At 34.3% G+C, this 144179-nt stretch overlaps 4 protein-coding genes and 1 long non-coding RNA gene across 10 annotated transcripts in view; 4 read left to right on the forward strand and 1 right to left on the reverse strand.

Moving 5' to 3' along the window:
- The window catches only part of LOC128551076 (complement receptor type 2-like), a 19836-nt gene extending 12837 nt beyond the window's left edge, over positions 1-6999 (forward strand). The window contains exon 3 of the mRNA XM_053531431.1: positions 6946-6999. The gene's annotated coding sequence lies outside the window, so the exon portion shown is untranslated. The remainder of the gene's footprint in view (positions 1-6945) is intronic.
- A 15527-nt stretch (positions 7000-22526) lies between these two features.
- On the forward strand, positions 22527-38279 carry LOC123541719 (fibrinogen-like protein A). Its single transcript, XM_053531448.1, has 4 exons — positions 22527-23039; positions 25229-25325; positions 26612-26773; positions 36557-38279. Exons 1-4 carry the CDS (start codon positions 23013-23015, stop codon positions 36814-36816), a joined length of 546 nt encoding a protein of 181 aa, XP_053387423.1. The 5' UTR covers positions 22527-23012; the 3' UTR covers positions 36817-38279.
- Positions 38280-58549: 20270 nt separating this feature from the next.
- On the forward strand, positions 58550-60586 carry LOC128551011 (zinc finger protein 253-like). The gene is made up of 3 exons (XM_053531254.1): positions 58550-58575; positions 59581-59793; positions 60373-60586. The coding sequence occupies exons 1-3, from the start codon at positions 58550-58552 to the stop codon at positions 60584-60586; spliced, it is 453 nt and encodes a 150-aa protein (XP_053387229.1).
- A 16794-nt stretch (positions 60587-77380) lies between these two features.
- Positions 77381-85172, forward strand: LOC123531628 (uncharacterized). Of its 6 annotated transcripts, none has more exons than XR_008368731.1 (4): positions 77381-80986; positions 82938-83070; positions 83532-83737; positions 84687-85172. It is a non-coding gene; the product is annotated as an uncharacterized LOC123531628 (long non-coding RNA). The 6 variants fall into 6 exon arrangements; XR_008368732.1 differs by having other exon boundaries at positions 83532-83674; XR_008368727.1 differs by lacking the exon at positions 84687-85172 and having other exon boundaries at positions 77382-80986; positions 83532-84680.
- Positions 85173-85835: 663 nt separating this feature from the next.
- Positions 85836-121670, reverse strand: LOC123541721 (angiopoietin-1-like). The gene is made up of 8 exons (XM_053531014.1): positions 121274-121670; positions 116662-117270; positions 111707-111820; positions 103366-103479; positions 98706-98842; positions 94412-94508; positions 91176-91337; positions 85836-89767 (listed from the first exon to the last, which is right to left on the reverse strand). Exons 1-8 carry the CDS (start codon positions 121500-121502, stop codon positions 89514-89516), a joined length of 1716 nt encoding a protein of 571 aa, XP_053386989.1. The 5' UTR covers positions 121503-121670; the 3' UTR covers positions 85836-89513.
- Between the last annotated feature and the right edge of the window lie 22509 nt (positions 121671-144179).

Genomic DNA, 144179 nt, shown 5'->3' on the forward strand with positions numbered 1-144179 from the left:
GCCTGGACCATTTTTATCTGATCGCTGTGTTGTTTAGATTCTCTTAGATGTTAAAAAAGAGACTATTACTAGTAGGAGCGTGTCATTTAGAAACTAAGTGAGACCTAAGTGCAATAAATGTTGATTCACAGAATACAGACAAGTTTGTGAAAGAGTTTGAATCGGAAATAGAGGATGTCCCGAATAAGCACCTCCCCTGAAAGAAAAAACTATAACTCAGAAAGCACCCAAACCGTGGTTCAATAAAAAAAATTGCAACATCTAAAGCAACAAGTCAGGAAGTCCGAGCATACATGGGGTCGTTATGGTAAAACAGATCAGTTGAGTCGTATAAACAAGTAAGAAATGAATACAATTTTGAAATCAAACGTCAAAAGAGAAACACACTCAGTGAAAAGATAGAGAACACTAAAGGTGATTCCAAGACTCTGTATTGATTGGTATCTTAGTCTACCTGGTACCAAATCTGAAAACTCACTGCCTGAACAGGTGTCTAATAATTCACTGGCCAAAAGATTTGCTGATTTTTTCAGGGCGAAAATTTAAAAATACTCAATCCCTAATGAACACCAAAACTTTGAACCTCAAGTAAAAGGATATACAAAATTAAAAAATTTACTAAATTTGGACCAAGAAGAAGTGAAAAATCTCATCAATGAATTGAATACTACGTCTCAGAGTTAATATTTTGCCAACACGTATCTGAAATACATATAGTTGAATTTCTCTCTAGTATCACTAAATTGGTGAATCTCTCATTACAACAAGATGTTTCCCTGTGAAATACAAACAAGCAGTTGTTAGACCTCTGCGAAAAAAGCAGGTCTTGAACTAGAGCTTTCCAATTATCGTCCTGTCAGTAATTTATCATTTCTATCAAAACTTATTAAGAAAGCTGTTCTTTACAAATTAAACAAAAATGTAATTCAAAACAGTCTTTTGCCTAAGAACCAGTCTGCATATAGGAAATACCACACCTGTGAATCTGCGCTACTTCGGTGGTATAGAGAAAAAGGAAGTCACGGCCCTTATTGCGATTGACTAAAGTGCGGCATTTGACAAATCGACCACGACTTTCTGCTAGATGTCGTAAAAGCACAATATGGCGTCTATGATACAGCTCTTCAATAGGTAGACTCCTATTTAAGGCCTTGTACTTGTAGGATTAATATAAACAATGTATATTCATCAGACCGCCATCTTGAATGCAGTGGACCCCAGGGCAGTTGCAGTATCTCACCTATGCTGGAACTCATTTTTATGTTATTCCAAAATCCATATAGCAAATAAGAGTTCTCGTCCTACATCTGTTTCCGTAGAATCACAAGCGACCAGAGACCTTGAAAGGTGCACGGTTATAATCAATGACTGGATGAATAGAAACAAACTGAAAATGAACACTTTCAAAAACTGAATTTATTATGTTTGGTAGCAGACCTTTTCCGTTACTCAAATGGGTCTTTTATGCAGTGAAATAATATATTTTGCTCAATTTTTGCAAACATTACAACCAGATTAAGTAGCACGAGAGCCGTAAATCGTTTTGTTTAAGGAAAAGATGTGTCAATCTGGACCTCTTTGTACAGCCGCACTTGTTGGCTTAAACTTATAAAAGGAACAAATACAAAATATAGTCATTCAAACGGTTATCAATTAACTATCTTTTTAATAAAATGTGTTTTAACGCGGATTAAAAAAAAAACTGGATATAAACCGTATATAAAAAAATAAAACCGGATATAAAATTGCTTTGAAATATTTCCTTACTCTAGAATGAGAAATAGCAAGTGGACACTGTTTGTATAATTTTATTTCTTTCGCACTTAAGAAAGAAACATTTCATAGTTTAATTTTTTGCAGACATTGACGACTGAAATCCCGGATGTCTGTGGATCCCTGGTACTTGTATTGATGGGTGTACATTACTCATGTTTCTTGTATAACTGGATACAGTGGGTTCACTGCGAAACAAGTAGGTTTATCATTGAAACATAAGAAAATATATTTCCTGGACTGTGTTATTTATTACCAGTGTTAATGGCGGGAATCTCTCCTTTGTTATCTGCTATGTCATTTCCACATATTCTAAAGCAAAAATGGGAATACTGTTTACGTCAAACGAATGCAAAAATACAAACTAGTTTAAATAAAAAAACGAACTCGGCTCCAGAGGTAGAGTCTAGAAGGTTTCATAAAATACAAACTTTACTGTACTTAATACATTGTACCTAGTTATTCCAGAGAGACAGTCCTTATATGATAACAACATTTTAAACGTACAATCTACCACAATTCAAAAACCACTATGGTTTAAAAATGTTGTGCAACATAAGTAGGAAAGTATATAAAGAGTGTAAAGCAACATTGTGCGGATTAGATAAACAATTATACTATTTTACTAAGATGAAGTAGATGACCACACTATTAATTGTTATTGAAAAAAAAATATTTATGATCTTAATTTTCAATTAAATCTGGTCTGCTCTTATTTGCTTAATTGTACTTTATGCATCCAAAGGATCTTTTTCAATATTTCATTCTACATTACTACAACATACTCGCCCGTTAGGATTTTGGATAATATTTAGTTTTTATACATGATATGCTTCCACATAAACTGATGGTAAGGGTTTTGAAGAATATTGCACGTTTCATGACCTCCCATGAAAAATACAACCCAGCAAATAATAGACTTGGTTTGACTAAGAATGTTCAGGAGAGCATATGAAATCCTTAACAACCCTGTCACTCTTACGATTCGACTCTGCATTTATTTGTTCGGTTACATGTTTTGTTTCCAGTTGAATAATTTATTTACTTTATTTATTTCTAGACACATTCTTATCACGCTAATCATTATTGTGAATATTTGAAGTACTATTAGCATTATCAAAGTAAACATATATCTTCGTGTACAACTTCTGATGTTTTGAAGTCATTCATGCATTGTAAATATTTTAAGTTCCAGTCCGTGATAAATTCGCTGTGATACATATATATACATATATATAGGTCATATATACATATAGATAGGTCAATACATTTAATAATGAAAACACATTTGTCGATCTGTTGTCTTTAAAGGAACTTGACATTGTAAATGCGTCAATTTTCATCCCAAGACATTATATTGGGTAGTAGAAATTTTGAAGTACAACATTCTAAAGGCTACATTTTAACACACCTTTTGAAGTTTAACATGATATAACAAGATATAGATATATAACCTAACATTTTATTGGCAGAAACCTATAATAATAAGTAAAACTTAAGTCAAACAACTAAAAATTATTTAACAATTGTGAATTGTATGCTCGTTATGTTTATATCATTATTTGAAGTTCTAATATTTCGTAGCTGTGTTTGCAAAGACTGATATATCTTGTATGAGGCAAGTTCTTGCAAGCATAGATATCTGTAAGTTAACTTCCCCTGCACCATTAAGACTGAGTGGAAAATGAAAACAGTCTTAGGCACAAGTTCATGTTTATTTTCACAACAATTAAGTCATGTCTATAAGGACTTCGGACACTATCATATGCTTTTAGCCTGCATTTTAAACGCAGATTTCTCATTAAGTATTTAAACAATACCCAAATCGTTTCGAGTCAATGATAAACCAATGTATTAGTTCTTATTACAGCAGAAACTGATTTGTATCTGTTCCTATCAGGATGTTTTTTTTTCCAGATTTTATCAGGGCCAGGGTATATTTTCTTGAAAATATAAAATGTTTAATTTCCGTGAAAATATAATGTCATCACTTTACCGAAGTTTTAAATATATGAATTCCAGTCGAAAAAAGTGACAAAATCTGTTTATTTAAGGAAGAAAATAACATTCTAAGACTAAAATCCTTTAAAGATGTATTCTGCTCATCTTTCATTGAAATATTTTATATTTAGATATTAACTTCAAATGCAGATAATCCTCATCAAATATATTCAACTTCACAAAACATATAAATAAATTGTCTCTATTAAGCTACATTCATAATCAAATGTCATGTAGTAACAGCTGATTGTGTAAAAAAAACTTCCAGTTTTTTATGATAGTACACATTTATACTGCTTTCCGTTGTACATGTATAAAGTATGTACTATTATTAACCTAATTCACGAGTGTTTATACACATAAATTTGTTTATCCTATGTTTACATAAACTACTGGAAATATTTTTTTTTTCATGTTTTCAAATATGAAATTTGGGTCTAGTATAACTATAAATAAGTAAAAATGAGAACGATATTTTTTGCAAACAACCTGTACTTGATTTAACTATACACTGTAGTTGGGCGTAATGTAAAGTTAATTGATGCATTAAAAGTGTGAATAGGTATACATTATAAGTGACCGGGCAGTTTTATTACAGTGGTTCAGGGAGTTATTTAAGTACATGTACTGTCTTATAGCTCTGTTATAAGTGATGCAGAAATTTGTGTGCTGTAAACATTTAAAATAGTAACAAAAAAAAGGCAGTAATCTTATTAAGGCCGTAGGGTGGGTTCTTGCTTGGGATAAGTACCAGTGACACAGATAATTTTCGAACCGTGGCATGAGAAAACCAACATAGTGCAATTGCGACCAGCATGGATCCAAACCAGCCTGCGCATCTGAGCAGTCTAGTCAGGATCCATGCTGTTCGCTAACGGTTTATCTAATTCCAATAAGCTTTGAAAGCGAACAGCATGGATCCTGACCAGACTGCGCAGATGCTCAGGCTGGTCTTGATCCATGCTGGTCGCAAAACCACTATGTTGGTTTTCTTATGGCACGGCTCATTTCGCTTAAACATATAATAAAAATGTATCCGAAATGACAGTTCTTTCTGAGGCTTGCCTAAGGAAGCTGGATCGGAAAAGGTTAAATCGGGATAAGTCTGACAACAACCCATCTATAGATAATGTTGGGCTATTCAGGGCTAAGTGTTGGCAAACATATTCGAATTGTGTCATTGTAGGGCTAAAGTAAAGCAGGTCGCTGCATAAAAATTCCCCGGAAACTGGCTGGAAACCCTTTAGTTCGTTTTGTATTTGTATATGCCATCTGCATGGAAAGCGACTTTCGTGACATCACACTGAATGTGAAACTGTCACTGATATGATCAGCCAAGAAGCCAATGCCAAGCGTTATTTCTGTTGGATAGACATAGCAGGATCAGATTAACTGCTGTGCACATATTGCCTCTTTTTGATTGTGTTTAGGCCTAGTCCGCCGCAAAAAACAATCTTCAATTCAGTTTCGCAGAAGGAAGAAAAATGAAGTAGCGTGTGACATTTAGTATGGTCTAAAAAAATTTATATAAATGCATTTTAAGAAGATGAAGAAAAAAGAAATGAGAAATATATAAAAAACAAAAAAAAAATAATAAAAACAAAATAGAAAACAAATTACATCCTCATCGCTAGATGCGTGCGCTTCGCGAGGAGGGCATACAGAAGATAACCTGGTATGTTGCTAGTATTTTACAGCACACATTTGCCAATCTACTGCAACAAACAACCAGGATAAGCCAATGAAAAAATTTTAAACCCAACGAATAATAATGAATTCACAGTATTTTTCTTCCTTTACTACTATACAGTATAACATGGCCTATATGTGCCCTTTCAAACATTTGTATTTGTATTTGAATTACAAACAGATGTAAGATTATGTGACTATCAAATTAATTAAAATTGAATATAAAAAATTTTTGGTTTACTTTACATTTGGGAACACCATGTATTAATTTTTGTTTAAAGTACTGCTCCACCCCTTGCATCAACACAATAGTCACAGAAAATGTGTATAATTAATATCTACATATGCTGGCCAAATATGGTTTTGATGCACGGGGGGGTGGGGGGGCCATGTGGTTTAGGCAAAAGCTTTTATATGTATATAACAGGGTAGGGATTCTATTTAGAGCAAAAAATTACCATTTATGAAACAAATATTTGAAAAAATTTTTGACTTTAAGAATAATTTTCAAATTATGTATTTTGATGGTCTATGTAATTAGATACTTATTTCTTAGTGGTTTATTTTTCACTCTTGGAGTAGGCAAATTCATATAGAAAGTGTCCGAAGTCCTTTGCCCTTGCTGCTTAATATATTCCTGTCAGTCTATTCATCGAAAAAAAAAAAAAACTGAATTAGCACTAAGAAATATATAGTAAAGATATAACAGTGTTGCTTTTACAAATTTTAAATTACTAATTCATGAAAAGGTGTTGTAATACATGTCAAGGAAGGTCTGTATTACATTGTACATTAGCGCATTTAACATTTTGATAAACTATATTAGTTTTACAGCTGGAGATTAATGTTCGTGAACCCAAATAAAGCTCTTTTACAAAAATGTACAAAACCACCACCAATTTGATGATTCATTAATATTCAAAAAATTGCTTGTCATTGTGTGACTTTTTCGAGTGAGTATCCTATGATGTATACAGTTGTTCGATGAAGCATTTCTTCATTATGAAATTGTTGTCACGTATTACTTACCTTATACCGTCTTTACACAAAGAAGTTTATAGAAAGTTAATTTCTGTCAACCCTTATCCTATCTAAGATATTTCAATAGAAAAGTAATCTATATATGGTACCCGTAGAACATGATAACATAGTCATGCGTCAAATAATCGTCAAACTGTTTGATTGTCTCATATTTATAGGCAATTCCCCAAACTTTGACGCATATACACAAACAGTAGAGTCTTCTCTCTTCCCGTCAGTTGTTTTGAAAACATATTTCGCCTTTTTTTTTAAATGAATTTTAAAGCGGATTAAAAAAAAAACAGGATGTAAACCGTATTTAAAAAAATAATACCGGATATAAAATTCCTTTGAAATATTTCCATACTCTAGAATGAGAAATAACAAGTGGACACTGCTTGTAAAATGTTATTTCATTCGCATTTAAGAAAGAAACATTTCATACGTAGTAATATTTTGCAGACATTGACGACTGTATCCCGGATGTCTGTGGATCCCGTGGTACTTGTGTTGATGAGTGGACAGTACCATGTTCTTGTATAACTGGATACACGGGGTTCCTGCGAAACAAGTAGGGTTTTTCATTGAAACAAAAGAAAAAATATTTCCTGGACTGTGTTATTTATTACCAGTGTTAATGGCGGGAATCTCTCCTTTTTTATCGCTCTGTCATTTCCACATATTAAAGCAAAAATAGGAATACTGTTTACGTCAAACGAATGCAAAAATACAAACTAGTTTAAATAAAAATGAGAACTCGGCTCCAGAGGTAGAGTCTAGAAGGCTTCATAAAATACAAACTCTACTGTACTTAATACATTGTGCCTAGTTATTCCAGTGAGAAGGTACTAATATGATAACAACATTTTAAACGTACAATCTACCAAAATTCAAAAACCACTATGGTTTAAAAATGTTGTGCAATGTAAGTAGGAAAGTATATAAAGAGTGTAAAGCAACATTGTGCGGATTAGATAAACAATTATACTATTTTACTAAGATGAAATAGATAGAATATTTATGATCTTAATTTTCAATTGAATCTGGTCTGCTCTTGTTTGCTTAAGTGTACTTTATGCTTCCAAAGGATCTTTTTTAATATTTCATTCTACATTACTACAACATACTCGCCCGTTGGGATTTTGGATAATATTTAATCTTTGTACATGACATGCTTCCACATAAACTGATGGTAAGGGTTGTGAAGAATATTGCACGTTTCATGACCTCCCATGAAAAATACAACCCAGCAAATAATAGACTTGGTTTGACTAAGAATGTTCAGGAGAGCATATGAAATCCTTAACAACCCTGTCACTCTTACGATTCGACTCTGCTTTTATTTGTTCGGTTACATGTTTTGTTTCCAGTGGAATAATTTATTTACTTTATTTATTTCTAGACACATTCTTATGAATGTAACTCTAACGCTAATCATTATTGTGAATATTTGAAGTACTATTAGCATTATCAAAGTAAACATATATCATCGCGTATAACTTCTGATGTTTTGAAGTCATTCATGCATTGTAAATAATTTAAGTTCCAGTCCGTGATAAATTCACTGTGATACATATATATACATATATATATAGGTCAATACATTTAATAATGAAAACACATTTGTCGGTTCTGTAAAAACCTGTTGTCTTTCAAGGAACTTGACATTGTTAATGCGTCAATTTTCATCCCAAGACATTATATTGGGTAGTAGAAATTCTAAGTCCAACATTCTAAAGGCTACAATTTAACGCATCTTCTGAAGTTTAACATGGAATAACAGGTTATAGAGATATAACCTAACATTTCATTGACAGAAACCTATTTAATATAACTTAAGTGAAACAACTAAAAATTATTTAACAATTGTGAATTGTATGCTCGTTATGTTTATATCATTATTTGAAGTTCTAATATTTCGTAGCTGTGTTTGCAAAGACTGATATATCTTGTATAAGGCAAGTTCCTGCAAGCGTAGCTATCTGTAAGTTAACTTCCCCTGTACCATTACGATTGAATGGAAAATAAAAACAGTCTTAGGCACAAGTTCATGTTTATTTTCACAACAATTAAGTCATGTCTATAATTTGCCCTTGCTGTTTAATATATTCCTGTCAGCATTTTTATTGAACAAAAACTTAAAAAAAAACGACAATTAAATGAATTAACACTAAAAAATATATAGTAAAGATGTCACAGTGTTGCTTCTACAAAATGACTAATTCATGAAAAGGTGTTGTAATACATGTCAAGGAAGGTCTGTATTACGTTAGCGCGCATAATATTTTGATAAACTATTTCAGACTATTCGAATTTTAGTGTTTTGTTTTCAAAATGATAACGAAATAGTTTTACAGGTGTGGATTAATGTTCGTGAACCAAAATAAAGCTCTTTTACAAAAATGTACAAAACCACCACCAATTTGATCATTCATTATTCAAAGAATTTCATGTCATTGTGTGACTTTTTCGAGTGTGTATCCTATGATGTATACAGTTGTTCGATTAAGCATTTCTTCATTATGAAATTGTTGTCGCGTATTACTTACCTTATACCGTATTTTACACAAAGAAGTTTATAGAAAGTTAATTTCTGTCAACCCTTATCCTATCCAAGATATTTCAATAGAAAAGTAATCTATCTATGGTACCAGTAAAACATGATAACATAGTCATGCGTCAAACAATCGTCAAACTGTTTGATTGTCTCATATTTATAGGCAATTCCCCAAACTTTGACGCATATACACAAACAGTAGAGTCTTCTCTCTTCCCGTCAGTTGTTTTGAAAACATATTTTGCCTTGTGAACTTCTTAGGGTTTTAACATTAAGGTAATATGCGCCACCTAACGAAAGTCAACGGGACCGTTTATGAAATTTTGCCGAATCAAAATTGACGATATTTCCGATTGGGCTGGTATTTTTTCATTTTCTGTTATTCTCCTTTGCTGCTGTAAATCTTCAAACATGACCACTAACGTCATTTTTTCAGCAGAGCACAAAATGACGCACTTGACTAGTTTTTCCCATTATCGTTTTTATATACAACCCAAAAACGGCAAAAAATTCTTTTTTTCAAGTTTATAATTAAAATTATCTCCCAATGATATATAATTTGTCATGTTTATTTCGACGTCACATCAGAGCAAAACATTATGAAGCAAAAAACGCAAAAAACTGACGTCGAGCTCACCCCCAATTTGCGTGAAGACGCCTATATTTCAGAAACTGCCAGATAGTTTCCACGGGGCATTTCTTAATTTGACCTTTACACATTGTTTTTTTCTTTTCAAAACGCTGATAGCTGACCAATTATAGCTACGCACAAACTCATTTGCAATAAAAATGCATGCTTTTTCCATGCCTAGAATTTAAAAAATTATTGACTTAAAAAAAGACGAAAACGTACTTAGTCACCTTGGTCTACCATAAAGTTTTAGTAGAGTTGTCTCCATTTGTTCCTAATATCTTACCCAGAATCAATTTTTCCGCTCAAATACCATTTTCCAATATAATTATGCCAGAATGTAAACTTTTTATCCAGTTAACTATATATACATCTAAAATAAGCAGTGCATATTTGATATATAGTTTGTATATATAGATCGAGTCCTATATTTTGCAACGTTCTTCGATCAAAGCCTAAGCTTACAGCAGGAGTTATCTAGTGCTATGCACCAGTAAGATAATTGTCAAATGCTATTGGATATTTTCTGTGCAAGATAAATAAGAAATTAAAATGACTCTGTATAAGTATTAAATCAAATGTAAACATGACAAACGACCTGTGGTCAAAGGTCTTTCAAGAGTCACATAAACTGAACAAACACTTATGATAAACATAAATTGTTTCCATATACAGTACCTTATCTTCGTATTATGCGGATATTTTATAAATGATGATTGTATTTATTTTTATAAAAACAACAAATATTAGATATTGTAATCCATGCACATGCCATTTTCGGAAAACACAATATTGCATGAGGAAAACTATGAATACACACACCCATTTTACTTGTGTATTCTAGTACCTATCAATAATTGGATTTCGCATGGAAAATACGTTACTGTTATCCATTGAAAGCAGTCCAATAGAAAAAAATCACAATACCAAAAGTTCAAAAGAGTAATCAATATTAAAAATTAGTTTAATATATAGCTAAACCGAAATGATAGTGGAAAAAATGATTTTAATAAAGTTATGCAGTTCTTCGCATTCGTAGACCTAGTCGAACTCCCTAAACGACACCTTGTCGGAACAACAGCCTCCCGTAAAAAAAAACAGTAGAAGAAAATGATCCCTCTCTACATCAAACAACGCTTTGCATGACCAATGATGTAAGTTCTGAGACGCTGTACTTAAGCTAACTTCGTGTGAAAGATGCCCGGAAAATGGAGGGCCTATTACTCATACAGTCCAAAGCCCGCTTTATTGAACGAACTGACCCGTTATCTGTTGCCTGCATTAAATTCGAAAGTGACCAATTTCGAGTGGGTGGGGGGAGTTGTTGGGTTGAACTCACAACGACACAATAATAGGACATACATGGCGATCTTCCAGCTTTTGATGGTGCAGGAAGAGCTCCCGCTTCCCCACCCCCTCCCCCCCCCCCCCTCCACCACTCCGACCCCCAGGTCTGATGCTTTTCCGTGTATTATCTCATAACGGGTGGGCACATGGGTAGAACCACAGACCTTCGTCAGATGAAGAATTTAACTCTCCGAGTGGGGCTAGGTGAGGAGCAAGTGATTTGAGTTCAGCGATCATAACCACTAGGCTACGATGCCCCGCCAACCCGCACCACCCCAACTTTCAAACAGCACTTCAGTCAAACTGTAATATGACCACAAAATATTAAGTTACTGTAATAAGTTATGGAAGTCGATGAGAGCAACACCATTCAAGTCCATTGTTTTTGTGATGGTAAAAATAAACTAAAGCTAATTGAGATTAAAGCTGCTTATAAATTAACTAATTCTTATTAATACATGTTTCTAAATGTTCATATAAATGCCGGGCAAATAATACTTCTGTTCTGAGTGCACTGAGTACATTTCAGCAGTAGCCATAAGATGTATAAAATGTTTTGTTAGTTTAAATAAACAGATCCAATATTTGATTTAATTTTGAATCTAACATTCAAATAATCATCAACACGCAATGCTGCAACAAATATTAAACGTAGGTAGATTTCGAAATTCTAACTGCAGTTTTCAAAACACTCAATGTCAATCTAAATATTTAAATAACTAAAACATAATATACAAAATTGTTGTTGTAAATCTTATATAAAAAGCAAACTTTAGGAACCAAATATGTATTTGCTTAATGCTTTTGCAGTAGACAGAACATTAAGAGAAGCACACTTAAGGTCCCGACGGAGTCAAAAGACAATTATCAAAATATTTAATTCCCGGTGGAATTTAAAAACTGCCTTTCATAGAGTCCTTCACCTCTTCCTACAGAATCGCTCCTGGAGCGAAGCGTAGCGTCAAAACATCAAACCTTAATAAATGTAATTGACCAGCTGACATACTAGCTGATCGTCGTTAACTAAAATTACGCTCAAGACAAGTCAGTCAAAAATATTACAAAGCTGAAGAAGCAAAAGGAGCATATGCGCTGTTCATGACCATTAAACAATTACTGAATGATGTAATTATCTGGGTTATCAGTCAAACTCATAAGACACATAGCTGATAACTTAAAAGTATTTTGTACAGTTATTTCTATAGATATTATTAAATGTTTACTTTAATGAAGTTTCAAGTTCTGTTTACATTTAAAAGTTATTTTATCTAATTCTGCCTCTAAATTGAGTCAGATTCTTTAAAAATTCGATTACTCTGAAAGCTATCCAGCAATTTTCTGCAACCTGTTATACATAAACACTGTGTATACACTATCTGGTCGTAAAATGCATACATTTCAGACCCCAGAGCATTGCCTCGCCCGAAATCCTACTATCAGTGTTTTAATATTAAAGTCCAGAGACCAGCTGTGTCTTAGTGATATAAGATATGTTGCGTCTTTTTCATTTCTCTACCCACCAGAATTCTTCTACTTTGCATTATGTCTAAACAGTAATGATCTTTGTTTTACCTAAAAGACATGTATGCTCAAATTTATATCGGATAAGCCAAACGTTTTTCTATTAGGTAGCTATTAGCAAAACTACTTATATGGTTCAAAGGCATTTGCAAAATCTGATAAAAATTTCTGAGACAATATTACTTAGTATACATATAATTAGTACAATAAAATAAAAGAAAAAAGTGACACAAAACAGGTCACCCAACACGACATAAAGGAAAATGATGCAGGTTCGGTTTGATTGAGCATGTTCATGGACGGTAGTAGAAATGTAAGCTACTCCAAGCCCTCTAGCCCCGGATTGAGCAGAAGCCAACACTGACAAATGTTATAAGTACCAGAATGTAATTTAGAGACATCCGCAGATGTATTTATACGGCGGTTCTCGTGGAACCTTCAATGATGTACAGAGTGCAATTCCATGAATATATGGTCCCCAGATAAAATAATGGCTGTGCCCTAAACGAGAAAACAATGGACAGAACTAAAAAAAACTGGAATTTAGAGAGGGGATCTGCTGTAATGGATCCTGCATATCACAAATAAAATAAAAAATTAAAAAGCAGGCACCATATCCAAGGGGTGATTAAACAATACCCAAAGCTATTAAAGCGGGAGTATTGGAACCACCCAGGCCGAAATTTCTAAGCTGAAAAATTAAGCAGTACACTAACACAACACCAATACAAGCCATATTGTCAAAAGTAAGACACGTGACGTATCTTCACCTTCTTCACTTTTATTCACAAAATGAACCTTAGAAATATGACATAAATGCGTTTACACACTCTCAGAAATTTCTTTACATTTTGCAACTTTATGATAAAATGGGTTGAGAATTTATTTTTGGTTTACTCTGAAAAATATATTCTGACTATCAAGTTTTGAAGAAAAATATTGTGACATCCATAAAAAGCGAAAAAATATTGACTCCAACATTCCCTTCTCACTACCACCACCACAAAGTTCAAATGGCAGGCCCCTTAATCCAAAGCATATATATATAAATACTAGCAGCATACCTGAACAAAACAAATTTAGCTATAAACTATAAAACAGAATAATATTATGTCAGTTTGGACAGTGATGCATAAAGACTTTTATATGCTTCAGACGTTTAAAAGCATCATTAATTTTGATTGGCAATAGTCTGGAGCAGAGTATGCAAAACATCTTTTGATATACATCACCTCACCTCTGAGACCTTGGCACCACTAGTTGCACATTTTAATAATAATGTTTAAAAATGATATTTGCTAGGTATATTCTTAAAGTTGATTGTGTTTAGCATTGTGTTGCAAAATTTAAACAACTTTAACCTTGCCGTTTTTGATAAATTTTGTATAATTTATGGTATTTCCTCAAGCTCAAGTAGGGACAAATTGCAAAGTGATGGCCACTGTCCAAAACGTTTGCAGAGAATTTATTTTACCATTAATTTTAATAAAAGAAACAATAAACTATTGGTAAACAATAATAAAACACAAAATCTATACTGTAAATATCATTTTGTCTAGGGTGCCTCAAGTAAACAGATTTAATGAGACAGAATTCTAACTCCAACATTGAAAAATTATGGTTGAGTCCTGTGGGACTATTTTAAATTTTGCTTACTTCATTCAAAAATAATCTTGGAGCAGAAGTAAAACCTTCCTCCATTTCTTCCACAATATGTAATATAAAGAGTAAAGGCAAAATAGAGAACTTTTACCGCATATAACTCGGTATTTTTCAAGATGTCTAACTCCACCCCCTTATGTTTCAGATGTAAATTCATTGTGAACAGCAAGAAATTGCTTATCAAATGAAAAATTTTCACTTTTGTACAATAAATCAGTAATAAGTCTTTAAGAAAGTAAAGACTTACTTGGAAAGAAAGAAAATATGGAGAAAAAATTGATACCCAGTGGGGCTTAAACATACACCCCGTGAAAAAATTCAGTCAAGGTAGATTTGTTTAGGAACTGAATACTCTTCAAAAAGGAGGTATTCTATTACGGGTGTAATACATTAAGGTGACAGGAATTTAAGGTTATGATCCCAATAAGGGACTGAACAGCACTAAAAACGCATTACAATCGTCTAATCCTAATGCGTCTGTGCTATTTTTAAGGATCGTATCACTGGTAATGTACTTCTGATGTGACCTGATCAGCGAAGCTTTGCATATCCACTGCAAGCCGTGTTTATCCAGTCCTAAAAACAGAGATAGCATTTTCTTCCATATTAGTATTAGTATGTAACCCTGCTCAGAGATTCGTTTAACAATTTGTAGATATTTTCATCAACCTGCTCGCCAATCCTTACCGGTTCATCATTAATTGATGTCTCTAGAATTACGTTTGGATGCGATATGCATTATTTCTGTCTTATCGACGTGTAACGATGCAATAAAGAGACAAAATTGCACTGTCTGTTGAATAAATTGGTAAGTGCAACCGAGTGTCGTTTGCGTTGGATAGTTTTGGGACCAAGTACACTTAACCTTAACCATACATGTTGTGACTTAGGCAGACCGTTACATATTACGACATCCAAGCATGTATTTTCTCTGTATTCCAAATTGGTATTTAAGGCAGTGAAAATGTCCTGGTGCCAAAAACTACAGACATAACAAGTAGCACGATACTCGTAAAACTGTTTTGTTTCAGAGACAGTGGTGTCATTGTAGACCAATTTTACAGCCGACTCAATTGACTGAAATTTCTAAATATTGGATATAGTCCTTCAAACGGATATCAATTTTTCCTAAACCAATGAAATAAAAGTAAGCGAAGAAAACCTTATTTAAAAATCGTTTTTTTTAGATATTTGGATATTTAGAATGAGTAATAATATTTTGACACTGTAAAAGTTGTTCTACTCATACTTAAGAAAGGAACATTTCATACTTTGTATTATTTGCAGACATTGATGAATGTATCCCGGATGTCTGTGGATCGCATGGTACATGTGTTGATGGTGTGAACAGTTACTCATGTTCGTGTAAGTCTGGATTCGGCGGGATGCACTGCGAAACATGTAGGTTTAACACTTACACTTTATGTTATAGACCCCGTTTTATATAACTATTTACGTCATCAAGGTCTTGGTGGCGGGAATTTCTCCTTTGCTTTCTGCATTGTCAGTCCCACATATTTCAATAACGTAATTAGAATGTTGTTCATGAGAAACAAATGCAAAAATATAAACTAATTTTATTAAAATGCGAAAACCTCTCCAGAGATAAGGCCAATAACATTGCATATAATATAAGATATACAGTACCTAATATATCATGTACTAAAATTCAAAAGCCAGTTTAGTTTTTAAGATTTTTAGGAAACTCCATTCGTACAAGGAATGAGTATAAAAAGGGGTCCAAAGAAATATTGTTTGTGTTAAGCATATAACCAATATTTTACTTAGATGTAAAAGATATTCCACTTAATAGAGATGGTACCTAAAACTTCAAATTGCATCTGATACTAGTAATCTTTTCTGTTGAAATTTTAATACCGGAGTACCTCAGTCATATAATGGTTCATCTTTCGTACCTCATTTTTCATGCTGAAAGGCAATATTCAATCCGAAAAATTTGGTCCTACTTGGAAAATTGAAGCCAGTGACAGGTAACTCTTCTAAGACTATTTAGTAAACAAAAAAGTTGAGCATTATCTTTCATTTTCGAACGAAATAATTCAAAGACAAATATTTTTATTCATTACTTCCGATAATTTACATGTATGGTATTATCACAGGAAAGAAAACATTATTCGCAAGAGAAAATGTTTATAGACTATAAAAAAGTTACGACATCGAATACCTAAATATTTTACAAAATTCGTTTGCCAAGAATAATCCAGGTCTCAAAATCTATGAGTTAAAAACAGAGCGATATAAAATGTATATTATATCTGATGATCACACAAAAACCATACCAAAAACTGTGCCAAAAGAAGTTATTTAACTTTTTTATGACACGCACCTTGTGTTTACAAATGTACCTAATTTGCATATTGACCGAGGGGTACGGAATCGCATTTACCTTGCGGAATCTGTCGTTACAGAAACTTCTGTTAATATAATGCAGACTTCTTTTGTATGGATAAAATGGTTGTGTTAGTTAAAAAGAAATGACAAGTACCTTTCTTTAGCTAATCCATCAAAATAACGAAGCCGGTTTCGCTGTCAAAAGTTCCCGTATTTACTGTACGGTGCTGTGTTAAAATATTGCTAGCGTGAGGTAAGCGATATGCGCTTCAGTTTTGCACCTATTTGTTGTTGTTGTCGTTGAAAACGTAGCCTTAAGTACCATCTCTACACTGAAAGCATACTTAATATGATCTAATTTTTCGACCAAACCGGGTCGGAAGACTCTGCTCTTATTTGCGGAGTAGCATTTTATGTTTCTAAAGAAATTCATTTTATTCACTATAACTACAGTATTTTAAGTACAGTGAGACCTGCTTTAAAACTTCTCTTAATTTGGCTCAGACTTGTTACACTTTCTGGCTCTTTTGAATCATGGATGCTATTTGATCTTTATATATACATGAAACAGGGTTCCGCTTAAGCCGAAGCTAGGGCTTGTGAGATATGTTGCACGCTGGATTATCTCACGTGAAAGACTTGGTTCGATTAAGCCTGTTCGGGAGAAGTTATGAAATACCTTACCTCCGTGACACCCTAACGATCTGACTCTGATATATTTTGCTTAGTAGCATCATTTGTTTCCAACGGAATGTTTTATTTATTTCATTTATTACTGGACAAATTCTTGTAAATGTAAACTTTACCGCATTTGAAGCCCTACTATGATATCAAACTATACATAAACCTGTAGCGTATAATCCATATTTAATTTTGAAATCATTTATTCGGAGTAAATAATTTAGGGCTTATATCACGATTCCCGGCCTGCGATCAATTTGATGTGATATACAAGATCAATGAGGAAAATACATTTTGTCGTCCTAGAATTCCGAAAAAAAAGATTTTGACTTCGGTAATGCGGTCCTTTTCAAATTCAAGGCACATATTGGGTGATTTTATGAGACATAAAATGCAAATTTCAAAGAACAATATTCTAAAGGTTCGTTTTGAATACAGCTTGTTTAACACGTGGCAACTGGTTAAAGAGACAGGACCTAAAATTTTCAAGGACAGAAACTTATCAAAAATGTCTAGGATCACGCCATGTACCCGGATAATCTTAACTCTGTTCGGCGACCCTAACTCAGTGCCAACATGGCGGATGTAAAGCCGATACAACTTTGTTTTCTGTGTAATTACGATGTATAAAGGAATTTTCTGTTGTTATATCTATCTCCATTGATCAAGTATATATTTATTTCAAAATGTATCATGTTAAATATATCAATCATTGTGTTTTCAGGTGGAAAAACGACGAACAAGGCAACTTTTTCAATGAAAACTTTTACAAAAAATCTTTAAAAATACTTCTATGCTTTTGATGCCTCAACTATTTTGTTGTTTGAAAGCAAAGATATACTGCTTTATAGGCCCGTTTACACTATGTTGTTAACCCACTACATGTTGACACAATACATGTTCAAATGTACTGACAGCGAGAAAAGGGATAAAAACCTAACTTTGATTTGATAAAAACCGAACTCAGTTTACATGAGTAATGGATAAAAACCTAACTTACACGAAATTGCGTGACGGATAAACACCTAACTGACTAGTATTCTATAGAAATGAATGAGTTGACATGTACATGGTCTGATTATTGTAAACATTACTTTATAAGCAGTATTGTCTTCAAACTTTGTCATTAATCTTACAAGATGTTATATGTATGCCCACTACAGTCAAATATTTTTTCATAATTTTAATATTTGCAAAAGCAATGTTTGGAAAAATCGGATAAACCCTCAAAAATAACTCAGTATAAAAGTCAAAATTATTATATTTATATAAGAAATTATTTAATACCACCGATGTTCGAAGTTCTGTAGTCCCCAACCCTCTCTCCCTCCATCTCTCTCTCTCTCTCTCTCTCGCACACCACACGCACACGCACGCACGCACGCACGCATGCACACACGCACACACACACACACACACTGTTTCAGAAGAATTGTGTTTGTTTCAAATCTTGTATATCGTATAGTGTAAGAGATTTTTATAGAGGGGCTAATGGAATATTTTTGATATTGTTTAAATTGGATTAGATTTATGATTAATTATTAAATATGATATTTTTCAGACGGTAAATAGGGAAGAAAAGTGTGTATGTGTGTGGTGTGGTGGCGGGAATGATGCATGGACTGACGGGGCAGGGGTGTGGGTATCCTTACATTTTTCACTTGTCCACGGACACTTAAAAACCCATTTGTCCATAGTCAAAATTTAATTTCACTTGCTGTGATTTGTAATATTAAACCTTCATGAAAGCGCAAATAGACTGGAGATCGAGATCTTTATTTAGGACAATAAAATAGAAAAGCATATCTCAGTAACTGTGGTAAAAAATAAACTCTTGAAATATTTGCCTTTTAACGTTTATAAAAGTCTGAAATCGCATAAGCAGTGTTCGGGATCTTTTGGGGTCATGCCCGAAACACTGCCCACGCAATGGTGCAAAGCCAGATGAATTCAGAGAAAGACTCTTAAAACTTTCCGACTTATTTTAGTCATACTTGCGATCTCTGTGTGCTTTTGATTTTAATTTGGCTGACTACTGGCTCAAATATTTGCTTTGACAGTGACTTATTGTCTCAGCAGTTGGAATTCTACTTACAAACTTGTCATAATACTTTTTTAAGTTGTTTACGTTTCTGATGTCTTTAAATGTCCTTTTAGTTCTCTGTGTGTAACCCTTGTTTTCCTTTTTTAGTTTTAGTTACAGAATGCTATATGCTGATGATGCAAATATTTTTCTTCAGCTACTTTAGGTAGTTCTTATGTTCCCTTTAGCATGTATATGATTTCTTCTTTTATGTTGCTTTTTTTTAAATGCATGTTGTAAAATGTGACTCTTTTTATTTTTGTGTAGTGTCAGCTAATCCTTTTTTTATGTTGCTTTAAATGTGCTAAATCTGTATGTGATAAATTACTTTTTCCTTTTATTTGCAAGTACCTATGTGCTATTTTGTTTTAATGCGCTGTAACATGTATGTGATACTTTGTGATTTGTTTCTTATCTACTTAGAGCCAGATGCTTTATTTGCTTTAATGTGCTTTAACATATTTGCATTTTATTACAGCTGTTTTACTTATGTTGAGCTTATTTACAAGTGTTTGTCAGAAAATAGCTTTAAGCTAGTGTTATATGTTTATACTTATCCGACGTTAAATAAATCTTCTTGTATCTAAATCTTCTCTGATATTTTATCATAGTCACCGAGTTACAGTGTGCGCGAGACCTAGTCAAAGAACCCATTATCTTTATCACCTCCATATACTTGAAGCAACACACAATCTAAATGATATTTTATGTTTTCTCATTTTATACCTGAAAAAGTATGCTTGTCCGCGGACACACAGCATGAAAAATGCACTTATCCGCCGGCAAAAAATCACGAGTCGGATAAGTTGGACATAGGAATCTCACATCCCTGCAGGGGTGGGTAGATCAAAGAACTTCGAGCATCAACAGTCCATAAAAAAGCACAGACGAACAGCCGTTTTCGTTTGGTTAGGTGTTTATCCATTCTAAGTTCGTATTTATCCAGCACTGTTTCCTATACCAGTTAGGAATTATCCGAAAATTTAAACCTACCTCATAATCAATATAATTTTTAAGCTATAAAAATCTATTTCAAACTTTGATACTGTTAAACATTGTCAAAGAGATATTTATGGAACTAATACATTTAATAAGTAAGGTCTTACTGCAATTTCTGGTACTTTAAAACAGTTAGAAACATAAAACATGTTAATTTTGAAGACTTTTTTGAGTACATTTTAATGAATTCCAGCCACATAATGTGACATTTCGATTGAAATATTTAGTACACAAAACATGTCATCAATACAGGATATTATGACTATCAAAAGTTTTACGCTAACATTGCATACTCACATAAAAACATGAAAAAAGGCAAGGAAATTAACTACATACATCGTCTTTCTGTCAGCCATGTTGGCACTGAGTTAGGGTCGCTGAACAGAGTTAAGATTATCCGGGTACATGGCGTGAGGATGTCATTTTAAAATCCTTCAAATAACCAAAAAATAATAGAAGCGAATTATATGGAGAAGTTTCAAATTTTTTTCTTGCCATAAAATTAACTTTGACATTTCTTAAATCCCTGTGCTTTGACTTGTGTCAATGTTATATGCAATATGTATATAAATTCTAAGCAGAAGCGAGCGGTGACCTTGAAGTCCCTTCAATATACCGATCCATTATTTTGCTCTTAAAAAGCTCTCTGAATTAATAGAAGTCAATGAATTTGCTTTTAAAATACTGTATCTGACGACTTAAATGTCACAGTAAGCACCTGTTTCAGCTAAAAGGTATGCTTACAGGCATATCTATCAATATATCTGCTCGGAAAACCCTGTAAAACTGACATGACTGAATCGTGATTATCCCCACTTGATTAATGCTTTTTAAAACTGGCATTCTGTTTCAAAAATATTCTTTACACTTGTAAATGAAACTGAAAATCATCGAAGGTATGAAATAAATGCACATGGAAGATTTTGAAAAATGTGTAGATGCGCTCTTAAGAAAGCTTTAAACAGTTTTCAGAGCTTCCCAGACTACAGTCGCCTACTTGACTTTCAAGACCTCACACAGAAGTGTGTTACCACACCCCTAAAATAAAAATAGTGTAATACGGCGGTGTACCGTTATTAACATGGCTATATGTGTTTCATTACAAAGCATCAGTAATACATGTCTAACGTGTAGATTTGAGTTTACAAACCCTGATTTTTGTGATCTCCCAGCTGCGAAATCGAATGGCAAAAAGCTAATTTGCCAATTTTCAAATCTCTCTGCAAATGATAGCACCAACTGCTATGTACATGTTTTCTCACTTCAGTAACACTGTAAAATCTGGAAAAAAATCTCAATATGTATGCCGTTCTTACCGTTCTTCCGCTATTTTAATTTTATTGACTCAGAGGCACCTGTTATAATTGAGTTTGTACATTAAGCTTTATCAGCTAAAGGATGCGTTTGCTTTTGCAAGTCAAAACGTCATGATTTCAAGATCAAGGCTACTCATTGACAACTATTTTTCACTATAGCGCATATTTTCTGACCTGGCGAAGATATTTTTAGTACATACTTTACCATTAAAAACAATAGGTAACTTGTGCATATCGGATTTATTCGTACGGAATGAAACCAAATCTAACGATGTAGCCGATTACCCTAAACTAAACGATAGAATGGCCCATTTATGACCTTTCTATAAATATCTCCGCCAGGTCAGAAAATATGCACTATAAATAATTGAAACTGGGGATATTAAATAAATGATAATGATTATAATAAAAACAACAAAACATGAAATGAAATTTGTATGACATTTAACGTAAACACAATGCAAGTCTTATTATTACATACGCGTTTCTTTCCCCAGTTAAGTTACAATAACGCCTGATTTCATATTGGGTGCGTGACGTACTTTAATGTCTGTCGTTGCATGGATTTATTTTGTCCAGTATGGTCAATGTTATTCAGTCTACTGAACAAATTCATAATATTTACATCATATTTATACGTCCAGTACGTATGTAAAAAAAGGTTATTATCTTTGCATAGGGAAATATGCACTCGTTCTTTAGTGGAAGAATATTGCGCTCCTAAAGTCGCGCAGTATTTCCGCTGCAGAACTTGTGCATATTTTCCTATACAAAGCTAATAAAACATATAAATATTGCCTAGATATCAAAGAAAATGGAGCACATAAATCGTCATTCACGTGTCTATGGTTATGTAACTTGTGTAGTATGATTGCGGGCGATGTAAAAGGCGTGATGGATTTTGTCATACCGATTTACTGAAACTTGGACTCAGTGTTAATAAAATAATACATCTAGAATAGTGGTTTGTTTTTGTATAAAATCAGTGATCGTCTTTCAGATACGTATTATTACATCACTCGGGCTGCGCCCTCCTGAAATAATTCCTTCGCATATGATTTTCAAACAATGATTTTATTCAATGATAAATCACTAAATGATAATATCATATATCATCAAAACATCAAAGTTTTTTGGTTGTTGGTTGTTTTTTTTTTTTTTAATTTATTTAATTTTTTTTTCTCAATAAGCATTTTAATAATTACTTCGAAATTAATATAACAGATTACTACGACGTCGTATTCTACTTTCTTGTATTCATCAAATACAGATAACATCACCGATTGTTTTGACGTCCTTCATCAAGGGAATATAACCCAAGACGGTGTTTACAACATAAGCACATGGAAAAGTCGTCGACAAATCCAGGTGTATTGTGATATGACCACTGACGGAGGCGGATGGACAGTAATGATTTATCTTTTTGTTTCTGTTTTCTTTTTTGTCATTATGGCTGTAAGAATCGTAAATTGTCTCCTTTCTTCTAATTATTTCTTTTTGTTATTCATATCATAACAGTTAGTTTATAATGTTTATGTGTTAGTAATGCGTGAGAACATTCGACATCTTTAAACTACGGCTAAAACATTTTAAAGCATCATTCTTTTCGGTACATGCCTGAACCATTTTGAAACAGTTTGATTGAAGAATGTCTCCTTCTTTCGTTCGTTAGGATTTACACGCATTTTGTGTTGTGAAAATATGCTTGATTATGATAATAGTTAAGACTGTTGTTTTTATTATTATTATTATTATTATTATTATTATTATTTTAATCGTGCTATCAGGAGATAACGATATTTGTTGTTGTTTTTGATCATCCATTCGTTTGGTTTTTCCTACGTAGTATTTGAATAATGATTATTTTCCAATTTGGTTATAGTTGAAACCCTCGTAGGACCGGTTTATTGAATACCAAAATATTTTCCAAACAGACTAGCTATCATTTTTAGATAAAGACTGTTCAGTTATTAGAAACGTAAAGCGATGGTAGCGAGAGCAATAGCTGTTCTTTGTTTCTAAGACACGCAACTAAGACAAGGACTGAGTCTGGCATATGATACAGACAGTGTATATGTACCTTCAATAGAAGAACATCTCTAAAGGGGAAATGAAAGTACATACACAGAGCAAATAAGACATTTCATTTATTACTGTCAGTCTTAAGGACATTAATTGATGGTATTGTAATATTTCACCTGTAGTATACCATATTGCAACAATCATACTTCAGACCATGCTTTACACAGATTGCAGATAAAAAATATGAAATATAAGATAGAGTTAAAAATGATTCTTAATACAAAATGAGCAAAATGAGAAGGGATTCATCACAAAGGCTTTTTAGACTATTAGATGAATGCTTAACAGGTAAACAACTTAGGAGCAATGAAGGCCGCCAATGTTCCACTGTAAAAGTGAGGGCCAATATGATAATGACTTATGGTTAAGCCCCCATCATTTTGTTGAAAAAAATCTTTTTTTAACAAAAACAATTAACAAAACGTAAGTATTGATATATATTTAGCAGCTTGAAGTATTCTCCGCTGATTATGGATTATTAGGTTATCTAAATAGGTAAATGTTTTGTAAAACTCGACAAAACGAAACAATATGATAAACATTTCGGCAAGTTATGTCAAAAGCAATTCAGTCAGATTAAGATAACAAGGAGCGGAGACGAACAATAATCTATTAGACTGTTTTAAGACAGACACACGAACGGACAGAAAGGAGCATAAATGGTCTGCATTCCTATATACCTTCGGTATTTCGATAGGGGACAAAGACATCTGAGAGATAAATTCCAGTTCTGAAAAAAAAGGTTATAACACCAGTTGAAAAAAAATTGATTAACACGTAGTCTTGATGGGTGATTTTGGATTTTTCTTTTCGTGAATGACTTTAGATATCCTAATAATTTAATAATTTTAACTAATTACTTATGAAACTACTAAAATTGAAATTACTCGCCAGTCAATTTTTGTGACAAAAATGAGACAATAAAAATCAGCATCGCAATATAAATAGCGACAATATATACTATGATAGCTGTTATCTCCCTTGTTCTCGATTTTCTGCCACATTGCGCTTGAGGTCAGTTCCTACTCATCTTATAAATTTAGAACAAAATATATACAACTTTACAGAGAAATTGCACTATATATTGTGTCCTTTAGTTTCTTAAATACGAACACTGAAATAGCAAGTGTTGCCCACCTTTGAATTAAGTATGTTTGCTGCGAGACCCTTTGTGAGTATAGAACTATATCAAGAAGATGATTTAGTCTAAGTATTACGGCCACAAATATTTATATGTGAAAACTAAAAATGTTCTATGGTGTGCACAGAACAAAAAGAAACTAATTCAATTGTATGCTATATAATACATACTGTATGTCATATAATGCAGACGACGTTGATATAGTAGGTTCACATCTAAAGTTAAAGAATGACTGTTCCATAGTGGACATCCTTTTTGTTGATTCTTACAGTGTGTGCAATTTGTTACATATATTATTTGCTGCCGCTGTCTTAACTGACACAATTAAATAGTTAGTTAAACATTGTTTTGAAACTCATTTTGTACATTTCAGGTTTTTCAAAATCGGTTTGATGGATCCGTTGAATTTTACAGGAACTTTTCTGAATATGAAATCGGGTTCGGACATTTGAATGGGGAATTTTGGTTAGGTAATAATTTTCTTTTTTTTTGTATGAGACCTGTCATTACTTTCATGCCAATGTACACTGTTAGAATAGAACATTAGAATAATCTTAAAATGTGAACAGGAGACGCATTTCAAACATGTAACACATTTTTGGACGATTCATAATGAACCGGTTTCCAGACTATGTGTAAGGATAGGTCCACTGCACATTTGTCAACAGATCTTTGTGGATAAAAGAGTGTAGATGTAATATTTGGTAGTGCCGGGGCAGGTGCCGAGTGTTGTTGAAGTGACATTGATTTTAACAACTTATTTCTAAATATTCCACGACCAGCTTGAAAAAATTATCAAGATCCTTCAACATAGACTGATGATGGATTTCATAACTTAATTTGTGTGCATTGATATTGTTTGGTGTTCGGAGCTCTCTGTTAAGCGACACAGGTTGTATTTAAAAAATCTTTATTCATTCTGTAATCTTTTCCTTGCCGATTAAACGATACTTCGTATGCCATCATTGCTTCAGGTTCTGCATTGAAACTGTACCCAAAACGTCGTTATTTAAATATCTATTCCCAACTATTTGAAACAAATCTTTCTTAGTTTTGATAAATTTCATAATATTATACGTGTTTAATTAGCGGTTGAGTGAAGTTCTTTCACAGTTTTGATAACGTCTTGTCTGGACATCTCATTCCACCCTTGTGTTCTTAGTTGATGGGTTTTCTTTTAACGACCCCTTGGCACATTTTATTTTCATCATCAGACTCTACGGTTCCAACACCATGTTTAGCCGTATCAGCCATACAAGAAGTGTTACTATTTAAGATTGTTTTTTTTTTACTAACCTTTTACTTCCAGTTAATCATCATCCTTTACCTTGATATCCATAACTTGTAAAATGTATCTCGAAATCTATTACACACGCTGTAGTCTTCAATATATTTCCAATGGTGCTCTTTTAGTTGTTTTTCTTCTCGATTAAATTCGCCATATATGCATCTAAAACAATAGTTTAAATATTACCCATCTTAATATTTGCTGTATTTTTCCACATGTGTTGCGTGCGCAGTAAAGTTAGAATTTCAATGGCTCTACAGCTGCCTTCTTAAAATAATAGCAGGAAGGCAGCTTCATACATCATCAAATCTTAAAAGTCGCTATTTGACTGACCTTTTGGTTGATGAAGATTACTCGATCGAAACCAAAGAAACACACATATTAAACAGGATTTAATACAAAATATCAATACATGCACGAAGTTCGTCTGTTTATTTTAGTATTGAAAATAGCTGTTTTATATTTTAGGACTTGAAAATCTTCATGAGTTGGTTTCTCAAGACAGCTCTGAACTTCGAATCGATGTGTCGGCCGCCAATGGAATGAAAGGCTACGTGACTTTTGAAGATTTCCAAATATCACCAGGCACAAATTACAGTCTTCATATTTCTCCAGGAAACGGAACTATAGGTTAAGTAAAAAATGAACTACATTTACTTTTTGAATCGAAAGGTTTCCATAGCTTAAAGATGGATGTCAAGGTTTTTTATCAAATGGAAGTGAGCTTTTTATAGAAACATTGCCTTTCCCACAATATCTCCAACTAATACAGTGTCTGAGTGGGATGTCTGTTTGCATTAGAGGCCCAGAAAACGTTTCTCAAGAAATGATTAGAGGAACATCTGAGGTACAGAAAAATCAAGAGTGATGGTGTCGCATCATGTGTCTCTCCGGGAAAATCGAAGATGACCGTCACCATGGACGGCAACAAATTAAAACTATTCATTCTTTATCTGATGGTGCATATAATAAGTAACTTTTGATTTTATCATTGCTCTAATAAATACCAACAAAAGTCACCATTCAAAAGAAATATTTTGTCCTGAAGTATTTCAGTAATTTCAAAATTTTGCAAATTAAGCATCGAAAAGACTGGCTAAAAATCTTTTCAGTTTTTAAAATATTCCTTTTCGTTTGTAATATTGTTTTTAAGATTATAGGCAGAACTTCCCTAAATGGGTTTCATACTGTGCAAATACTCACATAAAAATAAAAATAAACATATTGAAAATTATATGTTGCTAGCACAGCTTCGAAAGTGTGTGAGGTAAATTAACACCTGAAATCGGCAAATTTGGAATTCACACGTGTATCAAACGATTTTCATGTAAACTTCATTTTTCCATGCCTAATAATTTCAAAGTTTTATAAGTATGGTATACACACGAAATGTCTTTTTAGTATGTACCCTTTGACATTTTAAATAACCAAATAAGGAGTCATCGGGGTAAAGTAAAATTTGTAGTCATTTTATTTACCGCATGTTCTTTACTACCTGATTACTTTTACTATCAGTAATTTAAACTGAACCAAGCTATTGACTGATGGGGCATATTGATTAGGTTTTATAAAATTGATTGTGATGTTGTTGCATTGTTGTTTGGTTCGGAAAAATGCAAGATGGCTGTCAAAAATGACAAACAATTTGCGTGATATCCGGTTTTGTTATAACATAACGATAACAATTTTGTATGTTCTTTTTGGTTAATGTGATGTAAACACGTAATTGATACTTAATACATTTAATCAGTGTATGATATTATAATCAGTATTTCACAAATATATAGTAAAATGACTAAAAATTCAACAAAAGTTCCTCAAATGAATACGTTTGTGTTTCATTTTAGCCCACTTGAGCACAAAATCCTCAGGGTGAGTTATTGAAATCAGTTGTTCGTCCGTCCGTCCACAGTCTCAATCCAAATGTTTTCTCTGAAACCATTTAGTGGAAGCTGATGAAACTTGGCCTTGGAGGGTCATCAAATAGTTCCGTTTGCTTGTACATAAAGGCTTCCAGGGCTAAATATAGATTTTTTCAATCAACATCATAAACCACCGGTTCCATTTTTAAATAATTTCACAAAAACTGTCCTTGTGTAATCTTCTACAAAGTTTCTTCAAACTATTCCGATTCGTCTAAAGACATGGCCGCTAGTGGGCGTGGTCGCTTTTCCCTACATATATATAGCTACTTAACAATGATAAACCTCGACACAAAATGGAAATCTATAGATTAAGTAAATCAAACAACTTCACATGTCTTTCACATGTATTTAATAAAAATCAGCTTCACCCATCGGCTCATCAGTGTATATACAATTGTAATGTGATGTTACTATGATAATGACGCGACGTCAATATAAAGAGACGTTATTTGTCTCAAATAACGTAAATGAAAATGTGATTAATGTTATTATATAATTAATTAGAATTTAACAGTCAATATATCCTCTTAAGTTTTAGTTTAAAGCATTTTATAAAAAAGTTTTCTTTCGCTAATTTAGCTGTAGTACTATCTAATTTTAAAAACAATGGGAACATTTGAAATTTTAAATCTTTATTTCTGCAATTACCTATATGGTTACATTGTGTCTAGTTGAATTGTCTCTAATTTGTTGACATGAATAGTTCTTCTTTTTCTTAATTTATCGCCAGTTTGGCACGATTTCTAGATGACTGTTTTATCATTTTGACTAAATCACAAAATGTACTTGAGCATTCCCACAGCCTGTTAAATAATTTGCACAAAGATATATTTTCTTTTAAACATCAGATACAAATCAATAACTTAATTTTCAATCATGCCACCCTAGACATACAAAATTAAACATACCATATACTTGAGCAAGAAGTATTTGCACAATTGTTTCTGATACTAACATTAGGGTCACAGAAATATTATAATTAGCTTATGAAACAAAGGAAATTGAAACAATCGCTTTTTACCTTTTTACAAATAAAATACGTGTTAAAGGTGAATATTTTCGCTTAATACATATATATATATATATATATATATATATAGTAGAGAGAATTTATACGAACTAAATCACCAGCACAATATACCAGACCAATCACGGTAAAGCGCCTAGCAGTACAAACGAACACGCACATGCCACAGCAAGTCCACTAACCCAATAAGATTTGTTTCGATGCTGCTTTATATACGAGCCCGAATTGTACTACACATTCGTACTGGTTCAACATTTGCATATATATACTCATATCTCTGTTTTCATGTCTCACAAATCAGTAGTGACATTTTAGTCTTTTTAACTGATTGGGACCAGAGAAGCTATATTTTCTCTCTCTGAAAGTTAACTGAATCTCGAGGACACGTTGAATATATATATATATAGATAATTTGCATTAAGGGATATAACTATATTCAGAACAGTTGACTTTCCCATACGTGAGATCCTCTAGGATACAAGTTCGCATATAAATTATTATATAGTAGAGAGAATTTATACGAACTAAATCACCACCACAATATACCAGACCAATTACGGCAAAGCGCCTAGCAGTACAAACGAACACGCACATGCCACAGCAAGTCCACTAACCCAATAAGATTAGTTTCGATGCTGCTTTATATACGAGCCCGAATTGTACTACACATTCGTACTGGTTCAACATTTGCATATATATACTCATATCTCTGTTTTCATGTCTCACAAATCAGTAGTGACATTTTAGTCTTTTTAACTGATTGGGACCAGAGAAGCTATATTTTCTCTCTCTGAAAGTTAACTGGATCTCGAGGATACGTTGAATATATATATAGATAATAACAGTTGACTTTCCCATACGTGAGATGTTCGCATTATAAATTATTATACAGTAGAGAGAATTTATACGAACTAAATCTATATATATATATAAATATATATATATATATATATATATATATATGTGGAAACTTTCAAAATCTTCTTGTATGAAACTGCTGGCTCATTTTTACAAATGTTCCTTGTGTAACCCCTCTGCCAATACTGTTCCAATTACTACGATTTGTAAGAAAATACGGTCGCCAGGGGCGTGGTCTATTTTCACTATATGTATATTATGGAAAATTTAAAAAATCTTTTTGTCCAAAACCACAACTTCTAGGTCTTTGATATTTGATATTTAGCATTACCTAGTTGTCTTCAAACAAGGCAATTGAAATTATCCCCCTAAGGACAAATATGACCCTATTTTATTGGTCACATGGTTTATTACCTGTCCGCACCTGTAACGTGATAAAACGTATTAGCGTCTGATGCCCATTTCACGCTTCCGTAGAATTGACATTTATTACACAATTCATTTTGAAAATATTTCTGAAATGTTTAGATCTGCAGCTCTCAGATACGGAAATATCTTACACCCGAGGTTTATACTAACAGTTTCAGACAACATCAAAAAGGACCTTTTGAGCGATTTGACGAAGTTCCAAAAATCTCTATGTACCCTTACTCGGTTACGGACCCCTATGGGATTTGTGTTTATTCCGAGTTCAAATACGTTTTCGTAAATGAAATGCTGACATGTTGTGCTGAAGCCCAGATACTTTCAAATCGTTAGAACATTTAGCGCATACATTTTGACGGAGTGACCCCTGCGCTTGACCCCTGTCTATCGACCAATCCAAAGGCGATTTTCCTTTCCAAGTTTTGAATGATTGTCTACTTTCATTTTCTTTACTTCCGGAAATAGCTGAAGGTCGAGTGACGTATTTTCTGTGTTGTCAAAAACATACATGAGTCATTCTATATTTTCGCAACATTTTTGAGCTAGCAACTTTTGAAAATTAACCATCATCAATTGTTGTTTTCGTCTGGTGGATTTAATAAATGAAACATATCTCAATGTAAATTTAACTGAATGAAAGCTTAATACCTCTTCGTTTTACCAAAACAGAACATATTCTGAAGACAGATCCTACATGTTTTCCCTTCTGTAACAATAATATAAGTGACTGATACTCTATCATATGATACAGTAAACACATCCAGATCAGAAATTCAAAGAATTATATCAGATTGAAACGACATCAACTGTTCCTCCTTATCTTGATTAACTGAAATTTAATTAATTGTAATGATTGTAATTAATTATAATGATTGTATAGGTAAATAAAAATGATAACAAGATGACATGTTCTTTATTGTGACACTAGTGACATATTACTATCATTATATTTTACCAGATTTACATAGCGCCCTTTTCAAAATATACATGTTTAACTAAACATTACATACACAGATAGCCACCCACCACAACAAATTCATAACTTGTATAAATGAATCTGAGGTTTTGTATTTAAATAGAAAGTCAGCTCATTGTACATTTTATGGCTGGTTAAATTATCACAGACAGTTTAGTATTCAAAGGAAAGTATAGAATGAATTACTCCCCTTGGACAAGTTGATGCAAGTTTATCTGCAGCTTTTTGTGATGTCATTTAAACAAGAATTGTAGTATTTTTGCTGTATTTTGTGGTGACATTTAACTGTATGAAACTGATCATCCAGTTTTGTTGCAGTTTTTTTGTGACATCGTTATACTTCTTAGTTCATTTACATATTTCGGTCAATTTAACTGCTTTTTCACTACATTTTCACTGCTTCTTCACTGCTTTTCTATCAAATATGTTAATGCAGGCGTTTGAAGACAAATAACTGCTAACAACTGCATTTTGAATGCCCTGAAATATAATGCTGAAAAACTGCAGTTTTACTGCCTTCCTTTTACAATTACCTTTCATCTCTTTGAGCTCTGTAACATCAGAGGCAACTGTTTCATTTATTCTTTCTGATTCATCTGTTAACGGTTTTGGTTTTATACTTCTTGGAATTTCTGGTGTATCTGACACCACTCTCTGCTAGCCCATCCATGTGTTGTGTCAACTCTGGTATCTGGTATTTTCAGTCTTTTTTAAATGCATGTACAATGTATATTTGTCATCTCTCTACTTGTTGTACATCTTTTAAGTCTTGTGTTCGGGTTCTTCATGGATTTCATGTTTAAGTGTTAATGGTGTTTGTTAGTGATCTACAGGCATTTTAATCTGTTTTTCTGTTACCTACTTCAGGAACTAATTTGTGTTCTCTAACTGATATTTTGTCAATATTGTCTGGTTTTAATAGTAATTATCACTGCTTGTTTATGCATGGCTTTTGTTTTGTCCGTACTGTATCTTTTTGCACTTCTACAACTACTGTTCGACCTGTAAGATCTATGGGTTTTTTATCTTCAAGCTCTGCTGACCCGTGTGTTACTACGCAGACATCTGCCGACACACTGGGAAAATTTTGTTCATTTGTCTCCATCACTTTTGTACATGATGTCTTTCTAGGTTCTTGATCTTCATGCACTATTTTATCATTAGTCTTGGTTTAAACAATATTTATTTTCCAGCAGGTATACAGCAAACATATATTTACACAAATCAAGGATTGAGTAGGAAGCTAAGCTTATTTAGAAACTCGTTCCTTATAGATAGCAGAGATAGCTGGTAACTTAGAAAATAAAGTATTTATAAACCATGGAAAACATGCAAATGAAACATGCATATCAATAATACATTACCAAAGCTAGACAACTTTTTATCTCATATTGTTTGTTTTAAAATGGTAATGTAGTAACTGCATATATTTAGACGTGCTTAATCATTAGTCTTAACTGGTTCATCATTTAACTTTATGGGTTTATAATCAATTACACTCGCCTATGACCTGAATCCGAATCCATTTGGAGGCAGAAACATTTTTGTAGTTCAGCATTTGACATTACCGTTTCGTCTCCTATAAAATTATATTAATGAGTTAGCTTTTGACGTTAATTTAGCAAATTAGATAATTTCTAGACTGCAAGTAACCTTAAAAGAACACTTGTTTCAATCATTCATCTATATGCCTGTCTGTCCCTTATATTATGCGTCCCAGTTTAATTGGATAGGCATGCTCATTTCTTCAGTACTGTTGTCAATGTTGCAGATTTAAACGAAATACAAAATAAAAAATACGAGTATCTATTCAGATATGCACTCAAACTATAAATGCAAATTGTCATTTACATATAACATATTGTTGTCTCTCATGTAACAGTTACATAAAACACCGATAGTTTCCATGCATGTAAATATAACTTTTCTGATTAAAATTTTAAAATATTACAGATAGTCACTGGTTATCATATTGTAATAAATTCAGTTTGGTTCAGATACACTCAGTGGTAAATCATTCATATTTACAGACTGGACGTCTTTCCTGTTACTGCTCTGGACGTCTCTCCTGTTACAGCTTTCTTGTAAATACAATTCAAATAGCAGACATCCCATTGTTAAAATGAAGCTTAACGGTTATCTTGTAAGGAGGCAACACATATATATTCAAATACAACTTATAAACGTGTTATTAAGGTGTATATCAGTTAAAATATAAAGTTGTCTCTGCTGTCACACAACATGTCTCTCCTGTAACAACAAAACTAAATATATGGCGGGAGAATTAAGGATATTGCTGATGTATGTTTTTAATTTGGATTATGAAGTAATTGAAACAATGTTTGAAGTTAATTAGATTTACTCTTCATATAGTTTTATTTTATTTGTTGTTTGGCAAATAATTTCATTACTATAACAGTTTGCGTCTTTACTTTTATAAAAATGGCCGTTACAAGAATGACTGTTACATGAGTAAATTATTTTGTGTATTTGCATATTAAAAATAATAATGGATCCCTTAGGGATGCCCGACGTGTTATTTTTGGAATTGTCGCTTTTGATACACTTACCTTACAGTAATGAATCCTCGCATGCTTTTATTGTAAGGAATTATTACTGTTACACAAGGGACAGAAAATAAAATTTCGCATCTACTTTCCAACTTTCAAATGGTATTTCCTCGATAAAGAAAAACGAATGTCCGCCGTGGCACCTCAAATGTTATCTTGAAAAATGATACTCTTCCAAATGGCGGCAATGCATAGATAATATAATAGAGCGATCAGCTGTTATTTTGACTGATCAGTTTTCTGTTACATGAGGGAGATAAAATATGGGTACAAACTTTGAAATCAAATTAAGTGATGATCTTTTCCCGATTTCCAACTGTATGTTCACTAGCATTCAGACCAAGGGTCAAATAAACATTGATAGTATATTTTTAGCTAGGGGACAGTGGAAAATGTCAATTTTACATACTTAAACGTTCCAAAAATTATATTAATACCATTAGTAAGGTATAAAAAAAGTGCATCAATATGCTAAATTTGTCACATATTTTCACCCAAAGCATTTTCTAATGTTATATATTTAAACTGCTTTGAGAATTTTTCCCGGGACAGAAAATGTTGCGAGAATATAGAATGACTTACATATGCCTGGCGAGATTGCATAAAATTGTGCCCGGTGTGCTAAGGATATAGACTAATAAAGGAAAAACACTTTGAAAATGTTCTTGTCCAACACCAGAGGGCCTACGGCTTTGATACATGTATTTGGTAGATTGTTCAAATTATATCACCTTGGACAAATATGGCCCCGCTCCGGGGATCATAGGGAAACTTTGAAAATCTTCTTGTATAAAACCACATGCCTCGGGCTTTGATAATTTATATGTAGCATCGTGTACTATCAAGATTGTTCAAATATACCACTGGGGTTAAAATTGGCCCCGCTCTGTGGGCACATAGTTTAAATAGACATTTATAGGGAAAAACCTTAAAACAATTCTTGTCTTAAATCGTAAGGCCCAGATATTTAATATGTCGCATGAGCTAGTGGTTCTCTACCAAAATTGTTCAAATCATGACCCTGGGATCAATATATGCCATGCCATGTCTGTTGTTTTCAAAGATTTTAAAAATCTTCTTATCCAGAACCATAAGGCTCAGACCTTCATTATTTAGTATTTAGTGTTGTCTAGTGGTCAACTATCAAGTTTTTTTCAAATCATGTCATTGACTACGCCCCGGGGTCGACAGTTTGTACATTGGCTTAAATAGGGAAAACATAAAAAAATTTTCTGAAACCATAAGATCGAGGGCTTAGATATTTGGTTTGTGGCGTGCTCTAGTGGTTCTTTACCTATTCAAATCATGAAACTGTGATCAATAAAAGTTACGCCCGCGTGAACCCTTGTTTTACATAAATTTATTTGCTTTTGAAGCAATGACAAAGAAATTTGAAGTGTTTTCATATATGATTGCAGATTTCAGTACTCATCTTGAACAGTCTTAATTGTGACCTACTGATTGACTTGCTTTCTTTTTTTTTTTTTTTCTTTTTTTTTTTTTTTGAACGTACAGCATAGAAAACTGGACCACATGTATGGATTTTAATTTCAGAAGGCCACATTGTATATATTTGTTTATATATTTCTTCATGTATTATCTTTTTATACGCCCGAAGGGACGTATTATGTTATGACGCTGGTGTCCGTCTGTCCGTCTGTCCGTCTGTCCGTTAGCAATTTCGTGTCCGCTCTGTCAAGGCCACACTTAGGAGTCAAAGGTCATATCAGTTTGTTTCGTGTCCGCTCTATAACTCTTGAACCCCTTGAAGGATTTCAAAGAAACTTGACACAAATGTTCACCACACCAAGGCGACGTGCAGAGCGCATGTTCCGGATGACTTGCCTCAAGGTCAAGGTCACACTTAGGGGTCAAAAGGCATATCAGTTTGTTTCGTTTCCGCTCTGTAACTCTTGAACTGCTGGAAGGATTTCAAAGAAACTTGGCAGAAATGTTCACCACATTGTAACGATGTGCAGAGCGCATGTTCCGGATGACTCGCTTCAAGGTCAAGGTCACACTTAAGGGTCAAAGGTCATATATGACTTTGCTTTGTGTATATTTCTCTGCATTGCAGTGCTCTTGTTTTTATTTGGCAGATCTCTTTTTTGTACTTACAATATTTTTTTTTGAATTACTTCCCTTTTATATTACTATAAATAGCTTATTTTGAAACTTTTTTTATTATTGGCCGTAGGGAAAAACCGAGACCACTTTTCTGTGGCACAACATTGATGGTACCTCCAATTTGAAGGTGTATTTTTACATACCTGTACCTGATAACGATTTTTTTGTAGACTTTGAATATTTTTTTGTGGACTTAGATTTGTTTTTTGAAGTTTTCCTTTTGTTGTTCAAGTCCTTTGCGGCTTCAACAGTCAAGTTCTTAAAATTTTGCTCCGATCCTATGATGTAAGCCTTCGGGCGTATATTGCCCCGCTTGGCGGCGCTCTTGTTAGATCATTTTATTATCATTATTATTATTTTATTATAATTAAATGTATTATTATTATTATTATTATTATTATTATTATTATTATAAAAGAAGATTAGAGAACTGCTCAAAATATTCTATTTTTCAATAAGAGTATTTTATGTGATGTATAATGTACAATATATTGCTTTTTGCAGGTGACAGTACAGCGAGTGGGCTGTCATTTAACAATAATGCAGCATTTAGTACCTATGACTATGACCAGGATTCATATAGTGGGAACTGTGCATCAATTAATGAAGGCGCTTGGTGGTTTAGTGAATGCACGAACGTACACCTGAATGGGCAGTATTGTACACCTGGAACAAATACATGTGGCTTTCGCGGGATGATATATTTCAGATTTAGGACAGTCGAGTCCTTACTTACATCTCGTATGATGTTTAGAAGAGTATGAACAGTTACTTTAACAGCTAACAGCTTGTATTAAACATATAAAGGTAATAACATTACACCAACACATTTGTTACATATAAATATTGTGAAATAGATTAAAGAAATGAACAACAAAATAAAACAAGATTTCTAATAACTGTATCTTCACGCACACATGCTGTATGAATACGCGGATTTAACACCGATTTATGCTCTTTTACACTTTTTTCTATGAAACAATTTTGCCTATCGTACAACAGAGCATTCGAAGTTTTGGCGAGAGAGTTGAATCTGCTTGAAAAACAAACATTAGAAGAGAATCTTGTAAAAATAGTAATGTGTTTATGCTCAGTATTTCTTCTTTATTTTTGATGTAACATAATAGTGCTATCCTTCAGAAATGAAATAACTACATGTAGTTGTGTTAAAGCATGACATCCTTTCACTACTTTTAGTGTCCTTAAAGTGCTGCCTTTATTGTAAGAATTATGAATCCTAAATTGCGTATGGGTTACATTTATTATTAAATGATTTATCTTTATAGAGTGATAATTTAATTCTATATTAGGTTATAAAAATAAATTGTATACTTGCTAAATTTGCATCTCTAAACACGTTCATAGACTTTGCTAAGTAATGTAAAATTATTTCTTACACACAGGACTGGCATTTCTGATGATTTTACCTATGCCGGCTAAAGCCCATCTTCATGCATTGATTACAAAAATGTATATATTTTTATGTAAAATGCGATTAAATCCAATACCTTTATAGTTGCTCTTAATTCCATATGGAATATGTCTCGATTCAAAATAAATTAGTTTACAGAAAAAAAACATAACCTCAGGCTACAAATGACAAAGATAAAATGGAAGTAATGACTTCTGTTTGTGGACATTGATTCCCGAGCTTTGTTTATAATACGCTAAAATAAGAAAAAGGGATTAGAAAGTATTTTGCTTCGCTTTATGAAGTCTAATAAGGTATGCAAGAAAAATAATATACCACTGGATGTACATACAGATGAGAATATCCGGCTGTCGGGTAACTGTTTTAACGATAAGGAGACTCTGTCGAGTTACCGCCAATAACAGTTACCCTCGAATCGTATCAAATTATCATATTCGTTTTAGCATGTTTAGTGAGGTCGATATGACGATTTCTTGATATAACTTTTCCAAGGTCGATACATTCTCGTATTGATCTAGCCTTAAAGGCATGAATGTCTATGAATGTTTTTAGAACTGTCATGTTAGCAAAATACATCTGTATGTGGTTTTATTAGTAAATCTAACGACTACTAGGCTACTTGTGGAAATGGTTGCAAACAGTTTTTGGTCTTAAATTGTATATGATGTCACGTTATGTGTAACTGCTGTAAGTCAATATCCATGATCAACATGTTTTTATCATTAATCGTGCGACTCTGTTTAAACCAATGAAAATATTATAAATGTAGCTTTGATAATAAAGTATTTACTTGGACTTGCGTTTGTTTATTTTCTTTTTCATGTTTGAAAATTTGATATTTTTGTATGAAATCAGACACTGTTTTAAGAACTCTTGTTAGAAATACAAATTGATACACAACGTTTTGTTAAGCTAAGTAGCGCTGTTGTGTTAAAGCAAGTTGGTATAATTATTGCTTTTAATAATTTTTTTCTTACTATTATTACTAAACTCGTCTTGCAATGCGATAAAGAATATTTACTTTATATTATACTCTTTATATCTTTGAAACAAACTACGCCGTCGAGATGCTTGTTTATAATAAAGATCACAGTGGTCTTGACATTTTACAAAAAGGGTGTTATTGGTGACCTAAAATAAACTTTGAAGTCAATAGGTGAAATCATTTAACTTTCATTTGCATTTTAATAAAAGGAGTTATAGTGACCTTGACATTTTACCTATTGACCTTGACCTAAAAATGTGTGTCCTGGGTGACCTGCAAAGTTTAGTGACAAAAAGAAGAAAGGGTGTTATTGGTGACCTAAAATGAACTTTGAAGTCAATAGCTGAAATCATTTATCTTTCATTTGCATTTTAATAAAAGGAGTCATAGTGACCTTGACATTTTACCTATTGACCTTGACCTAAAATGTGTGTTCTGAGTGACCTGCAAAGTTTAGTGACAAAAGGAAAAAGCATTCATCTACCTACTCAAAGGACATACAAGATATTTCATTCGTATATTTGACCTTTGACTTCTAAGTGTGGCCTTGACCTTAGACCTAGGGATCTGTTTAATGCGCATGTCACTCCGTCTTATGGTGGTAAATATTTGTTCCATCAAAATGCTTCGATGCATGCAGAATAAATGCTCCGGACAAAGTCATTCTTGAAACTGATATTTGACCGCCAAGTTTGACATTGACCTTAGATCTAGGGACCTGGTTCTTGCGCATGTCACTCCGTCTCATGGTAGTAAATATTTGTGCCAAATTCCATCAAAATGCTTCGATGCATGCAGGAGAAATGCTCCGGACAAAGTCATTCTTGAATCAGATGTTTGACCTCCAGGTGTGACATTGAAATTAGACCTCTGGTTCTTGCGCATGACACTCTGTCATATGATGGTGAATATTTGTGCCAAGTTTCATCAAGTTCCCTCCATGCATGAAGAAGAAATGCTGCGGAAAATGTTTGTGGACGCTGCCCGCCAGCCAAGGGCGTTTTCATAAAACGTCAGGTCTTTCAGACGGGCGTATAAAAATGATTGATGGATTTTGATATTAAACAGACATTGCTATCTTTTATTCAGAAACTGTTGGCATCAACCTTACAAAATAATTCATCTCGAACTTTCAGCTAATAAAAAAAGCAATAACTTTATTTAAAATAGTTGACAGCTTTTCACATACTGATTGAAATCACACCGTTTTTGATATTTTACCAATGCGTTTTAGTATTAAAACACAAAAGCTTTGATTCTTGCAGGATATTTAACACAAAGCCTTTTATCAAAGACTACTTTTAATCTAATAACAAAAAATGACAAAAGGATTTTAATACAGATACTCAGCTATGACGCAAGTCGAATCCTGCAAAGTTTTGAAGAGTTTCTCATTCAAAATCTACGGCTTAACCTTTAACAATAGGGTCATATTCCGGACACAGGCAATCAGACAATGAAGTTTGAAAATCTATGGTCCAAATATTCTTAATAAACTGATCGGAAACTATTTTAGCCTCTCACTGTTAACTTTTCTTTACTGCCTCCAAAACAATAAGGCGAACCACAAGCAATCTTCCTGTGAATTTTAATGGACATAAACCCAAGCCTTCTCTAGTTATTGATAAGAAACTAATTTCAGTCTCGAGCTGACTAAGTCATTTGACCTACTGACCTTTAAATTAGAGGTCACGTACATACAATATGCAAATATTCTGTTTGACTGAAATACTTCGTAGGACCAAGTCTTCTTTAGTTATTTAGTTTCAAGCAGACCTCGTGTTCTGCTAAAATAAAACGTGTCCATCTACAAGATATTATCTACATGGGGGGAGGACGTATGGTGGTATGCTGTAAGGATTAAGTGAGCGGAATGTAACAAAAAATGGCAGTTTAAACAGAAAATACACTTTGCAGACATATTTTTGACAAGTAAATGGGTTTTTACTTCACATTTTACAAAATAAATATGCCAGTGCTGTGGCACAGAGCCTGTTCTTTAGCTGTAAAGTCTTTACAGTCAGATAAGTCTAAAGACAAAAAAGTTTATGCAAGGTTTTGGGCTTGGGTGCAATGTTTACAAATTAATGTCTTGATTTTTGACGTAATTTTTGACGTAATTTTGCCCTTTTCTCCTGTAAATATGTCACATTTCTGCAAGTTATACGCGTCCATTCATGTAGTTGTGACTATTTGCCAAAAGTGATGGTTCTACTTCAACTACCCACATTTTCTGGCCATTTTCTTTTACTGTAATCCCTGTTTTGGTAGACTGAAAACACATTAAGTACGTTTAGTTTGAATGTAAACATAAGTTTGTCAAAGCGGCTTTGTTTTTCGAATGTTCCTGTCTCTTCCAAACAGACTAAGAGTTGGGGAAGTTGGATACGATTTCAGGACGTACGGACAGCAACAACGCTATATGACCCCCACCCACCAACAGAAATGTGAATGCATATTTAATATATTTATATACAGTGAAACACCGCTCGCTCGAGCATCGATGACTCGAGCACCCGTGATCGCTCGAGCAATTCATGTAGTCCCGGCCGATTTTCTTCTATTTTCTATGTGAAATGACCATGGCTGGGTCGACCATCGATAACTCAATCGCTCGAGCATGACACCTGGTCCCTGTGTATTAATTTACTCTTTGTTGCTTATGGCAAACTCGAGCAGAGGTGTCAAAAACGTTCACACCTTCGGCTGTCAAAATGTATCGGTTATTTTAAAACTTTCGCACGCCGTGAGAATTGCATGGTCTATTCCCCGACTATCTTAAATGTTTGTTTGTCGGTATATTTGATCTGATTATGAGATTAATTATAATAATAATTGATGAAAGGTTGAAGAAAACATTTATTGATCCAAATTGTTATTATTACATATTTTGTTCAACAGTTGTTTGCATGCAAATAAAGGAAATAATATAGCCTATTCATAAAGTTGAGACGATAATTACGACATCTTAATTTGGAGAAGAAAACTGCGAATTCGATTACAGTATTTCAAATAAAAAAATAAAATGTCTTAGCTGTTTCTTCACATGTGTCATTTACGATCTATCATAAATAACGTTTGTAATACGTTGTTTTTTTAATGTCACGAGTGTGTTATTATTACGCATCACCGTTTCCTCTGCAAATGCTCTCGATGACAATTGGTAAAACAAACTTCAATTTTCTTCGTATGTTGGTCAATGTTTGGGTCGCTCGAAACCATGGATAACTCGAGCATTTTGCTCATCCCCTTGCGACCTCGAGCGAGCGGTGTTTTACTTAAAAAACGACTGTGTTAATAATCTTGGTAAAACCAGATTTTGTTCACTTATCTCAGTGCAGTTTTATTTAATATTACACTGTCTCGTCTCGAAAGTTAAATTTGGGATAGGTGTGAGGTTTTCATGCTCCATTGTAAGGCATTGTCCTTATGTTTAACTGTTTAACTTGCTTTTACCAGAACATTTTCATACATATTAGATAGTCTTGTTGTTTGTAGCGTTAACCCCTGCCCTTTTGATCATGACCACATCCTCTTACCCACCCCCTATCCTCCCTGTTACCATGTTTTCATTACGATGAAATACATCTCCAAAATAAATCAGCTGTGCACAATATCTTTGCAATGCGCATTTGTTTCTTTTTGTTGTTGTTGTTGTTGTTGTTGTTACCACAGACACGTATATAGCATTTATTTCATGCACTTGTTCACGTTAAAATCCTTTACATAATACATTTCAAATAAACAAACAATAACAAATTCAAAAGAAACAAAAAACTGCCATTTTACATAAAAAAAAGGATGAATATACAAGCTATAGACATAATCATACAATACAAAACATATAAGCATATTAAGAACTAACGAGACTTTGTGGCGCAATGCTGTTTTAGGCAATGATATGAAAACGATGATCGGTAAGTTTTCGAAACGTTATACAAACAATTTGGTTTTTAGCAGGCTATTAAATACAGCCAGCGTGTCAGCTTAGCAGTGAACGAAAAACAATTGACATACATCACAGTTTTATTTTCTTTCGCACAACCAATGCGTGTCTTGTTATCTTTGGTTTCTGGCCAGTCTATACACTCCTAAACTTTCCCTTATAATCCTGTACAGCCTTTAAAGGTTTGGGTCAAACCTTGCATTGTACCCTATATTTCAAAGTGTGAGAAACAAGTGTTTGCAATACTTTACATCTGGACGTTACACTTTCCATTTGGACTTTAGTTAAATGGACAGGTTACACGTATATATATTTGTTTAGTTTTGATTTTCATTTATTTTTGTACGAGCATGTCTAGGCCTTACACGTCATGCATTGTGTTACTAGTTACTATATGTCTCGTCGTACACAGTCCTTGAAGCTTGACCGATACAGCTCATCGGGGTGCCTTATTGTATGTTTATAGCTTCTTGATGATCTTTATACAATGTTAAAAGAGCTGTTTGAATATGGCTACATATACATGGGTTAAAATGCTGTAATACTACCCTGATTCAAAATAAATAAAAAAACACGGCTGTCGGCTTGCACATGAATTAAATTCTTGCCATGTTGAAGATCACTTTGTCTAGTAACATGATCCTGAATGGAATTATTATAGTAGGGTATACCCTACTGTTATAACAGTTTTAGGCAATGGTAGCGGGATACATGTTTTAAATTGGACAAATCAGAGGTTCACATGTTTCGTATAGCTCCATTTTCAACAACGGAGCTACATGGACACATGAACGCGTGCTCCTAGTTATGCCTCTGAGAAGCCATATTCGAAGGAGACATATACAATAAGATAACAAAAACGTGCGGTAACAGATAACATATATTAACACTTCAACGTGACGTTTGAACATAACACTCTAAAAACATTTAGCCGAACAGACGCAGTCAGTGTAAGTATCGCTGTACAAACCAAAAGATCGCATACCTTATATCTCTAGTATCAAATAGTTTTCTCACATTATTGTTTAAAGATTTCTTATCACTAATTTCATGTCTAAACTTGAAAGTGGTTTACAATCATAATATACTCTGTAGTGCAGAAAAAAGGATAATCTTATAACAAATAATTTTACACCATTACTCTAACATAATGAAGAACACTAGAAATATGTAATGGAAAGCAATACACTACAAACTGTAAATTCACAACCAAGGTGACTGTTAAGTAGTTCACGTACATGTACATAAATATACAATAGGAGACGGCTTAAAATGTCTGGAACTATGTTAACCGACACAGCTATGAAAAAATAGATAATTCACGACATTATGTTTTGAAATTTGCATATATTAACTCAAATACATTATCCTATGCTGAGAAGTTTGACATATCGACGTTTACCAAAGAAGAAGGTAAAATACTAAGCAAAGCCTACATATACAGTCGAATACCGTTACCTCGATATTCAAGGGGCTGTAAAAATTGCATCGACGTATCCGAAGTTCGACGTAACGATATCGACAATCTGGGACTACTTTGAACTTGTGTCGGACGTCTATATTGTCATTAAATCCAATGCTTTTTTCAGAGGGCTTGAAAGGGGAAAGAAATAATATAAAACATAAATACGATTTTAATTTTATTTACAAATAAACATCTAATTAAATACATACATAGAACTTTTATTTTTTTCAAAATATACATTTAAACATTAACATTTTTAATCCTTCCCTAAACAAGTCTGAATGCAGCGGTAACGTTCCTAGTTGAGTAGTCATTTTGACTGTGTTTAAATAACGAAACTTTGCCAGTTAAATATTTTTACTCAGTCCTAAATGGCAGATTTTACTCCGTCAAACAGAAAATCTTTCATCCAAATTAGTTGTTATATTTGAAAACAGCTTTCCTGCTTGCACGGTGTTTTATAGCACTAATTATTGGGAATTAAATGCAAACCTCCTGACATTTAAATTGGACTAAAGATTAAATAACAAACAAAGCATACGTACAAACTAACTTGAATATGATTAATACACCGCCGGACAACAATAGGTTGATTTTCACACCTTACAAATAACATGGATATTTTTGACAAGCTGTGATATCGACGAATCAAGGTGTAAAAACAGTACAGGTAAGTTGACGGGACTGAAAAATCTCATCGAGCTAAACAAAATATCGAGCTAATCATATCGAGGTAATGATAAATAATTACATTAAGATAAATAGGGAAAAATCGGGACCGACTCAAACACATCGTGCTAACCGGAGTATCGAGCTAACCGATATCGAGGTAACGATATTCAACTGTATGTACCAATACTTCTTAGTAATCTTGTAATATGCTGTTGTTGTTGTTGTTTTTTTTTGTTTTTTTCGATATTGGTAGTAAATATTAATGTTATTGTAAACTAGAAGTAGTATAATACAGAATATTGTCCATAATAATGGCAACATTACGTATTAAATATCATATCAGAATTCCAGATGCAATGTATCAAAAAAATGCCATAGTATTTTAAGGAGTTTTTACAAAGTTTCACCTCCTTACATTTTTAATCTATTTCTTTTTCATGCTGCAAACATAGCCAGGTAAGTATCTAAAACGGGCAGTAGGTGGTCTATGAATGTGCACATCGACTATCGCATATCAAAATATTTGTTAGTGTCTGTACATTTCAGAACCATTTGATGCCAGCTTCTATTCCGTTGGCAAAGTCCTCAAATTCACGATGGACGCTAAAGTGGTCACTGATTAAGTAACAAATGACATAAAAGATAGGAATATGAAAATAGAATTATTTCCTAGTTGTAAATTCATTTGAATGATTATAAAGTCTGAATTGTATAATAATACACAACTATAAACATGTATTGATAAAACATGATACGCTTACACATTTATGCCCCTTTTTATCGGACAAAAATGTAATAAATGCTATTTTCTTTAACATGTGTTCAATATTCTTTGTTCACTTGTTTGTATTTGCTGTCATTCCTTACACTGAGCAAGATCAGCTATTAGAAGCATGGGTAAGATATAATATAATATCAATTCTTGTTTCGTAAGACTCGTAAATCAGTATAAATAAAATTAAAGGTGGGTGAGATAAATTGATAATCATAATAAAATATTGAATAATAGGTGCATTAAATAGATTCAAACATAAAGGGTCGACTACTTAAAGTTCTGTGGGGGGCCTTGGATTTTACTTGGAGCTAAGAATTTTTTGGGGGTTTTTTGGCCTTCCTTGGAAGTCAGAATTTATTTTTTTCAGAACTTGAAGCCAGAATACATTTTTCAGAGTAAATGTAAGATAACATTTTTTAAATAGATTTTTTGTGTTATTTTTATGCTATTCAAAACTAACAAGCGCAATAAAGACTTAAGTAATTTGCCTAAGCACACATGAAATAGCTAAATGCAAGTCTCTTTGATTTTGTGGACAGTAATAAACTTCTCTAAGCAAAAACGGTAAACATTTTTTTTAATTTTCATATACATTAATCATTATAACTGATAAAGAGAAACGGAATGTTTCGCTCAGATGAAAACGTAAGTTGGCTGATAAATTGGAACATTTCCCGTATACAGTGGTCAGCCAACCCAATAAGGACCTCCAGGTATATGAAGTGAAGCGGATAGGGACGCGAGGCGCGCAACGGGAAGACCCGAAATATTCACCGTAATCTTTTACTGCCCTTTATGAGCATAGAGCCTGATCAGATTCAGGAGTCTTCGGAAACAGAAGAGGAACAGATTCAACGTGGAATCATCTTTCAGTGTCGACAGCGCTTCCCATGGTAATTATTCCTCCTTCACAGATCAATCGCCATGTCTGCCGCGATACAGACGAGCGCCAGATGAGCTTGGCTTAACTCCAAGGTCTGGTATTCCCTCTCCAAACCCTCTCAGGCAGAGCCATAAACTTAATGCTTAATAAGCCGCGCTTGTTTAGCGTTATCTGGTCTGATATATTCACTTCGTGACCGCCTACCTTATTAGTCGCGCATATCGATCTGATATTTTTGTTTCAATTGTTTTTATTTTTATGCAATTTATAAATTTTACAGGCATTGCCATGTGTTGTAGTTGAGGACAACATTTACCTGGAAAGTGGTAATATTCACAGGTATTAAATGTAATAGAAGAAAGGTTCCAATATTGATGTTGTTTTACAAAATTCCATATAATACAGAAAGAGGTCATATATATATAAAACATTTCCTAAATTGTTCAGTTATTAGCAAAAGAGTAGGAGATTTAGATACCAGTAGTCAGTATTTCTTATGTACTAGTCAGACGTAGTCCGTAGCACATTAAGTAATACATCACCTGTATACGATATTCAACTGTCCTCAATTAGAATATGAATTAATCACAGGTCTTTGGTGTACGCCGATAGACAATCGCCATCACATCTGAGAAGTGTAAATCTTATAAACTACTAGTATATTACTGAAAATTAAATTATATTATATACAAATTACATGTAATGCTTTGTGTGATACTTATCTAAGACCTATATGCAAATGAATATTTGATATATTGTTGCATTTTCATGTTATATTATATAGCATAATATAAGTTGATGATAGACATTCGCCATTACATCCGAGAACTGTAATCTTGTTATTATTCAATGATCAATCTTTTGACGCCATAGCCTTAGACGGCATAGCGGCGCGCTAGAAAAGAAATCAACAAAAATCAGGCAAAGATTTGAGTGATATCGCCGAGGACGTACATAATACACACAGATATCGTGTTAGAATTGAAATAGTATTTCTCAATATTGATTTGCTTGTAAATAAAAGCATTGTTTGTCGTTATGATGCGCCCTCGTGATACAATTCCTTCGCATCTAATCTCAAAACAATGATATCGTTCAAAGACAAATCACTGTTGGATACATTATTTCTTAATTAAATTCTATTTATTTATGTCATAACACCGACGATCCTAATAAGAACCTATCAATAGATACCAAAACAATGTGCAAGCCATACGGCGACACATAGATACTCCTCGTCTTTTATGATTTCGTCAACGTTGTAGAAAAAAAAACTTGACTGAATTTCCCTAATGAAGTTCCGTTATAGAGGTCACAGCAGTGTGCAGATGTTAGGCGAAATGTAAACTGTAAAATATTCACAGCTATACAATAAACTCGAAATGATGAACGAATGGGGGCCTCCGTGGCCGAGTGGTTGCTTTGAACAGCAAACAATCACTCATCAAATGAAACCTTTACATTTGTGTACAATAACTCTTGAAAAAGAAACAACTCACGGGAAAAAAGGGGAGAAATGGTCCTAGTAGGGCTTGAACCTATGCCCAGCCTCCCCCCGCCCTCCCCCGAAAAGTCAAAGAAAGGTTTCATTGTAGGAACTAAATACTCTTCAAAAGAAATTACACTATTATATTGGTCATACTTTAAGAAAAGGAAATCGCCTTGATCCGAAATGATAAAGTTACAAGTTCCTTCAAAAATATAACGGATGACCACTTTTGGTGAAACGTTTATTTTTTACGCTGATATATTTGTACAGTCGAGTAGCCGGAATCATTAGCACGCATTTGGAGAAACAACCGATAGTTATTTCCCATTCTTGTTGCGCTATTTTATTAGGGTACCGATTAAAATTATATATAATCTATTATGCCTGTCTCTTTTTAAAACACTCTTACATTAGAATGACGTCATGTTAATGTGCGGTTACGTCAATGTTTTTGTTGCGATCAAGAAAGAGCGCGTCTATATTTTGTCTAATGTTTTAGATTAAGGGCGTATTAGAATCGAAATAATTTATAGCAAAACTGTTTTAACACTATTTATACACTAGGGCGCCCTCCTGAAATTATTACGCCCGACGTTTAACCGCCCATCGTGCATAATTAGTGTTAAAGCACTCTTTTGCTATTATAAATTATTTCTTAAAATACGATAATATCTCAATGGTTCATTTGGAATAATTATGAATATTGTTGTCCTCAGATCATATTATGACGGTGCGTGCTTAAATTGTTTGCAAATTTTGATACGTTCATTGGTTTGTTTGGAACTTTAACAATTAATCACTTACACTTATTTGTGTAAATACATGTAAGATTTTCACTGAGCGTTATTTTACCATAAGTAAAACATAATAAAACACTTTGCCTAAAGGACTGAAGTGAACATAAAAGCTATTTATTATATCATCAAACTTTTGCATTGACAAGTATACATTAATCGAAATTTATTAGATTGAAATGCAAGTTGGTAAAATTATTATTACCTCCCTTTGCATACTTTGGTTGCGCCACCAATATTGAACGGAAGAAACGAATTCTGAACCGACATGCCGTTTTCAAACTTGCCTTTAGTTTGAGATACCTGTAATCATAATACCTATCAAGTGCAAATGAAAACTAGATATTGTAATGCAATCAAAAGAAATGGTATGCCTTTTACATACTTTTATTAGCCATTTTTAAACATAATCTGTTTTGAGCTGCTACCGCTTTTATACAGCTCAACAACATTTCTACAAGATTTAGTCAGCGAGATTGTGTCAGCTCTAGCCAAAAGTGTGATTATGAAAAGAGGGCCTCCGTGGCCGCGTGGTTAAGGTCGCTGACTTCAAATCACTTGCCCCTCATCGATGTAGGTTCGAGTCTCACTCGGGGCGTGAATTCTTCATGTGAGGAAGCCATCCAGCTGGCTTATGGAATGTCAGTGGTTCTACCCAGGTGCCCGCTCGTGATGAAATAATGCACGGAGGGGCATTTGGCGTCTTCCTCTACCATCAAAGCTGTAAAGTTGCCATATGACATATAATTGTGTCATTGCGAATTTAAACCCAAGACAAAATACCGAAAACGTTTCAATCTATACACTCAAGAAAGTATTGTAAATAGTTTGTTACACAGTTATTTTTATTCCGACCTTATACTCTGGTTTCTTTGTCATTCTTGTAACAGAGCATTGGTCACATGTGTACGCGGAGCTTGTGCTGTAATTCTTGTAATTGCAGAAACCATAGCATAAATTTAAAATAAATAATTAATAAATCAAGTGTTAATGAGTGTAAGGGTTGATCATAAACTCGTGAGTTGCCAGGGCCTGGAAATTGTACGTCTGTTGACGGGTTTGGCGCAGTTTAACTAAATCTTTATGCCGGGTAGGCTGTGTTGAGTGGGATGTCGTGTGGCATCAAGGCGTCAATGTTTCTAAGTCACTGTAACATAAAAAGAGTTCAAAAGCATTTAATCTTTAGCCTGCTTGCGGCAAGTGATTTTGCCTTTGCGACCAGTGCAGACCAAGAGTAGCCTGTACGTTCGTGAAGGCCGATCTTGGTCTGCAGTGTACGCTTTTAAGTCAGAGACTTTTCAGTTAACATCCCTTTGAATAATAATTGGTGCAGCCCAAATTGAATGATGGACAAGTCCATTTTAAAGATTTAGCAGGGAAAAGGTTAATAACTTAGTATCCTCTGTATGTATTTGGTATTCATAACTTATAATTTAAGTCGTGTCACTGACGATGGTATTCATTTAAATGGCATTAAATAGTGTAAATAGTGTAGTTCTACTAGAGTTCTACCTGGTCTATGATAGGACGTAGTTGGACAAGTCTATTTGCATAATACAGGTTAACCTTAATATGGTGCATTAAAGGCATTACATTAATATGCGTATTAAAGGCAGGGTGCTGCTGAAGTCTTACGGTATAAAGTAATTATATACAATGTAAGTTTTAATCATGGCCTCAGTTAGTTACCTGTAGTGAAACTTGACTCGCTGTAAAATTGTGTATTCAACGCTAACAACACATTAGAAAAAATATATTCCTGCAAAATTCTGTCGGACCACGCGAGCAATAAAACGTCAATGCGAGCTCATGTGTTCTGGCAATCCTACCTTGCTTAATTTACTGTTGCACTTGTCAAGGTCTTGACTTGATCGGATTCAGGTCAAGTTGTTTTAAGGGTTTTGGCCCTTGCGTTAAAATACTACAATGTAGTTTGATTTATTCGCAACAGATTTGCATGTTATTCATGATTATTGCTTCGGCACTCCATATCCTACTTTTTCTGACTGCTGGACAGTTGCTGACCTACTATTGGTGGATACAGTTACTTTGGCACTCCCTGTACCACTAGTGCCGACTGATGGACAGTTGCTGACCTACTTTAGGGGATACAGTACCTTCGACACTCCCTATCCTACTATTTCTGACTGGTGGACAATTGCCGACCTACCATTGGAGGAGCAGTTGTTTCGGCGCTCTCCTTCCAACTATTGCTGGCTGATGGACAAGTTGCTGACCTACCACTAGAGCAGACGGCAGGCTCGCTTGTTCTTCGTTCGGCTGACTACGATTTTTCATGATGGACAGTTGCTTGAAGGACAGTTGCTTTGGCAGACCCTGTCCTACTATTCAGCATTCTCCGTTACACTGATACGTGCCATTAAATCTCCAAATTTATCTTAACGTTATTAATTGTTGAACTTTATATACCTTGAAATATTACAATACTTCTCATATGATGTAATATTTGATACAGTTTTTATTTCTTATTGAATAACAATGATAAATCATAATGTAGATCTGCATTTTTATTTCCTATTTTCAAATACTAAAATAATAATTAAAGTAGTTAAAAACCAAAAAAAAAAATATGTTAAGACCCATTCTGGTTTTTATTATGTTCATTTAGAAATATATAAATTGAAGCTAACTTCTGTCTATGGATGTCGGACTAGATTATATTTTTTGATGGTCATCCGAATAACACACCCTTTTAATAAATTATGTTTCTTCTCTCTGCAATGAGAACGTTACAAATGTACGTACATTTTAAGTTGATCTTGTCGCGAATCATTCATTAAGCGAATAGAATCTAAATCACCGATGAAATCCCATTACCTAACAAAATGAATTACCTAACAAGTTGTTCATGTCCTCAACTTCAAAATCTTGCTCTTAAATTCATTTCAATGTAGAAACACTCTATTATTATTTTGACGCGAAAGAACCACGTGTCGGATTTTGTGTTTGTGACAGAGATGAAATTATCCCGCGAACCCCGAAGCAAGTCTTGGAGCGGGGACAAATGGATCATCCATTTATTGTTTAATTCCTGTTAAAGCAAAGTAATAAAAATACAGAAACGTTTCTTATTTCTTCAAAAATTACTTTTCAATAAATCTACATGAATGATAAAATTTTATGGAATTTTGAAATCGTGAAAGATTGTGGATATGATCAAATATAAATACACCTTCATATATCCTTAGGACGGCCCATCTAACGTTGTAAACAGACCTCCATAGAATAATGACCCCCTGGTCATAATATTACGACCCACCGGTCATTATTTTATATAGAATAATATTATGACTCCCCGACAGAAAAATGACCCTCACCCCCTATAGAATAACGACCCCTTACCCAAACCCTAACCTAACCCATCTAAGGTACACTTACAACATAATTATCCCCCGCCGATAGGCATCGGAGGAGAATATGGTAATGGCACCCGTCCGTGCGTGCGTCCGTGCAATATTTTTGTGACCGCAACTCCTTATTCGTTATTGGACGAAACTGATTCAAACTTTCAGGGATTACTACTGCCAATAACTAGTTGTGCAGGAAGAAAGAAATTTGGGATTTCCTCCACCTGTTCGGGACTTATGGCCCTTTGTTACCTTTTTCTTATATATACCTGTTCACAGTTTGTCTCTGCTCATATGTTGACTCGGCTTACAGTTTGTCTCTTGTCATATGCTGTTTCTGCTCGTAGTTGGTGTCTGGTCATATGCTGTCCCTGCTCACAGTTGGTCTCCAGTCATATGCTGTCGCTGCTCACAGTTGGTCTCTGGTCATATGCTGACTCAGCTCACAGTTGGTCTCCTGTCATATGTTGTCTCTGCTCACAGTTGGTCTCTGGTCATATGCTGTCTCTTGTCACAGTTGGTCTCTGGTCATATGCTGTGTCTTCTCACAGTTGGTATCTGGTCATATGCTGTCTCTGCTGACAGTTGGTCTCTGATCATATGATGTGTCTTCTCACAGTTGGTATCTGGTCATATGCTGTCTCTGCTGACAGTTAGTCTGTGATCATATGCTGTGTCTGCTCATAGTTGGTCTCTGGTCATATGCTGTCCCTGCTCACAGTTGGTCTCTGGTCATATGCTGTCTCTGCTCATAGTTGGTCTCTGGTCATATGCTGACTCAGCTCACAGTTGGTCTCTGTTCATATGTTGTCTCTGCTCACAGTTGGTCTCCAGTCATAAGCTGTCTCTGCTCAGAGTTAGTCTCTGGTCATATGCTGACTCTGCTCATAGTTGGTCTCTGGTTATATGCTGTCTCATCTCGTAGTTGCTCTCTAGTCATATGCTGTCTCTGGTCATATAAAGTCTCAGCTCACTGTTGAGTCTCTTGTCATATGTTGACTTGCTTAAAGTTGGTCTCTGGTCATATTTTGACTCTGCTCGTATTTGATCTCAGGTCATATGCTGTCTCTGCTCACAGTTGGTTTCTGGTCAGATGTTCACACTGCTCACAGTTGGTCTCTGATCATAAGGTGTGTCTCTGCTCAAAGTTTGGTCTCTGGTTATTTGCTGTCTCTGGTAATATGCTGTCTCAGCTCACAGTTGGTCTCTGGTCTTATACTGTCTATGCTCATAGTTGGGTCTCTGGTCATATGCTGTCTCTTCTCATAGTTGCTCTCTAGTCATATGCTGTCTCTGCTCACATTTGGTCTCTAGTCATATGTTGTCTCTGCTCACAGTTGGTCTCCAGTCATATGCTGTCTCTGCTCACAGTTAGTCTCTGGTCATATGCTGACTCTGCTCACAGTTGGTCTCCGGTTATATGCTGTGTCATCTCGTAGTTGCTCTCTAGTCATATGCTGTCTCTGTTCATATAAAGTCTCAGCTCACTTTTGGTCTCTAGTCATATGTTGACTCTACTCAAAGTTGGTCTCTGGTCATATGTTGACTCTGCTCGTATTTGATCTCTGGTCATATGCTGTCTCTGCTCACAGTTGGTTTCTGGTCAGATGTTGACTCTGCTCACAGTTGGCCTCAGATCATAAGGTGTGTCTCTGCTCATAGTTGGTCTCTGGTCATGTGCTGTCTCAGCTCACAGTTGGTCTCTGGTCATATGCTGTCTCTGCTTACAGTTGGTCTCCAGTCATATGCTGTCTCTGCTCAAAGTTGGTCTCTGCTCATATATTGTCTCTGCTCACAGTTTGCCTCAGGTCATATACTGTCTCTGTTCGCAGTTGGTCTCTATTCATATTCTGTTTCTGCTCGAAGTTGGTCTCTGGTCATTTGCTGTCTCAGCTCACAGTTGGTCTCTGTTCATATGTTGTCTCTGCTCACAGTTGGTCTCCAGTCATATGCTGTCGCTGCTCACAGTTGATCTCCAGTCATATGTTGTCTCTGCTCACAGTTGTTCTCTAGTCATATCCTGTCTCTGCTCACAATTGGCCCCTGGTCATATTCTGTCTCTGCTCACAATTTGTCTCTGGTCATATGCTGTCTCTTCTCATAATTGGTCACTAGTTATGTGCTGTCTTTTCTCACAGTTCGTCTCTGGTCATATACTTTTTTGGCTCATAGTTGGTTTCTGGTCATATGTTTCAACTCCTCATAGTTGGTCTCTGGTCATAAACTGTTTCTTCTCACAGTTGGTTTCTGGTCATCAATGTCTCATCTCTTAGTTGATCTCTTATCATATACTGTTTCTGCTTATATTTGGTCTCTGGTCATATGTTGCCTCTCCTCAAAGTTGGGCCCTGGTCATATACTGTTTTTGCTCAAAGTTGGTCTCTGGTCAAATGATGTCTATTCTCAGAGTTGGACACTAGTCATACGCTGTTTCTGCTCACAGTTGGTCTCTGGTCATATACTGTCTCATCTCATAGTTGGTTTCTGGTCATATGCTGTCACTGCTCACAGTTGGTCTCTGGTCATAATCTGTCTCTGCTCACAGTTTGTCTCTGGTCATATGTTGTCTCAGCTTGGATTTGGTCTCTGGTCATATACTGTCTCTGCTGACAGTTGGTCTGTGATCATATGCTGTCTCAGCTCACAGTTGGTTTCGGTCATATTTTTATTACTGCTCGCATTTAGTCTCTGGTCAGATATTGTCTCTCGACTCACAAGTGGTATCTGGTAATATGCTGTCTCTGCTCTCAGTTGTTCCCTGGTCATATGCTGTCTCTGCTCACAGTTGGTCTAATGTCATATGCTATCTCTGCTCGCATTTGGTCTCTGGTCATATGCTGTCTCTTCTCACAGTTGTTCTCTGGTCATATGCTGTCTCTTCTCATATCTGGTCTCTGGTCATATGCTGTGTCTGCTCACATTTGGTCTCTGGTTATATGCTGTCTCTGCTCACTGTTGGTTTATGTTCATATGCTGTTTCTGCTCATAGGTGGTCTCTGCTCACATGTTGTCTTTATTTCCCTTTCATTGTATATATAAATTTTTCAAAAGAGACCAGGCTACAGCATATCGTGTTGGTGATGTAGGTTGTAGGTTTTGTACAGCTTGCGTAGTGGCGTACAGCATAGCTTGTGGGTGGGTACAGCATAGATTGTGTGTACAGCAGTGCTTATTGGCGGGGTGCAGCATAGCTTGTACGTTGGGCACAGCATATTGCTAGGTGGTGTACAGTATAGCTTGTTGGTGGGGTACAGCAAAGATTGTGTGTACCGTAGAGCTTACGGGCACGGTACAGCATAGCTTGTGGGTGGGGTACAGAATAGGTTGTTTGTATAGCAGAGCTTACTGGCGGAGTGGAGCTTGAATGGGGTACAGCATATTTGTTGGGTTAAGTGCAGCATACAATGTTGGTAAAGTTTTTTGACAACGCCGTACAATACATAAATACATACATGTACGTTCAAAATGAGTTTACAATTATTTCGGATTTTCACGCATGTTTCCATTAAAATAAGCAATAATATTTACATGGTAAGCATTAATCAGACAAATATCAATTATTAGTAAAGATATTTATATAAGGAAGGTTACTTACAAGGTTTACATAGCATAAAAGTTGCATGCATACTAGAAAAATCAGCAGAAACAACAACAACAACAACAAATATAAGCAATAGAAACACGACAGTGACTTGAATTGATATAGAGTATGTTAGTAATAGGTTAGGTGGGGGGTCAATATTTAATAGATAAAATCGAGGGATGACAATTTTATAAGGGGTGTGACTATTTTATAGAAAAGGGGTCATTATTCCATATAAAATAAAGACCGGGGGTCATTATTCTATGGGGGTCAGTTTACAACGTTACACCGGCACATTTTTATGCAATCTCGCCATGCATACGTATGTTTTTGACATCACAGAAAATGACGTCCGACGACTTTCAGCTTTTTCCGGAAGAAAATAAAAGCAAACTGGTCACAATTCAATGTCAAAGGTTTGAGCCTTCCATTTCGTGTCCGCTCTGTATCTCCTTAGTGCCTTGAAGGAAAGTCATGAAATTTGGGTCAAATGATTACGTCACCAGGATGATTTGCAGAACTTATTAATCAGCCATATCGGCTCAAGGTCAAGGTCACAACTCGAGGTCACATGTTTGAGCATTCAACTTTGTTTCCGCTCTATATCTCTTAAACCCCTTGAAGGATTTTCACAAAACTTTAAGTCAAATGATCATCTCATCAAGACCAGTGCAGAACTTATGTCAGCCATGTCTGCTTAAGGTCAAGACCACAAGTCAAGGTCAAATCTTCCATTTTGTGTCCGCTCTGTATCTCCTAAACCCCTTAAAGAATAATCATGAAACTTAGGTCAAAGGATTATCTCCTTATTCATAACATTTTTGTCTTTACAATGCATGTCTTAAAAGATATTAGATTATTTATACGTATCTTCACATTTATTATTACTTTAAATCCTACACAAAATTGATGGAATGGTAAAAATTAGTGTTCACTGTTCGTTGAGAAGGTTGTTCTTTTCATTGATATTTAAACAAAGATGTACTATTTCTGTGCAATTAAAAGATGTGTAATAATATAGGAAACAAGCGATGACCATGTCGTCATCATATTTCTCGAGTCATTGCATGTTAAAATAGTAAGAATAAAATATGCAGTATATCTAATATTTATTTGTATGTGTTTCAATGTATATGCCTCTGCCGGCTCATGCTGAAAAACTTGCTTTTGTTTGAGCTTCACAAGGGGTTGATAGAAAGCTTCCAAATAGTAGTCGAATTCATTACCAATGTTAATAAACTTGGAAAGATACTCTACGATGTAAGAACGTTTAAGTTGAAAATGAATGTTTCTAACGTTAAGTGACGCACAAATTTTGCGACTATTACGCAGTTTACACTCCCATTAAACTGTCCACAAATGACCAATTCCGGCGTAATAACTTACTTATTCAACGTTTGTTTAGGAGACAATTAGTTTGGACTCATTTCTAAAATTCGATTCTTTGACATATTTTACAGATATATATTCAAAAGACTGCGTTTACATCGCACCCGGGCATGATTATGAGTACACCCAAATGAATAAAACTATATTTTTATGATTTATATCTCTCTATTAATTTTACCAGCTTTATTGATTTTTTTCTATATTGACCTTACATTGAGTCAAATGTGTTGAACAACTTGTCCGATAGTTTTCAAATGCTTTTTATTTTGCCACGGCGGACAAATGAAAATGCATTTAATTCAAATTTGCATACCATGTCTTTAGCCTCGAACACGTCAAGATTACTAATTCAACATTACCTATGTATAGATATTGATTAACAAAGACATAAGTGTTGAAATCGACAGATCGGCAAGGTATTTTACATATTAGATTTTTTAAAAAGAAATCTTGCATATGCATGTATGCATATATATCTAATATATATTAGGAGTCAGGAAACTGGCGAATGTATTATTTAAAAGCAGATGAAAAAAATATTGCGCTAGTTGGCGTTAGAGTTGTTGCAAATTTCATAACCTCTCATGAACAGACTGAATCAAACCGAGTTTGCTATTGTGTTGCTTGGTTGCGTTCTAAGCTTTTAAAGGATCTTTTCATATATATATATATATATATATCCCATTGGATGTATTTTCTTCTTTTTTTCTTCTTCTTTCTTTTTTCTTTTTTCTTTTCTATTTATTTATATACTTGTCCAGGAGTAACTTTTAATAATTTCTATTATATATATATATATATATATATATATATATATATATATATATATATATATATATATATATATATATATATATATAGTCTCGAAAGAAAGAGATTATGAAGTATCGTTTCTCTAACAACAAGAATATACATTGTAATGACGCACAAAGACCCCTTAATTACGAGTACAGTTTCTAGTAATCAAGGAATAAGAAGCACTTTTTCTTTTGTAGAGTCGGTTTTACTTTCGTACTGTTGTATCAACGATACTGTATATTGACCTCTATGTGACATTAAAATAAGATTAGTAAGAAATGTCCTTTTTTTCTACAGATATGTGTCACGTACGCAGTCACCTATGCAGCACTCAACATGGAAATAGGGGTACATGCAAATGTAACACATACACACCGACTGAGAACAGCCGCTCATGCAGCACAAAATAAAGAAATATTCGCGGACAGGGTGTTCCTATTTTTATTGCAAATATTGATTAGATTAACTCTGTTTCCTCTGCTAACGACAATGATGCAAAGGGAAAGGAACATTTTAGAAAGAACCAAAGGTATTTGTAATGTTAAACACATATTTTGCAAGCAATTAACGTTATAAAATAGGGTAATCTTCAAGCAGACAAATCGCCGACATCTTGTGTTCATTTGAAAATATGTTGTGTGATAATAAACAATATATCAATTATCTTCAATTGTTTAGTTATGCTAATATTCTTCTTCTCATTCCAACCCAGCATGTGAGCACACTAAGGTATGTGCCTCATTACAAGGAGGGAAAATTATATCTATGCCCAACCAGATGACGACCAACTGCCAAATAAACACCAAGATTTTATGATAAGCATTTTGTATCAATAGTCTATGAGTATTTAGTTTTAAAGCTCTCTGATTATCACTGTATGCTGTCACGTGACATGGCGTACGGAAAGAAAAAGTAAAGATGGAGGATGAGGATGTTGATGAAAGGTAGGCTCCTTATTTGTTCATTGAATTCTGTGAATATATCCTTTATGGGAATACTTATTGTCGTATAACACTGCACTGACATTTGTTTTTCATCGGCTGTATACCATAACCGCAGGCGACGGCTTCATTTTCTAGACTTTGCCCTTGGATGCAAACAAAAACAACGGAAAATAAAATAAAGCGAGGAGAGACTCAGTTTTTTAATTTTTTCATTCCTTCTTTGTGCGATTTCTGTCAGTTTATGAAGTACACATAAACTTTGTACATAGATAAAATGTTAGTATCAGCAAGTTCCCTGAAAACCGCGTATTTCTTTAAAAAATACTTGTTTAAAAAATTGCCCAGTGTACGTTCAGAAGACCGGTGGTTTGCTGTCGGTGTACGGAAAGACGTCGGTCAAAATGTGTACGGTATCTGGACAATACTTTGACCCAGAGACCCAAACAATCCGATTATTTTAATTAAGTTTACTGTGTCAAAGGTCAAATGCCAAGAGCTTTGTCGAAAAGTGATTCCTTGTAAATGTTTGACAAAAGAATATTCAGTCTCTGTAAGCCGTTAAGAATTTTAAAGATTATTATTATTTGGGGTTGGAGGGGGTGTTGGTGCGGGAGACACCGTTTTTCAACATATCATTTAAAGATGATAATAAACTGGTATCTGTTTTTAGATCATTTGAATCAAATTCGTTTTGCATGTTAAATATATTTGCATAAATAGATATATTCTTTCATACGCTTGTTTTAGACGACCTTTATTTGTATGGTTGTTGGGAAGGAAAAGGAATTTAGTATTTACATTATTTTTGTCCCTTTGTTTTGTTCATCTTACCTTTTTGCGTTTTTGGGTAGCTGTGCGCTTTGTTTGTGGCATTTCTGCTTGACCATAATACAAATATATACTTGCAGATTGCAAAACATGACCTGTCAGCAGCAAGTAAACGTTGTGTATTCACGTCTTCTGCTCAGTGCTCAGTCTCGTTTCATCAGTCTTTTTTTTTTTCAGAGTATTAACTGGTAGATCTATAAGCCCTATGGAAGATTCCTTCCATGAACCTGATGAAACCCACCTCTGTTGTAGCTGCGGGAAACACTTCTGCAGTCGACGAACGCTGTCAGTACACATAAAGATACATGAGGGGAACCAGCCATTTGTTTGTTCAGCTGGGTCATGCGGTAAAAAATATAACAAAAAGCAGGATCTGGACGCTCATATAAGGTAAAGGTATTTGGCATTATTTCGTAATTTAACCACCCTTCATTATTTTCTAGGCCCGCCTTGTTAGCTCAGCCTGTCAAGCACAGGATTATTATTCTTGCGATTGCAGTTTGATCCCCGTGGGCGGCATATTTCCATAGTTATTGGTCAAGAAATTCTTTCTACGGCCATTCGAAGTCCACCTTTGTGCATGGCCCGTAGAGAAATTGTCAGTTACATGTGGAAATTGCACGCACGCATTACTGTTTAACCAGGTCGGCTAAGCATGCCCAGGCAAGGTTAACTGGCCGCCAAATATTTTAGAAAGATTATTGAAAACAGCATAAAACAAATTCACAATTTTCTGACGAGTGAAAAACTTCGTTTCCTTAGAACGTGTGCAGTGATATCGGATCAGGCTGGTTCCGACATAATGTAATCTGCCGTCACCTCGTCATGTTTGCAAAATGAGCTTAAATACCTGAAAATTCAGAAACATAGGGCGGAAATTAAAAAGGTACTCAAAATGATGTATAAAGAATAAAAGTTGATTCTATTAAGTAGATCTAAGTAGTTGTGATTTCATTTTTTTTCTTCCAGGGCCAGACACGTGAAACATGCAAAAGAATGTGGCAACCCAAAACCAAAGCAGCATATGTGCAAGAGATGCGGCGCCAAGTTGAACAGGAAATGTGATCTTGAATATCATTCAAAAGGTTTGCACGACGAAGAGTGTAAATATAAATGTGACGTGTGTGGACAAAGTTACAGATGGCGGTCATCTTTGGCTAAAGATAAGAAAAAAAGTACTTAGATGATTTTGAGCAGTTAATGTAATATTCTTGGGTGGATTTGGCGGTGTACTTCGCAGCATCGAAAATACTCTTTTTGGGTCAGTGGACTTGCCGTTTCATGTGCGTGTTCATACTGCTAGGCACTTAGCCGTAATTTGTAATTGGACTGGTATAGTGTTGGTAATTTAGTTTGTATAAATTCTCTCTACTAGATAATAATTTGTCTAAACTTTGTGTATCGACTGAAAATCAAGTTAAAAACGGAAATATGTATCAAAAATCATAGGTACCCGGACCTTATTTTGAATTATCTGCCCTTGAAAATCAGAAAATACTAACAAAATCAATTTTCAAGGGCAGTTAACTAAAGATCAAGGTAAGAGAAATATGCGATTTTTTAAATTTTTATTTTAAATTTCATTTTGTACTTCTTATTAAAAATTATAGAAATTCGATCCATGGAACAAACCAGGACGCTGCGGTATCATTTTGTCACGTTCATAGTTAAGGACATTGGCAACAGTCTCTATATTGACATGTGGAAAAATTTCTTACAGAAAGAATTTCTTCTTTAATATTTTTGCTGATAATTAGAAATATGAAATAAAACAAAGCATATGAACCCAGCCTTGGTAATGTATTATCTGCCCTTTAAAGTCGGCTATAATCCTACATTTAAGAGCAGATAATTCAAGACCAAGTCCGCGTACCTTTGAATTTTGATACATATTTCCGGTTTAAACTTGATTCTCAGTCGGTACACAAAGTTTAAAGAAATTCTGTAGAAATTAGTTTGCGTTATATACATATACTACAAGGTCGCAAAATATTTTTATAAAGGAAAAGAATAAAAAAACCTCAACTGCTATATGTCCGAATACAGTTTTTTATATATCAATACAGTTTCTGTCGTCACATTGAGGTTACTAAAAATAGCATAAAAACTGCCGCACACGATGAGATAATAATGGCAAAATACATGTATTTCATATTTCCATACAATAAAACATTTATGGAATCTAACTGGAATTTTGTTTGTTGTTAGAAAGAGGAACGTTACTAGGATAATGAAATACACAGACACCGCCATTTTCGCCTGATCATAATACTTTAGCATCTGTTCTTTGGTAGGCTTACTCAGGAATCACTATACTAAGTATACTGAAGGATTACAGTTTTGTAGCATGAATATTACATGTAATGGGAGATTCTAACCTTGTAAAGTGTTAAAAAATAAATACAAACCTGTGATTTTGTTAAGATTTGGAATTATACATGATAAGCCTTTGACGGTATTTTAAATTCGAGTATAACCACTTGATGATGTTTCTGTCCGATTAAAAAAAAAACAACAACAAAAAAAACAGTCTTTGAATCCACCACTGGAGATGTGTTTCTCAATGTATTGTGAATATTTTTTGTGACAATGTGATACAGAGTTGATAGAGATGACATGTTGATAAAGCAAGATGTTATCATCCACGATGTATACCACATATTGATCTCAACAAAATAAATCGGTTATGCTACATTTTCCATTCATCCCAGTCGATTAAAAATATTGAATAATTATAGACCGTTTGAGTCCAATAAAAACTGACTTTTTGCTTTTGCATAAAAGCTGATGAATATATTTTATTCTTTTATAGGTGTATCTGCTTATGCCGCTAATGCCATTCCAGAATATTTTTTTCTAATTTGTTTTAGACTTTTTCATGCATTTGTCGGTTGAAAGTAATACTAATTTAGCTCAGCAAAATCCAGCATTTAATGTCGTTATGAAAGGCGAAACAGCCAATACTCAAAAAAAATCCCACACCTTCTATTCATGTGGCCGTAAGTGTTTCCTTAAATACCATTGCATGAATTGTTACTATAATAACCGTAAAATCAACACTTCGCAAAAACCTTGTTCTGCATTTTTTGCCTAAATTAAGTAAAACGCCATATACTATCTGATAATTTTTACTGCTGTTCCACTCATCCCATCAATATTAAATATTGCAAAACATCTGACGCAAATATGGAAAGATTGCATTACACTATTTATTGCAATGGTATTGGATAAAGAAAAGAATCTTTCTTTTTAAGCTTTTGCTCTGATTTGTACCGTCTCAGACAACAATACCAAAATTTTAGTTTTTACTGCACTCAAGCGGCCTTTATATGTGTTCATTTTTATTTTTACTGTGATAAAATGTTTATATCACTTATGTGATTTTATTATTCCAATGTGATATTTTTCTATTTACTTTATATGTTGCCAAGATATGGCATATTGATCTCGGACTGACGACCTAGTGTTGTATTTTAAAGAATAATACCAACGGTATTCAGACACATTAAAGATGTATTTCCGCAGACAGAATTAGAACTACAATTCGAAATAGCGTTGATGTATTAATAAAACAGTTATAATGTTGCATAAAATGTAAAACATGCATTTGTATGTTAAAGCGACACATTTCCGTAGGCACTATAAAGCCATTTTCAAATTTGTAGCAATACACCTTTTAATGACAAAGAAGAATTATGCTGATGTTCATTTATATACATTTTTTTATAAATTGTGAATTTGCCAAAATATGGCAAATGTTTCAGTTTTCATAGTTAATCCAATAGTATTGGTGAAACGTTATGAGTTATGTTTTGTTTTTTTAAATAATATTCTTATTTTCAAATGTATCATTATGATAGTTGTGTAGTGAAAAGAATCCTTTCTGCAAAATCCGACTGATATTAGATTTGATTTTTCTTTTTAATAATCGTTATTTACATGGCGTAATATAAGCAAGTAAGTATAAGCTTCGGCATACAACATCTGCTCGAATTTCATAGAAAAAATATAGTCAAAAAAGTATTAAAAAAGGTACCTTTTATTCAGTTTCAGCGATTTTCGTTCCACTGTGTATATTTGTTAGAAAAAATGGACAAAGAATTATGCCATTAACAGTATGTAACACAGAGTCATGAAACATTTGTGCATAGATACGTATCATACACTCGAACTGGAAGAAAAGACATTTAACATGCAGTTTTATTATTTTCTAAAAGTTTAGTCAATAAATTTCAGAATATACAAATATCACCTTGTTTGTTATTGGTGTTATTTTGACAGTGTTAGTATCATTTAATGTACTTTATTCACATTGAATAGAGACTTCGGGGACAAAAAATAAACACTCTACAGACTGTTTTAAAAATGATATGCAGACAGCTACACGTGCTCAGTGGCCATGAATAATTTGCATAAAAAATCTTTGGTCTAATTCCCCTGGTTTCGATGACACAGCTGGAGTGATCAGTTACAATAGCACACACGTATAATATAATCGTTATATACTATTTATTTTTCACTCTTGATAAGAAAATCGTTCAAATCATACCAAACGTTCTAAGCATGTTTATCCCTTCAGCGGTTAGCCTATGAAACCATATAACTTTAACACAAGGCTGTTGTTATTTTGATGCTACACACAGTATCTCAGCAAAGTAGGTACGTGTATGTAAGTGTTCAAGCTGAATCTCACTCATTCACAAGATATATCTATCCTATGAAGTAATTATTCACGGACTTAAAAGTCAAGATTAAGCCCTCTTCTAACATGTGGAAGGATCTTAGATTCATAGGCTCTGTGATGCTCACGAACTGGAAGTGGGTTCCTTGAAGGCTCGATTTTTTTTGGATACCGTACAAGACTTCCTTTTATGCTTGCCTCTACGTCGCTCAGAGCTATCAAATGTATGGTCACTGAAAAGGTGTTATGTAGAAAGTTACAACATGAACTAGATCTATGCACAAAGGACACGTGTGTTATCCCACTCATTCCCCTCACATTGTCATGAAAGTTTAATCAATAAGAAAGGAACTGCAAAGTTAATTCTGGCGTTTTCAGGATTCATTGGTTCGTGTGTGTTCAAAATTGTATCTCCAGCATTCTTTGGGCCACTCATGAAATTCAAAAATTTTCCATGAAAAAGGCAATAACCTATTCTCCAAACCTTTTTACAACTGGACTATATCGCATAGCTGAAACAGACTTTAAGCTGTAGAACCTACACATATCCATAAAAGATGGAAAGCGATATTGTTTAATGGAAACATTTTGGTTTTAATCAAGCGATGAAATTCTACCCAGTTCTCTAGTTGTCCACATTCATACAGGACCTTTATCACTTCAGGCAGACATTCTTGAATTTCAGATTCGTAGTCTGTTTCAATGTCGCTGTCATTTATAACCATATCCTCCAGAATTTGCGTCGGTGAAAACGGATCTGCCGCAAATTTATGTGGTGTTGAAGTTCTCCTACTTTTAGAACATGGTCTATAAGCTGATGTATCCAGAGAAAGATTAACCAGCCCGAAATCACTGTTTTCAGTAGCATCTTCAATTTTAACGGTCATCTCACCGTTGCCAAAGTCCGGTATAAGGATTTTACTCGTTTTTGTCAAAATCTCGGGGATTACAGCAAAGTTCAACGTTCTGTACCACATTTTCCCACTAACACTGTTTAATTCGAGTTTTCTTAACTTAAGAACTTGATCCGGATGAAGGTCTACTGTGTGCCAAAATGTTTCACATTCATCCCCTTCATATTGACAATAGTAACATCTGTAGGTATTTCTGGAAATATACAATATCAAACATTACCAAAAAATAGCGATCACGATTTTAACCCAAGGCATATTTTGTGCCAAGGCATATTAACATTGGTCTGCATGCAGTTTCAGGAGATTTTTAAATATTTTTACAGATAAATAATGAAAATGGGCCTAATGCCATAAAACCATGTTTTTCTTTTTTCATGTATGGCCATTTATCTCAAAATTCATATACAGGCTCTCCAGAGGCAAGTTTGTGCCAAGCTAATTTAAAATTGTCCTTATAGACAAATAAGGGAAAAAAGACCCGCCCCAGGTGGCCATGTTTTTCAACAAACGGTTATAAATTTCACAATTTTTAAACATGGTCAAAGGATAAATCAAAATGGCATTAACTTTTATAAACAACAAATTCTGTAGCGGTCTTTAGTAAAAGGAACATTCTTTTCTGTGAAATGTGTAGAGTTGGTAAGTGTTATCCTAACAGAATGCGATACAGCTCTTTAACACAGTAACCTTAAATCAAATAAATCGGATTGTTTGGGTCTCTGAGTCAAAGTATTGTCCAGATATACGGACGAACAAATGTAACCGCTTATGCACTGTGAAATAAAAAACACTAATATTTTGATAAATAATATCTCTGCATTACAGGTGTCTCAGTTATAGCGTCCTTATTTTCTCCGCACCTTTAAAGGTGTAAAAGCAGAAAGATAAGTTCGACAACAGCAAAACATTTACAAGGCATCATTTTTCGTGAAAATGGCGGAACTAATGTCGAAATATAGACCAGACAAGTGATTTTAAGTTCTGAGGCAATTGTAGAATATGCAACTTTATCTTCTTTCCGTACACTTTTTTCGGAAGAAAATCTTCTGTCTTCTCACCGTACACTTTTTGACCGACGTCTTTCCGTACATCGACAGCATACCGCCGGTCTTCTGAACGTACACTGGGCAATTTCTCAAACAAGTATTTTTAAAGAAATATGCGGTTTTCAGAGAACTGGCTGATACTAACATTTTATCAATGTACAAAGTTTATGTGTACTTCATAAACTGACAGAAATCGCACAAGGAAGGAATGAAAAAATTGAAAAACTGAGTCTCTATCCACTTAAAATTATTTTCCATTGTTTTTGTTGCATTCAAGGGCAAAGTCTAGAAAATGAAGCCGTCGTCTGCGGTTATGATATACAGCCGATGAGAGACACATGTCAGTACCGTGTTATACGACAATAAGTATTCCCATAAAGGATACATTCACAGAGAAATCAATGAACAAATAAGGAGCTTACCTTTCATCAACATCCTCATCCGCCGTATTTACTTTTTCTTTCCGTACGCCATGTCACGTAACAGCATACAGTGATTACTACATAATAGCATATGACTAGAACCATCTGAAACAAAATCTAAATACTGGCCTATTTCACTGACTACCTTTAAGATATAGCAACTGCCATAATTGTGTAGTTATGTCACTACATTGCCAAAGATGTAGGTTTTCTAGAAATATTTACACTTTATGCATTTTCAAATTAACGATAGGCGGGAAAATTGATCCTTAAAATAAATAATTGATTTGTCTTGTTTTTAGAGAGCATCTGTTCATTTTTTCCAAAGAAAATCCACCAAGAAAAGTACAAAGGCAAATATTTATAGGTTATGAACTATGTATGTTGATATATGCAGGAGTTCTGCAGTGGTAATATTGCGCGTCTTTAGGAGCGCAATATTTTCCGAGAAAGAACGAGTGCATATATCCAAATACAAAGTTGATTACCTTTTTATTACATACCCACTACCAAATAATTAATTTATGTCTAAATTATCGCTCTGCAACAAAAGACAGGAAAATTACGAACAGAATTTCTCCGAAAATTTAATAAACAAATCAAACTGACGCGCATTAATATTTTCCGCGAAAATGACGTCAACTTGTCGCAACGTGCGAGTAGACGCTATGGACGTCATGCGATTCCTTCCATTACAACGTTATAAAAAAACATTCCACGTCCGATATGAATGCGTTCAACGTCAATATGGAAAAATATTGCATGATCGCGGTCCATTGAAACTAAATGGAAAATAATTTTAGGTATGTAATAAAAAGACATTCATATTTTGTTTTATGCTCTTGTCCATATTACGATATGGAATGAGTAGATTTATGTTATGCTGATTTCGCTGGTCAATCACATGTCACATAGAGATTCATAGAAAGTGATATTCACATCTAAAAGTAATATTCATATAAACTTGAATTTCTGACCTAGTAATTTTGCGTATCATCTATTTGGACATCCGTTTCCCTAGCACCAGCAACAAGGAATCTACCCAACATTATGTTTCTGTTGAAATACTTCTGTGGGGCAGTCAGGTATACGATTTTGTTAACAAACAATACGTTTTGCGATGAGTCTCTGGTGTATATTCTCAAAAAATGTATCCATTCAGAGAAACAGGACAACAAGCTTAAGTGACATTTCATTCTTATTTTTCATTGCATAAGTAGAGGATCCTGTATAGATAATGTTTATTTAAGGTATTAGACCCCTAATTTAGTTATTAATGTTTAAAAAATGGCATTTGCTTGGTATATTCTTACAGCTGACCGTGCTTCGCACTGTGTTGCAAATTTTTAAAACTTTTGCCGTGTCGTTTTTTATGAGTTTTGTGTAATTTATGGTATTTCCTCAAGCTTAAGTAGAGACAAATTTCAAAGTGATGGCCACTATCCAAAACGTTTGCAGAGAATTCGTTATACCATTATTTTTTATAAAAGGAACATCAAACTATTGGTAAACAATTATAAAACTTAAAATAAAAATGTCAATATCATTTTTCTAGGGTGCCTCAAGTAAACGGATTTAATGAGACGGAATTCTAACTCCAGCATTGAAAAACTAAGGACGAATCCTGCGGGTCTGTTTTGAATTTTGCTCACTTTATTCAAAAATAACCTTGGGGCAGAAGTAAAACCTACCTACATTTCTTCCACAATATGTAATCTAAAGAATGAAGGCAAAATAGAGAACTTTTACCACATGTAACTCAGTATTTTTAAAGATGTCTAACTCTACCCCTTCTGTTTCACATGTAAATTCATTTTGAACAGCAAGAAATCGTTTAGCAAATGATTTTTTTTTCACTTTTTTTACAATTAATCAATAATAAGTCTTGAAAGAAGTAAAAACTTACTAGAAAAAATGGAAAATAAGGGGAAAAATTTGGTCACAATGGGGCTTGAACCTACGTCTCCCTGAAAATTGCAATCAAAGTAGGTTGATGGTAGGAATTGAATACTCTTCAAAAAGGAAGTACTCTATTATGGACCTAATACCTTAATAATCTATAGTCCGTTATTATTTAACCAAATCTTACAATTACACTGATCATTTCTTAAAGTAAATTTATGTTGGCAATATAAAATGAATTCATTAGAATGCTGCAATCTTACAACATTAGTATATATCAGTCTTACTCCATAAACAAAAATCACAGGTGACCACTTTCCAGAAATAAACTTCAAATCCTAGCAAATGTTGTACCTTGAAATCAACTTTCTTAAAGAGATACATGCATGCAGTTCAGTTTGCGGTTAATCGTTACACGTGCATTTTTGATATTCATTAACTTTCCAGCGTCCCGGAATCCGTCACAGTAGTAACTTGTCTTCCGCTTGTTTTCGATAGCTTTATACTAGGGAAAATAGCTTTTAAACGTAACACGTCGCAGAAAATGTTTTCTCGCCTAAACCATTGAAATATCTGATCATATTTTGATTTTCACTTCTTTTAAGTTGTTGAAAATGATTGAAATTACGTTTCCCTTGTGTTCCTCATGTTCTCATTATTTACACAGGTACCCTGCGCTGGACATATAGCCGCCGTTTAAAAACCGCCTTGGCTGTGAAAACGCATGCGCACGCCGGGAACCTCTCTCTTTTTACCTATGCTCGCGGATTTGTTGATTTCATTGCGACTGTTTGGTGGAAAAAATTCGTGAGAAATACCTTGCAATTTTTAGCTCACCTGTTACGTAGTGACAAGGTAAGGTGAGCTTTTGTGATCGCCCTTTGTTCGTCGTCCGTCCGTCGTCGGCGTCGTCCGTAGTTCGTCCACAATTTCTTGTAAACAAACTTGCAAGCAACTTGTAATGGCATAACATCTTAGTTCCTTTCGAAAACTGTTCAGATCCCATCATGGCTTCCAGAGTTATTGCCCCTTAAATGGCCAAGATTTGCTATTTTTGCTTGTGAACACGATATAGACCACATTTTGCATTTGATTTTAATCAAACTTGCACAAAACTTGTATTGGCATAATATTTCGGTTCTTTTCTAAACCAGGTTAGATCCCATCATTGGCTTCAGAGTTATGGCCTCTTAAATGGCTAAATGCAGGCTTTTAAATTTAATATAACTGCATTTTGCTGATATTTTGCTGTTTTGGATTTTGACAGCTTAAACGATGAAAAACACTTTGGAAAACAATCAGAGATTTTGTTATTTATCAGATATCCGCAGTCCGCGTCGAAGTAAGCTGCAGAACTCTGCTAGAAATTTAAACGTGTATACAGTTATTGTGAACAGATGAATATTTGATTGTAAACAGATACACAGTTGTTTGAAAGGATACTAGTACATGATTATGTAATGTTGTAATAGTTGAATTATTATGAAATGCGCACAGCAAGAATAGATTTTGAAGCAAAAACTAGAAATCATTGTTCCTTGTAAAATTTATTACATTTTGTTGTCTGTCCCAGAAGGGAACAACCGTTCCCTGTATCATATAGTAAGAAGGTTAACACATCAAAATTTAACAGGCATTAAAGGACATCAAGATACAAAAACAACGTGGACAATTCAATCGAAGGTTGTTGGTGGTTTATCGCTTATTGGTGTTCAAATACTCTTGATTTTTCCAGTTTTTATAGACTTGATTAGGTAGCAGCCGGTAGTGTTCAGTCTTAGATACGAACTATAAAATAAAGGTAAGTGTGAAAACTAAATGCCCTGTGTTCAGTAATGGACATTTTTAAACTTCTGACAAGCATTCAGCTAACCTTAACGGAATTAGTGTCCTGAAGTTGGTCAGATGCGAAACTACGAATGTTGATTGATGGGAAATGTCAAAACAATAAAGGCCTAATTCAGTGAGAAGTACTGAAAAATCAAATCGGTTGACAGATAGTTTTGTTATGCAGAACAGGTGTGGAAGAGGTTTGTGTGCAAGGCACTGTGCGTTGTTGGACTCCTGCTTTCCACCATTTGACCATATTTTTGCGAACCTATGTTTCACTTTTAGCTTACGTATGGACTATCCTGGAAAGCCGTTGACAATATTCGTGCTTTGCCCGAAGCAACTAAACTTAATATTTATGCATTAAGGACCCCACTTAATTTGCGCTAATTTGTGTTAATTGGCATTCATTGAGTTTCTGATATTATCAGAACAGAACAGTAATTTATTGATATAACTTGAACATGTACAGTTCATCGTTATAAGAACTAAAATATACTAAACATGCATAGCAATGCGAGAGTGAACAAAACAAAAGAATTAACATTCAGTTAAAATTCAATCAATACTATTTGCAGTGTCACCTGCCATGAGAATCAAAGACATAAATGTAGAATTTTCTAAATAATATTCCCTCAAGGATACTCTTTTTAGTTATTGTACAATACAAAAGGATATAATGTGCACATTCATTGAATGTTAAAAACGCGCGAAACAATACTGTCTGTCACTTCGTACCGATGTACTTCTTGTATAATTATAAAATAAAAGTATGCATGACTTTGGTAAACCTTATCTCAAGAGAATGCAAGGATTATTTTAAACGCGCAATAATGGTTGATTATCGTAAATTTGCAAGTAGAAAAAAATGTTGAGAAATCGTCAGACTGGATTTCAAGGATATGTATGGACTACAGAGTCTTAGAAATGGAAAATATTGTTAATGGATTTTAAGAAAGCATACAAATATATGATAACTATATCATTTGTTTATCTCAAATCTCTGTTTGTAGTTGATTTCTGCTGAATGAAGACGGTCTCCGGCCAGCTTGCGAAAAGTAATAAACTGACACCTGCTTCTTTATGTACTAATTAGGATCCAGTATCCGGACAGGACTAGTTCCCAGCATATATATTAACAAATCGCTTAGGTGTTATTTTCGCAATCAATTCAGTCCAAATCATTTGGAATCGGATGTTTGTTCTTCGTGTCTATGGAAACAAGCATCGTTTCACTGCCTTGTCTTTACGTTAGATATTACAACGAAACCTTCATAAAAAAACTTGTATGTACATTAGATTTTACGGCGAAACCTTCACCAAATTAAACTTGCATTTAAGTTAGATTTTACAACGAAACCTTCACAAAGTTTGTATTTACATTAGATTTTACGACGAAACCTTACCTTCACAAAACGACGAAACCTTACCTTCACAAAACTTGTATTTACGTTAGATTTTACGACGAAACCTTACCTTCACAAAACTTGTATTTACGTTAGATTTTACGACGAAACCTTACCTTCACAAAACTTGTATTTACGTTAGATATTACGACGAAACCTGCACAAAACTTGTATTTACGTTAGATTTTACAACGAAACCTCGCCTATGTTTACAAAACAACTATCTGTCTCAATGCGGCATAGGAATAGTATTGTGTATGTCCAATATTTTTAACTTTTCGAGGCAACTAGCGTGGAAGAAAAAAGAAAAAAAGAATTCAACCGTATGTTCCATTTGTATAGATGACAAGGGTGATTTTTATTTGGTTCTATCAATTACATTACATTTGAATTTTCAAGAATTTGTGTAATACAAAATTCAAGCTATTGGGAGTAGGCTTCACTTGCTTCGGTACCGTAGCTACTTTTGAAAGTCAGGTTATTTTAAATAGGCAATGTTGGAAATATTAATGATAAAGAGATGAGTAAAATATCTAAATTACTTACTGCGATCTCAAAATAACAGCACTTCACAAGCAAATATTTGTCCGGATACTGGCTTATCGCATGTTACTATTTTTATTGCCCCATTTGAGCACCTAGACATCACTTCGCGATGTTGGTTACATTTTCTGATGAAGTTGCGGTGTGAGTTTCATTTGTAACAAATGTTTTCTGAGAAAAAAAATGAAAGAAAAATATGAAAATTTGTCCGGTTACTGGATCCAAGCCAGTATTTTAACTAATCCATCAAAATCTGTACCTACAAGTCTCAACAAGATATCTGCACAGCTCAGTGGACATCTATATCTATCGGTAACTCCATTTTGGAGGTTAAATAACTATGGTTGTTGGTTTTTGACTTACTAAAGTTTGTTATTTCTTTTTGTTTTGTAGCAGAGAAGGCTTTCGTTGAATGTTAAGAACCTGAAAATGAAAAATAAAAGCTCAAACGAATAAACGTAAGAAATAACAATATTTACATACCTCTACCAGTTTATTAATTAACCCTTTCGCTGCCAATGGAAAATTCAAAAGATGCCAAAGTGACGTTGATGACGCCGACACCCGTTCAGAATCCTGATATCAGCGGTTACGTTCATAGTAATTGATGCCTTAATTGATTTGTTTTACATTGGGTATATCCGTGCGTGTATCAGTGCTATACACTGGGCACGTTAAAGGACCAGGTTGTCTATCCGAAACGAGCTAGGCTAAGTTAGCCGGACAAGCCTGTATCTGATTTCTGATCTCTCTGCCGTGGGGGCTTTATCTCACTCTGCCCCTCAGGTCAGATCGCTCTGTGTCTGTACTAGTAGAGGATGAATTATGCGCCCTGTGTGGCTGCATTTGAACTATGTAAAGCACCTTTGAACGTGAAATTGATCATGAAAAGGGCGCTATATAAATCTGGTATAATAATAATGATAATAATAATATATAATGTTGTTTTGTTATGGGTTTTTTTGCTAGTAAATGAAACTTTCATAAAGCCAAACATATAGAGGATATTTGTTGTTGTTTTTTTTTTCAGTGTAAGATTAAAATATCTTTCACGAGTGAACACCATATGCAAATGATATTTTCAAGAGTGGCTTAGCCACGAGTGAGAACGTAACATACGGTGTTCATGATTGAACGTAAAACTTTTTTTTATTTCATTTTATGATTAAATTTACCTATTTTATAGTTTCTTACCGCTGAAATTATATTTGATATATATTTTAATACCATTGTATTTCACTCTAATATTTCGATAATTCAATAAAAGCAGGTAATTCCGTATGTTCAGCAGTTTCTCGGGTCATGGGTTCGTTCTTGGGTAAATCATATATAATATTATAACTGTCAGCTTCAACATGCATATTCCGATCACTCTTAATAATATGGATAAGTACAGACAGTTTATCTCTTTTGTGAGATATCCGAGGACATAAAACTTGACTATTTACAGAAGACAGAACATGTTCGAATGCCGAGAACTCACGGATAATATATATTTCGTCGGGATATTTGGCCGGGAATAAGAAAAAAACGTTCGGGTAACACGGTCAAGACTTTTTGTTTGCGCTGCATCCTAAGCTGTTCGGATTTTACGTTCAATACTAGTTTATGATAACGTTTATAAAAAACTGCTAATTTTGATACATTTGTTGTGGCAACGGTGTAATTTACAGAGACAGATTGCCACATTTGACATCCCCTATCACGAAATACGTCACCGAAACTCATTCAAAATATATCCGCTGCTTTGTGGATGTTTAGAATTTTGAGCAACTTCTATCTCCGTATAAGTTGTGTATTTGAAAATCTCACCTTGAGGTTATTTCAGCGTTCGTCACAGATCATTAGTATTTTAAGAATGATATACATGCAGATAATTAATTCTGTTTACCGTCATATTTTCATTGCGTGTCTAACGCTTTACAGGGAGCTTTTTTCTATATTGTACATATTGCACGGATCTTTTTGTTAGGAATAATAGTTGGAACTATCGCAATCGCATTACTTTTACTTTGTACCAAGAAAAGCACTTTCTGATTTTCGAAAATATTTACATAAATCTGGAGGCAAGCCCCTCAATGGCATACAATATATTTAAAACAGTTATAGTTATGACACTAAATATATAATTATTGTAATTAGCAATAATACCTTCATTGCAATCATTGTCAACATAATATTAAATATGACATTCTTAGCTAAATAAAAAAAAAACAGCAATAAGAGTAATTACTTTCAACATACATAGAACTGATATCAAAACTATTTTGATGATTTTATGTAATGTTATTTTTCAGAAGAGACTTAGTTACAATTGGTGTAATAAAACTATTTTGTTGTTTTTTTATGGGTTTTATCGATAGTTTTCAACAGTATTTTAGTTACATGCGGTGTTTCTTTACCAGTACTCCCCCGATCTTCAGCCGATCACCACGGGGAGCGTTGATACGTCTCGCCCAGGACCCGAGCTCCTGAATATGAATATAGAGCTTCCCGGGCGAGCATAATCACGCCCGGTAATCTCCAGAATCATAACCTTTCGGTTATGTATGAGAATGCTTCTGCTTGTCCGAGAGCGTCGTTTACGACAGAAATATTGCAGTTTATTAGGTGTTATGATTCGGTTGATGATGTTATGATTCTTCAAAGGGGGTTATGATTCTTCGTAAAACAAATTCTGTCGTAGGAAATCCAAAACTATTCAGTCATGAAAAACAAAATTAAACCATGGATGTGCAGATTACCATGACTACATTGAATGTCTTATTTGTTGTTGCTAATATCATTTCCATTATCTCAGTTGTTTTACGATAAAGTCGCGCTTTAAATTTTCATATTAGAAATTATATCATAGGAAATTTCAATACTTTCAATTCTCATTACTTCTTTTTTAAAGAACAACATATACAAACAAGAACGACATTTAAAGTAAATACATTTGTATTTAAAAAAATATGTTCTAAAATTAAGGAACGTGAAATTAAAAAAGACACTCATGCAGCTTCAATGTTTTTGCAGCATGTCTGTCATTGCTGTTTAAAATCTTTAGAGGGAGGCGCATTCATTAATGCTGTAAGGACTTGCTGCCCAGTCGTCTTTGCTTTTAACTTCTTTATGCTGTGTATATGTGCTGTTATTTTAAATATGTAAAATAAAATATGATTAACCTAAACTACGTCTTTCATTTCTATTTATATATAAGAAAAAAGAAAAGAAGACACTAACTTACAGCTACACAATGAGAATCCATAAAACTTAACCTGAAGTATATTTTTATACTCTTGAAATGTCTACAGTACACTAAGGGGCACCTCGCAATTTCAAACAGGTTACCTTTCAACCCAGCTCAAAGACATGATAGAATAAAGCCAAAGTAGTGTTGTTTTGGGTTGCGGGTTTATCCCGCTACCAAAGTTACAAATGTATTTCTGACTATCATATAGCATCTTTATTTGATTCCAAATCACATCCAAAAGATGTTCTTGTGCTACACAAAATAGTCCCATTCATGAACAATGCGGATGAATTATCAATGATCAAGCAGTTCTTTCAACCTCTATCCATTCACACTGACCATTTAGATTTTACAACATCAGTGATAAGGTATTCCAGCCCATGGTTACATCACTGACTTCCAATTGGCAATTTAGATAAGTTCATGTAAGGTTTGGCAAAGTTACTCTTAGATATGGGGCGCATTTGTATATGTTTCTCATACATGTATATTTATAGATCTGCATTTTAACAGAAAATAAATCTAGCAAAATCCACCAGACATCTCAAGGCTTTGATTTTCAAATGCGAACTTTTTACAATAATACTTACATGAACAAATTTTGTTGAATTTTAGATTAGAAACAATTGATTTTTTTAACAACCTGATTTTTTTGTGGTCCGACGTACTAGCTAGCTTTCAGGATTCTCTGCTCCGACCGAAAATACACTGTCCCCGTGTCATCGGTCAAGCGTGTGTGCGTCGATCCATGTATTTGTGGTTAAATTCCGTTTCGACAGATATTGTTTTACAAAGAATCATAACCTCCTTTGAAGAATCATAACATCATCAACCGAATCATAACACCTAATTAAATGCAATATTTCCGTCGTAAACAAGGCTCTCACACATTTTTGTGGAGATAAATTGAAACGTTTGTGTAACATTGATCGACTGACGCCGACTATTTGCCACAAGAAAACGTATATGTTAAAAAAAACAATAGCATAAAGCGGTATGGGTGGCACAGAAACGCTGAAATGTCATCAAGTGTACAACTTATAAAGTTGACAGGAAGCAAACAGTTGGTAGCTGCACTGAAAATCTAGTATGTATGTAATCATCGTTCAATCGTACATCGAATAGCATTCGCTGATTTTTAATTTAAAGTAATATTCGAAAGAAAACGTAAGAATTCCTTACCTGTGTCACTGTTTTTACTTTAAAACCATCATAACCGGAAATCACAGCAGAAGCATTTTCATACATAACCAAAAGGTTATTATTCTGGAGATTACCGGGTGTGAAAATGTAAAGTAAATACAGACCATTGTTCTCGCAATTGAACGCGGATATGGCATTTTTTTTCTTTTTTATTACGATTTCGTTACATAAACCTGAAAAGGAAGAATCTTAAACGCTTTCATGTTACAAGAAATAATAATTGTCTGAATTTTAAACATGCTTTATATTACGTTGTATAAACAAAATAAATACTCGGAAACGTAAAATTATTATTGTTTTGATACATAAAAAAAAGTCGGAGAATTATTCCGGTCAAAATCAGTGACGAGCTTGAATGCATTTAAGAAACTTTGAGCAAGTTAAGTTTCGCATACCTACACGAAATATTTCTCAATAAAGCAATCGAGCATTTTATATTATCAGAATCTTTCACTGGTTGAAGTTGCGGATGGTAATATCTATCTCTCAGGTATCTGCCCGGTTGAAGGTGTGGATGGAAATATATGGCTCTCGTGTACATGTTTAGGCGGTAATAGGCTCGGATACCTGGTTCGAGGGTAACTCTTTAGGCGGTAACGACGCTCTTTCGGGTTACCGCAAAACATTTATCTGTGAACCAGATATTTCAATTAACTCTTTCAACTAGTGATAGATTCTTCTTCTTGCATACCGTTTTCTTCAACTAATAGCAGAAATTAGATAAAACGAATGTTTTTCTATTGTGTTTTTAATGATTACCATTCAAAACCTGTTACTGAAGGAGCTCTTATCCTGTTGTAAGGGCCCGCTTTAGCTTATGTCTTGTTGGTATATTAATATATTTGTTGCGATTTAATCTCCTTTTGGGTCCTTTCAGTTTTGCACATGGAAGAAGAAGGTCGTTTGCAAATAGATGCGAGGGTTGATTTTGCTTCTTATCGAAGGAATCCTCGATTGTTTATACTTGCTGATGTTTAATATATGGACTTACTTATTCTATGCGCATTTAGATATTGTGAGAGAATAATTAAATAGTATTTTGAGATTTTTGTTGAGTGATTTAAATCTGTAAGTTATGCAGTTTATATAGCAGGGAGGTAGGCTGGTATTATTTGCTTATTTTTAATATAGTTGTATTTATTGTACGGATATATCTGTGTAATTACCGAAGGATTTAAACATTAAATTGATTAATAGCTTTTCTATTATACTTTGCAGTTATCATAATGACTATTTGTTTTGTGACCTGCTACAATTTAATCCTGGAGTATTGAGGTGTTTATTTGTGTGTTACTGGAAGGTGTGCACTTAAACGAGAGGTAAAAGAGCAGGTCGATATCCGAAGGTAATACGAATTATTAAATTGGTAATATGTCTTGCAAATTTATGAAGGTAATTATGTGGTTTCCCACGCGAATTTTGATAACAATGCATTCCTTTGTAATGCAGGATTAAAAATAGACATGTGTAAACATCACTGCTAGCAGTGTAGCAGACGATTTCTGTATACAAGTGGCGAGTTATTCATGAGTCTGTTAAACTATATGTAGTACAATAAACACGTGGAAGAGTCTATTATTCATGATACCTGCTTACAAACAGAGTAGGGTTTAAGCAACTTTATCAGATTTAATCTCGCTGAAAAGTATTTTCTTCTAAAGTGAAGTAATTAAACTTCCATTTCTGAGGAAAATAAGTAGGTTCACTTTTCAATATACCACCGTTTCTTGCAGTATGTTTGTTTTTAGTCCTGATGGTTAATGTATATGGTTTGTATAGAAAAATATTGTTAATAAAACAATCAAATGAATAAATATAAAGCAAGTTGGCTTCCTACAAAAGAAAAAGTAGTTATAACTTATTGTCATTTGTAGAAGGATGACTGTTTTTCAGATCTTAATCTATAGTTAGCCTTTCAGATCATAATCTATAGTTAGCCCAATTGCTAATGTCTGATTGTATCAGCTGGTACTGGCTTAGGAAAAAGGGTGCCATCCTTATCCTTTTGTATTGGTTTGTAACTGGATTTTGAATTTATGATTACTGCTTAGGGATGAAGAGAAAGTTGTTATTATCTCCATTGTGTTGGATGGTATTTGATTTTGAATTTATGATTAATGTATATTGACTGTGTTTCGCCCATTTGGCTATATGTTCGATCGTTTCTAATAAAAAAAAGAGAAAGTTAAGAAAGTTGCTGTTATCTCCATTGTGTTGAATGGTACTTGATTTTGAATTTATGATTAATGTGTATTGACTGTGTTTCGCCCATTTGGCTATGTTCGATCGTTTGTAATAAAAAAAGAGAAAGTTAAGAAAGTTGCTATTATCTCAATTGTGTTTGATGGTACTTGATTTTGAATTTATGATTAATGTGTATTGACTGTGTACCGCCCATTTGGCTATATTCGATCATTTCTAATAAAAAAAAGAGAACGTTAAGAAAGTTGCTGTTTTCTCCATTGTGTTGGATGGTACTTGATTTTGAATTTATGATTAATGTATATTTACTGTGTTTCGCCAATTCGGCCATGTTCGATCATTTCTAATAAAAAAAAGAGAACGTTAAGAAAGTTGCTAATATCTCTATTGTGTTGGATGGTACCTGATTTTGAATTCATGATTATAATGACTGTGTTTCGCCCATTTGGCTATGTCTGATCATTTCAAAAAAAAAAAAAAAATGGTTGCCTATTATATCCATTGTGTTGGATGGTAACCGGATTTTGAATCTATGATTAATGTATATTGATGAACTCTATTTAGCCCATTTGGCTGTGTTCGATCATTTAAAAAAAAAAAAAAAATAGGTTGCCCATTATATCCATTGTGTTGGATGGTAACCAAATTTTTGAATTTTTGATTATTGTACATTAAGTGTTTAGCCCATTTGGCTATGTTCGATCATTTAAAAAAAAAAGAAAGAAAGAAGTTGCCCATTATATCCATTGTGTTGGATGGTAACCAGATTTTGAATTTATGATTATTGTAAATTGATGAACTATGTTCAGCCTATTTGGCTATGTTCGATAATTTCAAAAAAAAAAAGTTTGCCGATTATATCCATTGTGTTGGATGGTAAACAGATATTGAATTTATGATTATTTTACATCGATGAACTGTGTTTAGCCCATTTGGCTATGTTTGATAATTTCAAAAAAAAAAGAAAAAATGTTTGCCGATTATGTCCATTGTGTTGGATGGTAACCAGATATTGAATTTATGATTATTTTACATCGATGAACTGTGTTTAGCCCATTTGGCTATGTTCGATCATTTAATAATAATAATAATAAAAATAATAGGTTGCCGATTATATCCCTTTTGTTGGATGGTAACCGGATTTTGATTCTATGGTTAATGTACATTGATGAACTGTGTTTAGCCCATTTGGCTATGTTCAATCATTTTTTAAAAAAGGTTTCGGATTAAATGCATTGTGTTGGATTGTAACCGGATTTTGAATTTATGATTAATGTATATTGATGAACTTATTTTAGCCGATTATATCCATTGTGTTGGATGGTAACCAGATTTTGAATTTATGATAAATGTATATTGATGAACTGTGTTTAGCCCATTTGGCTATGTTCAATCATTTATAAAAGAATAGATTGCCGATTATATCCATTGTGTTTGATGGTAACCGGATTTTGAATTTAACATTAATGTATATTGAGGAACTGTGTTTAGCCCATTTGACTCTGTTCTATCATTAACAAAATGGTTGCCGATTATATAATTTGTGTTTGATGGTAAACGGATGGTTGCCGATTATATACTTTGTGTTGGGATGGTAATCGGATTTTTAATTTATAATTAATGTATATTGATGAACTGTGTTTGCCCATTTGGCTATGTTCTATCATACAAAAAGAGAGTTGCTCATTATATTCATTGTGTTGTATGGTAATTAGATTTTGAATTCATGACTAATGTATATTGATGAACTTATTTTAGCCCATTTGTTAAATGATTGACCATTTCAGTCTTATTGTCTGAATGCCCACTATAGACATTGTGTATGCTGGTGACATGATTTCGAATTGATGTGCTGCCAAATTGCAAATTTTTCATATTTTCCTTTCTATCTCAAAGTTTATAACGGGCTAGCGACAAATTTACATATATCAATATACTTTTTGCCAAATTTTCAAGTATACAATTGAATATTTCTAGACAACGTCAAAAACCCAAGGAGTTCCGCAACACAGTCCAGATGGTACAGCCACACCGCAACGCCACCCAGCCGTTTCAGCCCTGCAACCGGTGAATCTGAACCCGCAACAACTTGTGGTTGTGGTGAGCCTTGTTGCAGAACACCATTGTTCCGTGTTTGCGCAGCGAAGGGGCATTTTGGCTGATGATTCGCTGCACTGTCAGACAGTGTTGAACAAAATGGTGAGTTGGCTCCAATGTAGAGCATTTATAACGACTTGGGAGACCACGTTTCAGCAAATGTTAAAATTACGATGGTTAATGGCGAATTCATAGAGTAAACAGCATTGTTACCCTCAGATCACATTAATAACAGTCAAGGTCAGAGTTTTCTTGTTACTGAAGCAGGCTGATAGCTAAAATTTAAGTCAAAGGCTCCGGCCAAAAAGATAGATTCATTGCCGGTCCTTAATGTACATGAGTATCTATATATACCGTGCGCAAGAAAATGTTATGACTAGTTTTCAAGGTATTTATACCATATTTGCTTGTGTATACGAACATAGCTGTACGCGTTGTCATGGGAAGCACTCTAGGAAGTATTTATTTATTTTTTCAGAATCACTAGTAGCTACCAATCAATATCGTTCTAGGTACTCGTCACTTGGACCTCGTGGAATCTTCAGATAGCCAAAACCGGCATCTCAAAGAGGGTCACTTAAACCTCCATTCCCTCACCAAAACCCTTATTGACTTAGCAGTATTACAAGTCTTACTTTCTTTATATCCAAATAAATAAGTGGCAGCTGAATTTTTAGAGGGTTCTAACAAAGGGTTTCGATTACAAAACCAGCGCCCTAGAGTCCAAACTTCAGTCAGACTTTAATTTCCGTTAGGCAAAACTCTGCTGTAGCTGATGAGAAAGTTACTAGTATGTAGGAAGAGCAGTTAAGCAGAATTGCGGTTCCTTTTAAAGAAATGCCTGTTCCAAATTTCAGGCAATCCGCGATCAGTCTTGTGGCCAAAAAGATGGTAGCTCGAGGATTATACACCATCTTTCCTTCCCGAAGGGTCCCCGCAGGGTTCAAGTTTGAATGATTTTATTGATATGTCTTCTTCCTCAGTTCAGTACACTTCTTTAGACAGAGTGACGGAGCTATTGTTTCATTAGTGCAATATTGCGAAATGGCTAAAGTTGGCATCAAATCTGCCTTTCGCCTTTTGAGGTTCATAATTATGATTTTTAAATTATTAGCCTTCAACTTAGGAGGGGATTATTTTACTGACAAGACGTTACCTATGAGTGTGCAATCTTTTGCTGCCATTGGGAAAAGTTTGCTAATTTATTACAATAGCTGGTGCGGTACAAGAGGAAATCCGAAAGGCTGTTTTATTACTTGGATAATTATGTTTGTTTGGCTCACTCTAATTCAGGGAATGTATGACCAATTTGTTTTGTTTTTTTTTTGTTTTTTTATAGATAAATGCCTTAACATACCCTTAGCAAAAAAAAAAAAAATGCAAGCCTAAGTTGATCTTTTAATTTCTGTAGCAGAGCCATTCCCTTTCTAGACTATTTAGTAGTGGTTTCTATGCTATTATGTGCAATTTGGTTAAAAGTTCATTTAAGAGTGACCAGTTCAATAACAGATGATATGTTTATCATTTTGTTTGACACTTTTAATGGTTACTGCAGCTTCCACGACTTACACTGATTGGATAGTTCTGTCCTAAACTTCTTTACGGATAGCACTGGCGTACATGAACTAGGACGCGCAGCTTTTTCGAAGTAGTTTGATTTTCTACATTTGCCTTCTAGGGGGCAGACGTTCGTATATGCAATAACGTAACCTTTTTATATTTTAATATTATAAAATAATAATAATATTATATATTTAGTGCCGATCGTGTCAGCTTTACTTGCATGCACAGACGACTTGCACCTTCCTGCACTTTTAGCCCATCTTTTAATCAAGAATGTAGCTCGTCATACAACATGTCTGTGTATCTCGGACATTTCTTCTATTGTAAAATAAATAGTCTTGAATATCTTACTTAAAGATTTATGTTACGTTGAATGCTTATCAATTTTGATAGGTTGCATCGGACAATTGACATCAGGCAACCTATAACGCTTGATTTATTTCGTAAACTTATACAGGTGACAAATACTGTTTGCTCTTCTATATTTTAGGCATTACAGTTTTCAGCAGTAATTTCCCTGACCATTTTGATTTTTAAGGATATGTGAGCTTGTACGCTCGAACTCAAACTCCTCGAATATAAGTGCTAAAGGTCACGCATTATGTGAGGGAGACGTTAGTATTGTAAGTATTGGTGTACTTCGCATAATTCTTCATTCATCAAAGGACGATCAGAAAAAAGGCGAAGGAGTAGCTATTTATTTACAATCTTGCACATTGTTCTACTTGACCCCTGGATTTAATAGAGAGATATATATGGTTGTTCGACCATCTAGTGCTTCAAACTAGTTATTTGTTTGTTTATTTAAACGGTCTACCCGTCATACGCTGTCAGTTTAGTGTGTTCTAAAGAAATCTTTGACTGCCATTCCATATAAACCACATTTATTTAGAGTAGGTGCTGCAACAGCAGCATGTCTGCTTACGATATTACAAGAATGGGGCGTTGCGCCCCGGATTAAAGTGCACTTAAATCTTGCATTAGAATCCTCTCACGTCAGCTGTTGTCACTCAGATCTTACGCCTATAAGCAGTTTCATTGTACCTGCCATATGTTGCCCTTTTTTGTTGACAATTGTTTTCAGCTTTTCAGTGCGTCCTACCCATATTTGGATAGTTGGATGTTCAATTATAAAGTCGGTATTTCGTTACGACAAGGAATCAGCTGAGTGTTCTCAACTTGTAATGCAGCGTCATAATGCGACTATACTGTGTCAGAGTCAGGATGGTATGAAATGGCGGCAAGTTAAACCATTAATCTTACACTTGTTTCCTTTTGAAGACAATCAAGGTATCATTGTTATTCATTGAGTAATTAACTTATTTTTCATAAGAGAGAGCTAGAAAACGCGTTAATAATTTCGCTGCTCATTTGTTGTTGTTTTTAAATACATTGGTGGATACGTTCGTTAACCAGAAATCGTCGAATCCGTGACGGGTCTCTTCAACAGGGATGGGATGCACTTGTCATAATTTGGAAATATTATGTTTTTATTCACTCTGCAACACAAGCGTCAGTCCTTTTTAGCAGTAAATTGTTAAGGCACAGCTTCTCAGGCAGGGTTTGCTTCGCTATACTGGTGGCGGTTGTCAAGAATTTTCCACGTTGTTCCCAATTTTCGACATGTGGCGGTTAGGTCAGCCTCCACCAGTATATCTTAACGTTGTGTAATAAGTTTGTTTGTTTCAAGTATACTGTATTAGGCCTCTGTTCACAGGGCCTCCACATCTGCATTTTAAACATATACTTTATATCATATGTATTTGTATATTGACATTTATGTGAAGCTGTGACCAATTTCTGCCAACCATTAATTTAAACGAAATTAGATACTAATTGCTTGCTATAGTAAAATTATTAATAGTAAAAGTAATGTATTCATACAACTGTCTTGGGTTGTTCTTTTTAGTATTATTATTTCTGTGCCAAGCTATCTTCAGTAATGTGTTTTTAATGATTACCATTCAAAACCTGTTACTGAAGGAGCTCTTATCCTGTTGTAAGGGCCCGCTTTAGCTTATGTCTTGTTGGTATATTAATATATTTGTTGCGATTTAATCTCCTTTTGGGTCCTTTCAGTTTTGCACATGGAAGAAGAAGGTCGTTTGCAAATAGATGCGAGGGTTGATTTTGCTTCTTATCGAAGGAATCCTCGATTGTTTATACTTGCTGATGTTTAATATCCCACCCTCCACTCCCCTTATTTTGCTTGTGTTCTCTTTTTTCTTTATAATTTCAGGTACATCTTATGTGTTCAAGTTCAGCCTACACCTTCCTTCCCTTCAGTCGTTACAGCTTCACATGGAATATTGGCAGTTTTCACATGTTAATGTATGGACATGACAGTGTCTGTTTTCCAGAACTGTGAAATATGTACGTGTCATATATAAACGTTTAACGTAGTCACTGCTTCTGTATGTCTTTTTTTTGTATACCTGATCTCCGTTGAATTCTGATCCCAGGTTCGGCGGTTAGGTCAGCCTCCACCAGTATATCTTAACGTTGTGTAATAAGTTTGTTTGTTTCAAGTATACTGTATTAGGCCTCTGTTCACAGGGCCTCCACATCTGCATTTTAAACATATACTTTATATCATATGTATTTGTATATTGACATTTATGTGAAGCTGTGACCAATTTCTGCCAACCATTAATTTAAACGAAATTAGATACTAATTGCTTGCTATAGTAAAATTATTAATAGTAAAAGTAATGTATTCATACAACTGTCTTGGGTTGTTCTTTTTAGTATTATTATTTCTGTGCCAAGCTATCTTCAGTAATAAGCACTATTTCATTGTACATGTAGTAGCCTATGAATTTGCGCATTCATTCATAAATTGCAGCACGTGAGTCATCTTACACCCCGAGTTTTTCCAGCATTGGCAAAAACACGGAAGAATTCTGGCATACAAAGAGAGTTTTTTAGCACCGAATAAAACACGGGAAATTCCGGTCTGATATGCAAGAAGAGGTTTTCCAGCACCGGTAAAAACACGGGAAAATTCCTGTCTAATATGCAAGAAAAGACATTCCGTATAGCATGTGACTTCTCTACTTTTACAAATAAAAGTTCACGTACTGTGCTGTTACATTAATTTTTGTCACTATAACATGAAAGTGTGCAAATTGTGAATGACTGTTGTCTAAAAAATATATACATTACTTGTTTGTATTTCAAGAAATTGTCATGAAAGGGAAGTGAATCACAAAAACTAATACGATAAAACTATGTTCCGTCATCTTAAAAAAACAAAAGCTTGAAATTATCGTCCTAATTATCCTAATCTATTTAATTAGGTACTTAATCTGACAGTTATATAAACAAATGACAATTTAAATGTTCTTTTTTTTTTTCGTCATCTGAAAAAAAATCTGGTTTTCAATATTAGGTTAAACTATATTTTTCTCTCTTTTTTTAGCTTGTCTGTGTTTGAGTGCGCGTTATATGCGTTAACTGAATTCATTTTTCAACACATGCGATGACAATAATATCTTAATATACTAATTATAACACAAAAGAATATAAACATCTACATACTTCATTGGAAGTCATATCAGATTACTAAGTGTATTTTTTTTCACATCGGTCTCGTACGAGAAATGTTCCAGACATTCGCACACTTATTTATACAGTGGCGACACTCCAGCTTTTTGATGGTCGAGAAAAAAAACAGGTGCCCTTTCATGCATTATTTTAGGCACGGGCTAGCACCTGGGTAGAACCGTTGACCTCCCGTTAGCCAGCTGGATGGCTTTCTCACATAGAATAATTCAACACCCAAAGTGAGGTTTCGAACCCGCAACTGTGAAGGACACGTGATTCGAAGTCAGCGGCCAAAAGAGTCTCAAAATGCAATGTTTTAGGGTCTAATTGTAAAAGTACTTTACATTTCGATTAATATACACATTTGTCAAGCTGAAGACACTGGTAACCAGTAAAACTATCACTTTATTTCATGATGACATTTATTCTTTAATATCTATAAAATGATTCATCAAGATTTTATGAAGGATATAGGTTTTCATGTTTGTTCAAAAAGTATAACTGAGACATTTCAAAGGCAGCGCAGCGACAGATTGGAAAATTTCTCAAACAGAGCGTTAAAAGAGTATTTATTTAATGCTTCTTGTTTGTTCCTTAAAACGTACCTGTCTGTATTCTCTCACTAGTCCGACACTGCTTATCGTATATTTTGATTTAAAAGAACTTTGTTCGACTTTTAATTACTAGGTAATATGTTTTTATTTAAATGGTATGCAAGACTGGATAATTATTTATCAACATGATATTTTGTTATTTGCTCTACGTATTTCGATTTTCTGAAGTATAGAATATCTTAATTAAATATTTCTTTCTATTACATGATCGTCGTAAAATGTGCGTCATCGTCATTGTATCACGATTAAAACACCCAAACCACAAATATGTATATATAATTTCGGCGGAAATTGTTGTAACGTTAACGTCTTTAAAGTAACGTCAACTTGAAAATGACGTCAGGATATGCCAGTTAAATATTTATGTTTTCATTTCCATAGAAATCTGCTTTGAAAATAATTACATCAAATGAACGGCGTAAATGTTCAGTTAAGATCGGCCTAAATCGACCCTTGGGACTCAACGTAGTAAACAACATAGGCCAAAAATCGGCCCTTGGCACAGAAGTGGTCAAATATCAATTCGTACTTTAGACAAACAGTTTTATAATGGTTACTCGCTCATTTTTCTTAACTAGAGACTGGCGCCGTTAACACGGCATTTAACGATATATTATATTTAAGTCTTTACATTCGCCCTATTCTTTTCCATTGAAAATTATGACGTTCATTTCGTCTAAACAGCAAAAGGAATGGCGCGAATGTTACGTTATCGCTACTTGATTTGACTCCTACCCAAGTTACCATTGATTCGAGGCCCTATATCGCTCACCTGAGTTTAGTTGCTTGCTTAAACTATGCGTCTGCCCATCCCAGGGCAGGGCCAGTTTAAACCCTGGAGGATAATTTTAATAATCTAGGTAAAGTAACAGGAAATAATTCAATAGAGGACAGGAGAGACAATGATGATTCGCTGGAACAGGGATCATTTACTCGGCATGTCCAATCATCCCACAGACGTTTTGGGCTTTTTGGTTCTCAAGTAATGGCTTTGAAATGGTTTTTCCTGTTCTTGCCCTACGGCCTTGACCTTTTATCGAGGGATCCCAAAGTACTTAAGATTTATTTGCTATGCATTTCAATTCATCCCATGAAGTTCCGGCATTTTGCGGCATGTGATTCTCAAGTTATTGATGGGAAAGATTTGTTCCATGTTCAGGCCCCTGTGATGTACAAGAAACCCATAAAACGATACGATATAGAAGTCATCTACTCTGTAAGTCATATCATCCTATGAAACACGAAGGTTCTGTGTCAAATAGATCTCAAGTTATTGATCAAAAACCGTTTTCAATGTTCTGGTCACTATGACCTTAACCTTTAATCAAATGAGCCAAAACATCAAAAGTGGGCATTTGCTCTAGATGTCCGATTATTCTACGAAGTTTTGACATTTTGGGTCAAGTGGTTCTCAAGTTACTGATCAGAAAAGATTTTCCATAGCCTCTCCGACCTTGCCCTTTAATCTAGTAACCCTAAAAATGACCTGGGCCATTTATTCTGTAAGGTATATCACTCTATGCAGTTTGAAGTGCTAGGTCAAATGGTTCTCCAGTTATTGATCGAAAATGAAGTGTGACGGACAAAATGGACCCTGTGACATTGACCTTGGATGGATTGATGCTAAATACTAAATATCAAAGCCATAAAGGACCTGTGTTTTAAACGTTTTCCCTAAGTCTATATAAACAATTTGACGATCCCCAGGGCGGGGCCATATTTGACCGTAGGGGAATAATTTGAACAATGTTGGAAGACGACTTCTAGATGATGCTATACACTAAATATCAAATCCCTAAGACCTGTGGTTTGGACTTGTAGATTTTCAAAAAATTTCCCTATATAAGTCTGTGTAAACCATGTGACCCCCTGGGCGGAGCCATATTTGACCATAGGGGGATAATTAAACAATCACCAAATATCAAATCATTAAGACCTGTGGTTTTAGACAAGAAGATTTTTAAAGTTTTTTCCTTTCGGCTACCACGAGTTCTGCTCGAAACAACATCGTTTGAACAACTTTGGCAGAGGACCACCAAAAGATCATTCCTGTGATGTTTCTTTAAATTCGTCCCAGTGGTTTTAGAGGTTACAGACATTACTAATATTGACAGATACAAACATCAACGTGTAGTTGTTATAGTACTGGAATCCAAAAAATGATATTTATTTATGCAACAATAGCGACATTTCAAGTTGATTTTGCGTGCTAACATCCACAGAATCTCAAGAGAATTTGGTGTAACCGACCTCGGTACAGTAGGTCACCAACACATTCTGAGAGCTTATGAAGACGCTAAATGCACTAAATATATATGTCATGTCTATGAAAATCTTCTTTCAAACTTGTCTTTTAGTTTACAAACTATGCCATATAAATAAATCAGAAGCCTAGAATCTAATGTTTGCAGCTATTCTGTGGTCATTAAACAATGCCTACAAAAGTAACATTAATTTTTCAGTATTTCTCTCATAAATATGAAATGTGATCATGAAAACGTTACTGCTAATTCAAGATATTATTTTGCAGAATAAACTGGTAAGAAGAATGTAATAGGTATTATTATACCTGAATTATAAGCGTGATGTACATTTTTTTAAATGAAAATAAAAACAAATCTGGAAAGCAATATGTGCATGAAAAACATTGAACGTCGATATTTTATATACATAATTCCATTCCTACGCAAGGTTAAAATACTGAATGACAGAATAATTATTATGAACATATGTTATTTTAAGGTTTCATGCATTAAGGGTATCAATACCAAAACATTTTCTTCCTGATTAAAACATATTTAGGTGGTGCGGTTTCATTTGCGTTTATGTCATAAACCACGTGTTAACTTCCCAAAAGATTTTCAAATGAAAACTGCTTCCTTAATGAAATTTCATCCGCCTGGATTTCAAAGTCGTCGGAACATCATTTTAACGGCTTTGAGCGATCTCACACTTTGAAATGAGTAGTAGTACATCCCTGCGAATCTTCTGACTGGATGCACTGTTCCTGGTGTTACATATTCTCCATTCAGATTGGCGCTGGCGCATTTATTGTACCACCATCCACCATGACGATCGACAGCGCAATCTCGAGAATCTGAGTCACGGTCAGCGTCGTAAGTTGAGAAATGGTGATCATTGTTATGCCTCAACTCATCACCTGTTGTTACAAAGGGAAGAAAGAACGGGTGATAAAAATGAATCGTAGTAAAACACATCTGAAATCTGTAAATAAACGATGCAAAGATGTAAATATTTTGAAAGCCTATGATGCGAATTTGATGTCAATTTTGCTGTTTAAAATATACTTGAACATAAGTATTGCATCGTTTCGAATGCCTTAGATAAGGCTGATTTTGAATTCATAAGGTGTCATCAGCGTAGTCACTCGGACGTTTAATTGAAACACCTGGAAGAGTTTCCAGTTTGCTGTGTTTTTCATAGGACTGGGACGATTACTCGATTAATCGGATCCCATTCGCTTACTAGATGAAACCGGTTTCATTTTTGCAAAAGCGCTAATCGCTTTCAAACAATAAGTATCACGAATCGTATTTTATATTTATAAATTTCTTTGACCAGCACATGGATCCACAGTATATTTCCGCTAAAACACATCAACTTGAACATAATCAGTAGTCTCGGATTTGCTTGTCGTGATATTATCTAAAATAAAATACACCAAAGTATGACTTATTAATTATCACACTGCTTCTAAATGATAAAGTACGTAGGTTCTTAATGAAGTCAGCTGCTGGAAGTACGTTTGTCAGGAAAGAAAACAGCATCTCAAATATGGCGGCCGATTAACTGGTTCGATCTGATTTCATACAAATGATTAACCGGTTTTAAAATTTTGAAATCGTCCAAGCCCTAGTTTTTCACTGATTACGATGATATTAAGGAAAAAAGTACACACGTTAGAAATGATGTGTTGATAGACAACATACATATGCACAATGATAAAATGCTTGGTTTGATGGTATGTATTTGGTGCAGCATAATGTATATAGCATATTTTTCTTTAAGTGTAAGTATCCTAGTCACTGAAACGAGGTGCAAACATTTTTACAACTGGTGTAACCACAAATGAATATGTAAAACTGAAAGTTAAGTTTGATCTTAGATGTATAATAAACAAATTGTTTCTGTAGTGTATGTCTTTTCAATAGTTTTAAAAACAGTTTACCCATACATCTCGTTTGACATTTTCAAAGTGTTCATAAAAGAAGTTATTAAATGATTGTAATACATTTATATATTTTTTACGTTTTCAGGTGGATACATTTTACGTTCGTGCAGTTATTAAGTACTTTGCTTTTATAGAAGAATAGTTGGTAATAGGTCCCGATTATCTATAATTACTTTTCTTCCGCATTCAAGTGTAATTCAGTACTCAAGAAGAAAATATTTGATATTTTTGCTCTCAACATACCAGATATATTTCTTGTTTTACTTATTCAGCCATGTAAAGAACTCTTTACATAGAAATGATGTTTGAAATGATGAAAAAAGCATGTCGTTTGTCACCAATACAATATAAAATCAACAGAAGCTAAATTAATTACCTGCTGTGCCCGTTCCAGGATCAATATGGAGAGTATAGTTTGGACCCTCGTCAAGGTAAAAGTTCTGGAAAGTTTCGTAAGCAGTAGTGCCATTAGCTGCCGTTAGATCCAGTCTCAACACAGTTTTACGTTGCGATGCCATTTCCTGGACACTTTTAAGACCTACATGATGTAAAATATTACCGCCATTTTGTAAAATGAATTCCGTAACTGTTGTTAAAAGCATTGTTTGATGATCATTCTTGCATAAGAACTACTTTTTTCACTGGATCCGCCCATGTATGAACGGGAGAAAAATCGTGTGCACACAGGGCAATTCACGTGCTGTTAATACCCGCCTTTTATTTTTGAAATGCTTTCCCATGGACGTATATTCATTTCTGCGCAGACTGGCATCTGATATCTGCGTCTTGTTTCTTTCATAAAAACCTCTACTTGAAGCATAAAAGATGCAATTTAAACCATAGAATGTTTTGCTGTATCAGTAACTACCGCCAAATGCGCTGCCCCAACAATGTTCGTACTCGTTTCATCCCTTGTTTACTCCCGTTTTAGAACTCGGCGTCGATTCAGATTTTGTTAATATTAAATAATCGCGTGTAACCTGTGCGATTCTTTGATTTTAGGAATCATATGTATGATTTTGGTAAGTATCAGTCGGTATGTTTTTATCTAACTTCTCGAAAAATTTACATAAACAGCTTGGAAGCTTGACACTACGTTCGTACTCATCCGTACTCCAAACTGTGTTCGTACTCTATATAACTCGAATGTAAAGTTATTATTCTTGAAACTGTGCTCGCGTGCACCAAATTGTGAAGTGATATGTACAATTATTGGTAATTTTATGTTTGTAATAACGAGAGATAAAAAAAAATCGTTAAAAACCTTCAGGATGCGCTGTGATGGTGTTGTTTATTTCTGGGCCCTGGATACGGATATTTAAAACATGTTTACCGTTTCCAAGAACAACAAGAATGGTAAATAAAAAATGTACCGGAATCGTCAAGTCATCACATATGAAAACAATACATAAAGTCGTCGTGTATTGTTTTTATGCAAGAATAGCGACAATACACGTCTGTTTTGTGTATTAACGTCTGCAAAAGCCCTTAGGATATGTTTGTGACCTCGAACTTCGGTCTCGGTCACAAACAATCCCGCGGGCTTCTGCGGACGTTAATACACAAAAAACGTGTATTATCCCTACAGTAATAGAATCTTTCATCGTTCATAGATTTTCAGAGACATTTTCCACTAATTATCTCCAAACCCTGTCATCACAAAAGTTAACAACAGTCAAAAGATATTACAACGTGCAGTACCTCTAATAATGAGATCGGTTAATAGATATTAATTTATAAAGTTCCTATGTAACCTACCCGCTGTGTCAAAGATAAGATAATTTATAGAACAAGTCAAACAGAAGAGAACGTTGCTCTCTGTAGACTACCAAAATAAAAATATGTAAAAGTCGTTCAATGAATACAGTATAATTTGATATCATGTATACGCTGCTCACTTAAAATATGTGTATTACTAGAATGTTGTCCATAAAACAACAAAACAAGAGGAATTCTACAATAACGTCATTAATGTATTGCATCCGTAATGAAAATTGACAAAGTATTCTCCAGAAATGAATGTAATTTTGTCATTATCCGATCTTTACGGAAAGCAATGTACGCGTTGAATTAAATGGACGTTTTAAACATGCCGAATTGCCTTACGACAGCCCGCAGTCGCACAGAAGTACGACTCTACGATCTTAAAACAAGTGAAGGCCTGCGTTCGAAATGATCATGTATAATTTAGGAGAATTTTCAAGACAGCAAAATGATTAAAAATCAAAATAAACAAAAATTGCATATATGAATAATCAGTGTTTAAATGAGTATCGTATAGGAAGTGGACGCGTGATGACACTCAGCAATATGCGTTAGGTCATGTGTTCTTGTTAGGCTTTACGACATTCTTCGGACGTAAATACAGCTCAATGCGCACATAAGTTCCGTAAAGAAAACAAAGAAGATTGCTGGAAAAAGCATGTTTTTGGTTTGACATTATAAATCTACTGCTTGTTTATATATTTTCGGAAGTTTTGCCGAAAGATTCTTAGGAAAATTTAATGGCTAATTTAGGATATGTACGCACCCACCATTTAAATGGAGGGGAATCACATAGCGCTACGTACTCCTGTCTGTGAGTGTGTATGTTTTCAAGCGTGTGTTCGTGCTTTCTTGTCCGGTCTAGAAATTTGTTATGTTTATTTGGATTTCAATATAGCTTGGTAAAAATGATAAAATTAACAAGAAACATGTCATGTACAAGATCTTAGCACGGATCTAAAATAATTTGTTAGTTATAAATGTAAATAAAGATATACACCCAACATTCAGATATGCGTTCCGCTGTAATAAAATGTAAAAGAAATCTGGAAACTGTATAGAACTATCTAACGACTTTTTAACATCATTTTCGTGACGCCACGATATTGTGATACATTGGTCATATCTACCAATGTATCGCTCACACAAACCTCTGACTGACACACTTTGACGTATCATTTATGGTCCAGTAGAAACAGTAGAAACATTCTCTGCGCAAGAATGTATTCTAAGACTTAAATAAACTGACACAGACATCTGACGTATCTGAACAATATGTCGCATACAAGACACAGACCCTTACTTGAATGGTCAAGGTCACATTTCGAGACCTCAGATTCTTTTTTTAGACTCTAACTAATGTATATATAGTTGGATATATTCAAACGGTTTGACAAAATTTTTAACATAACATTGTTATGTTTCGCGTTTGCTCGTTCAATGTCACTCTGTGAGGTCAAAGACTTAACGTCATTTTTCGTTTTCTTGTCCGGACTTTAACATTTATACGCATGGATAGGTTGGTCCTGTCTATAACTTCATAATACACATGTCAGATATTCAAATAAGAGCATAAACATTCAGTTCAGCAAGGCGACATGTTTCTTACAATACTTATAGGCCTTGCTAAAAGGCAAATTTCACCTAAATTGGGTTTAATCTTAATATTCTGTTGTCAAAGTGTCATTACTCACAGGAAACAAACAAATGTGTCTTACCAAACGTATGAGGAGCATTCGACATTTCAGTTTATGTTCTAACCTATTACACTACAATCTCACCAACGTTATATAAAGTATACAAATTTGTACACATGCAGATGGCATCTCTTAAAGAAATAAAGCTTACCTAGCCAAAACTCTGTTTCCAAATTTCCGAACCCTGTCTCATATTCCTTAAAATTTCTGTAGAAATCAATACGCCCATTAAAGCGGTATTGGAAAACCTGTAAATTGGAAGAAAAAACATAGTTTAGGTTTCCGATTTTTTCTTAATCGCACATTTCACACGATTTCAGCAAATTTCTATAATAACTGCTTGCATGTACACCTTTATAAAAATTAAACGATCATTTGCGGGTTAAACATTAAGTTGTAATATAATCTCTCAACAGACTAAATGCCCACAGGCAACATGTCGAGCCCGCCAGCTGTCAAGAGGACTGGGAGTTGCACATGACACTCCTTGTCTCATTGAGGCAAACATTTATGCAAAATAAAAATGAGATTGCAAAAAGTTACAGTATAAGTTATTTAAAGTGACAACAAAGGGACGTAAATCTTAAAAAAATTCTAAGTCCACATAAAATTCTTACCAATAGAAATAGGTCAAAAAACACCTGAAAGTTGGATGTAAAATGCATGTTGTACTACAGAAAAGAGGTCTTGATTTTTCCCTACGACCAGTAATAAAAATGTTACGAATATAAGCTATTTATAGTAACAATAAAGGGAAGTAATTCTAGGATCTTGCGCAAGACACTCCGTCTCATGATGATGAACAATTGTGCCAAGTTACATCAAAATCACTCTATGCATCAAAAAGAAATGCTCCAGAGCAAGTCATTCTTGTATCTGACTTTTGACCTTTAAGTGTGACCTTAAACCTAGGGACCTGGTTCTTGCGCATGACACTCCGTCTCATGGTGGTGAACATTTGTGCCAAGTTACATCAAAATCCCTCCATGCATGAAGAAGAAATGCTCCGGACGAAGTTGTCATTCTTGTATCCTTTGACCTCTAAGTGTGACCTTGACCTTAGGCCTAGGGACCTGTTTTTTGCGCATGACACTCCGTCTCATGATGTTGAATAATTGTGCCAAGTTACATCAAAATCCCTCCATGCATGAAGAAGAAATGCTCCGAACAAAGTCATTTTTGAATTTTACATTTGACCTGTAAGTGTGACCTTGACCTTTAAGATAGGAACCTGGGGTTTGCGCATGACACTCCGTCTCACTGAGGTTAACATTCACACCAAATATAAACAAGATTGCTACATGCGTGTCAAAGTTATTGTCCGGACAAACAAATCCCGACGGTCGCACAGACGCACGCACTGACGCACGCACGCACTCACACACATACACCGAACAGCCATTTGGACAACTTCGCTTCCGCAAGCGGGCTTGACAATAAAATCTCTTTCCTTTTGTTTTTTTTTAGATAAATTTCTTTCTAGCATTTAAGCAATAATGTTTATTTGTCCGCGCTTTTTTTCACAATTCGTGTCCGGTCCATAACTCTGTCATTTATGGAGGAATTTTAAATTTTGCACACATGTTACCCATAATAAGACAAAGAATCACGTGCAAGACCCAGCTCCAAGGTCAATGTCACACTTTTAGAGGTTATCAGGGTCTGTGTCCAAATCATAACTCTGCCATTCAGGGATTTTGAAATTGTCTGGCACATATGTTTCCCGTGATTAGACGATGTGCCATTCACAAGGCTAAGGCCCCTAGCTACAAGATCAAGTCACACTTTGAGGTCAGACTTAACACGGTCTTTTTGTGCCCTGTCCATGACTCTGCCACTCACTGAGGGATTTTGAACTTATTTGGCACAAATGTTTCCCAAAATTAGGCAATATGTCGTGCCCAAGCTAAGAAGTCAGTCCGCACTTGGAGGTCACAGGTTACGAGCATCATATTCATGCCCGTTCCACAACTTTACCATTCATCAAGGGATTTCAAAATCACCTGGCACAATTGGTCCCAGTAATAAGACGACATGTCACGTACAAGACCTTGGCCCCTGTCGTCTTTAAAGGTCAATGTAACATTTAGAGGCCAAAGAAAATAGGTCACTTTTTGGTCCGGTCAATAGCTTTACTTTGCAGCGACAGATATTTAAGTAATTGACACAAGCAATCACTATAACAAATTTATTTGCCACATGATCTTTTTCATCAGTTTTCAAAATAATTTAAAAATTAATAAACTTCTGCCTCAGTTTTTGCCACTGCTACGCTATACCTTGCCTGCATACATGTATTAAAAAGAGACGACACAAACAAAACTGAAACCACTAGAACAAATTCCTGTCAAACGTTATATTTTTTTATCCGATTAGAAAATGAATATTTTGATTTTCTGGTGTTAAAATCATCTATGAAAAGCAAGTATGAATGTGACCATCTAAAATGTACACAGCTAGATAGTGACAAAGGTAGCCCGACTGGTTATGAATGATATAGTATAACTGATCTGGTAGAAGATAACTCTTCAGTAGATGTAACCCATGAGCTTACGAAAACAAGAACAGTAAACGATGAGGATATTATTGAACGGTCTATTGATAATGATGTAACTAGGGAAAAATCGTCAGAAGATGTGAAACATGGTGGCTCACAATAAAAAAAGTTGAATGGCGTTGAATTCTTCATGTGAGGAAGCCATCCAGCTGGCTTACGGAAGGTCGGTGGTTCTACTCAGGTGCCCGCTCGTGATGAAATAATGCACGGAGGGGCACCTGGGGTCTTCCTCCACCATTTAAGCTGGAAAGTCGCTATATGACCTATCATGTGTTGGTGCGACGTTAAATCCAAAAAAAAGAAATTGCGATGCTGGTTTTTATTGTCTCATTTTTGTCACAAAAATTGACTGGCGAGTAATTTCAATTATAGTAGTTTCATATGTAATTAGTTAAAATTATTAAATTATTAGGATATCTAAAGTCATTCATGAAAAATCCAAAATCACCCATCAAGACTACGCGTTAATCTATTTTGTTTTTTCAACTGGTGTTATTACCTTTTTTTTCGGAACTGGAATTTATCTCTCAGATGTCTTTGTCCTCCAACGAAATACCGAAGGTATATAGAAATGCAGACCATTTATATTCATTTCTGTCCGTTCGTGTGTCTGTCTTAAAACAGTCTTAAAGATTATTGTTCGTCTCCGCTCCTTGTTATCTTAATCTGACTGAATTGATTTTGACATAACTTGCCGAAATGTTTATCATATTGTTTTGTTTTGTCGAGTTTTACATTTTTGTATATTTAGATAACACCATGATCCGTAATCAGTGGAGAATACTCAAAGCTGCTAAATATATATCAATACTTACATTTCAATTGGTTTACTGTTTTTGTTGAAAAAAGACTTTTTTTTTTCAACAAAATGATGGGGGCTTAATCATAAGTCATTATCATATTGGCCCTCACTTTTACAGTGGAACAATGGCGGCCTTCATTGCTCCTAAGTTGTTTACCTGTTAAGCATTCATCTAATAGTCTAAAAAACCTTTGTGACGAATCTCTTCTCATTTTGCTCATTAATCTCTCTATCCTATTTTTCACATTTTTTATCTGCAATCTGTGTCAAGCATGGTCTGAAGTATGTTTATTGCAATATGGTATACTACAGGTGAAATATTACAATACCATCAAGATTGACAGTAATAAATGAAATGACTTATTTGCTCTGTGTATGTACTTTCATTTGCCATATAGAGATCTTCTTCTATTGAAGGTACATATACACTGTCTGTGTCATATGCCAGCCTCAGTCCTTGTCTTAGTTGCGTGTCTTAGAAACAAAGAACAGCTATTGCTCTCGCTACCATCGCTTCACGTTTCTAATAACTGAACAGTCTTTATCTAAAAAATTGTAGCTAGTCTGTTTGGAAAATATTTTGGTATTCAATAAACCGGTCCTACAAGAGGGTTTCACCTTAATCCAAATTGGAAAATAATCATTATTCAAATACTACGTAGGAAAAACGAAACGAATGGATGATCAAAAACAACAACAAATATCGTTATCTCCTGATAGCACGATTAAAATAATAATAATGATAATAATAATAAAAAAAAACAGTCTTAACTATTATCATAATCAAGCATATTTTCGCAACACAAAATGCGTGTAAATCCTAACGAATGAAAGAAGGAGACATTCTTCAATCAAACTGTTTCAAAATGGTTCAGGCATGTACCGAAAGGAAAGCTGCTTTAAAACGTTTTAGCTGTAGTTTAAAGATGTCGAATGTTCTCACGCATTACTAACACATAAACATTATAAAATAACTGTTATGATTTGAGTAACAAAAAGAAGTAATCAGAAGATAGGAGACAATTTACGATTCTTACAGCCATAATGACAAACAAGAAAACAGAAACGAAATAAATAAGTCATTACTGTCCACCCGCCTCCGTCAGTGGTCATATCACAATACACCTGGATTTGTCGATGACTTTTCCATGTGCTTATGTCGTAAACGCCGTCTTGGGTTATCTTCCCTTGATGAAGGACGTCAAAACAATCGGTGAAGTTGTCTGTATTTGATGAATACAAGATAATAGAAAAGTAGAATACGACGTCGTATTAATTTGTTACAAATATTACTGTCTTATAAATTCGAAGTAATTATTAAAATGCTTATTGAGGAAAAAAAACTTTGAAAAAACTTTGATCAATTCATGATATATGATATTATCATTTAGTGATTTATCATTGAATAAAATCATTGTTTGAAGTTATGCAAATGAATTATTTCAGGAGGGCGCAGCCCGAGTGATGTAATAATACGCATCTGAAAGACGATCACTGATTTTATACAAGAACAAAGCTATTCTAGATGTATTATTTCCATTCTAACACGTAATCAAGACATATATATATTTAATAAATACACAAAGTCTTCTTTGTTTAATAGGGAAACAAATCTGGCTGTGTTAGAATGTAGTGTAATAAGAATATTATGAATGGCTTGCTTGTCAGTGGCAAACACAATATTGTCCCGGTTCTATGGGCTCTTTGTCGGCACGCCATCCAGTATATGTACTCGAGACGATAATGATACAATAGCATGTATCGACGTATCTATAATAACGATGAGATAAGACTATTATATGATGTGTATTTTAATAGATCTTCATGGAAAGGCAGTAAATAATAGCAAACAGGGCTTGATATAGTTTGTTTGTAACAGGTAACGAAATGTGCATTGCTAAACACGTCCCTTAGCGCCGGCATATGGGAAACTCTTTTATGCAGATAAATTGAATAGACTCCATGATCCCAAAGTCCCGGAAAAATATTAACACTGAGTCCAAGTATCAGTAAATCGCTATGACAAAAGCCATCGACCGCATTTATACTACACAAGTTACGTAACAATAGACACGTGAATGACGATTTATGAACTCCATTTCCTTTGATATCTACGCAATATTTATATGTTTTTTTTAGCTTTGTATAGGAAAATATACACGAGTTCTGCAGGGGAAACACTGCGCGACTATAGGAGCGCAATATTCTGCCACTAAAGAACGAGTGCATATTTCCCTATGCAAAGAAAAAAAAACTTTTTATAACATACGTACTGGACGTATAAATATGATGTAAATATCATGAATTTGTTCAATAGACTGAATAACATTGACCATACTGAACTAAATAAATCCATGCAACGACAGACTTTAAAGTACGTCAAGCATCCAATATGAAATCATGCGTTATTGTAACTTAACTGGGAAAAGGAACGCGTATGTAATAATAAGATTTGTATTGTGTTTACTTTAAATGTCATACAAATCTCATTTCATGTTTTGTTGTTTTTGTTATAATCATAATCATTTATTCAATATCCCCAGTTTCAATTATTTTGTGAAAAATAGTTGTCAATGAGTAGCCTTGATCTTGAAATTATGACGTTTTGACTTGCAAAAGCAAAAACATCCTTTAGCTGATAAAGCTTAAAGTACAAACTCAATTATAACAGGTGCCTCAATAAAATTAAAATGGTGGAAGAACGGTAAGAACGGCATACATATTTGAGATTCTTTTCAGATTTTACAGTGTTACTGAAGTGAGAAAAAATGTACATAGCAGTTGGTGCTATCATTTACAGAGCGATTTGAAAATTAACAAAATTAGCTTTTAGCCATTAGATTTCGCAGCTGGGAGAGCACAAAATTCAGGGTTTGTAAACTCAAATCTACATGTATTACTGATGCTTTGTAATGAAACACATATAGCCATGTTAATAACGGTATTACAATATTTTTATTTTAGGGGTGTGGTAACATACTTCTGTGTGAGGTCTTGAAAGTCAAGTAGGCGACTGTAGTCTGGGAAGCTCTGAAAACTGTTTAAAGCCTTCTTAAGAGCGCATCTACAATTTTTTCAAAATCTTCCATGTGCATTTATTTCATATCTTCGATGATTTTCAGTTTCATTTATAAAAGATACAAGTGTAAAGAATATTTTTGAAACAGAATGCCAGTTTTAAAAAGCATTAATCAAGTGGGGATAATCACGATTCAGTCATGTCAGTTTTACAGGGTTTTCCGCGCAGATATATTGATAGATATGCCTGTAAGCATACCTTTTAGCTGAAACACATGCTTACTGTGACATTTAAGTCGTCAGATACAGTATTTATAAGCAAATTCATTGATTTCTATTAATTCAGTAAGCTTTTTAAGAGCAAAATAACGGCTCAGTCTATTGAAGGGACTTCAAGTTCACCGCTCGCTTCTGCTCAGAAATTATATACATATTGCATATAACATTGACACAAGTCAAAGCACAGAGCTTTAAGAAATGTCAAAGTTAATTTTATGGCAAGAAAATTTTTTGAAACATAAACTTCTCCATATAGTTCGCTTCTGTCATTTTGTGGTTATTTGAAGAACTTTAAAATGACATACTGGATATTTTTAATAAGTTTCTGTCCTTGAAAATTTTCGGTCCTGTCTCTTTAACCAGTTGCCACGTGTTAAACAAGGATGTATTCAAAACGAGCCTTTAGAATACTGTTCTTTGAAATTTGTATTTTATGTCTCATAAAATCACCCAATATGTGCCTTGAATTTGAAAAGGACCGCATTACCGAAGTCAAAATCTTTTTTTTTTTTCGGAATTCTAGGACGACAAAATGTATTTTCCTCATTGATCTTGTATATCTCATCAAATTGATCGCAAGCCGGGAATCGTGACATAAGCCCTAAATTATTTACTCCAAATGAATGATTTCAAAATTAAATATGGATTATACGCTACAGGTTTATGTTTAGTTTGATATCATAGTAGGGCTTCAAATGCGGTAAAGTTTACATTTACAAGAATTTGTCCAGTAATAAATGAAATAAATAAAACATTCCATTGGAAATAAATGATGCTAAGCAAAAAAACATCGGATCGTTAGGGTGTCTGGGAGGTTATGTATTTCATAACTTCTCCCGAACAGGCTTAATCGAACCAAGTCTTTCACGTGAGATAATCCAGCGTGCAACATCTCTCACAAGCCCTAGCTTCGGCTTAAGCGGAACCCTGTTTCATGTATATATAAAGATCAAATAGCATCCATGATTCAAAAGAGCCAGAAAGTGTAACAAGTCTGAGCCAAATTAAGAGAACTTTTAAAGCAGGTCTCACTACTTAAAATACTGTAGTTATAGTGAATAAAATGAGTTTCTTTAGAAACATAAAATGCTACTCCGCAAATAAGAGCAGAGTCTTCTGACCCGGTTTGGTCGAAAAATTAGATCATATTAAGTATTCTTTCAGTGTATAGATGGTACTTAAGGCTACGTATTCAACGACAACAACAACAAATCAAGTGCAAATCTGAAGCGCATATCGCTTACCTAACGCTAGCAATATTTTAACGTAGCACCGTACAGTAAATACGGGAACTTTTGACAGAGAAACCGGCTTCGTTATTTTGATGGATTAGCTAAAGAAAGATACTTGTCATTTCTTTTTAACTAACACAACCATTTTATCTATAGTAAAGAAGTCTGCTTTATATTAACAGAAGTTTCTGTAACGACAGATTCCGCAAGGTAAATGCGATTCCGTACCCCTCGGTCAATATGCAAATTAGGTACGATTTTTGGTATGGTTTTTGTGTGATCATCAGATAAAATATACATTTTATATCGCTCTGTTTTTAACTCATAGATTTTGAGACCTTGATTATTCTTGGCAAACGAATTTTGTAAAATATTTAGGTATTCGATGTCGTAACTTTTTTATAGTCTATATGTATTTTCTCTCGCGAATAATGTTTTCTTTCCTATGATCATACGATACATGTAAATTATCGGAAGTAATGAATAAAAACATTTGTCTTTGAATTATTTCGTTCGAAAATGAAAGATAATGCTCAACTTTTTGTTTGAATAATTATTCATAGATCTTGAAGTAAGCTATATTTTTGGGAAACACATACGAATCTATGCCGTCTTTGTTCACATAACTAAATAGTCTTAGAAGAGTTACCTGTTTGGCTTCAGTGTTCCAATTTTTTCGGATTGAATATTGCCTTTCAGCATGAAAAATGAGGTACGAAAGTTAAACCATTATATGACTGAGGTACTCCGGTATTAAAATTTCAACAGAAAACATTACTAGTATCAGATGCAATTTGAAATTTTAGGTACCATCTCTATTTAGTGGAATATCTTTTACATCTAAGTAAAATATTGGTTATATGCTTAACACAAACAATATTTCTTTGGACCCTTTTTTATACTCATTTCTTGTACGAATGGAGTTTCCTAAAAATCTTAAAAACTAAACTGGCTTTTGAATTTTAGTACATGATATATTAGGTACTGTATATCTTATATTATTTGCAATGCTATTGGCCTTATCTCTGGAGAGGTTTTCGCATTAGATACCATTTTTGCATTTGTTTCTCATGAACAACATTCTAATTACGTTATTGAAATATGTGGAACTGACAAGGCAGAAAACAAAGGAGAAATTCCCGCCACCAAGACCTTAATGATGTAAGTAGTTATATATAACGGGGTCTATAAAATATAAGTGTTAGTGTTAAACCTACTTGTTTCGCAGTGCATTCCGCCGAATCCAGACTTACACGAACATGAGTAACTGTTCACACCATCAACACATGTACCATGCGATCCACAGACATCCGGGATACAGTCATCAATGTCTGCAAATAATACAAAGTATGAAATGTTTCTTTCTTAAGTGTGAGTAAAACAACTTTTACAGTGTCCAAATATTATTACTCATTCTAAAATATCCAAATATTTAAAAACCGATTTTTAAATAAGATTTTCTTCGCTTACTTTTATTTCATAGATTTAAGAAAGATTGATATCCGTTTGTAGGACTATATTCAATATTAAGAAATTTCAGTCAACTGAGTCGGCTGTAAAATTGGTCTACAATGACACCACTGTCTGTGAAACAAAAAAGTTTTACGAGTATCGTGCTACTTGATATGTCTGTAGTTTTTGGCACCAGGACATTTTCACTGCCTTAAATACCAATTTGGAATACAGAGAAAATACATGCTTGAATGTCGTAATATGTAACGGTCTGCCTAAGTCACATCATGTATGCTTAAAGTTTAGTGTACTTGGTCCCAAAGGTTTCCAGCGCAAACGGCATATATCAATAGTGTCAAAAGACAGTGAAATCGTGTCTCTTTAGTGCATCGTTACATGCCGATAAGACAGAAATAATGCATATCGCATCCAAACGTAATTCTAGAGATATCAATTAATGATGAACTGATAAGGATTGGCGGGCTGGTTGCTGATAATATCTACAAATTGTTAAAAAAATCTCTGAGCAGAGTTACATACTAGTACTGATATGGAAGAAAATTATATCTCTGTGTTTAGGACTGGATATACACGGCTTGGATTGGATATGCACAGCTTCGCTGATAAGGTCACATCAGAATGATAAGATCCTTAAAAATAGCATAGACGCATTAGGTTTAGACGATTGTAATGCGTTGTTTAATTTTAACCCCACATTGAAAAAGGACAATGAAGATCATAAACTTAAAGCCCAGTCACATTAATACCCACGGGCTGAAGGAGCTTAATTGGATACTAGTTAGATACAGAATACATTACAATATTCTTTGTAACGCCTTAAGGTTCTAAATGATCATTCCAAAAGTTATATTAAGGATATTTAGACGTTCACTGGCCAATTATGAGTCTAGAATGCAAAATTGTGCAACTAGTGGTGCCAAGGACTCGGAGGTGATGTATATCAATAGATGTTTTGCATAACCTGCTTCAGACTATTGCCAATCAAAATTAAGGATGTTTTTAAACGTCTGTAGCATAAAAAGTCTTTATGCAACACTGTACAAACTCACATCATATTATCCTGTTTTTATAGTTTATAGCTAAATTTGTTTTATTAAGATATGCTGCTATTATTTAGATATATATGCTTTGGATTAAGGGGCCGGCCATTTGAACTTCTGGTGATGGTGGTAGTGAGGGTGTGGGGGTGGGGGTGTGGGGGGGGGGGGGAACTTGGAGTCAATATTTTTTTCGCTTTTTATGGATGTCATAATATTTTTCTTCAAAACTTGATGGTCAGAATATATTTTTCAACGTAAACCAAAAATAAATTCTCAATGCAAAATGTAAAGAAATTTCTGAGAGTGTGTAAACGCATTTATGTCATATTTCTAAGGTTCACTTTGTGAATAAAAGTGAAGAAGGTGAAGATACGTCACGTGTCTCACTTTTGACAATATGGCTTGTATTGGTGTTGTGTTAGTGTACTGCTTAATTTTTCAGCTTGGAAATTTCGGCCTGGGTGGTTCCAATACTCCCGCTTTAATAGCTTTGGATATTGTTTAATCACCCCTTGGATATGGTGCCTGCTTTTCAATTTTGTCTTTTATCTGTGATATGCAGGTTCCATTACAACAGATCCCCTCTCTAAATTCCAGTTTGTTTAGTTCTGCCCATTGTTTTCTCGTTTAGGGCACAGCCATTATTTTATCTCGGGACCATATATTCATGGAATTGCACTCTGTGCATCATTGACGGTTCCATGAGAACTGCCGTACAAATACATCTACAGATGTCTCTAGATTACATTCTGGTACTTATAACATTTGTCAGTGTTGGGTTCTGCTCAATCCGGGGCTAGAGGGCTTAGAGTAGATTACATTTTCACTACCGTCCATGAACATGCTCAATCAAACCGAACCTGCAACATTTTCGTTAATGTCGTGTTGGGTGACCTGTTTTGTTTGACTTTTTTTATTTTATTTTACTAATTATATGTATACTAAGTAAAAGAAGGTAAGTAGTTAGAAAATCAAAGTGAACATTCATTAAATCATTGCATTTGCTATTAACTATTACAAAACGGGTGCGATTGCCTTTTACAACGTGAAATGGACATAAAAGCCCGTTTGTAATAAAGTTGCAAAAATATAATATAAATTCCTGAGTGTGTAAATGTCGTTTCGATCACCAGTTTCACTTTATGAATGAAAGCTAAGTAAGTGAAGATGGCATGGGCCTTCTTTGGACAATATCTTTTTTCACTTATTAAATGAAATAAAAATCGTTAGCAAATGACAGTAAACTTTCATTAAATCAACGAAATTGTTATACTTCTTACAAAATGAGTTAGAGTGCTTTTTACAATGTGAATTGTACATGGCAATCCGTTTTGTAATACTTATAACAATTGTAATGATTTAATGAATGTCTACTTTGATTCTCTAACTTGCCTTTCTTTACTTATATATAATCAATACAAGCCATATTTTGACATCTTCACCTCCTTCACTTTTATTCACATAGTGAACAGTAGAAATATGACACAAATGCGTTTACACACACTCAGAAATTTTTATCAGATTTTGCAAATGCCTTTGAACCATATAAGTAGTTCTGCTAATAGCTACCTTATAGACATATGTGTGACTTATCCTATATAAATTTGAGCATACATGTTTCCATCTTTTGTAAGTGCTTTTAAAGATCATAACTATTAAGACTTAATGCAAAGTACAAGAATTTTGGTGGGTAGAGGAATGAAAAAGACGCAACATATCTTATATAACTAAGACACAGTTGGTCTCTGGACTTATATTAAAACACTAATAGTAGGTTTTGGGGCGAAGCAATACTCTGAGGTCTGAAATGTATGCATTTTACGACCAGATAGTGTATACACAGTATTACATATATGTGTGTATGTATAACAGGTTGTAGAAAATTGCGGGATAGCTTTCAGCGTAATCGAATTTTTAAAGAATCTGACTCAGTCTAGAGGCAGAATTAGATAAAATAACTTTTAAATGTAAACAGGAATTGAAACTTTATTAAAGTACTCGTTCAATAATATCTACAGAAATAACCGTACAAAATACTTTAAGTTATCGGCTATGTATCTTATGAGTCTGACAGATAACCCTGATGATAACATCATTCAGTAATTGTTTAACGGTCATGAACAGCGTATATGCTCCTTTTGCTTCTTCAGCTTTGTAATATTTTTGACTGACTTGTCTTGAGCGTAATTTTAGTTAACGACGATCAGCTAGTATGTCAGCTTGTTAATAACATATATTAAGTTTTGATGTTTTGACGCTACGCTTCGCTGCCCGAGTGATACTGTAGGAAGAGGTAAAGGACTCTATGAAAGGCAGTTCTTAAATTCCACAGGGACTTAAATGTTTTGATAATTGTCTTTTGACTCCGTCGGGACCTTAAGTGTGTTTCTCTTAATGTTCTATCTATTGCAAAGGCATTGAGCAAATGCATATTTGGTTCTTAAAGTATGTTTTTTTATATGTAATTTACAACCACAGTTTGTATATTATGTTTTAGTTATTTAAATATTTAAATTGACATTGAGTGTTTTGAAAACTGCAGTTAGAATTTTGCCTGACATTTAATAGAAAACCTACCTACGTTTAATATTTGTTGCAGCATTTCGTCTTGAAGATAATTTGAATGTTAGATTCAAAATTTAATCAAATATTGGATCTGTTTATTTAAACTAGCGAAACATTTTATAAATCTGATGGCTACTGCTGAAATTTACTTAGTGCACTCCGAACAAAAGTACAATTTGCCGGCATTTAAATTAACATTTAGAAACTGTATGAATAAAAATAACGTAATTTTTAAGCAGCTTTAATCTCAATTAGCTTTAGTTTATTTTTACCATCACAAAAACAATGGACTTGAATGGTGTTGCTATCATCGACTTCCGTAAGTTATTACAGTAACTTAATTTTTTGTGGTCATATTACAGTTTGACTGAAATGCTGTTTGAAAGTGGGGGTGGTGCGGGTTGGCGGGGCATCGTAGCCTTGTGGTTAAGATCGCTGAACTCAAATCACTTGCTCCTCACCTAGCCTCACTCGGAAAGTTAGATTCTTCATATGACGAAGGCCGGTGGTTCTACCCATGTGCCCACCCGTTATCAGACCGGGGGGGGGGGGGGGGGGGAAGCGGGGGCTCTTCCTGCACCATCAAAAGCTGGAAGATCGCCATGTATGACCTATAATTGTGTCGTTGTGAGTTAAACCCAACAACCCCTCCCCCTCGAAATTGCTCACTTTCGAATTTAATGCAGGCAACAGATAACGGGTCAGTTCGTTCAATAAAGCGGGCTTTGGACTGTATGAGCAATAGGCCCTCCATTATCCGGGCATCTTTCACACGAAGCTAGCTTAAGTACAGCGTCTCAGAACTAACATAATTGGTCATGTAATGCTTTGTTTGATGTAGAGAGGGATCATATTCTTCTACTGTTTTTAAAACTGGAAACCTAAACTATATTTTTACGGGAAGCTGTTGTTCCGACAAGGTGTCGTTTAGGGAGTTAGACTAGGTCTACGAATGCGAAGAACTGCATAATTTTATTAAAATATTTTTTCCACTATCATTTCGGTTTAGCTATATATTAAACTAGTTTTTAATATTCATTACTCTTTTGAACTTTTGGTATTGTGTTGTTTTTTGTCTCTATTGGACTGCTTTAATGGGTAACAGAAACGTATTTTCCATGCGAAATCCAATTATTGGTAGGTATTAGAATACACAAGTAAAATGGGTGTGTGTATTCATAGTTTTCTTAAATACGATTTTTTCCTCGTGCAATATTGTGTTTTCCGAAAATGGCATGTGCATGGATTACAACATCTAATATTTGTTGTTTTTATAAAAATAATTACAATCATCATTCATTAAATATCCGCATAATATGAAGATAAGGTACTGTATATGAAAACAATTTATTTTTATCATAAGTGTTTGTTTAGTTTATGTGACTCTTGTAAGACCTTTGACCACAGGTCGTTTGTCATGTTTACATTTGATTTAATACTTATACAGAGTCATTTTAATTTCTTAGTTATTTTGCACAAAAAATATGCAATAGCGTTTAACAATTATCTTACTGTTAAAAAAGTTGAAAGACGAATCCATCTCTTTTGAAACAAGTTTTTTGGTAAAACCTCAAGGTAGTAGATAGTTAGTGACTTCTTCAAGGTAGTAGATAGTTAGCGACTTCGGTTTCCTGTCAGTATCCTATCCGCCAAAATTATACATATATTGCAACATATTTTTTGTGGCGTTTGCAAATGGTCTATCTCTATGAAAGTTTCTAAAAATGCCACGTTAAGTACCTCTGAATTTAAGGGCCTTTAAAGCACATAGATAGCACTAGATAACTCCTGCTTTAGGCTTAGGCTTTGATCGAAGAACGTTACAAAATATAGGACTCGGTCTATATATACAAACTTCAAATATGCACTGCTTATTTCAGATGTATATGTAGTTAACTGCATCAAAGTTTACATTCTGGCAAAATTTTATCGGAAAATGTTATCTGAGCGGAAAGATTGATTCTGGGTAAGATATTAGGAACAAATGGAGACAACTCCACTAAAACTTTATGGTAGACCAAGATGACTAAGTACGTTTTCATCTTTTTTTTAAGTCAATATGTTTTTTTTTAATTCTAAGCATGGACAAATCATGCACTATTATTGCAAATGAGTTTGTGTGTAGCTATAATTGGTCAGCTATCAGCGTTTTGAAAAGAAAAAAACAATGTGTAAAGGTCAAATTAAGAAATGCCCCGTGGAAATTGTGACATTTGCAGAAGTGAAATTATCTACAACTAGAGGATATGTTAAAGTTAAAACCCTAAGAAGTTCACAAGGCAAAATATGTTTTCAAAACAACTGACGGGAGAGAGAAGTCTCTACTGTTTGTGTATATGCGTCAAAGTTTGGGGAATTGCCTATAAATATGAGACAATCAAACAGTTTGACGATTGTTTGATGCATGACTATGTTATCATGTTCTACGGGTACCATAGATAGATTACTTTTCTATTGAAATATCTTGGATAGGATAAGGGTTGACAGAAATTAACTTTCTATAAACTTCTTTGTGTAAAGACGGTATAAAGTATTGATACGCGACAACAATTTCATAATGAAGAAATGCTTAATTGAACAACTGTATACATCATAGAATACACACTCGAAAAAGTCACACAATGACATGAAATTCTTTAAATAATGAATGATCAAATTGGTGGTGGTTTTGTAAATTTTTAAAAGAGCTTTATTTGGGTTCACGAACATTAATCTCCAGCTGTAAAACTGTTTCGTTATCATTTTCGAAAAACAAAACCCATTAAAATTTCGAATAGTCTGAAATAGTTTATCAAAATATTATGTGCGCTAACGTAACACAGACCTTCCTTGACATGTATTACAACACCTTTTCACGAAGTAGACATTTTGTAGAAGCAACACTGTTATATCTTTACTATATATTTCTTAGTGCTAATTCATTTAATTATCTTTTTTTAAATGTTTTTTTTTTTCAATGAATAAGCTGACAGGAATATCTTAAGCAGCAAGGGCAAATTATAGACATGACCTAATTGTTGTGAAAATAAACATGAACTTGTGTCTAAGACTGTATTCATTTTCCACTCAATCGTAATGGTACAGGGGAAGTTAACTTACAGATAGCTATGCTTGCAAGAACTTGCCTCATACAAGATATATCAGTCTTTGCAAACACAGCTACGAAATATTAGAACTTCAAATAATGATATAAACATAACGAGCATACAATTCACAATTGTTAAATCATTTTTAGTTGTTTGACTTAAATTTTATTTAATAGGTTTCTGTCAATAAAATGTTAAGTTATATCTCTATATCTTGTTATTCCATTTAAACTTCAGAAGATGTGTTAAAATGTAGCCTTTAGAATGTTGTACTTCAAAATTTCTACCACCCACTATAATGTCTTGGGAAGAAAATTGACGCATTAACAATGTCAAGTTCCTTTAAAGACAACAGGTTTTTACAGAACCGATAAATCTGTTTTCATTCCTATATATATGTATATATATGTATCACAGCGAATTTATCACGGACTGGAACTTCAAAACATTAGAAGTTATACGCGAAGATATATGTTTACTTTGATAATGCTAATAGTTCACAATAATGATTAGCGTTAGAGTTACATTCATGTGTCCAGAAATAAATAAAGTAAATAAATTATTCAACTGGAAACATAACATGTAACCGAACAAATAAAAGCAGAGTCGAATCGTAAGAGTGATAGGGATGTTAAGGATTACATATTCTCTCCTGAACATTCTTAATCAAACGAAGTCTATTATTGTGCTGGGTTGTATTTTTCATGGGAGGTCATGAAACGTGCAATATTCTTCACAACCCTTACCATCGGTTTATGTGGAAGCATATCATGTATAAAGATTAAATATTATCCAAAATCCCAACGGGCGAGTATGTTGTAGTAATGTAGAATGAAATATTGAAAAAGATCCTTTGGAAGCATAAAGTACTATTAAGCAAATAAGAGCAGACTAGATTTGATTGAAAATTAAGATCATAAATATTTAATCAATAACAATTAGTAGTGTGGTCATCTTTTTCATCTTAGTAAAATAGTATAGTTGTTTATCTAATCCGCACAATGTTGCTTTACACTCTTTATATACTTTCCTACTTACATTGCACAACATTTTTAAACCATAGTGGTTTTTGAATTTTGGTAGATTGTACGTTTAAAATGTTGTTATCATATTAGGACTGTCTCACTGGAATAACTAGGTACAATGTATTAAGTACAGTAGAGTTTGTATTTTATGAAACCTTCTAGACTCTACCTCTGGAGCCGAGTTCGCATTTTTATTTAAACTAGTTTGTATTTTTGCATTCGTTTGACGTAAACAGTATTCCTATTTTTGCTTTAGAATATGTGGAAATGACATAGCAGATAACAAAGGAGAGATTCCCGCCATTAACACTGGTAATAAATAACACAGTCCAGGAAATATATTTTCTTATGTTTCAATGATAAACCTACTTGTTTCGCAGTGAACCCCGCTGTATCCAGTTATACAAGAACATGAGTAACTGTCCACACCATCAACACAAGTACCACGGGATCCACAGACATCCGGGATACAGTCGTCAATGTCTGCAAAATATTACAACGTATGAAATGTTTCTTTCTTAAGTGCGAATGAAATAACTTTTTTTACAAACAGTGTCCACTTGCTATTTCTCATTCTAAAGTAAGGAAATATTTCAAAGCAATTTTATATCCGGTTTTATTTTTTTATATACGGTTTATATCCTGTTTTTTAATCCGATTTAAAATTTATTTTAGAAAAAGATAGTTGATTGATAACCGTTTGAAGAACTATATTTTCTATTTATTCCATTTATAAATTTAAGCCAACAAGTACGGCTGTACAAAGAGGTCAAGAATGACACCTCTTTTCCTTAAACAAAACGGTTTACGGCTCTTATGCTACTTAATCTGTTTGTAATATTTGCCAAAATTGAGCAGAAGACATTATTTCACTGCATTAAAGACCCATTTGAGTAACGGAAAAAGTACATGCTCGGATGTCGCAATATCAAACTTACCGTTAGCAAAAAAGTCTGCGTTAATAGCGAGTTATCAAAGCATGTGCTGTTGAATTATTGTGTACTGGGGTCCAAAGATGTACGCCGAAGACTTTTAGTTGCACGTTTCATTTAAGTCAATAGATGGTGAAATTTGTCTCTTTGATGGATCGTAACATACTGATAACGCAGAAGTAATGCATATCGCATCCAAATTTAATTCTAGAGACATCAATTAGTGGTGAAGTTTGGGAACCAGGTTGATAGTTATATGAACAAATTGTAAAGAGAATATTGGGGCTGTGCTAGACTATAATATGGATTCGGTAGAAAAGACAACGCTGTGTTTAGGATTCGATGAACGCATCAGTGGTTGGATAAGCAAAGCTTTGCTGATCAGGTCTCATCAGACAGCTGCATTATAAATACTGAAACTGAATAATTCGATTAAACGCCTATTTTATACAATGATGTGTTCAATGGTGTTGTACTAATAATAATATTAATTATTATTAAAACAATATTAAAAATGACAATAATGATAATAACAGCATTATTGTAACAAACAGTCATGACCACACCCCTCACCTTGAGGTCATTTTACCCCTATCGCGAATACCAGTGCTTAAAGCATCACATGGTACGCCAAGACGAGATGCATATAAAGATTTAATTCCCCGGTTAATGGTGCCATCATATACTATTTAAGAAAGAAATACAACACACTACCCTACCCATACAGCCTTACCAACAAGTGCGTTTAATAAAATAAACCTTGGAAATATAAATGTTGAAATGTAAAACCTTTTATAAAAAAAAAATAAGAACTATCACCTGCTGTTTTCCCATAATAAACAGTTATCAAAAATTAAAACAATGCCGCGAATTCTCTGAAATACAAAGTCTTAAAATTGTTTTGAACGTTTCAAGTGATTACTTTTGCGTAGTTATAATGGCAGTACATTCCAAACTTTTGGACCAATAGTTAAAATACTTCTACCATTGAATGTTTCGCACTGGTATTGTTGTATGGAACAGCATAACAACATCTGAAATTTTCAGACGATTTCAAACATTGTCTACTAGGAATATACTCTGTAAGCGACTCTGTTAAATACAGAGGTGTTCTGCCAGTGTGACAGCTATACATAAAAGAAAGTATCCTGAACTCAATTCTTGCTTTCACCGGCAACCAATGTAAGCGATACAATGCTTGTTTAGAACTGTCAAATGTCCTCCTGTTAAGGACAAGTTTTTCGCACATGTTTTGAATACGTTGCATCTTACGCATTTCACAGTTAGCTACACCTTACAGTATGACATTGCAATAATCCAGAAATGTGAAATAACTACAGAAAAAAATAAACTTTCAGTGGCCTCTTTTGTTAAATATATTTTCGGATGTTCTTAATTCGTAGGTAATTCAACATGACTGTACGACATTTGCGATTTACATGATCTTTAAAGCTCAATGTTTCGTCAAGAAATGCACCGACATATCTAAGTGAGCTTTCATGTTTGACATCATCACCAGCAATGTTATGGAATTTGTAAAACATTTGTTCAATTGAGGTCTGCTACCAAACATAATAAATTCAGTTGTTGGAAGTGTTAATTTTCAGTTTGTTTCTATTCATCCAGTCATTGATTATAACTGTGCACCATTCAAGGTCTCCGATTGTTTGTGATTCTACGGAAACAGATGTAGGACGAAAGCTTTTACTTGCTATATGATCATCAGCAAAACCGTAGACTGCATTCAAGATGGCGGTCTGATGAATATACATTGTTGACATTAATCCTACAAGTACGAGGCCTTAAACAGGAGTCTACCTATTGAAGAGTTAAATCACAGAATCCATATTGTGTTTTTACGACATCTAGCAGAATGTCGTGGTCGATTGTGTCAAATACCGCACTTTAGTCAATCGCAATAAGGACCGAGACTTCCCCTTTTTCCATACCACAAAGAAGATCATTGACCAACCGAAGTAGCGCAGATGCACAGGAGTTGTATTTCCTATATGCAGACTGTTCTTAGGCAAAAACCTGTTTTCATTTACAAGTTTGTTTAATTTGTAAAGAACAGCCTTCTCAATATTTTGATAGAAATAATAAATTACTGACAAGACGATAATTTGAAAGCTCTAGTTCAAGACCTGCTTTTTTGCAGAGGTCTAACAACTTCTTGTTTGTATTCACAGGGAAACACCTTGCTGCAATGAGAGATTCACCAATTTAGTGATTCTAGAGAGATGTTCATCTACATGTGATTTCAGAATACGTGTTGGCAAAATATCTAACTCTAAAGACGTAGTATTGAATTCATTGATAAGATTTTTCACTTCAGTCAGTTCAGTAAATGTTTTAAATTATGTGTATCCTTTACTTTAAGTTCAAAGTTTTGGTATTCACTTAGGGATAGACGTATTTTTGAAAATTTTGCCATGAAAAAGTCAGCAAATCTTTTGGCCAATGAATTATTAGACACCACTTGAGGCAGTGGGTTTTCTGTTTTGGTACCAGGTAGACTAATAGTTCAGATACCAATCCATACAGAGTCTTGGAATCACCTTTAGCGTTCTCTATCTTTTCACTAGTGTGTTTGTCTTTTGACGTTTGATTTCAAAATTGTATTCATTTCTTACTTATTTATACGACTCTGTTTTACCATTACGACTCCATGTACGTTCGGACTTTCTAACTTGTTGCTTTAGATGTTGCAATTTTTTATTGAACCACGGTCTGGGTGCTCTCTGAGTTATAGTTTGTTTTTATTCTTTTAGTGGAGGTGCTTATTCAGGACATCCTTTATTTCCGATTCAAACTCTTTCACAAACTTGTCTATAATCTGTGATTCAACGTTTATTGCACTTAGGTCTCTAGAAAATTCTAAAGTGTTCAATTTTTTTAAGTTTCTAAATGACACTCTCCTACTAGTAATAGTCTCGTTTTTAACACCTAAGAGAATTTAAACAACACAGCGATCAGATAAAAATGGTCCAGGCTAGCATTGCTCTACATGAACACCATTAAGTGACTCAGTTATGACTAGATCCAAGCTATGTGGTCCTGTATGAGTACTGAAATCAACATGTTGTTCCAGGCCCATTGCAACTAGGAAGTCCTTGAAGTTTGTAATAGAACTGTTGTCATCGTTAATATGCAAGTTAAAATCTCCCGTTATAAGTAAATTGTCTTAATGTGGCAAAATATTTTCGATGAAATAAAAAATATCAGCAACGAACTGGTTACCAGTTACTACGTGTATAGTTAATTTTTTTGAAAACGAGTTTTCAAATTCCATATCCAAAGCTTCAAACAATGCCGTGAGTTACCCTTCGCATATTGATCGTGTTTCTACATGTGATCGCAACACCACCGCCTTATTGATTTTTTCTATAATTTTCTTAAACTAAAATCATTATTGACAGCAACACACTATCCCTTTGAAATATAACAACGATAATCTTGAAAGATGGTCATTGCATTGGGACAAATAGGAACATGCATATGTCCGCTTCTCTAACATAGAATGTGTTTCCCAAATATCATCTCATACTCCTGTTTTGCCGATGGAGAAGATCATTTGAGCGTTTAGAGGCGCGATAACGCATTCGAACGCGCTTTTGTAGCCAAGTTTTTCAAATCCTTCTTTAAGGCAGTCAACCCACTGACTTCGGATACCGTACTGTCTCTACACAAAATGTCCTGATTCAGTTGATATTTTGTCTATATTTTCCTTATTACGGATTTTTATAGTATAAAAGGGTTCGAAGACAGAACAATGTGTGCTTTCATCGGCACAAAATGTATGCAGTTCTCAATACATTTCTTAAAGTCTTCGTCGAACTTCGAAAGCGTGTACGCTAGTCCACGTAAAGCGGTTTGGCGAAGTGTTTGAGAAAAGTACTTAGAACTGGTGGCCGACGCTTTGTGCGGGGGAAAGCATTCATTTTGATGTCTTTGGCGCGCTTTATTTTATGAAAATCTGTCAAGTAATATGAAATATATAGGCAAATCTAACTTCAGTCGAGTTTTTTTCGAATACACAGTATCCAAAAGTCACTTTGATTGACCATTTTGGTTCTTATCTGTCTCAGCAAAGTTTTCGATCCGATTAAGTGATCAAATGCTGTCACCAGTGACAAATTTCGCGACGAGACATAATGTTTCGCTTTGATTGATGAGTCAAAGAAATCATCACCAAAACCAGCAGACTGCGCGTTTCCTTTTTTTAATCATGTTCACATTTATATTAATTTCCTATTTCCGATGTTATAGTTAATATCATACCCTTTGTAAATAAAGATAATGAAATATTTTAAGTTTAAATTTGAACCAGATGTTGAAATGACGGTGCAAAATATCTTTCTGATCAAATAAATTGTAATCAAAAATATTTACCAGTTTTGTCAGCTGTAATCTCATTCAAAGTCGTATTCATCTTGGAAACTTTTTCAGTTACTTTATTTAATTCTAAAGTAATATCTCCTATATCTGTGTGTATCTGACGATTTACTTCAGCAACTTGCCTGGTCATCTGTTCCGTAAAAGCTTCATGTTTTGTAGACAATGAAACACTTTGATTATGTACCAAAGTGGCTGTTTCAGTCTTGAACTCAAAAAATGAATGTTTTATATTTTCTATTTGATTTCTGATGTCGGAAGCAACCATCAGTCTACCAGTTTTTTCTGCCAGTAAACTTTTTCTAACAACATTTCTTAAATCAAATGCCATTTTATAGACATTTGTAGAACTGGCTTTATTTCTGTTCATCACTTCTAATTTTTCTTCTATTTTTATAATGTTATCCTCGATCTTATCAATTCGCTCCAGATTTTCTGCTGTTTTTGCGAGTTTGACCTCGATATCGTGTTTGACTTTTTCTGATTGCGCTGTTATGTTAGTAATTTTAGCCTCCATACTTTTCATCCGCTCCGATTGGGCTTTAACGTTTGCATAGTTAGCGTCGAGCTTGTCAAGTCCATCCCCCGCTTTCGGTTGACTTGAGCCTGAAATTAAAGTTTTTCTCTTAATTTTACTTTTTCAGTTAAATTTGGTGTTAGTAAACAGAACTGAACAATACTAAAGCTTCATGTAAGAAGTAGGGGTTAAAATGTTATTGCATGTTGCTTAATTTCAAGTAATGTAAAATGAGGGTAAAGTAAATTGATCTTTTTAATCACGATGAAAACGAGACAAACAAACATAATTGCCGGCAAATGTCTTGAAATTAAGAACAGATTTGATTGAAAATATGATAGAAAAGTCAGTTCACAACTGTAAGTTACTTGAGTAAAAATATAAAATAATATAATAAATAATACCTGTAAAAAGATCCTTTGGAAGCAAAGAATGCAACCAAGAAGAATAATAACAGACTCGGTTTGACTGAGTCTGTTTATGAGAGGTAATGAAATGTGCAACACCTCTCACGCCCCCTAGCACCGACTTAAGCGGAACTCTATTACACATATGTTGAATGGACTCCATGATCCCAAAGGACCAGAAAATATAACAACACTGAAGCCAAGTACGGGGAGCCATTTAGAGCCGCCACACGGCACTTAAGGATTGCTGTTTTGATAGTTAATAAAATCTGTAAAAAGATCCTATGGAAGCAAAGAATGCAACCAAGAAGAATAATTATAGTAGACTCGGTTTGATTGAGTCTGTTCATGAAAGGTAATGAAATGCGCAACACCTCTCACGCCCCCATCAGGGCTGAACTGTCCTGGCTTATTCCGATGGCTTCTTAACCCTCTGTCTTCTGCAGAAATATCTATTATATTTATTCTGGTATAGTTCAATACGTGTGAAAGGGTTTCACCTATGTATGAGAACTACTTTTATTTATGCACAGTAACGTTGGATCATAGCTGTGTTTAGAGCATCATATTAGGTTTAATGTTTTGCCACTGTCCGTTCCTAAAGCTGCCCCACCGTTTTTTTTAAATATGTTAAAATATACAAATGTATATATACACTGCTTGGTTGCGGTTTAAGACAGCTGTGTTCATGGAACACGGAATTTCATGTTAGATAAACATCCTTGCTTTCTTTATGAAAACAAGAACCATGTGAAAATAGGATAAGTCACGTTACAAGAATGCAGAAAATTATCTACAACAGTAACTGTGTACTTGTGGAAGACACAGTCTGGATAATAGATAATAAAGAAAAGCAAGCACATAAACAGGAAACGTTGAAATTCCACGAAATTCAGGTTTTCAAACTTTGCCTCACGCCAACAGGTTCTGTTTAAATAGGGGGGCCATGTTCTATTATGCATATCGGACTGCATCCAATCATGCCATATTTGAAAAGTAAATGTATCATTGCTGTATGTAACATACACATAAAGTTTGCTGACAGTATGTGTACCCAAGCTAAGGATACTGAGCATAAACCATTTTTCAATGTTTAGTAATAGTGACTCAAAATATAATCCAAAGCCAGATCGTAATACAAATGTATAAGCTTGCTATACGTCAAGTTTGGCAACACTGAGCCTAACTAAAGTTTTATACTGGAAACCAGCTTTTTGATGATCAAACTGAAAAATATCTATATTTCATGTTGAATATGACTTTGATCTTAACCCAATTGCATTGTAACGATTTTTATTTAAGAAGAAAAAAAAACAGTAGGCTCAGAGGGAATTGAACCGCGACTCGTCTGCTCCACAGCACAAAAGATCTCTTCAACCCAACACTCTAGACCACTGTGCCTCAGAGGAACTTTGAAACTCAGCAGACCAATTAAGTTATCTCATTCCAAACCAGAGGTATTGAGGTAAACCATCTTTCTATTTTTAGTTACAGTGACCCTGACCATTACCCAGGTGAACCCCAAATAAATTCCAAACCCTTGTGGTTGATAAAAGCTATTTACACAACAGGTTTACCGAAACTAAAGATATTCAGTAGAAGCCATTTTTTCCTTTTTTTTTTGGAAACAGCGTCCAAAGCTATTTGTTTTAGATAAGCTTGCTACACACAAAGTTTGGTGCCAATAAGAAAGTGCAAAATAAGATTATACACCGGAAACCGCTTTTCTGATGTTCGCATAGAGACAATTTATATTTCAGTAAACGTGACCTTGACCTTGACCCAATGACATTAAAAGGACCTTCTTATAACAAAATAATTTGATTTTGGTGAACCGCAACCCATCCGTTCCACTGCACAAAAAGTAGTTTTGGCCCAACGCTCTGAACCAGTGTGCCACGGTGGATTTTTTTCTAAGTATGAAGATTAATTATGTTATGTCATCCTGACCTTGAGTTTCAGTCCACAGACCCCACATACAATCCCAACCTTTGCTTTATATAAGCTACCTATAGGCCAAGTGTAAATAGGTGTACTGAAACTAAAGATATTCAGTAGAAGCCATTTTTTCCTTTTTTTTTTGGAAACAGCGTCCAAAGCTATTTGTTTTAGATAAGCTTGCTACACACAAAGTTTGGTGCCAATAAGAAAGTGCAAAATAAGATTATACACCGGAAACCGCTTTTTTGATGTTCGCATTGAGACAATTTATATTTCAGTAAACGTGACCTTGACCTTGACCCAGTGACATTAAAAGGACCTTCTTATAACAAAATAATTTGATTTTGGTGAACCGCAACCCATCCGTTCCACTGCACAAAAAGTAGTTTTGGCCCAACGCTCTGAACCAGTGTGCCACGGTGGATTTTTTTTCTAAGTATGAAGATTAATTATGTTATGTCATCCTGACCTTGAGTTTCAGTCCACAGACCCCACATACAATCCCAACCTTTGCTTTATATAAGCTACCTATAGGCCAAGTGTAAATTTAATACATCAAGGCAAACTAAAGATATTAAGCGGAAACTGTTTCTTTTTTATCTTTAACTTTAGAGACCTTGACCTAATAAACTCATATGCAACCTTAAACTTTGTCTCTACGCAATCTACATACATACCAAGTTTTATTTGAATCGGTCACTCCTAACTCAAGTTACTGAGCGGAAACCAAAAACCGACACCGCCCACCCACATGCACGCACGCACGTACACCCAACGATATTTCACAATCAAGTAACCAGTTTTAACTTGGTAAACAAAGTGGTGCATTATCTTGGGGTTGCAAGTGGAAGAATGTCAAAATTAATCGCACATACCAATACGCTTTTTGGTCATACGACAGAAAATAAGCAAAGTTACAACGGTGAGTATGAATAGGTTTTAAAATGACTGTATTATTGTTTGAAGTTTTAACATGCTTGGTGTCTAGTGTATTCATATTAGTTCATTAAAAATATCAAGCACATGTCCTTAACCGTTTATTATTAAATTCTGCATTCCAAGTGTGCAAACGGTCCTTAAAAGCTCATAATGCCTTTGTTTAAAATGTGGCTGCCAATTTTTTAACCTATTATTTTTTATTACCTCCCTTTATGGCTCAAACTATCTTGTCTTGTTATGTAAGTATGCATAACATTTGAAAAAGCTGTTTCACCTGTTCTTACGATAAAACATTTAAGCATTGTCGACCATTATTAATCTCAAACAAATTACTACATCGGGATAATTATATTCATAACCAATAATTGATTTAAAGTAATCTAAATAATTTAATTTTTAACAAAGTTCCGATGAAAGCCGGACATTTGTGAATTACTGACAGGAGAAAGAAAATAATTTATTATTTATTTATTTACTTATTACTCATCCACATCCCTGATCAATAAAATCTGTTTAACAAAATCAGTCAAACAAAATTTAATCCAAGTCCGTTTGACAGATGATTGAGATTTTACGGCAATTGGTAAATAGAAAATCTCAATAATCTGTCGACGAAATAATTAAATTTAACCTTTAGCCCGCTAGCGGCAAGTTATTTTGCCTTTGCGACCAGTGCAGACCAAGATCATTGTCTTCACTGTTTGCTATTCAGCAGAACACCCCTTCAAATTATAAATGGTATTTCCCAAATTGAATGATGGACCTGTTCATTTTAGAAATTTATCAGGCTAAAGGTTAAAATTACCTTTTGCTGTAAGTGGATCCGACTGTGTAGAAACAGTTTGTTTAGATATTTCTAGGCGTCTCAGACGTGACATAATTTTAAAGTTTTCAAGTCTCATCTGTAAATAGTCTTTCTGTATCAATTCCATTAGTGCTTTATTAGTATTACAATCACATTCAGTGTCACAATAAATGCCCTGAACAAATATAAATACTACAAACTTTAACGCTAAAACGCCACTTATATCCATTTTGATAAATATTAATTGAAACTAGTAGGCAAAAATTTGTCTTCTAAGCTTGTCGAGCACTTGTTCTGCATTATCAAGCACTTAGCAATTGATGCCGCACACATGTTACTGTACGAATTTCAGATGCTTTTCTGAAAATGATTAAACTTTACCTTGACCTGTTTCTGAGAATTACGCAGTAGTTCTAATCTAGAAAATCTTCTCCAGGATATATAACATACAGCACGTGTAATATCCGTGAAATTATAGTTACCTTGAACATTTTGGCTGTTTAATCAACTCAATCTTAATTCAGTTATCAAGTCTAGCGTACAGATTCACTAAATTAAAAAAAGAATTTTAAATCGGTCAGATTCAGTTCGAAATATTAATTTCAAATGATGCACTTTTCAAGGTTCTGTCCGTATGCCTGAATCCTATCGGTTTCGAGGTCATAGTCCCTGTTCGACGCCTTACATTATTTCATTCGAGGAAGGAATTTACGTAGTACGATTTATCACAGAACCAAATAATATTCCCAATCAGATGTAAACGATTTTAGCATTACATCAAGATAATGTTTACTAATATACAAACTTTAATCAGTGTTGAAGTGTTTCAAGTCAGGCACCAACGTAAATAACTCTCAAGCAAATATAAAAAGCTAGACGTCCCGCAGAGGTTTAAACTCCAAAACAATCGAGGACGAATTCTAAAATTGAGGGGTGTAGCAGGGTAGAGAATAAGGGTGCACACATACTACCTTGTTTTAAGCCTTAGAACTAAACTAAGCTTAGTGCACGCCATAAGTGTTTGGTCCTGGTTCGATTCTTGGTCAAAGATGAAGTATTGTCAGTAGAGTATTTCTCATGATTTAGCAAATCAAAAAAGTGAAACATGAGCTGACACAGTAACAATTGATCTTATTTTCAATAAATGTAATTAAAACTGATATATGCGTTTATCTTATCAAATCTCGTAATGAAAGGATTTGTCACAGATTTCATTTTAAGGAAGTGCAAAGTCTTAAGTTGATAAATCAAATGTGTATAAAATTATTCGGTATCATCTACTAGAGATAATTTAGAGATAAGTAGTAAAATATTTGATATAAAAGTTCCGTTTAAAGATAAATGTAAGAGCACTTCTAATACTGAACGTCACAGAAAGACTAATTTATTCATTAATACTGTTGTAACTGCAGCAAATGTTGAGAAACAGGAACAGGTTGAAAATTTTGTAGAAATAACATATCCCAATAATTAATTTGATAGACATATACTTCCCTGATTATCTTCAAGTTTGACATAATGTCTGCTTTGAAAAGTTATTTATATCAACATCCGGTTAGGTTTCCACTTATTTCGTAGATTTCGTGGAACTGTTTGGTAGTTATGCACGTTTATCACAGGAACATAGAACTTTATCAAGATAATGTATCAGCATTATGTTATTGGCGGATATAGGTAAAGTTAACGAGGTATCTTATTTCCTCAGCTATTTCAGATAAGTTGACTTTTCAAAGAAATATTTACATTCAGCTTTCACAACAGAACGATAAAAAAAACAATGTCATATCTCACTTTTTTTCTATTTAAATGTAATTAATTTTTACGAAGACCAAAGAACGGTAACGAGGGGCCCTCCGTGGCCGAGTGGTTAGAGTCGTTGACTTCAAACCATTTGCCCCTCATCATTTGGGGCGTAGAATTCTTTACGTGAGGAAGCCATCCATCCAGCTGGCTTACGGAAGGTCGTGGTTCTACCCAGGTGCTCGCTCGTGATGAAATTATGCACGGAGGGGCACCTGGAGTCTTCCTCCACCATTAAAGCTGGAAAGTCGCCATATGACCTAAAATTGTGTCGGTGCGACGTTAAAACCAACAAAATAAATAAATTAATAAAATTTGTCAGGTGTTTTCGCCACATAACATATTTGTCATATAGGGTAAGTTCACATCGAAGCACTATGGTAGAGTAGAGACCGACGCTATACTCGATAACCCCACATGAACGGTATAAGTTACTACACCAGTCCTACCTTCCCTGTTGAAGAGCTGAACTCTGCAAACTCCACGACGAGGTAGGGTTTACTGGTTCCCTGCTTTTCATCACAGCACTCAATGTGCAGGGGGGGGGGGGGGGGGGGGAGGGGAAGTTTTACATTTTTCCAGGGCCAAATTTCTGATTGGTCGGTTACTTTACTGTGGGAGTCAGTATTATTTACACAACAGCATACCTTTCTCTAGAGCTCTGATGTGAACTTTCCCATAGTGACTGTCATAGCAAGATTCTGTTTGATGAAACAACTTCTGTCTGTTTCATTTATTTGGCGGAGTAATTAAATATAGAAAAATCATGGATCTATGTCTTGAAAATATTCCGGAGTATCCCTTTAATTATTTAGAAAAAGGATAAATGTACCAAGGAAACATATTCGTAATATAGTTTCGACTTTTATATCTTTGTCAGAAATAACAACGTACAATACAAACGATTGGACGCCAAAGTCGACGTCAAAGTGACAAAAAGCGCAGATAAAGAATATAGATATTTGTATGTATTATTGCACATATAGACGGAGATCATAATGATACCGTAATGGTGGGTTTTTATCGAAAAAATACATTTGTTCCATATGAAATGAGGAGAAATAAAATCATACATATCTACATGACAATCTTGAAAATATGCATGTGAAAAATATCCGAGAAAGAGTAATAGTAATAATAATAACAGTAATAATTTAAAAAGTAAACCACATAAACATTATTACAGAAAAAAGAAAAACTAGATACAAATGTAATAACCTAAATAGGACTACAAGTTATTGAAAAACTGCGGCTTTAGAATAAACATGTATTTGAAAACTACTTCACAGTATGATAACTTCTTCCCACAATAATCCAGATAATTTTCTGCATTCTTGTAACGTGACTAACCCTATTTTCACATGGTTCTTGTTTTCATAAAGAAAACAAGGATGTTTATCTAACATGAAATTCCGTGTTCCAAGAACACAGCTGTCTTAAACCGCAACCAAGCAGTATATATATACATTTGTACACAGCCCAAGATTCATTTTACAATCTGTTCATATAACTATCAATCTGGTTCCCAAACTTCGCCACTAATTGATGTCTGGATGCGATATGCATTACTTCTGCGTTATAAGTACGTTACGATGCATCAAAGAGACAAATTGCACCATCTATTGACTTAAATGAAAGGTGCAACTAAAAGTCTTCGGTGTAAATCTTTGGACCCCAGTACACAATAATTCAACAGCACATGCCTTGATAACTCGCTATTAACGCAGACTTTTTTGATAAAGGTAAGTTTCATATTGCGACAACCGTGCATGTACTTTTTCGTTACTCAAATGGGTCTTTATTGCAGTGAAATGATGTCTTCTGCTCAATTTTGGCAAACATTACAAACAGATTAAGTAGCATAAGAGCCGTAAACCGTTTTGTTTAAGGAAGAAAGGTGTTATTCTTGACCTCTTTGTACAGCCGCACTTGTTGGCTTAAACTTATAAATGGAATAAATAGAAACTACAATCCTTCAAACGGTTATCAATCAATTATCTTTTTCTAAAATAAATTTTAAAGCTGATTTAAAAAAACAGGATATAAACTGTATATAAAAAGTAAGACCGGATATAAAATTCCTTTAAAATATTTCCTTACTCTAGAACGAGAAATAACATGTGAACACTGTTTGTAAAAAAAAGTTATTTCATTCGCACTTAAGAAAGAAATATTTCGTACTTTGTAATATTTTGCAGACATTGACGACTGTATCCCGGATGTCTGTGGATCCTATGGTACTTGTGTTGATGGTGTGGACACTCACAGTTACTCATGTTCTTGTATAACTGGATACAGCGGGGTTCACTGCGAAACAAGTAGGTTTATCATTGAAACAAAAGAAATAATATTTCCCAGACTGTGTTATATGGGAATCTCTCCTTTGTTTTCTGCTACATAGCCAATTTTGCCACATATGATTCTCATATGAAACGATTACCATATGAAATTCGTATGAATTTCTTATGATAATCATATCGTAATACGATCATATGCTTTTCATATGTAATATTTCATATGATTTTCATATGAAGGTTTTCATATGCTACTCATATGAAACAATTAACATATGAAATTCATGTGAAATATTGTCCATATGAGAACCATATGTTTTTGATATGAAAACCATATACATATTTTTTTGCATTATGAAAACAAAATGGTGGAGACAAGGACGGTCTGTACAACATATTCCTCCGGGAACTGTTCAGGCCCCGTGTTCACAAAACATTTTCAGTCTCAGATGAGTTTGATAATGAAACTTTATTTGACGATTATATCTAAATGACATGATTAAATTTAACCTTGAGGTTTTAGTAAAAATGATATTAAAATTTCAAACTCAAACTCAGCTGAGACCGAAAAATGTATTGTGAACACGGGGCCAGAACTAGAGCTACATTTGATTTTGCGCGTTTCGGCTTTTTTTAGATGGAATGGCCTATCACCAAAGGGATGGAAATGACTGATAAATCAATGTACAAAAATATATGCAGCGTGGGTCATAAATCACGAGGGTGGAGTTGGGGGATTTCCACCATAAAGATCTTGTAATTTTAACTTCAATCTAATGAGTTGAAGATGCGATTTTTAGCCCCTTTAAATGTTAAAACTTTATTTTTCGGACAAGCAGTAAAATGTATAAACAGACAAAGCGGTTGGTGCGTGGGCTTTGGCAAATTAGGGGATCTCCCCAAAGAACATTTTTAAGGCGCAAATCGTGCAGTTTGATTAGTTCTTGGTATAATTCTATGTTGTTTTCCTTGAAACTTGATACTGTAACAAAAACAAAAATCGGACGATTTTGCGACCTCCCCACCCAACCACCACCGAAGTTGTGGCTACGCTATATACTGCTAATCGCTACAGGATAGTTCACATTTTGAGAATATTAACGGACTTTGATCTATGACCTTTACCCATAACTGACAGAGTTTGAACTCGACTTTACCTGATTTCTCTAGGGACTGGTTTGCCTTTTGCAACAATCTATCAATTATGAAAATCAAACATCAGGTTATAAAGATATGGCTCCTCTGAATAGGCTCACCCCTCTGTTCTCTAATATAATTATAAAGAATGCATATTTTCACGAAAAATGATACATTTTAAGACGGTCTCACGACGAAACTGTCGGCGGTAAAATATACAAATTATATATCTCTTTACATAATGTATTAGATTTATTCATAAAAGTTATTTCATAAACATTTCTTGTTATTGGAACATTCTACAATTATTTAAAGTTAATAAAAAAAACACGGACGTTCTCCGTACAGAAAATTACGGAAATACAGTCTTTATCCTAAATTACGTACAGACGGACGAACAAATGTTGTTTGTTCTTGTCACAAACTTTCAGATTTTCTCATTTTCTATCAAAACAAGTATTTACTTGCAGTTATTTACCCAAAATAAATATTTTATATGCATTTTTTTCTTGTTTTACTGCTAATATTTTAAGTAAGAAGGATTAAAGTTCATGCAGGAAATGTTCCCGGCGTGTCCGTCGAAGAAGAAAATTGTTGTTATATTCGTTTAAACAATATTTCCAACTACTTATTAAAAGAAAGTTCAGTTTTATAACGTATTCCTGGCGTTTTTTATAATAAAATAAAATTGATAATTTTTTCGAAAAAAAAAAATGCGATCAGAATTATCCCTATCGCTAGTCTACAAGTCATACAGACAGACAAAACTTACTGAAACTATTTATTTCAATAGAAATAACTGATATACACCAAAGTATATTACTTCAGAGCCGTTTAGTTAATATAATTGTTTGTATTTTTTAGAAAAATAAGTACGTGTATTGTCGTGCATTATTTGCTTTTTGACATGGCACCCATGTTCGAGCCCGTACGACTCTTGTGGTCGGGTTTGAGCCTTTAAAAATAGTTCTTGAATAGTTCTACAAATACATGTAATATTTATTAATACATCTTTAGTACTTTTGTCGTAATATCTGATAGAAAATGACCAATTTTTGAAAGCAAAATATTAACAACATTTGATAATTCTGCGATATTTGAGCGATAGACTGTCGTGTGTCGTTGCTCGTTGTCGTGTGTCGCGTTGAATGTCATGTGTCGTGGTTAAGCATTTTATGTCGACAGTCGACAATTCAAAGACATTATATAATGTTGAATGTCGTTGTACATTGCCGTTTTGAAATTAATGAAACAGTTATTTTTAAAACAATAAAACAATATTTTTCATAGCGTCAGCACTACCTAGATCTAGATTTGTTAAGAGAAATGAGACAAGCAAAACACACTGAAACCGCTATAAACTGGAACCCTTGAAAACCGGAAACTCATCCAACTTTGAGAAATGTTGGTGTCGCAATTGAAAAGCATCCATGTTAACTCATGAAGTTGTACAGCTATTAGGCCCTTAACCCGCGAGAAAAGTGAATGACCTTAAAGGCAGTCCGACAGTTACTTTGCACTTACCGTTACCATGATTGCATGCTTAATTCAACTTTAAGTAGGCATAGGACATAATCAGGTAAATTAAAGATAAGTAACTGAATAGGATTAGACATTAAACATAGGCCTATAAGATTTCCATGTAATTATATTAAATATTTTGTTTACCTATGTAGCAGTTATTCTCATTATAGAAAACCACTTTAAACAAACAAACAAAAAAATCATCTCCGCATTGAACTTTAAAGAAATTAACTTTTATCTGATAGCTGTACAGTTCTTTAAGAAAAGTTCCACTATACTGCCACACACACTGTGAAAAAAAAACAACACGAACGGAAGTTTGAAAATACAGCACTAATTTCAATAAGCCGTGAATACAAATGTCAAAATATTTATCATAATGACGACCGACTACAACGCAAGTTAAAAGAAAAAAAATAATTCACGTTTGATAACACAGGTTAATTAAGAAGTTCAGTTTGTTATCAAGCAATGACAGCGGTCTGGTGTATATATAGCGTCTTTAATAAAAGTTCTTACACAAAAAAACCCTTTTTTTACCATGTATAGGCCTAACTAAACTAAAGGAACCAGCGTGGGAGTCATCTGGTCTAGTCGCGTAATGGCTGCCAGGTATTTGAACACTAATTTTTCACTTGGCATGGCAACAGAGGTCTAAATTGAGTCTAGTTTCTGTTTAAATTTCATTGTGGATGTATTTTTGACATTTTGGTAGGAAAAATGGGAGGGCAGGTTGTATTTGGTGAAGTCAAGCTCAATTTTAGTATGAGTAGTACTTCCAGGTCACAGCAGTGTGATTTTGATGTCAGTTTACAGTAAGCAAATGTGACCAGAGAAATCTCTCTTAGAAGATACATGACCCCTACTTTTCTCTTCATTTTATATCAGTTTTATCATAACTCTTTAAAATGAGGTAAGGATTTGTTCTCTGAAATGGGTCTAGCTATGTTTGGTAGCTCTTTGAAAAAGGTCAGTTTTATATAGAATATATAGGGAAAACTATTTAGGCTATTGTGACCTATAAGAAAATGTGGGCAAAAATTGAGATTTGTCCAGATATTGATATAAATGAACTAGTTTGGTCAAATTTTGGTAAAAAATGAGCATTTCATTGAAATTTTGCTGCAAAAATTGAAAAAAAAAACAAAAAATCCCATTTTCACGGTGTTGGGTGTATTTTTTTTTTAAAAATGCACATTTACACTCTAAATTTTGCCCATCTATACCTTTCAGAGGGGACATTTGGTATATTTCAGAGTGTAAGTGTGTAATTTGCTTGCAAATTATGGTAAAAATGTATGAAATAGGGCAAAAACCAGCTCTGGCTAGAAGAACTGGTTAAAAATTATGTCGCGACATCAATATTGAATGGAAATTGGCGCAGGGACCCGCATTACTGAAAATGCCATAAAACCTGGAAAACTGATTTAATCAAGCTGAAACTTGGTATATTTCATGCAGATGTGTTACTGGTACTATACAAATGAAATTGAGACTATTACAGAAAAACAGTTTTTCTTATAGGCCTAACTAAACTAAAGGAACCAGCGTGGGAGCCATCTGGTCTAGTCGCGTAATGGCTGCCAGGTATTTGAACACTAATTTTTCACTTGGCATGGCAACAGAGGTCTAAATTGAGTCTAGTTTCTGTTTAAATTTCATTGTGGATGTATTTTTGACATTTTGGTAGGAAAAAATGGGAGAGCAGGTTGTATTTGGTGAAGTCAAGCTCAATTTTAGTATGAGTAGTACTTCCAGGTCACAGCAGTGTGATTTTGATGTCAGTTTACAGTAAGCAAATGTGACCAGAGAAATCTCTCTTAGAAGATACATGACCCCTACTTTTCTCTTCATTTTATATCAGTTTTATCATAACTCTTTAAAATGAGGTAAGGATTTGTTCTCTGAAATGGGTCTAGCTATGTTTGGTAGCTCTTTGAAAAAGGTCAGTTTTATATAGAATATATAGAGAAAACTATTTAGGCTATTGTGACCTATAGATCTACATTGAAAATATACTATTTCCGAACACCGTATCCGGTATAGGTACGGCACTGAAACTGAACATCGGATAGAAACCGAGTTGTTCCGAATTGAGCGTTTGTTCACAAATGGATGACATACACGCGAAATTACATCCACAATAATTCAAGCAGCGCGCTGACACATTACTGACAAGAAAGACAAATGGTAGATCAGCTCAAAGGCTACGCACTGACTGAATCAAGGGCAATCATGATAGATGCCTTCCAGTCATAATCGTTAATGATTGTTGGAAGTATCATGTAGATGTAGATGAGATCTATGCGATACCGTACTGATCCCGTATAAAGGCAGAACAGGAAACGCCGCAGATGAAGTTGTCAACAGACTCAACTTTTTAACTTAGATAATTTAAGACTTAATACCAGAGTCCAACATAGCATTAACAATAGAAAAAAGAAAAACATTACAAAGCCTAGAGAACAAGAATAACAAGATTCAAATACACTGGACACCAGGACATAAAAATATAGAGGGAAATGAAATTGCAGACAAGCTAGCAAAGGAGGCAGCAAGTGAAATGATAGGAAAGCAAGATAAGAAAGAATTAGCAAAAGACTTAAGGTCAAATGTGAAGCAAAAATGGCAGAGAAGATATGAAAACACAGAAGGTAATGAAAGATTTATGGAGATTTTTCCAACAGCCAAGAAAACCTTAGCTATAATTCTGAAAGAAGGCTAGAATGTATTATAAATCAGCTTATAACAGGACACTCCCATCTGAATAGTCATATGTCGAAAATATTACAGGATGTTCAAGAGACATGCCCAAATTGTGACAAAGTAGACAACCAGACACTTCATATTTGAATGTCCAGAATATGAAACACAGAGAAAGAAACTAGAAACAGAAGTTGAAGAGGCTTCAAACAGACACAGTGAACCAGTGGCAGACATAAACCTGAAAGTTCTGATAGGCAATGTAGAGGGGAGGAGGGAGTTTGGGGCAGAAATCCAGAAGCTGTTTCAGCAATTTATTAAAGACACCAGAAGATTTTAAAAATTAAAGCGACCAACTTCACACAGTGACTTATTAAGTGTTAAGTATACCTAGAGAATAATTTCCACAAAGAGAAAAATATACACACAGAGACTATTGTCAGCTGTATAATGACATAAAGGAAAAACAACAACAACAACAACTTTTATGTTAAAGCTCGTCTACACTATTCAAGAAAAACTTGTAGGGCCCATAAATCACTAGATAATTTATATCTTGTACAAGCAATTAGTGCTTTGCAATATTTCTTGAACTTGGAAGACACATTAATTTTAAATGGAGGGAAATCATGACAGGTAAATAAAAAAGATGGCCGAAATGATACCGGTACAAAGTGTTTATAAAGATCAAATATTTGTATATTTAAAAAATGAATCATTGGTGAAAACATTGATTGAGAAAAACTCTAGTTGAAGTGATACATATCCAGTTGAAGAACAAAGCTACTTAAAAGATATTATTTCAGAAAATATGATAAAACAGGCATATTTTGTTAATACGTAACCTTGTGAGAAACATCATTGGTAATGTAAAAGTACTTTTTGAGAACACCGAACTTGCTGGTGTTACTCTTCCACTGGTTTTATTATTGAATTATATAAACTTAGCTTTTGAGCATGTCATTCAATTAAAACATCATTTTTTTCTGCTGTCCACACTGCCATGTTTATTGTAAATTATCAAAGCCAAACATTCAATGATGGTTTTATTAAATCTCAATACACATTTGATAAAAAAATGTAAACAAAATACCATACTGGGCAGGTGCTCCTCATCAAAAACCCTTTATCAGAGCATTTGACAGCACTACCATCCAAGCAAAATAGGATGAGTTCTAAACGCTACAAGATCTTGTAGCCGAAAATTATCTGGAAACTGCCACTCAAAAAGACACTAATGGGGGACACAATGTACTGTCTACACTATACAAGTTGCTGTGATTTATATCTTGTGCAAGTTTTCTTGAATAGTGTAAACGAGCCTTTAAGAAGAATGTTACATTATGTAAAATCTACAACGGAACGTCAAGATAAAGTAATGTGCGGGTGGAAATTGAGTGATTCGGTTTAACAAACTTTCAAGTTACATATGTGTATCCAGGACCAGGTGACATTATTTTAGTTGTGTAGTTGCTAGCCCTATGAAAAAGATGGGTACAGATAGTGTTGTTTTACGCTCTTTGGACAGTAAAGATGAACTAATTAATTTAATGGAACTTAGCTGATTTTGTCCTCAATGCCTGGCTGCCAGACAAACCAGGAATATCTTCATCCACCTTTGATCAAGAATCCGGATAGCACCATTAGCTGCTATTTTGATATGAGCAGAAGTTCCACAGCCTGAGGCAAAACCTGGTGACCACATTTACAGTATAAGGTAGATTTACTTATCATGGTGCAGTGCAACCTAGCAGAATCTGCCTGTCATGTCAAGCTTGACTCTGAATGGATGAAAAAAGTAAGTTTCCCATTTTAATTTATACTAGATCTAGATACTTGAGCTCTATTCTGATGAAAACTTAAAACTTATTTGAATCACTCTTGTGTCCACTTGATGGAAAAAAAACCAATAATGGTCGCAATGGTGTCATATAAGAAGACATGGTAGTGACCCTAGTCAGGTGCCCAAACTCACGAGCCCTAATTCGACGCCCCAGAATTAGAAGGGCGTAAGTGTTAGTTACGCCCTTTTATGAATCATACATTTTTTGAAACTACACACCAAGGGGCATAATTCTGTAAAAAAAAAATTTTTGTCACAAACTGCTGTGTTGACCAAATTCACCAATAATAAAAGGGCGTAAGTGAAAACTTTTTCAGAATCCTAGTAATAGAAGGGCGTATCACTATCTGTACTTAATTGTTGTACCAGAAAAGTCCACTTACGCCCTTAGAATTAGAAGGGCGTATCTGTCATAGACAGTTTTTTTCGTTTTGCCGAAAACTATGATTTTCCACTTACGCCCTTCTAATTCTGAGGTGTCGAATTATGAGGTCTTAAACTTGTGTGTGGTTATAAAAAACATTATGTAGACTCTAGTATTATTATTAAGTAACCTTCCATATCAAAGTTATAAATAGGATATCTTTTCTGCCATAAGTACATGTATGTATTGTCCATGTACCCATTTCTTTTCTATTGATCTTTATACACAAATGATATTATGCACCACTTTGTCAACATGAAAAAATATTGTAGAATAAAAATTGGATTATATTCAAATGTTTACAGTGTATACAGTGGGGATTCCTTTTTTTAAGGCAATGACATTTAATACTGAATAGTAAGAAAATACAAACAGTTTCATTATATTTTAATTATGTTTTTTATTTTTCACTCTTCAAATTTTTTATTTTGTTACTATATCTTTGCCCTCATTTAAATGAACATGTATGAACAACAAAATGATTAATTAATCACACAAACATATTTTTCAGAGACACTGGAGCCTGAAGGGGTGCTTCGTTAAATCATCAGATGGTCCAGTTACCAGAATATTTGGTCACAGTTAAAACAACTGAATAAATATTATAGTATAAACTTTGAAGTCTATAAGTGCATGTTTGACATATTTTTGGGCAAGTGGAAAAAGCTGACAATTATGAGCTACAGTACATTACAGTATATACAGAGTGTTCAAAATTCTACAATCCATGAACAAAGTCTGCAAAAAGTGAATTGTTACAATAGTGCATAATGAGATACTGATAAATAACAGGATCAGCAGTCAATCAAAACTTTGTTGTCAGAAATACTTGATATCTATGGAAGTCAGATGTGTCATATCTGGCCTAATAGGAAATAAAGAGTAAAATTATTTTGATTTTGGGCTAAGACTAAAAAAATTCTTTGTTTCCGGTAACATGATGCTAAAAAAATAGGGTAGGTAGGACGGAAAAAAATGAATTTTTTATTATTAAAGGTAAATTTTTCGGAAATTATTTTTGTGTCAAAAAATGAATACAAATAAGGGGGTTATAAATGCCTTTAGAGCATCAATAAGTTGATTTCTAACATTACTGGCCATGTTTAAAGCATAAAAATGCAGCTTAGCAACTTTTTATTAAAAAGTTGAAAAAAAAATTCTCCAAGGGCGAAGGCTATAAAAACTTACAGGGTCGGGCCAAAAATTTAAGATAGGTTTGGATGCCGGAAACAAACAATTTTTTACACCCTATATCAGTATTCTGATTATTTTGAAAACAATGCCAAGAAATTGGCATTTGTCACAATTGTGTGTATGGGTAATCATAAATTGTTTTGCATGCAGGGTTGGAATAATTAAGCTCGCATACTTGCAAAGTGCATGTGACTTTTGCCCAAACTCAGTCTCGCAAACTTTTGATAATTATAGTGCTGACTTAAATGAGATCAATAGCATTTATCATTTCTTTGACTTTCTGTTTCGATCTGCTGTAAATATGTATTCATTCATGGTGCTTTACATGGTACGCACAACTGATGATGTTTTTACATTATGTGTGTGGCCTGGCAGGAGTGGCGAAATCTGATGTTGGCTTGCTTGTTCGTTTTTGCCAATTGCTAGCCTACTTTTTACTTGTCCGTATGAGAGTTTAACTCAGTTATAAATATATAGTCAAATTTCACTTGTCCATACAAGCTTTGGGACAACTTGGGCAATACGGACAATTGAATTTGCCACCCCTGCCTGCATGGTTACAACATCATAATTTATTTGTGTCAGCATGTGTATTGTGGCATAAGACGGTATGTATGAAGTATTTCTACACTAAAAGTTACATTGTGGAGTAAGTAAGTATGAAGTATGACTGCAGTTGTATTGTAGAGTAAGACAGTATATTAAAGTAGATCTATGGTAATTATTATGAATACATTGTCATGAAGTAAGTATGAAGTGCGTTCACAATTGTGTCATGGAGTATTTTTGAAGTAAAATATATTATGAATACATTGTCATGGAGTAACTATGAAGTGCTTTCACAATTGTGTCATGGAGTACATTTGAAGTAAAACCATATTTTATATCGTAGGACAAGTATGAATTATGTCTATACAGTATATTGTATTGTAATGTATAAAGTATGTCTACAGATGTATGGTGGAATACATATGAAGTATGTCTACAGATGTATTATGGAGTAAGTATGAAATTGAAGTATGTTTACAGATGTATGGTGGGATAAGTATGAAATTTGTATACAGATGTATCATGGAGTAAGTATGAGATATGTCTACAGATGTGTCATGGAGTAAATATGAAGTACAAACTATATCTACAGATGTACGGTGGGATAAGTATAAAGTTTGACTATAGTCGTATTGTGTAGTATTTATAAAGTATGATAACAGAACTTTGTGTCATGAAGTAAGTGACAGTGTGAAATATGTCTATGTAGCTATCTAGTTGAGTATGCACGAGGTATGCCAGCAGTGGTATTTTGGAGTAAGTATAAAGTACCTCCACAGTTTTATACTTGAGTAAGTATGAAGTAATTCCATAGCCATGTCATGGAGTAAGTAAGTAAGAAGTGCATACACAGATCTACAGTTGTGTCATACTCATTGAGTAAGTATAAAGACTTAATTAAAGTACACACACAATGGATTTAGTATAGAGTGCTTTTACAGTTGTAATTTGTTGATCAAGTATGAAAAGTTACAATGAATGTTTAAAGTTGTATTATGTAAAATATGGAATAAGAATGAATTATGTCCTCAATTGTATTGTGTATCAAGCATTAAATTTGTCTAGAAGTTATGTTATGAATTTTTTATACTCACTAAAAAGCACTTGAATTCTAACCCTGACATACACATTTATAGTACATATAAGCTGTGGTGGTTTTACTAAATTCAGCTTTTTGGTGGGCATTAGTATCATGTATAAATTTGTTAAAAATGATAAATTTTGTAGATAATCACATGTACTGTTAAATAATTCCTGATTCATCAATGCCATGATTGAACAGCAATTCACTAGTAAACGTTTCACTGTATATAGAAGCTATAGAAACAAGCAACTCCTTAGTCTTTTAAATTTCTTTTGTAAAGTCAACTTTGATCTTAAAATTGTATGATACTGACACTGTTTAGTATTTTATTTTTTGGACTGACTGCCAATTAGGTAATCTTAAAAAAAGTCACATATATTTTGACTTTTTCAGTCTTGGCTTGAGTAAGTTTTGAGAAGAAAATGGATAAAATTACACAAAATTTGAATAACCTTAGGAGTAAATATCAGGGTCTGAACACAGACTATGTTTCTTTTTTGTTTTAGATTAACTGTTCTTCAACAAACAATAATTACATTTTGTTTTTGACACAGCTTTACTGTTTTACCTTGTTGGATATTGTTACTGTATGTCACTATAAACACACTTATTATTTTAAGAATCCTTGTTCAAAAGATTTGAGACAAATTGTTTATATAGTGTAATAGTAAGATGATCTCTACAGTCATTGGGTTATAGTTACATGTATTGTCTTAATACAGTGGAACCTCCCTAATCCGAACCCCTCTAATCCGAAAACCTCCCTAAACTGAACAAATTATTTGGTCCCATTTTTAGCTCGACTATTCGAAGAATAAGTATAGAGCTATCCTACTCACCACGGTGTCGGCGTCACACCTTGGTTAAGTTTTTCGTACCAGTCCACATTTTGACAAAGTCTTTTGAGATAAAGCTTTGAAACTTTCAACACTTGTTTATTATCATCATGGCCAGTTATAGGCAAGAGCACATAACTCCATCAAGGATTTTGGCTGAATTATGGCCCCATTTGACTTAGAAATCATGGTTAAGTTTTTCGTACCAGTTCATATTTTTAAAAAGTCTTTTAAGATAAAGCTTTGAAACTTTCAACACTTGTTTTCCATCACCATGGTTAGTCATAGGCAAGAGTACATAACTCCATCAGGGATTTTAGCTGAATTATGGCCCCTTTCGACTTAGAAATATTTGTTAAGTTTTTCGTACCAGTTCACATTTAGACAAAGTCTTTTGAGATAAAGCTTTGAAACTTTCAACACTTGTTTACCATCACCATGTCCAGTTATAGGCAAAAGCACATAACTCCATCAAGGTTTATGGCTGAATTATGGCCCTTTTTGACTTAGAAATCTGGGTTAATATTTCGTACCAGTTCTTATTTTGACAAAGTCTTTTGAGATAAAGCTTTGAAACTTTCAACACCTGTTTACCATTACTATGTCCAGTTATGGGCAAGAGTACATAACTCCATAAAGGAATTTGGCTGAATTATAGCCCCTTTTGACTTAGAAATCTTGGTTAAGTTTTTTGTACCAGTTCATATTTTTAACAAAGTCTTTTGAGATAAAGCTTTGAAACTTTCAACACATGTTTACTATCACCATGACCAGTTATAGGCAAATGTACATAACTCCATCAAGGACTTTGGCTGAATTATGGCCCCTTTCTACTTAGAAGTCTTAGTTAAGTTTTTCGTACCAGTTTATATTTTTTGTAAAGTGTTTGACATGTGGCTTTGAAACTTTTATCATTTATTCAGTATAATAGTCTATATCTGTAGGAAAGAGTACATAACTCCATCATATATTTTGGCTGAATTACAGCCCTTTTTGGACTTGGAAATCTATTCTGTTTTCATACAAGTCTATGTTTTGTCAAAACTATTTCACATATAACTTTTAAACTTTGAACACCTGTTTATCATTATGATTTCCATCTGTAGGCAAGAGTACATAACTCTGACAACTGTTTTGGCTGAATTGTGGCCCTTTTTGGACTTTGAAATTAGTTCACACATTGCTATTTAGTGCAAGACTTATCGAAATCCACAAATACTGGAACATTGTCTAATCTATCTTTTCTTTTGTCAGAATATCTATGTTAATATTTTAACCCCGATATTCAATCAATTCTTTGAATAGTCGAGCGCGCTGTCATCAGACAGCTCTTGTAAAAATACCCTTGTAATCCGAAACCTCTCTACTCTGAAAACCGAACTAACTTCTGTGATTTTTATATCTAATTGCATTAATATCTACCCTTCTAATCCGAACCTTGGTCAATGTTTCTGATGTAAATCTTGCTCATTTTCGACATTTTTGAGTCTGTTTACAATTTTAACTATTACTCTTTATAAAAGAGTCAACAACAATAGGCCCCAACACTGATTATAAAAACTCATCCCAGACTTCTGCTTTGAAGTTCCATGCAATAAGTACAGGTGTGAATGAAGCAAATTCAAGTAGTTTGTTTGAACATAAGTTTGTAAGAATAGACATATATGCAATAAGTACTGCCAATGTAAAAGTTCCATATTAATCATATTAATCCTGTACTTTCCTCGAAACTTTTTGTGCAATTTGTTCATTTAAAGCAGCAAATTTATTCACTGAAAGTGGTACTAAATCAGATCATTATAATAAACTGACAAGTATGTAAAATATTCTCCTTTTAGCTACTTTATGGGAATGTAGGAGTGGTGAAAAATGTTTACAAGTGATATTGACTTGAATTTAGCATGAAATTTACATTACCTCAAAGCAGTTTACATGCTGCTTATAATTTGATAACTTTTATTAGTCTGTACACAAAAAGATAAATTTACTCATCATATGTAAAAATAGCATAACTTTTCATTCTAAAATAGAAACCTTTCTAATCCGAAAATCACTCTAATCCGAACTTTTTTGTTGGTCCGAGCATGTTCCGATTAGACAGGTTCCACTGTATATCATATCATGTCATTTCTCTTTTGTTAATCTTGAGAAATATGCACAAGTTGTGCTGTAGAAATGTTGTTTAACTTTGTTAGTGCAGCATTACTATGCAAAAAAGAACAGAAACAAAGCATATTGTGAAGTCAATAATTCTGTTTTCATTAAACATATTTCTCCAAAGAAAGTTTACTAAATCTTCAAAGATCATTAATTTGCTTTTCAATACTATTTTCAAAAGAATGTATTTTCTTGTGAATAAGAAGTTGTTGAGAATCTTTTTGTGATTGCTTTCTTCTATTTACTAAGGCTCCCATGTTAACATGTTTAAATGAGTCCTTGTCATTTATGGCTGGTAAATGTTTACTAAATTTCTATCCGGTTAAACAAAATGATCGTCCTAAGAACAACCATGTCTTTCTGGTTTAAACGCATTTTCTGTCTGTTAAAGGTATTAGATTTGTCTTTTGCAGTAAACAGGGAGTCGCCGTATTCGCCCACTTGTTCGGTTCAAAAATTGATTAATTTAAAAAATAGATACTCCATTTTGAAATACATTTGCATCAAACAGTGCAATTCGTGTGTGAAAATGTCAAAACAGCTTGTGAAATTGCGAAAACATTACAAAAAATGAATTTGTGATATTATTTCTAATTTATAATTTGAAAAAACAACGCAGTTACGATTTTGGGTCCCTGTTATAGATAGGGAATGCCATCCAGAGTTGTGACTGAAGGAAGTAATTGAAGGCAATTTAAACAAAATCATTTCATGTTTGAAAGGTGTAAACATAAATTTACAAAATTCTGTAAATGTGGGAGCCTTACTATTTACTCAATAAGGAAAATGTTCCTGAATTATTTTCTTCTAGCTCACCTAAGCCAATGGCTCAAGATGAGCTTCTGTGACCGCTCAATGTCTGTTGTGCATTGTGTTTCAACAATTTCTAAAAAATCTTTCTGAAACCCACTAGAAAGATTTACACCAAACTTCACAGGAATGATCCTTTCAGGCAAGAATATTTTAAAAGTTTTTCCCTTATACTTTAGGCGTGACATCATTTATCTGGATAGCGCGCAGAATAAAGCCGGAATTTGACGTATAGAAATGAAAGTCATTTTTAACTCCACTATTCGGAGAATTGGGGGACTATTCCACTCGCCCCGGCATTGATGCGGTGTGACCTTTCTTGGTTAAAGGTTTTTGTCAACCTTCGTTTTTCTGACATGTCTTTGTTACCATTGCTTATAATTTACTGTTACTTCACATAAACATTGTCCAGTATAAAAACAAAGTATGTGTAGGGGCTGAGTCCATTATACCCAAGGTCAAGGTCACCAAGGTGTTATACTAAGATTATTTTTAAGGTTAAAGTTTTTTGGCAACCTTTGTTTTTCTGTCATATCTTTGTTGCTATTGCTTATATCTTAATGTAACTTTACATAAACATTGTCCAGCATACAAACAAAGTATGTACAGGGGCTGGGCCCATTATATCCAAGGTCAAGGTCATCAAGGTGTTATACTTAGGTTATTTTAAATGTTTAAGTTTTTTGGTAACCTTTGTTTTTCTGTCATATCTTTGTTATTATTATGCCCCCCTTCGAAGAAGGTGGGGTATATTGTTTTGTAGATGTTGGTCGGTCGGTCGGTCGGAATGTAGAGCAATCCGTTTCCGGATGATAACTCAAGAACACTTGGGTCAAGGATCATGAAATTTGATAGGGAGGTTGGTCATGACCAGCAGATGACCCCTATTGGTTTTGAGGTCTGTATGTCAAAGGTCAAGGTCACAGTGACCCTGAATAGTAAAACGGTTTCGGATGATAATTCATGAACGCTTGGGCCTAGGATCATGAAAGATGATAGGGAGGTTGGTCATGACCAGCAGATAATCCCTATTGATTTTGAGGTCTGTATGTCAAAGGTCAAGGTCACAGTCAAGGTCACAGTGACCCTGAATAGTAAAACGGTTTCTGGATGATAACTCAAGAACACTTGGGCCTAGGATCATGAAAGTTGATAGGGAGGTTGGTCATAACCAGCAAATGATCCCTATTGATTTTGAATTTAATATGTTAATGGTCAAGGTCACAGTGAGCCTGAATAGTAAAACGGTTTCCGGATGATATGGCCTAGGATCATGAAAGTTGATAGAGAGGTTGGTCATGACCAGCAGATGACACCTATCGATTTTGTGGTCAATATGTTAAAGGTCAAGGTCACAGTGACCCTAAACAGTTAAATGGTTTCCGGATGATAACTCAAGAACGCATAGGCCTAGGGTCACAAAAGTTAATAGGGAGGTTGGTCATGACCAGCTGATGATACGTATTGATTTTAAGATCAGTATGTCAAAGGTCAAGGTCACATTGACCAGGAACTGTAAAATGGTTTCCAGGCAGTAACTCAAGAAAGCTTGGGTCTAGTGTCAGTAAAATTGATATTTAGGTTGGTCATGATCAGCAGATGACCCCTTTTGATTTTGAGGTCATTAGGTCAAAGGTCAAGGTCACATTGGCCAGGAACAGTTAAAGCAGTTTCTGATCTTCTTGTCTAAAACCACAGAGCCTAGGGCTTTGAAATTTAGTATGAATTATCATCTAGTGGTCCTCTACCAAAATGATTCAAATTATTGCCCTGGGATCTAATATGGCCCCTCCCCGGGGGTCACATGGTTTATATAGACTTGTATAGGGAAATGCTTTGACAAACCTCCTGTCCAAAACCACAGGGCCTAGGGCTTTAATATTTTGTATGTGACATTATCTAGTGGGTTTCTACTAAGATTGTTCAAATTATCCCCCTAGGGTAAAATATGGCCCCGCCCCGGGGGTCACATGGTTTACATAGACTTATATAGGGAAAATCTTCTTCTTCAAACCACAAAGACTAGGGCTTTGATAATTGTAATGTAGCATCATCTAGTGATTCTCTACCAAGTTTGTTCAAATTATTCCCCTAGGGTCAAATATGGCCCCGCCCTGGGGGTCACATGGTTCATATAGACTTATATAAGGAAAAGCGTTTAAAATCTTCTTGTCAATAACCTACAACATTTAAATTTTGACCACATAAATAGTTTTGAGTGGCAAGATAAACCTTGACATCAGTTGACCTTGACCTATTGACCTACTCTCACATTTTTGTAGCTACAGCCTTCAAGTTTGGACCACATGCATAGTTTTGTGCACCGAAAAAAAGTTTGACCTTGAAATTGACCTAGTGAACTACTATTACATTTTTGAAGGTACAGGCTTCACATTTTGACCACATGCATAGTTTTGTGTACCGAAATGAACTTTGATCTTGAGATTGACCTAGTGACCTCTTTTCACATTTCTGATTGTACAGACTTCAGATTTGAACCGCATTGATATTTTTGCGTTCTGAATTGAAATTTGACATTGATTTTTACCAGCTACCTACTTTCACATTTCTCAAGCTACAGCCTCCAGATTTTGAAGCACTTGCATATTTCTGTCTACCGAAATGAACTTTGACTTTGATATTGATCTAGTGACCTACTTCAACATTTCTCAAGCCACAGCTTTTAAATTCGGACCACATACACATTATATTGTACCGAAATGAAATTTGACCTTGATTTTGGCCTTGAGCTAGTCTTGAAATTTGGAACATTCAAAAATGGCTCAGTGGATGGCACCAAGATCACTTTGTAATCTCTTGTTAGGTTAAAGGTCCAAGTCCGATTAAAACAGAATGGTAGAACTTTTGCTTACAGTGAGCATATAATTTCTGTTCCTTGTGCAATTACTAAATGCATCAAGGGGGGCATTTCGTGTTCGACGAGCTCTTGTTGCTTATATCTTACTGTAAGTTCACATAAGCATTGTCCAGCATACAAACAAAGTACTGTGAAATCATTTTTATTCGCGTAAGACGAATTTTCGCGTATTTCGCGCTAGGACCGATGCGCGAATTTAAGACCGCGCTATTATTATTTTTTATTATATTTTTCAATGCTAAAATTGACCTTAAAGGTCAAGGTCACAAAGTTGGAATTATTTTCATGTTAAATTTTTTCGAAAGCTTCGTTTATAGACATATCTTTTGTCCTTTAAAAGATAATGACTTGAAATTAAAAGCTATAATTTATAATTCACACTTAAATTTTTATCTGTACCTCTCTGATTATTTGATATTTTTTAACACAGACTCAAGCTATTGTGCAGTATTCATCCATAGTTCTAGTTGGTCTTGTCAGTAACTTTACTATATTCAAGTAACTTGCCATAGTCAACATAAAAAAATAATTTGTTGCATGTAAGATTTAGACCTCTAACTCAAGGTTAAGGTCACCTTTAGAGATGGAACATTTTGATATTTTTTAGCTCATCTGAGCACATATTGCTCAGGGTGTGCTATTGTGATCGCTCACCGTCCTGCGTCCGGCCACACATTCCTTTTAACAACATTTCCTCCTAAACCACCAGGCCAATTTTGATGAAACTTCACTGGGATGTTCAATGGATGGTCCTCTTCAAAAATTATTCAAAGAATTGAATTCCATACTGAACTCTGGTTGCCATGGCAACCGAAAGGAAAAACTTAGAGCTTAGATATTTGGTGAGAAGCATTGCCTAGTAAACCTCTACCAAGGTTGTTCAAATCATGACCCTGGGGTCAAAATTTACCCTGCCCCAGGGATCACTTGATTTTACATAGGAAAGTCCTAAAAATATTCTTCTCAAAAATCAGAAGCCCTAGCGCTTAAATATTTGACATGTAGCATTGCCTAGTGAACCTCTACTAAAGTTGTTCAAATCATGACCCCAAGGTCAAATTGACCCCATCCCTGGGGTCACTAGATTTTACGTAGATTTCTATAGGAAAATGTTTAGATTTTTTCAAAAAATAAATCGAAAGGCCTAGAGCTTAGATACTTGACATGTAGCATTGCCTAATGGACCTCTACAAAATTTGTTCAAATCTTGACCCCGCCCCAGGGGTCACTAGATTTTACATAGGAAAATCTTCAAAAAATTCTAAATATAAACCAGAAGGCATAGAGCTTAGATATTTGATATGTAGCATTGCCTAGTGGACCTCTACAAAATTTGATCAAATCATGGCCCCCAGGTCAAATTGATCCCGCCCCATGGGGTTACTTGATTGTACATAGAAAAATCTTTAAAAAATTTCTAAAAATAAACCAGAAGGCCTAGAGCTTAGATATTTGACATGAAGCATTGCCTAGTGCCCCTATATCTAAATGACTTTGCATAGTATAGTAACCATTACAAGACATTGTGTCATGTGCAAAGGTCACAGACTTTTTTTGTACATGAAATTACTTATGTTTCACATGATAAAAGTACAACTCATGTGCTTTATGTCAGTTTTCCCACTTATCTAAAAATGAAAGTATGTTTATAATTATTAAATAAGGTGACTGTA

This window comes from Mercenaria mercenaria, chromosome 19 (assembly GCF_021730395.1).
Source record: "Mercenaria mercenaria strain notata chromosome 19, MADL_Memer_1, whole genome shotgun sequence".
NCBI classification, from domain to species: Eukaryota; Metazoa; Mollusca; class Bivalvia; order Venerida; family Veneridae; genus Mercenaria; species Mercenaria mercenaria.

Coding starts and splice junctions, on each gene's coding strand:
- LOC123541719 (XM_053531448.1), top strand. CDS start 23,013: ATGACCACTGACGGAGGCGGATGGACA. Junction 23,040..25,228: donor CTGACGGAGGCGGATGGACA/GTAATGATTTAT, acceptor TGTACATTTCAG/GTTTTTCAAAATCGGTTTGA. Junction 25,326..26,611: donor GAATGGGGAATTTTGGTTAG/GTAATAATTTTC, acceptor TTTATATTTTAG/GACTTGAAAATCTTCATGAG.
- LOC123541721 (XM_053531014.1), bottom strand. CDS start 121,502: ATGGATATAAGTGGCGTTTTAGCGTTAAAGTTTGTAGTATTTATATTT. Junction 111,821..116,661: donor GATTACAGCTGACAAAACTG/GTAAATATTTTT, acceptor AATATTTTGCAG/ACATTGACGACTGTATCCCG. Junction 91,338..94,411: donor GGAAACAGAGTTTTGGCTAG/GTAAGCTTTATT, acceptor TACATCATGTAG/GTCTTAAAAGTGTCCAGGAA.
- LOC128551011 (XM_053531254.1), top strand. CDS start 58,550: ATGGAGGATGAGGATGTTGATGAAAG. Junction 58,576..59,580: donor GATGAGGATGTTGATGAAAG/GTAGGCTCCTTA, acceptor TTTTTTTTTCAG/AGTATTAACTGGTAGATCTA. Junction 59,794..60,372: donor GATCTGGACGCTCATATAAG/GTAAAGGTATTT, acceptor TTTTTCTTCCAG/GGCCAGACACGTGAAACATG.